Source organism: Pecten maximus, chromosome 18 (genome assembly GCF_902652985.1).
Source record: "Pecten maximus chromosome 18, xPecMax1.1, whole genome shotgun sequence".
NCBI lineage: Eukaryota > Metazoa > Mollusca > Bivalvia > Pectinida > Pectinidae > Pecten > Pecten maximus.
The window spans coordinates 30,884,161-31,021,116 of NC_047032.1; the positions used below are offsets into that span (position 1 = coordinate 30,884,161).

A 136,956-nucleotide genomic window follows, 5' to 3' on the forward strand; every position below is an offset into this window, starting at 1 on the left:
CTATTCATAGATATCTGTGAATAAACTCATTGAAAGTTAACGAAGTATGATTAGGTGGGGGCATGATTGTTTAAATCATTCAGTTTTGTTTCCTTCCCTTCCAGAATAAATCGGAGCTCATCCCCACTTTCGACTTTTCCAAGTGTTACACCGTGTTGATATAACAGGAGTACGGACTATTGGGGTTTCCTGTAAATACTAAAACAGGCGAGATTTGCTTCAGTATAAAACAGGCGGGGCTCTATTTACTGGTAAAGTCCACCCTGTCATCATCTTACTGGTAAAGTCCACCCAACCATCATCTTACTGGTAAAGTCCACCCTACCATCATCTTACTGGTAAAGTCCACCCTATCATCATCTTACTGGTAAAGTCCACCCTACCATCATCTTACTGGTAAAGTCCACCCTATCATCATCTTACTGGTAAAGTCCACCCTACCATCATCTTACTGGTAAAGTCCACCCTACCATCATCTTACTGGTAAAGTCCACCCTACCATCATCTTACTGGTAAAGTCCACCCTACCATCATCTTACTGGTAAAGTCCACCCTACCAACATCTTACTGGTAAAGTCCACCCTACCATCATCTTACTGGTAAAGTCCACCCTACCATCATCTTACTGGTAAAGTCCACCCTATCATCATCTTACTAAATACCAGATGTTATCTATACCTGTGTTGGGGTCCAGGTAACTCGGACAACGTCGGGCCGACCTTACTGCCCTGACGTCAGGTCAGGTATTCCCCACTGGACGCATAGTTTGTCAGGGCGGAGACAGTATACCTACCTATATATACCTCAGGTAGGGTTAGGGTCAGGACAGTTTACACTGTTACACTGACTAGGGCCAGGAACCTTTGGACCTTTGGTTAATCAGACAAATGTTGGGGTCTCCCTTGAGCCTTTGGTCATTCACAGACAAATATTGGGGGGGGTTTCCCTTGAACCTTTGGTCCCTTGAACCTTTGGTCGTTCACAGACAAACTGTTGGGATTCCCTTGAAAATTTGGTAATTCAGAGACAAATGTTGGGGGTTCCCTTGAACATTTGGTAATTCACAGACAAATGTTTGGGTTTCCCTTTAACCTTTGGTCCCTTAAACCTTTGGTCGTTCACAGACAAATGTTGGGGGGTTTCCCTTGAACCTTTTGTCATTCACAGACAAATGTTGGGGTTCTTTGAACATTTGGTCATTCACAGACAAACGTTGGGGATTCCTTTGAACATTTGGACATTCACAGATAAATGTTGGGGGTTCCCTTGAGCCTTTGGTCATTCACAGACAAATGTTGGGGTTCCTTTGGACCTTTGGTCATTCACAGACAAACGTTGGAGGTTCCCTTTAAACATTTGGTCATTCACAGACAAATGTTGGGGAGGGGGGGTTCCCTTGAACCTTTGGTCATTCACAGACAAACATCGGGGGTTCCCTTGAACCTTTGGTCCCTTGAACCTTTGGTCATTCACAGACAAATCTTGGGGTTCCCTTAACCTTTGGTCAATCACAGACAAACGTCGGGGGTTCCCTTAACCTTTGGTCAATCACAGACAAACGTTGGAAGTTCCCTTGACCCTTTGATCATCCAGAGACAAACTCTGGGTATTCTAACAGTCAGTAGGTCCTACAAAACCATAGACATTAGGTAGTGATCATTCCAACTGATCAAATCACCAATACACACAAGACGAACCTTACTCAAGAACAATGCATAATGACATGTCTAGTTACCATGTCCTAATTTGGTTACCTTTGTAATAGTAATATTATGATATATATCTGCTATCACGTACGTCAAAAGATAAATTCATAATAAGCTTGAATCACATTATCTATGGAAACCAGCTCTGAATTCCCCTTGTATTATTAACGTATTCATTTTATTATCAGAGTATATGGAAGTTCTCACTTGCTGAACAAAGCGGAATTATGTCATTACTGTGGTATGCTATACCGAGATACATATAATACATTATATATACATAATATCCTTCACTGTGATAAAACTCAATGTGTCCGAGACGAATTGTGGTGGTATTTAATCAGAAACGTGGTATAAAATTCTTTACATATCTACACGATTCGTCAGACTTTGATTTAACTAGGAAGTCAAACTGGGAAGTACATTTAATAATGATTTGTCAAATAAAAATATGGAATATTTCAGACTCACAAATTTAAGATTTGTGTATCAAATGTTTAAATAAATGAACCTCTTAATTACCAATGACTCCCCAGGGCCCTTTTCACTTGTAAAATAACTACATGTATATACATTTATATAATCTTCGTCTGAATGTTGTTTGTACTTTAAATATTCTGTTTATGAAACCTTTCATTTTTGGAGAAAATTATAATAATAAGCTATTGGTAGTGACCTACGGTGAATTTTCCCCACACTAATAGTAGTAACCAATATTACAATAGTACGTGTAAATATTGAGACACGAGTGACCACGGCAGTAAGTACGTGATAATCCTATGTACACAGACCGGTGTAAATATATACTCGTCAACCCACAAAGGCGTGGTGCTGATATCAACACCAAGTTGGCAATCTCTTATTCCAAATAAACATGACTTTGATACAGATCACTCCATTAACACACCCGAACCTCACCTATAGTAAAACACGAGCACATAGTGTCGTCTGCCATCCCGTTAACTTTTACAATGTAGTCTCAATTCACCTACAAGTATCCTTTTTTCTCTCACTCTCTTCTCCTATCCTTCCTTTTCCCTTTTCCCCTTTTACCTGTTTTTGCTCTGTATAAGATACTATACTAGAACCATTTATGCTGAGTATCATAAGGCCGTTACTAAGTTTTGCATATCTAATCATGTATAATTGTATTACGGACAGGACATTGATAAGTTGTGATAACTTGCGTCCAATACTTTTGTGTATTGTTTATGCAATAGATTTGATTTAAATTCAAATTCAACTAACGTACACTTTACCAATCCAAAACACGAACGACACTCATCTCTCCCAGAATGCATCAGACCATTAAAACAGAGGTCATCAATCACGCCCATAATGCAACACGTCATTAAAACACTAGATTGGTACCCTTCTTAGTTAAATCATGGCGGAAAGTAGAGAACTAGTAAGGAACCAGTCTGTTACATGAAACACGGACGTTAATTATCCATCCCAGAATGCACCAGATCATTAAAACATAGACGTCACCAATCCCTTCCAGAATGCTTCGCGTCATTAAGACACGGACGTCCCTAATCCCTCACAGAATTATATCATACACACCATTAAATCGTACATCACAATATTACGCGACCAAATACAAATAGACATGGATTAATACCCTGTCCACGCTGGGAGTTCGAATTAGCGACATTTTATTGTCAGGTGATCACCCTACCACCAGTCCTACGACGGCTTTTAATGTTAAGGCGACTCTCTCTTACTTATCTCTTCATCTTCACAAAGATACATAGACACGAAAGGCTAATGGTGGTTTCTCCCATCTATCATTACCTCTAAAATCTGTAAATATTATGGATGCTTTATAACACAGGTCCCGCTGGAAATGAAATGGTCATAAGTGAATCCAACGAAGTCTAGTAAGTATAAACACCTTGCTATCCACAACGTAAACGAGACTGAACCCCTGACTAAGTTCTACGTTTGATTAGATCTACAAACATCGCAATAATATCCGTAACATTTACCTATAGATGTGTGTTTATCTACTCCCTCCTTTTCCTTACAAGACTACGATGTCACTTAAACAAGTCCTTTATTTACAATCTCGTCCCTATACAAGCCTACGATGTCACTTTACCAAGTCCTTTATTTACAATCTCGTCCCTAAACCAGCCTACGATGTCACTTTACCAAGTCCTTTATTTACAATCTCGTCCCTAAACCAGCCTATGATGTCACTTTACCAAGTCCTTTATTTACCATCTCGTCCCTATACCAGCCTACAATATCACTTTACCAAGTCCTTTATTTACAATCTCGTCCCTAGACCAGCCTACGATGTCACTTTACCAAGTCCTTTATTTACAATCTCGTCCCTATACCAGCCTACGATGTCACTTTACAAAGTCCTTTATCTACAATCTCGTCCCTATACAAGCCTACAATATCACTTTACCAAGTCCTTTATTTACAATCTCGTCCCTATACCAGCCTACGATGTCACTTTACCAAGTCCTTTATTTACAATCTCGTCCCTATACCAGACTACGATGTCACTTTACCAAGTCCTTTATTTACAATCTCGTCCCTATACCAGCCTACGATGTCACTTTACCAAGTGCTTTATTTACAATCTCGTCCCTATACCAGACTACGATGTCACTTTACCAAGTCCTTTATTTACCATTTCGTCCCTATACAAGACTATGGTGTCACTTTACCAAGTCCTTTATTTACCATCTCGTCCCTATACAAGCCTATGATGTCACTTTACCAAGTCCTTTATTTACATCTCGTCCCTATACAAGCCTATGATGTCACTTTACCAAGTCCTTTATTTACATCTCGTCCCTATACAAGCCTACGATGTCACTTTACAAAGTCCTTTATTTACATCTCGTCCCTATACAAGCCTACGATGTCACTTTACAAAGTCCTTTATTTACCATCTCGTCCCTATACAGGTGTCACTTTACCATTTTCCTCCATCTCCTCCCCGTGTCGCCTCTTTATTTCCCCATTGTTTTATTTATACCCTTTCTGTCAATTTTAGCTTGTCTTGACCATCATTTCAATATCAACTTCATATCGTCACGAATGGCCTCCTATCTTCTCCATCACCCTCATTACTTCCTCATCACTTCCTCATCAACTTTAATTCCCTATCCTTGTTGTTTCCGTACATCACTATCAACTGTATCTCCTTTATTATTCTATATCATATAATAATATCTGTAGTGATTCCTTGATATCAATATAATTCTCCTTTTTTATCCTATATCATATAATAATATCTGTAGTGATTCCTTGATATCAATATAATTCTCCTTTTTTATCCTATATCATATAATAATATCTGTAGTGATTCCTTGATATCAATATAATTCTCCTTTTTTATCCTATATCATATAATAATATCTGTAGTGATTCCTTGATATCAATATAATTCTCCTTTTTTATTCTATATATCATATAATAATATCCGTAGCGATTCCTTAATATCGCCCCTCCCGTGATCACCTCCGCGACCATGTTCTCAGATCAGTTTCAAGATCCAAAACTTCTCCTTCTCATCATTACGACACAGCTACGCTAATATAATATACAACACATATATCATATCAATTAATTATTAAGTCCCTCATTCACCCATCCTCATATACCCGCCATTCTTCCTTTTTAAGACACGTAAAGCTCCACACTCTCACCTGTTATCACGAACACATATAATACAAACTCAGCCAAATATTCCTCTCTATAATCCAAACATTCTCATGCAAATTTCGTAACGTGATTACGTGATGGTGAAAAGTTTATGACTGAATGACTCCTCGCCATCCTTTCCCAAAAATGCATGTCCTCCCGTATAAATCGTGTAGTGGTGAGGTGGAATACTAACACCTTTACTTGTTCGGTCAATAATATACGTAATGAAGGATTGATGACGGATGATGAAGAGATTTGTAGCACCCCCCCCCCGCCTCCCCCCATCACACACACACCCTCATCACCCCCCCACCCCATCACACACACACCCTCATCACACACCCCCTCCCCCCATCACACACACACCCTCATCACCCCCCCCCCCCCCCCCCATCACACACACACCCTCATCACCCCCCCCCCCCATCACACACACACCCTCATCACCCCCCCTCCCCCCATCACACACACACCCTCATCACCCCCCCCCCCCATCACACACACACCCTCATCACACACCCGCCCCCCATCACACACACCCTCATCACACCCCCCCCATCACACACACACCCTCATCACACACCCGCCCCCCCTAGCACAACCCCCCCCCCCAATATCACAACCCCCCCACCAACCAACCCCCCATATCACAAACCCCCCCCCCAACATCACACACACACACCCATATCACCCCCCCTCTCTCTCTCTCTCTCTCTTCATCTCCAATCATCTCAACGTTAGCTACAACACAGGTGCTACAGAACGAAGACATGTACCCACAGAGGTGCATTGGAATACATCGTCACCCCGATACCCGATATACACCCTACAGGTCGGCATATGTTAAATACAGGTATACCCTTATACGTACACTACGTAGGTAAACAGTCAAAATTTAAATACTATCTACACTGTACAGGTGTGACTTACTCGACTTGACGTCCCTTCCATCGTAAATCCTTCCTGTGTACGGAAATCCTTATAAATATCCTCTTCCCCGGGTGTTGTCTCTTCCTAAATGTCCTCACCCCCGGGACGTATATCACAATTTTCTTTGATAACACTACAACACTTCCACGTGAACGACTGAGGACTACTGACACGAACGGTCGTGGTATCCGGGCTTTAATACTCACGGAATGAAACCAGAATCAGTCAAGTGTGTCGTGGAGATTTAAAGCGATTCCAGTCCATCGCCCCTGGAATTGTCTGCCTCGCCTACTATGGAATGTTCACATATCAACAATGCTATAACGACACGCGCATTGTTTTCACTACAACATATTAGCTTTAATTTAAGTAAAGACACAGGTGAGACACTACAGGTAAAAAGTTAATGAGATGTTCAGGCCAAGTTCTTGTCGCCCTCGGACAGTTTTTCCAGCTGACCTATTACGTATAAACAGTGCGCAGGCGCTGACGTATAACTTCATATCATCACAAAAATATGTAAAAAAAACTTATACATATTGACGTATCATATCAACACAATATGTAAATACGAATATCTGGTGACGTGTTATATCATCACAATATGCAAATACGGATATCTGGTGACGTATCACATCATCACAATATGTAAATATTGATATCTGGTGGCGTATCATATCATCACAATATGTAAATATTGATATCTGGTGACGTATCACATCATCACAATATGTAAATACTGATATCTGGTGACGTATTATATCTGGTGACGTATCATATCAACACAATATGTAAATACTGATATCTAGTGACATATTATATCATCACAATATGTAAATATTGATATCTGGTGACGTATCATATCATCACAATATGTAAATACTGATATCTGGTGACGTATCACATCATCACAATATGTAAATACTGATATCTGGTGACGTATCACATCATCACAATATGTAAATACTGATATCTGGTGACGTATCATATCATCACAATATGTACATACGGATATCTGGTGACGTATCATACATCACAATATGTAAATACTGATATCTGGTGACGTATTATATCTGGTGACGTATCATATCATCACAATGTGTAAATACTAATGTCTGGTGACGAGTCATATCATCATCTCTACAGATATCTGGTGACGTATCATATCATCATCTCAATATGTAAATACTGATATCTGGTGACGTATCATATCATCACAATATGTAAATACAGATATCTGGTGACGTGTTATATCATCTTAAATATGTAAATATTGATATCTGGTGACTATCATATCATCACAATATGTAAATACTGATATCTGGTGACGTATCATATCATCACACTGTGTAAATATTGATATCTGGTGACGTATCATAGCATCACACTGTGTAAATACTGATATCTGGTGACGTATCATACGATCTCAATATGTAAATACGGATATCTGGTGACGTATCATATCATCAGAATATGTAAATACAGATATCTGGTGACGTATCATGTCATCACAATATGTACATACGGATATCTGGTGACGTATAATGGCATCACAATATGTAAATATTGATATCTGGTGACGTATCATGTCATCACAATATGTAAATATTGATATCTGGTGACGTATCATATCATCACAATATGTAAATATTGATATCTGGTGACGTATCATATCATCACAATATGTAAATACTGATATCTGGTGACGTATTATATCATCACAATATGTAAATACTGATATCTGGTGACGTATTATATCATCACAATATGTAAATACTGATATCTGGTGACGTATTATATCATCACAATATGTAAATACAGATATCTGGTGACGTATTATATCATCACAATATGTAAATACTGATATCTGGTGACGTATTATATCATCACAATATGTAAATACTGATATCTGGTGACGTATCATATCATCACAATATGTAAATATTGATATCTGGTGACGTATCATATCATCACAATATGTAAATATTGATATCTGGTGACGTATCATATCATCACAATATGTAAATACTGATATCTGGTGACGTATCATATCATCACAATATGTAAATACTGATATCTGGTGACGTATCATATCATCACAATATGTAAATATTGATACCTGGTGACGTATCACATCATCACAATATGTACATACGGATATCTGGTGACGTATCATATCATCACAATATGTACATACGGATATCTTGTAACGTACCATGTCATTTCAGAGAGGGGAGTCACCTGCCCGACCACTAGGGTACTCCGTTTCCTTCTACAGTAAGGATATAAAAGCAATCTATGTGACAAATGGTTAACTTTCGGTATACGTAGTTATGATATTACTGAAGGTTTGACACAAAGTGTTCCCTGCGTTAATCATTTCGTCTACTTTGAATAGGATTTCTTGAGCGGAACCTTTCCCGTGAGAAGTCGTTACGCATGACCTCTCTCAAGTCGTATTTTGTAATATGGGATTTGATATTTATTTTAGCCAATAGAAATTCTATCAACTAAAATGTTGGTATCTTTTACGTGGTGATTTCCATGGAAAATTTAAATAATTGAATGGCTGATGAAGGATTTCGGTTTGATAAGCGTCATCAAAACAATGATGTAACTTCGAGTAAAAAAACAGAAAGAAGGACAAGACATGTTATCTGTGAGATGACAAACAGAAATACATTATCTTTTATAGTGATATATTATCTATGAGAGGACAAACAAAAATATATTATCTTTTATAGTGACATGTCATCTTTGAGAGGACAAACAAAAATACATTATCTTTTATAGTGACATGTCATCTATGAGATGACAAACAAATATACATTATCTTTAAGTGACATGTTATCTATCAGAGGACAAACAAAAATATATTATCTTTTATAGTGACATGTTATCTATGAGATGACAAACAAATATACATTATCTTTTATAGTGACATGTTATCTATCAGAGGACAAACAAAAATACGTTATCTTTTATAGTGACATGTTATCTATGAGATGACAAACAAAAATACATTATCTTTTATAGTGACATGTTATCTATGAGATGACAAACAAAAATACGTTATCTTTTATAGTGACATGTCATCTGTGAGATGACAAACAAAAATACGTTATCTTTTATAGTGACATGTCATCTATGAGATGACAAACAAAAATACATTATATTTAAGTGACATGTCATCTATCAGATGACAAACAAAAATACATTATCTTTTATAGTGACATGTCATCTATCAGATGACAAACAAAAATACATTATCTTTTATAGTGACATGTCATCTATCAGATGACAAACAAAAATACATTATATTTAAGTGACATGTCATCTATGAGAGGACAAACAAAAATACATTATCTTTTATAGTGACATGTCATCTTTGAGAGGACAAACAAAAATACATTATCTTTAAGTGACATGTCATCTTTGAGAGGACAAACAAAAATACATTATCTTTAAGTGACATGTCATCTATGAGAGGACAAACAAAAATACATTATCTTTTATAGTGACATGTTATCTATCAGAGGACAAACAAAATTACATTATCTTTTATAGTGACATGTTATCTATGAGAGGACAAACAAAAATACATTATCTTTAAGTGACATGTCATCTTTGAGAGGACAAACAAAAATACATTATCTTTAAGTGACATGTCATCTATGAGAGGACAAACAAAAATACATTATCTTTTATAGTGACATGTCATCTATGAGATGACAAACAAATATACATAATCTTTAAGTGACATGTTATCTGTGAGAGAACAAACAAAAATACATTATCTTTTATAGTGACATGTTATCTATCAGAGGACAAACAAAAATACATTATCTTTTATAGTGACATGTCATCTATGAGATGACAAACAAAAATACATTATCTTTTATAGTGACATGTTATCTATCAGAGGACAAACAAAAATACATTATCTTTTATAGTGATGTGTCATCTATGAGATGACAAACAAAAATACATTATCTTTTATAGTGACATGTCATCTGTGAGATGACAAACAAATATACATTATCTTTTATAGTGACATGTTATCTATGAGATGACAAACAAAAATACATTATCTTTTATAGTGACATGTTATCTATGAGATGACAAACAAAAATACATTATCTTTTATAGTGACATGTTATCTGTGAGATGACAAACAAAAATACATTATCTTTTATAGTGACATGTTATCTATGAGATGACAAACAAAAATACATTATCTTTTATAGTGACATGTTATCTATGAGATGACAAACAAAAATACATTATCTTTTATAGTGACATGTTATCTATGAGATGACAAACAAAAATACATTATCTTTTATAGTGACATGTTATCTATCAGAGGAGAAACAAAAATACATTATCTTTTATAGTGACATGTTATATATCAGAGGACAAACAAAAATACATTATCTTTTATAGTGACATGTTATCTATCAGAGGACAAACAAAAATACATTATCTTTTATAGTGACATGTTATATATCAGAGGACAAACAAAAATACATTATCTTTTATAGTGACATGTTATATATCAGAGGACAAACAAAAATACATTATCTTTTATAGTGACATGTTATCTTTGAGATGACAAACAAAAATACATAATCTTTAAGTGACATGTTATCTGTGAGATGACGAACAAAAATACATTATCTTTTATAGTGACATGTCATCTATCAGAGGACAAACAAAAATACATTATCTTTTATAGTGACATGTTATCTATCAGAGGACAAACAAAAATACATTATCTTTTATAGTGACATGTTATCTATCAGAGGACAAACAAAAATACATTATCTTTTATAGTGACATGTTATCTATCAGAGGACAAACAAAAATACATTATCTTTTATAGTGACATGTTATCTATGAGAGGACAAACAAAAATACATTATCTTTTATAGTGACATGTTATCTGTGAGATGACCAACAAAAAATAAATTATCTTTTATAGTGACATGTCATCTATGAGATGACAAACAAAAATACATTATCTTTTATAGTGACATGTTATCTATCAGAGGACAAACAAAAATACATTATCTTTTATAGTGACATGTTATCTTTAAGATGACAAACAAAATACATTATCTTTCAGTGACATGTTATCTGTGAGATGACAAACAAAAATACAGTATCTTTTATAGTGACATGTTATCTATCAGATGACAAACAAAAATATATTATCTTTTATAGTGACATGTTATCTGTGAGATGACAAACAAATATACATTATCATTTATAGTGACATGTTACATGGGACATGTTATTGTCACGGCTATTTCTCTAAAATCGCACTGTCGACAAGTATCTGGTCAGTCCTCACATCAACAGGACGAAAGTTCAAGGACACGGGTTCAAGGTCATCCGTTCAACTTCAAGAGTTCATGTTCACAAGTTCAAGATCTCAAGTATTTGGTCAACCCTCACATCACAGTGATCAAATTCAAAGACACCGGTTCAGTAACAAGTTCAAACTATCTTATTCAAGCTAACACGATTCATTAAGTGCATAACATAACTTGACCCTGGGTAGCCCAATGGTTAAGGTGTCCCGACACTTTATCACTAGCCCTCCACCTTTGGGTTGCGAGTTCGAAACCTACGTGGGGCAGTTGCCATGTACTGACTGTCAAGGCCGGTGGTTTTTCTCCAGGTACTCAGACTTCCCTCCACCTCCAAAACCTGGCACGTCCTTAAATGACCCTGGCTGTTAATAGGACGTTAAACAAAAACAAACCAAACCAATCCCTGGGTACTCTTACCAATAATTGTCTCTTACTCTCGGACAGGAAGTTGCGCAACTAATAGGCATGCGCATTTCAACAAGTTCCCCAATCCGAAGGGAGATAACTCTTATAGTCTCGTATCACCTTATCGCCCTTAATTATGACGTCACATTATGAATGTCACTTACAAATCCTTTACATCACATATTTATCTATTTGTTCACACAGTTATATAATTGATAGTTTTACCTGTCAAAACAATTTAGCTATGTTCCTTCCGTAGTCCACGATTTTTTTACATAAACTATTTACAAGGTGGGTGGATGGACGAACGGACGGACGGACGAAGGAAGGAAGGAAGGAAGGAAGGAAGGATTTCCTGTTCATTTGGATGAACGATATGTAGGTGGTGAGGATTACGATATCAAATCTTTGATTGACCCCTTTATGAGTAAAAATTTATCTTTAAAAAGAAAACTCAAATCCTACGTTATGAATGTTATAAGAAATCCCACATTATAACTTCACATTATACAGTCGTCTGGACTCAAAGTTATAAACATACAGCGATAAAATATCTTACAGTAGATTTGGCATATCGGGGGAAATCAACGTGACATGGCTTCTTTCAAAATCCTTGGAGCACATCATCCTGTATATAAGTGACAGCTTCAGTATAACCAGTAGGTCATGACTTAACGTCATAAATCACAGGCTTCAGACATCCCTGTGTAAACTATACATATACAGGTACGGCGTGGCCAGGTAAATATTAATATAACACAACAGTTAATGTGTCAACAAATAGCCCGTGTAATCATACAACAGGTAACGTGTTACCAGGTAAACCTTGTTATTTAAAACAGGTAACGTGTTACCAAGTAAACCTTGTTATTATACAACAGGTAAAGTGTTACCAGGTAAACCTTGTTATTATACAACAGGTAACGTGTTACCAGGTAAACCTTGGTATCATACAACAGGTAACGTGTCACCAGGTAAACCTTGCTATTATACAACAGGTAACGTGTTACCAGGTAAACCTTGCTATTATACAACAGGTAACGTGTCACCAGGTAAACCTTGTTATTATACAACAGGTAACGTGTTACCAGGTAAACCTTGTTATTATACAACAGTTAACGTGTTACCAGGTAAACCTTGTTACAGTGTATTATACAACAGGTAACGTGTTACCAGGTAAACCTTGTTATTATACAACAGGTAACGTGTTACCAGGTAAACCTTGTTATTTAAAACAGGTAACGTGTTACCAGGTAAACCTTGTTATCATACAACAGGTAACGTGTTACCAGGTAAACCTTGTTATCATACAACAGGTAACGTGTTACCAGGTAAACCTTGTTATTTAAAACAGGTAACGTGTTACCAGGTAAACCTTGTTATTATACAACAGGTAAAGTGTTACCAGGTAAACCTTGTTATTATACAACAGGTAACGTGTTACCAGGTAAACCTTGGTATCATACAACAGGTAACGTGTCACCAGGTAAACCTTGCTATTATACAACAGGTAACGTGTTACCAGGTAAACCTTGCTATTATACAACAGGTAACGTGTCACCAGGTAAACCTTGTTATTATACAACAGTTAACGTGTTACCAGGTAAACCTTGTTATTATACAACAGTTAACGTGTTACCAGGTAAACCTTGTTACAGTGTATTATACAACAGGTAACGTGTTACCAGGTAAACCTTGTTATTATACAACAGGTAACGTGTTACCAGGTAAACCTTGTTATTATACAACAGGTAACGTGTTACCAGGTAAACCTTGTTATCATACAACAGGTAACGTGTTACCAGGTAAACCTTGTTATCATACAACAGGTAACGTGTAACCAGGTAAACCTTGTTATTATACAACAGGTAACGTGCTACATCAAGGTCATTTAAACACATTTGGTTGTCCATCATCCTAGGATGCTACTAGCCCAATAAAATGAGCCTGGGCCTCTTGGTTATTGAGAAAAAAATGTTTTAAGATTTTGACATATCTGACCCCCGTGACCTTGAAAGTGGGACAAGCTAATTCGTTTCAACAAACTTCATAGGCTTGCATCCAAGCATGCTACTGGCCCAATAGCATGAGCTTAGGTTTCTTGTTATCGAGATGTCATTCTAAGATTTGAACACTTTTGACTAGTTACCTTGAAAGTAGGTCAAGGTCATTGATTTGAACAAACTGTGTAGACCTTCAACCCAGCATACACTAGCCAAATACCATGACCGTGGGTCTCTTGATTATCGAGATGTCGAAAATGTAGATTGTTTAGAATGAATGACACTGGACTAAAGGCGATAGCAATAGATCACTTCTCAGGTGACCTACAAAGTCATAATTCTCTGTAAATGATTCATGCTTCAATGGAGGATCCTATAAATATTTGTTGAGAAACTTTACCTACAATTTGCAAGAATTATTCAGGTGTCATAGCCTATTCTGCAGCCGACAAAATCCAATAACATATGCATTAGCATTCAAAGGGGGATAACTCCTATCAAGTAATACTGCAGCTATGGCAATCCAAGAACCAAAAGCCATCATATTCGTGTAATTAACCATTTCCGATAATTGCACAATAGAAGTCTTTGTTTCAGTTGTATTGGTACTAGACTCCAAATAAATTCATTTCTCAACATTTTTACAATTTACTTGAGTCTTTTTTTCAACTTGTATTGCCAGTATAATTTGGTGAAGATAAAGAGGCACCCCTTTATACATCCTGGATGATGCTGCCTTTCTACTTCTCTGTATTAGAACATTTCTCTGACAAAACCCCATGGACCTTAACGGTCACCTGACCTTTGAAATATTTCAGTCAGGGCCAACATGTCCATATCAATAAGCTGTCAACTCATGCCGATAATGTTAACCAGGTCACCATGAATTCCAATAAAAGTCCCAACAAACAAGTCAAAAATGTGATTTCCCTATATAAACTAAGTAAATTTTACCCCCTTCCCAGGGGCAAATGCAAGACACCAGGGTCACGAAACCACAATTTTTGTAAAGCAACACAAGACACTTCCATCCATGAAGAGCATTTGATTCCACCATATCCGAGAGTAGAGAAGATTTTTGAAGTTTTAGTCAATTTGACATGAGGGAGGGGGAGGAACCATATAATTCAAAATTTTGGTCGACCTTTAACTGAAGCTTTCTGCCAAATTTCATTAAATTTGGTTAAGCGGTTTTAGCGAAGTCGAAAATGTAAATTGTTTATGGATGCAAGACAATAGGCGATAAGAATAGGTCACTTTTATGTCTTATTTAATAAATCGTCAAATCTTAGATAATAAAGCTGGCAATCAACATGAACATTTCACTTCACTGTATGGTTGAAAAAATTTCTCATGGTGTGAATAATCATATTTTCCCCATGCAATCACTCGAAATGTTTCTAAAGTAATTTAATTATGTTTTCACATCAGGAAATACATGATAAAAATTTCAACTACACAGGAAATGGGTCAACTAATGACAAGAAAGAACAATTGTTTTAACCCCCAGTTTAATCATCACATAACGTAACAATAAAATCGAGCGTCCATCTTCACTGCTGTTGTTCTGATGGCATGTTGCGGATAATGTCGGAGTCACCTGTAAACACGAAAATAAAGACAATTAAAACACAGATAGCATGTTTACCAACATCAAGGGAGGCAACACTTTTCCCCTGTAGCTGTTCAATAGAGAAACAACCACATTCCTGAAGCCAAAACCTTGACAATACTATAAGATACAAAACAGAAAATAAGATAAAATAATGACAATGAAACATTTCAAACAATTTTATAACAGATTTTGTTTCAGATTGTCTTAAATGTTTGCCGGTGAATTCATTGCTTTTAGACAATTAAGTGTCATACCTGGCCACACGGCTGATAATTTTTTTTTTTAGAATATACATCATTTCATAACAAGGCATGTTAGAATGTATCTCTTATGATCAGTCGTACTGCTGAAACAGTTTGGGTAGATCAAGGGAGACAATTCTCTCCCACAGGATGAACGTGTTCCCTTGGCTACAAAGCCAGGACACTGCCTGAATCTTGTGGTTATTATAAGTCTGTACAAACATCAGTTTTCACATCAGGATACAAGAACTAGTTTTCTTATTGATTTTATTCTAAGCTAAATTATTTAAATCATAAGAACAATAAAGTCATAGTAAATTGAGCTTTAGGACTATTCCAGTAAAACATCAGGGGTGTAAAAATCCACTTGCCCGATGTCCAAGGCAACCAAAATTGAGTTCGAGCAAGCCAAAAATGTTTGTACACTTGCCCAGGACAAGTAAGATTTTTCTATCTCTAAAATTATTTTTATGTTCGATTTCCTGAATTCTTTGTGATTAGGAATTTATCTGAATGACAGTAGTGTAGAAGTATGCTAAAAGATTTTAAAATAAACAATTAGCAGTTAAATTATCTTTAATTTTTGTTGATAGATCAAATTTTTATATAATTTTTATATGGACTTTTTTTATGTTAGAATGAAACGTACACTGGGGCAAGTAGAAAGTGCATTCAGCCAAGTGGCTTGAATTTTTTTTTACACCCCTGAATATACACCAAAGGACTTTATAAATAAATGAATTCATTGCTTTTAGACAGTTAAGCTGTCATACCTGGCCGATAAAAATTATAGAATATACATTTCATAACAAGGCATGTTGGAATGTATCTTTTATGATCAGTCGCACTGATGAAACAGTTTGGGTAGATCAAGGGAGACAATTCTCTCCCACAGGATGAACGTGTTCCCTTGGCTACAAAGCCAGGACACTGCCTGAATCTTGTGGTTATAATTAGTCTGTACAAACATCAGTTTTCACATCAGGATACAAGAAATAGTTTTCTTATTGATTTTATTCTAAGCTAAATTATTTAAATCATAAGAACAATAAAGTCATAGTAAATTGAGCTTTAGGACTATTCCAGTAAAACATCAGGGGTGTAAAAATCCACTTGCCCGATGTCCCAGGCAACCAAAATTGAGTTCGAGCAAGCCAAACATGTTTATACACTTGCCCAGGACAAGTAAGATTTTTCTATCTCTAAAATTATTTTTATGTTCGATTTCCTGAATTCTTTGTGATTAGGAATTTATCAGAATGACAGAAGTAATGCTAAAAGATATTAAAATAAACAATTAGCAGTTTAATTATCTTTTATTTTCCATGTTGATAGATCAAATTGTTATATAATTTTTTTGATATGGACTTTTTATGTTTTAATGCAACATACACTGGGGCAAGTAGAAATTGCATTCAGCCAAGTGGCTTGAAATTTTTTTAAACCCCTGAATATACACCAAAGGACTTCATAAATAAATTAATTAATTGCTTTTAGACAGTTAGGCTATCATACCTGGTCAATAAAAAATTTATAGAATACGGTATACATCATTCCATAAGGCATGTTGGAATGTATCTCTTATGATCAGTCGCACTGATGAAACAGTTTGTGTAGATCAAGGGAGACAATTCTCTCCCACAGGATGAACGTGTTCCCTTGGCTACAAAGCCAGGACACTGCCTGAATCTTGTGGTTATAATAAGTCTGTACAAACATCAGTTTTCACATCATGATATAAGAACTAGTTTTCTCATTGATTTTATTCTAAATAAAATTTCCTTACATCACAAGAACAATAGGGCTTTAGCGCTATTCCAGTAAAATATGCACCAAAGGACTTTATAATTTAATTCAGAATCTGGTGAGGGACAACATGTGTCCTACTATATGGTACTAGTTAAATTCCCTTCTACTGTTGTTCCAGATCGACAAGCCTCGATTCCTCCTGTCCGGTACATATTTTAAAGGATAAGCCTTAAAGAAGCCAGAACTGATGGTTGGGATTTACAGAATTCATCATACCTGGGTCAGTGATGCTGAGTGTGCAGACTCGGAAGTATTTACCACAGGCAGTTCCCAACTCGATGTTGTTGCCGGAGTAGTGGTGCACGCCAGTCTTTGCCAACATAGCATAGTATTCAATCTCGCTCTTCCTGCCAACAAAAAATATTTACTTCAAAAATCTATAGGGCACAACACTTTTAGATCTTTTGCTTTCAAATTCAAGATCATGTAAAAGTTTTAATTTTTAGTTTTATAATTCACCAATGCTGATGATTTTACAAGAAATATAAATATTTGCACTCTTCTAAACATTCTGGTCTCACCAATCCCCAGTTTCAGGATCAAAGGACGATATCCCATGATCTAGCCATTTTTTTTCAGATAAATCTTTCCTGAGTACACACCGCAATTTAGTTGGTTTCCAAAATGGCCATGTGTGTCAAAACTTGAGACATGTTTAGTACAAACTATGAACCTCAACACCAAGTACAAATTAACATGACCACGTTACCTTGCCTACCATCAATTCATGTGCTCTATGTCACCTGTCCAGAATGATCTTAGATGATCATGAGGTCATAGTTCAAACCTCAGCATTCCGTAGTCCACTTTGTAAGCAGAAAGCAAACCAAGTGTAACAGGTGGATGACTTCATCTTTGCCCGATTTATTCAGACTCCGAAATCACAGATCAAGCAAACCATACGATCACAACATTAAGACATTAATTTAATATACATGTATAAGAGTATAAAACTTTGTCACAAGTTAAACGCTTTAAAACAAACTCTTCAGATGTTTTTAAAAAATACATTATATTTATCTTTATCATGCACTTTTACCAAGTGCTATTTATTTTCTTACCTCCGACAAATTAAGCCTTTTTTTATTGCAATTAGAAATTCAATTTACCTCAGGGGTGGGGTGTTGTTGGCGATGATGACCAGCTTTGCCTTGCCCTGTCGGAGTGTCTTCAGCGTTTGTTTGTAGCCAAGGACATATTTTCCACTCTTCATAACAAGAGCCAATCGAGAGTTGATGTTCTCGATACTCTTCTTCTGCAAGCACACAATTCAACACACTTTTAGGAAAAAGTAATTAAACCATTTCATAAAAGAAAATCTCATTTTAAGAGCACTAATGCAAGTTTTTGTATTTTTCTTTCATATTGCAGTTTTATCAAAAGTATTCAGAATACAGGGTTTCTCCTATGCACGAGTTTTGAACTAGGCTAACAAGTGCAATGGGATTATCTATTCTAAAATTCGAGCCAAAATAATTTCAGCTCGAATCTACCTCTTTTCAACCCAATAGCTATGGCATGAGCACATGCTGGCGCAAGCCCAAAGACGTCTAGTAAATGTACTTAAATTATATTTTTTTCATAAAAAGTACTCAATTTGTTATTTCGCACGTTAACAAAAGTTAATGCCGTTTTTCTGTTTCAAGATCTGCCCTTCATTTGCTTGTATCCCTCCCAGCCATGAGCACACCACGTGGCTCCCGTATGACACTTACGCTTTTTTTCGTTGGAGGCATTTTGAAGTTTTGGGCGAGAAATATCCTGAAATTAAGACATAATATTGATTACATAATCTTTTTAATTCAAAACAAATACAATATCGATTGGTATTTTATCGTAATATATGTTTTAGTGCCAATAAACCATGAGCAATATTTCCCCCACCTTCTCCGCTCGGACGACTGGTGAGAAAAGAACGATCACGTGGTACCGTAGACCGAGTTAACGCTTGTTCTCGCGAGATTCGACATTCCAGCGATGGCGGCGATGTGAAGTTTGCCGACACTGTTCTGAGACTTTTTATAAACACATGTTAAAACAGCAGAAGGAAAAGTTTTAACAATGTTTGTGTACCTAAGTAAAAAGGTATGAGTTGTGTATATTGACAAATGAATCCCGCAAATACCACAGTCAATCAAAGCAATGGCTTGTTACGCCTGGTTGCCAATGAAGCACTTGTTACACTGAAGACACTTTCCTAAACTTATTTGATGGCATTGTTTATTAAGTAGGCCTACATAATAATGTTACTTAATGTACTATTCTTTTTCAGATTTGAAGTTGTTGTCTTTTAAAGACGATTAATGATGGGTTAAAAATCTATATATCAACTGTAGGCCTCCCTGTATTTAATGTTTACTGGTGTTATTTTTATCATTATTATATATCCTAGTTTTATGTTCACAGGGGCCTGATTTTGTTACCGTTTTCGTATATTGTGTTTGAAACGTTTGGAACAGAGGTGTTCGCTTAAGAACTACGAAATGGATCTTGTGATCTTATTTTCGATCACAACAAAAAACCCACAACTGTATAAGTTATTGACAATTATGCGGTGTATACCCATGAAATGCTACAGTACATCTTTAAAGCGACAAAGTAGTTGGTCCTCATTAACCAACTGGTCCTAGGTATAATTCTACCTATTGAGTGCTTAGAGTATTTTAACTATATTGGGGGACTTGGTTAACATTTGGTAAAATGACACCATGCAACCTTCAATATCCAAACGCGCAGAGGCTATTTAACTCGCTGATAGAAAAGAGTTAAACAAGCCTTGCAATTGTAGTAGGAGTGGAAAAATGCACGGCCAGACCAGGGTTTGAACCTCGGACCTCCGAACACTAGCCGAATGCTCAACCGATTGAGCTACCTGGTCGCCGATGATCGACCCGGTCCAGCTCCGCTACACTCTTCCCTCCCTTTTTTGAAGTCTTCGACCCGAAGACCTCACAACCCAGGTTAGGGTATCCCCTTGTCAAGTATTCACCTCACTTGAAACAAGGTTTGGTCACAGGCAGCAAATGTAGTAGGAGTGGAAAAATGCACGGCCAGACCGGGGTTCGAACTCGGGACCTCTGAACACTAGCCAGATGCTCTACCGATTGAGCTACCTGGTCGCCAATGATCGACCCGGTCCAGTTCCGCTACGCAATGATGTTTCATATAAACATGTGCTTTCAATGCTTCACAGGATCAGACAGTGAGATAGATATGTTGTCATCACTCAATTTAATACTGTGGAAGATATCCATAGTTTTAATATTGTCATGGTATATTCAATAAAGATATTCTTTTTTTCTAATCTTGTTGTTATTGCGTTTACAGATTGCCATCCCCAATAACACCAAACTTCGGTGTGTATCATGGAACAGGGACCAGGGATACATTGCATGTGGAGGAGAGGAGGGGCTCCTCAAAGTTCTCAAATTGGAAATACAAACAGGTACAGGATAGTGCAATAATAGTTTATGAGATACCTTCCTGGCATTAGGATTGAATTTATTACCATTTGATCTGTATAAGTGGAGAGTATGAAGAGTATTATATGATATCGGTATATACTTTTTTGTGAATGAGGCTTGTAATAAATATAATCTTCACTTTTTTCATATCAGATTTATAGCTCTTGTTTAAAAATACACCAATGATATAAAACTCAGTTAAATTTCTCAGTTTGATATGATAAACTGGCTTAAATATGCATGTCTCTTTTTCATTAATTCTGATTCAAGAACAAAATCAAAAGGATTTCATCAATAATTGTGTAAATTTTGGTTGCAGGAAAAGATGTGAAGGTGAAGGGTCTTGCAGCCCCAAGTAACCTGTCCATGAACCAGACACTGGAGGGGCATAGTGGTAAGTACATCTGTATATAGTCCCTGTCTTTTTAGTTATACGTCTTCATTTAATATAGATTGGTTCTGAAGATCTAAACAAATGATGTGTTTTTTTAATCTTCAGGCAGCTAAGATTGTTATACTCTTTGTATAAATCATACAGCAAGTAATCAGTTTCAACTTTATGTCAAGCACTTTTTTACATTTTTGGTAATTTTAAGCATAGATCTACTTTAACAGTCAAGATACCCATTTTTCTGAAAGTGTTTGCCATCCCCCATATTTAACTTGAATATGAAAATCTTTCCATATCTATAATAATTATTTATCTTCCAACATTTCAAATGTCTCGGAGTTGAATACATACATGTACAAATTGCCAAAAACAATAAAGATTTCCTGTGACATTGCTCTTTTTCATTTCTTTTAACAGGTGCAGTACAGGTGGTCACTTGGAATGAACACTACCAGAAACTGACCACGAGTGACCAGTACGGCCTCATCATTGTCTGGATGTTGTATAAAGGTAGGTGATCATTAAAAATGATGATCACTCTAGGGCGATTTTTAATTTGGTATTTTGCTGAAATTCCATGCCTTAAGTTATAAGATATGTTACAAAGAAATATTGACATTTGGTTTAGCTCTTCAAAGGTATCAGGTTGCAGAGATAGAAAAACAAAAAGTTGACACTATTTATTTGTCATTTAACACTAACACAGGAACTATTACATCTATTCAGCTACGTACTTTAAACACAGGCTCTTTGCACCTTTTATATCTGTATCCTGTTAATTTCAACACAGGCTCTTGGTACGAGGAGATGATCAACAACAGAAACAAGTCTGTAGTGAGAAGTATGGGTTGGAATGCTGATGGACAGAAAATCTGTATTGTCTACCAAGACGGTAAGTCGGTGTCAATACTACTTCACCGGACCTAGACAGTTAACACTGTCAATGAGAGACAAAACAGGCATTAGACAGGGTCATATAGGTGGTAAACCTGTATCAAATGATAAACTTTTTTGTATTAGACAGTCATGTAGGTGGTAAACCTATATCAAATGATAAACTTTGGTGTATCAAACAGAGTCATGTAGGTGGTAAACCTGTATCAAATGATAAACTTTGTTGTATTATACAGAGTCATGTAGGTGGTAAACCTGTAACTAACTAATGAAAACACAGAAGTTTGTAATAGACAGCAGTCTGTTTAATTTGATGAATAATCAAGACAATCTAAACATCTGATCAAGGTATCCTTGAATATTTTAATAAAATTCATTCCACTCGCTGTTTAGGATTATGTTCCAGTGTAGTCATTAAAAATGCTCCTTTTGATCACATCAAAATGTAGGTAGAAGGTCCAGTTAGCTGAGTAAAAATAATATTGATAATGTAGAATATTCATAAAATAATAACAAATATTGGTTGATTGTTAGATAAAGAAAAAGATGTATTCCAGATACACATTACACACGTCATAAGAAAACCTTATTTTGATAAACTGTAATTGACCTTTAATAGATAATCAGGTTTTTAGCAAAATGAAAGCAAAAGAAGTTTTTAAGGAAATATTTGTGTAAATTTTATTTTAGGGGCTGTGATTGTTGGATCTGTTGATGGTAACATGATTTATGTAAATTTTATTTTAGGTGCTGTGATTGTTGGATCTGTTGATGGTAACAGGATTTGTGTAAATTTGATTTTAGGTGCTGTGATTGTTGGATCTGTTGATGGTAACAGGATTTGTGTAAATTTGATTTTAGGGGCTGTGATTGTTGGATCTGTTGATGGTAACAGGATTTGTGTAAATTTGATTTTAGGGGCTGTGATTGTTGGATCTGTTGATGGTAACAGGATTTGTGTAAATTTGATTTTAGGGGCTGTGATTGTTGGATCTGTTGATGGTAACAGGATTTGTGTAAATTTTATTTTAGGGGCTGTGATTGTTGGATCTGTTGATGGTAACAGGATTTGGGGCAAGGAACTGAGGGGCCAGGAGCTTAACCATGTTGAGGTAGATATAATGAGAATTTATTACAAGTTGTTAGAATGATTGACAATCTGTGGCTTTGAATGTAAACATTATCTAGTTTTAATATTCATCAATTTCATAATGAATTTAAATATATATTATTCTTTTTTTTTTCAAAGTTATTGAATTGTGATATTTTATGTATAAATTTATTAGCGTGAGTGACTTAAGCATGTGATTTATAAGTTACAATTAATAGTCATATTAGCCTTTCTGGTCTCTATAATCTATAATCCATGAAATATTCTAAGTTTTCAAATATTATACAATACTAACCCTGTCAATTATTTATATTAATGTTGATTTGTAGTGGTCGCCAGATGGAAAGTTTATCCTGTTCGGAATGGCCAATGGGGAAGTTCATGTTTACGACAACACCGGTAACTTCATCGTAAGTCTGCCGTCATTTCATTCTATAAAATGTAATATGAATTAATCTAACCCATAACTTGTTTCTTTGTTTAATAAACAAAACACATGGTGAAGTAACCTCATCTTATTACTTGTAGTCAAAGGTCTAAATCTACTGTGTCCAGATTTTAGCAGAGTTTTTGTTTAGCCTAATGTTGTATGCCATTGTTTACAGTCTAAGGTCCAAATCTACTGTCTGTCGGGAGTAAACGGAGCAATCCACATCGCTGGTCTCCAGTGGTACAATGGTAACCATGGATACATTGAGCCTAACTGTCCATCGCTGGCTATCTGCTTTGACACTGGACGTTGTCAGATCATGCGATCGGAGACTGATGAAAGTAAGTAAAATGTGAATGTGTGTGGTAACTATAGCACAACCAACAACAACTGATATAATACTGGTTAATGAATACAGTCTTATGTACATCTTGGGGGGGGGGGGGGGGGGTTGTTCCTTCAAAACAGGTACAAAATGTTGTTAAAAGGTGTACAGTTGTCCTGGTATTAATCCCATGATGGTAAAATAGTTGTCAGGTTTGGTGATCAAGTCCGGCCCTCTGAGCCCTGGACCAGTACTTGACAGTCAGATATTGATGTTGTAGGCCCCGTCCTGATAGACACAGGGATGACAGTCGCCAAGATTGCCTGGAACCATACCGGTGCTGTCATGGCAGTGGCTGGATCACAGAGGACAGTCGGCCAAGACAAAGACATTAATGTCGTACAGTTTTACTCACCGTTTGGTGAGGTAAGTTTGATATCATATCATTTTAAGGACCCTATAATTACGCAGTACTTTGTGGTGTAATTTTGTACCTTTTTTGGAGAAAGGTTTTAATTAAAGAAGTTGCATAGCTCTAATTTTCAAATCTGAAAAAAAAACACTGAAAGGAGATAGTTACCGAATCCTATGAGATCTTGGAGTTTTCTGTTAGTTTTATTTAAATTCATTCTTTTACAGCATCTACGTACCCTGAAGGTTCCAGGGAAAACCATGTATTCATGTTCCTGGGAGGGAGGCAGTTTGAGGATCGCTCTGGCAGTTGACAGCTTTATTTACTTTGCCAACATCCGACCTGACTACAAGGTAAACATTCCTCTGTTGTTTACATCCGACCTGACTACAAGGTTAACATCCCTCTGTTTGTTGTTTTTTAGCTTCTCGGCAATCCCAAATCTAACAACTAAAACTTACCTACTCAGTAATATCAACTGCAACGACTTACCTGGTATATAACTAGATGTACTCGGTAATCTCAAATGACAGACAACTCAGTTCTCTACTTTAATTTTCTACTCACAATGGCTAAATATAAACTAAAAACAGATTTTACTCAATATGATGAATACTGATAAACACTGAAGATAATTACTGTGATGAAGAGGACAGCTAGATTTCCCGGAAAACTCCGTAAAAAACATCCATTTAGTTCTACTCTGTATTAGTAGTTACGATGAGTATTTATAGATGTCACCTACTGAGATGAAATTTCAAAATTGGTTTAATTTTTAGGTCAAATCCATTTGATTTTATGATTGTGCATGGATACTTAAAAAAAGGTTAAACATACATAAGTCATTGATTGAACTAATATAACATGTTTCCCTGATTGAACTATATAACATGTTTCACTGATTGAACTATATAACATGTTTCACTGATTGAACTATATAACATGTTTCACTGATTGAACTATATAACATGTTTCACTGATTGAACTTTATAACATGTTTCCTTTTTTCAGTGGGGCTACTGTTCCAACACGGTGGTTTACTCGTTCAGTAAACCTGAGCGGATTGAACATTGCGTCATCTTCTGGGACACAAAGAATGGAGAGGTACGCTGCAACAGAAATGGTCCATGTCATAATGTTACATTAGTTATAGTTTGTCTGAAGTCTTGTGTATAAACTGTAGAAGAAATGAATTTAATGGAAAGTCATTTTTTTTAACCAGTGCAGATATTGTCATAGTTTATAATCATATTGAAAACAAATACACAGTCACATTACACACTGGGAAAGTTAGGTGGATAATGGTTTTCTACTCTGTCCATCCTTACAGTGAATTCCCTCTGGCCAATAAAGGATTCTACGAATTGTTACGAGGATGATGCACTGTAAACAGTAATAACTATAAAGCCATTTTACATTTAACAGAAATATGTGAAGTATGTGAGGAATCTCATTGCTATCACTGCATGTGGAGACTACTGTTGCCTAGCAACGAAGGCTGACGAGGTTGTTGGACAGGTAAGTTATCATAACAGAGAGGTAAATAAACTGTAATCTCGTTCTTTTTACTGGTTTCATTCTTGAACATAATTCTTACCAATTTGTATAATATGTTTATTTGACAAAAGGCAAATTTACAGAATTTTTTTCTACAGTTTCTGAATACCCAAAATGATTTAAGAAAAAAAAAAGTGTTATAATTCTGTTTTTGGAATTACTTTTCCAAAACAAATTACATAAATGTGCATACCGGGGTGGACTATCTTTTTTCTGTAGTACATGTATTGTGTAACTCTATCAGAACCCCTCTGGACAGTACATTTAATGTCTTATTTACAGTATGTCGTGATGCTGTGTAACTCTATCGGAACCCCTCTGGACAGTACATTTAATGTTTTATTTACAGTATGTCTTGGTGCTGTGTAACTCTATCGGAACTCCTCTTGACTCTAAGTATGTTGAGATCGACCCTGTCTACCTTAACATGACAAAGACACACATAGTCGCAGCATCCAAGGAAGCCATCTACACTTGGCAGTTTAAAAATCCAAAAAAGCTTTCTACACTAGAGGTCGCCGGTAGAAGACGAACAGGAACAGAAAGGTCAGCAAACGTTTTAACGTTAGAGGAAGTTAAAAATAAAAAAAATAATATCTTACACCATGTTTCATTTATACAGTACATTACAATAGTTGTGTTTACTGTGAAGTATTTTCCAGTGATTCATATTTTGATGTTTAATTAAATGAATCATAAGTTTGAGGTAGCATTTTTTCCCAGAAATTATTGTATGAAGAATAAGACTAATTACTGAATCTATTTTTATGGTGTCTTGTACTGATTTTTTCTGTCCTTGAAATATATATAAGGAACAACACGAAAATGGGCACTTTTTCATGACTAGTGTCATTAATTTTTCACACCATTAAAGAATTCTCACATCTTTTTAAAGTATCAGACTGTATTTCTGTAGTATTTAATGTTACAATATTACATTTTTTTTTCTGGGGACTTTTAGACCTGGGGAAGGACCCAATTCCCAATCAAGACTTCTTATATTGTAATTCAAAATAATTCAGTTAACTTCTAAAAATTGCACCTAAATGATCAACGTTATTCCCAATTATGAATACATATACCGAAAAATCATCATCCCAAAATGACATGTTAAAACTGCCCTGTGTACAGCAATTTTATTATTACCATCACAGTATGCCAGCATATTTACAATAGTTACTAGCACAAGAACTGAGGAAGCCCGACTCCATATAGAAGGAAACTCAGGCTAGTTTACAGTACTCATTGATAATGTATTGATAACAGGTTTGATATGTTTGTAGACTCTACCATATTGATGACCAACCGACGGGATCAGCTGCACAAGAGGAAGTGGACTTCAGCAAGGCCTACAATGTAAGACAGTAATACTGCTGGGGTCATAACAATGTATTTATGGGGAGTATTGGTCATAATAGTGTATTTATGGGGAGTAACGGTCATAATAGTGTATTTATGGGGAGAAGCGGTCATAATAGTGTATTTATGGGGAGTAGCGGTCATAATAGTGTATTTATGGGGAGTAGTGGTCATAATAGTGTATTTATGGGGAGTAGTGGTCATAATAGTGTATTTATGGGGAGTAACGGTCATAATAGTGTATTTATGGGGAGTAGTGGTCATAATAGTGTATTTATGGGAGTAGCGGTCATAATAGTGTATTTATGGGGAGTAGTGGTCATAATAGTGTATTTATGGGGAGTAACGGTCATAATAGTGTATTTATGGGGAGTAACGGTCATAATAGTGTATTTATGGGGAGTAGTGGTCATAATAGTGTATTTTTGGAGAGTAACGGTCATAATAGTGTATTTATGGGGAGTAGTGGTTATAATAGTGTATTTATGGGGAGTAGTGGTCATAATAGTGTATTTATGGGGAGTAGTGGTCATAATAGTGTATTTATGGGGAGTAGTGGTCATAATAGTGTATTTATGGGAGTAGTGGTCATAATAGTGTATTTATGGGGAGTAGTGGTCATAATAGTGTATTTATGGGGAGTAGTGGTCATAATAGTGTATTTATGGGGAGTAGTGGTCATAATAGTGTATTTATGGGGAGTAGTGGTCATAATAGTGTATTTATGGGGAGTAGTGGTCATAATAGTGTATTTATGGGGAGTAGTGGTCATAATAGTGTATTTATGGGGAGTAGTGGTCATAATAGTGTATTTATGGGGAGTAACGGTCATAATAGTGTATTTATGGGGAGTAGCGGTCATAATAGTGTATTTATGGGGAGTAACGGTCATAATAGTGTATTTATGGGGAGTAGTGGTCATAATAGTGTATTTATGGGGAGTAGCGGTCATAATAGTGTATTTATGGGGAGTAACGGTCATAATAGTGTATTTATGGGGAGTAGTGGTCATAATAGTGTATTTATGGGGAGTAGTGGTCATAATAGTGTATTTATGGGGAGTAGTGGTCATAATAGTGTATTTATGGGGAGTAGTGGTCATAATAGTGTATTTATGGGGAGTAGTGGTCATAATAGTGTATTTATGGGGAGTAGTGGTCATAATAGTGTATTTATGGGAGTAGTGGTCATAATAGTGTATTTATGGGGAGTAGTGGTCATAATAGTGTATTTATGGGGAGTAGTGGTCATAATAGTGTATTTATGGGGAGTAGTGGTCATAATAGTGTATTTATGGGGAGTAGTGTCATAATAGTGTATTTATGGGGAGTAGTGGTCATAATAGTGTATTTATGGGGAGTAGTGGTCATAATAGTGTATTTATGGGGAGTAGTGGTCATAATAGTGTATTTATGGGGAGTAGTGGTCATAATAGTGTATTTATGGGGAGTAGTGGTCATAATAGTGTATTATGGGGAGTAACGGTCATAATAGTGTATTTATGGGGAGTAGTGGTCATAATAGTGTATTTATGGGGAGTAGTGGTCATAATAGTGTATTTATGGGGAGTAGTGGTCATTATAGTGTATTTATGGGGAGTAACTGTCATAATAGTGTATTTATGGGGAGTAGTGGTCATAATAGTGTATCTATGGGGAGTAGTGGTCATAATAGTGTATCTATGGGGAGTAACTGTCATAATAGTGTATTTATGGGGAGTAGTGGTCATAATAGTGTATCTATGGGGAGTAGTGGTCATTATAGTGTATCTATGGGGAGTAACGGTCATAATAGTGTATTTATGGGGAGTAGTGGTCATAATAGTGTATTTATGGGGAGTAGTGGTCATAATAGTGTATTTTTGGGGAGTAGCGGTCATAATAGTGTATTTATGGGGAGTAACGGTCATAATAGTGTATTTATTGGGAGTTCAGTTGTAAGTTATTAGTCTTCATAATAATGTTGGAAAATTATAAAAACTTATTATTAACTTCCATATACATCTGTATTCATGTGAATGTTTCTCATAATAAGTATAGTTTTTAATGAAAAGGTTTTATGAGTTAAAAAGAAAACGTGAAGAATTGATCATATCAGTTGTAATTTTGCTGTTCCCTTCAGTGAGTGACCTATGTAGACGAGGCAGTATTGTTTAACACAACAGGGTCGAGTCCTACAGACATGTGTACCATTATGATCCATGTAGAATTAATTATCAAATGTAGATTAATGTTTTCATAACATGTCTTTGTTTTACTGCTAACAGCGTAGTGGAAAACAGGTACTTTGTAGTATAGACCCCATTAATTTCTAGGCTCTATATTCCTAAGTGTCACTCACTTTCCTGCATGTTACTTTGTTTACGGATATTTAGTTGCTTTTCCCTCAGAATCAACATTTTGTTTAATTAGTTCACAGATATACTCACCAAACTATACACATAACAAGAAATCTCTTTTTCATCTTGTATGTATATATACTTATGAAGTCTAATCTAATTGGTAACAGTTTGTCGGTTATGTTGTCATTAGAAGGCAACAGGTCACAAACTGAAAAGTGAATTTTAGGTAAATCTAGAGGAATGGTTTATCAAAAAGCCTCCCCTCTCTCCCCCCCCCCCCCCCCCCCCCCCCCTTTCACTGTAGATTTTCATATAGTGTTTATTTTCAGTTCTATCTCCACCTTGTCTCACTCATGTTCACATGATCAGTAGTATTGTGCCCATTACTCTCCAATACTTGTTTCACATGGTTATATTTTGTTTTACTGATATTCTTCAAATTCCTTTTTATAAGGATTATAAATCTGACATAACAGCATGACATTCTTTGACTCTGTACTTGTATTCTCCTCCAAAACAACACGGCTGCTATCAATTATAATCAGTATTACAGATCACCACTAATACACTATTCACCAGATATCACTGTAGTATTTACATTGTCTACCTTTACTCCAGCTCAACGTATCACGTTGTTTATTCACAATCTGTCAATTTTCAGAAATATTTTGTTCACACTATTCCTCCGAGACAAACACACGACAATAAGAGGCCGCCTGTGAGTGACTGGTTGATTGGCATCTCTATAGAGTTACCAATCTATTTCCTATTAATGGAATGCTGACTTTGTTGATATTTTTTTACATTTTATTTCTGTTTTTTTTTTAATTTTGAATTAAGGAATGTTTTGTTATTGTTTTTTAGACTTGATGATTCCAGTTGAATGTCGTGTTACTACATTCTGTTTTACATGTATTATTAATTATTTTTTATGCCCATCGAAATCCAACGGTCGTATTATGGTATAGCGTCTCAATCAATCCGTCCAGTCTAAGTTTGGGTTCAAGTTTCTACAGTGGTCTACTGTTTAATCAGATCATGTGTTAATGTGAGGGGTCAAATAACAATAATTTGAATTTTATTTGGGAAAAGGATTAATATTTTCTGAAATTTCTTTAAGTGTTTGAGGCAATATGGATTTAATTTATGGCAATGGTTTATATTCTTCTTTTCTTTTTTTTTTTTTTTTAGTTTTTCTTGCTCATTTTGGACTTCACTTTTTTTGGACAATTATTACTAAGCCCGAAAGTACTTCAAATTTCGATCAAACAAAATCATTGGATAGCATCAGACGGGCATATTATGCATCCGTTTGCAGTTCTCTTGATACTCATGTTTCATACCGTTTGTTTACCACTAATATTGTTCCAATGTAAATGTATTTGATTCTATTCTAAAATATAACACATACAGTATTTTCTCTCCCTGTCAGCCAGATTATGATTTTCATACCGAGTGTGAATGGCTGTCCCTAAACTCATGGTAAAACTTATTGTTTCTGAGTCAATAACAGTTTAAGAATGCAATACTCATTTTTGTTTTGATCTTTTTTTAGTCTAACCTAACATTGATGTAAAACAAAATTGTAATTATTTGAAATTTCTGACATGTTAGACAGGAGTCTATAGGGTAGTAGGTTTTTTTGAAGGTTTTTTTTTTTAACTTTAGACAATTTCTGTCAAAATAGACACAGGCACGTTATGTTCGTTCTCTGGTTCAATTTACATTTGTTGTCATAATTTATAAACAAACTGAAATTTTAAATCAAGCGGTTGTAGATAAAAGATTTTATATGAATGTCACATAGCAGGGTTGATCTTTACACTTATCTCTTGTATCGTTTGTGTTGTGAAATAAATGTCAGTTGGTACTTTTGACCTGCTGTGGTCAGTTGCTATTTTTGACCTGCTGTGGTCAGTTGCTACTTTTGACCTGCTGTGTAGTGGAGACAACTTTGGTAGTTATCTCTAACTTCATGTTTCTAACAACTTGACAATAATCGTGACCTGGTTACTGTATTTATGTACCATATTTGGTTAATAGACTTTATAGCCATTAATTATTTATTTTGTTTTTCCAGTCAACAGACGACCCTATATGTGCAGTCTGTGCTTCAGACAAAACTCTGATAGTGGTAAGTTGTCTAACCAACATACATTGATAATACAATGTACATACTACTAAGATAATATGTTGATATCTTCCATCTAGGATTCAGGAATTACTTCTTATTTTAGAATTTTTAAATACAGGAATTTCTAAACAGAAGGCTTGGCTCAGAGGTCATAAGATAATGAGTTTAGCAGGCAAATAAAAACATGTATTTTATGTAATCTTACTTTAATATAGATAATTGTCACAAAAACAAGATCTATCAGACAATAAGTGTTGTGAGTTCTATATTCTACTCTACATGGATAGTAAAACAGATCTAGATTGATCCGAAGATATCTGATTTGATAGTGGCCATATATGTGTTGTATGTTTGGATTAGTTTATAGATAAACCCCTAATGAAGTGATGTAGTAAAATGTAGGTTAAATATTGTCAGGGCTGTAATAATTCTCTTCAGGTTTGTCATTACCAGCAATGTAAAACTGTAATTATAATGGTGTATTGTCCCCAGTATATCCCCAGTAAGACTTGGTGTGTTCTTTATTTTTCCTTTATTTTTATCTCTGAAATACAATTACCATTCATACTTTTATATTAATAATGAGTTTGATATATGCATGGGTGATTAGAATTTAATGAACTAGACATGTCTAAGAGTGAATTGACTGAGAAAAGCTGTACATTACAAGTTCAAGCGTCACAATTAAGAAAACCTCTGTTTGGTTAGCACAAACCTAAGATCCAAACTTGATTCGCATACTCAATATGTGGTCTAATCAAAGCTGTGTACAACAACATAAAACTATCCAGACTCATGTGTTCTCTTGTTCTCTGTTATATGATGTAATGGTGTATATCTTACCAGGGTTCACCCTGGACCCAAAAATCATGGGCCATTTTGACAAGATTTCAGAAATTGTTTGGGCCAAAACATAGAAAATTGAAGAAATCTGTGAATTTTTGGAGGGCCATTTTGGAAAATATAGGGCAAATGGCCCCCTCCAAGTTATCCCTGCATTACAGTAGGTTTATATTGTCATTCTCAATTAATATTTGTTCTGCAGGGTCGAGAATCAGGAACTGTGAATAGGTACTCCATGCCTATGTTATCACTGACTCACAAATATGCCCTCAATTACCGTCCGCATCAATTCGCCCTCAACTGTACATCTAGGTGAGTACCTACACTAGATCGTGTTTGAGTAACATCTAGGTGGAAGTTTTCTTGACCTGTACAATTAATGATAATCAGATATTTATCTCAGAATATATATTACAATGTATCCCTCAATGTGCATTTTCAAGGTCAGATGATACACAACAAAAACTAGTTTTACAAGTCACATGGGATTATTTGCTCTTCCTCAAACTTGTATTTTGACAGGTATTTGTATGGTTTAATTAGGTCGGATTGAATATACATATAATATATGTACACCAGTAGAAATACTTTAATCTTTTAATGGCCTCCTACTCCTCCCTATTTTATTTCAGAATAGACTTATAGATTAAAAATGTGAAACTTATATTCATTCTCGAACTACAAATATGACAACCCCCTTCACTGTTGTTACACTGATAAATGGTTGTAAGAAATCTTTATGACTTTGATTTATATTTTTTTCCATTGATTGACAGTCGCCTGGCCATCATTGACATCAGCGGAGTGTTGACCTTCTTTGACCTTGACACAAGAATAACTGATACGGATGGAAAGGAAAGCATCGGGGAGCAACTCAAGTTTGAACGCAAAGATGTATGGGACATGAAGTGGGCCGAGGTAAACTGCTATTAGTATGTAGAGAGTATTTTGGCCGGGTGAGGTACCAGAGAGTATACTTGGCCAGGTGTGGCCAGGTGAGGTACAAGAGAGTTTACATGGCCAGGTGTGGTACAGGAGAGTATACTTGGCCAGGTGAGGTACAAGAGAGTATACTTGGTCAGGTGAGGTACCAGAGAGTATACTTAGCCAGGTGAGGTACAAGAGAGTATACTTGGTCAGGTGTGGTACAGGAGAGTATACTTGGTCAGGTGTGGTACAAGAGAGTATACTTAGCCAGGTGAGGTACCAGAGAGTATACTTGGCCAGGTGAGGTACCAGAGAGTATACTTGGCCAGGTGTGGTACAGGAGAGTATACTTGGCCAGGTGAGGTACAAGAGAGTATACTTGGCCAGGTGAGGTACCAGAGAGTATACTTGGCCAGGTGAGGTACCAGAGAGTATACTTGGCCAGGTGAGGTACTAGAGAGTATACTTAGCCAGGTGAGGTACAAGAGAGTATACTTGGTCAGGTGTGGTACAGGAGAGTATACTTGGTCAGGTGTGGTACAAGAGAGTATACTTGGCCAGGTGAGGTACCAGAGAGTATACTTGGCCAGGTGAGGTACTAGAGAGTATACTTAGCTAGGTGAAGTACAGGAGAGTATACTTGGTCAGGTGAGGTACAGGAGAGTATACTTGGTCAGGTGAGGTACAAGAGAGTATACTTGGTCAGGTGAGGTACAAGAGAGTATACTTGGCCAGGTGAGGTACAGGAGAGTATACTTGGCCAGGTGAGGTACAAGAGAGTATACTTGGTCAGGTGAGGTACAGGAGAGTATACTTGGTCAGGTGAGGTACAAGAGAGTATACTAAGCTAGGTGAGGTACCAGAGAGTATACTTGGCCAGGTGAGGTACAGGAGAGTATACTTGGCCAGGTGAGGTACAAGAGAGTATACTTGGCCAGGTGAGGTACAAGAGAGTATACTTGGTCAGGTGAGGTACAGGAGAGTATACTTGGTCAGGTGAGGTACAAGAGAGTATACTAAGCTAGGTGAGGTACCAGAGAGTATACTTGGCCAGGTGAGGTACAAGAGAGTATACTTGGCCAGGTGAGGTACAAGAGAGTATACTTAGCCAGGTGAAGTACAGGAGAGTATACTTGGTCAGGTGAGGTACAAGAGAGTATACTTGGCCAGGTAAGGTACAAGAGAGTATACTTGGCCAGGTGAGGTACAGGAGAGTATACTTGGCCAGGTGAGGTTCAAGAGAGTATACTTAGCCAGGTGAGGTTCAAGAGAGTATACTTGGCCAGGTGTGGTACAAGAGAGTTTACTTGGCCAGGTGAGGTACCAGAGAGTAAACTTGGCCAGGCGCGGTACCAGAGAGTATACTTGGCCAGGTGAGGTACAAGAGGGTATACTTGGCCAGGTGAGGTACGAGAGGGTATACTTGGTCAGGTGAGGTATGAGAGAGTATACTTGGCCAGGTGAGGTACAAGAGAGTATACTTGGTCAGGTGTGGTACCAGAGAGTATACTTGGCCAGGTGTGGGCCAGGTGAGGTAAGAGATAGTATACTTGGCCAGGTGAGGTACAAGAGAGCATACTTGGCCAGGTGAGGTACAAGAGAGTATACTTGGCCAGGTGAGGTACAAGAGAGTATACTTGGCAAGGTGTGTTACGAGAGAGTATACTTGGCCAGGTGAGGTACAAGAGAGCATACTTGGCCAGGTGAGGTACAAGAGAGTATACATGGCCAGGTGTGGGCCGGATGAGGTACCACTGCATTAAGTTTCTACATAGCTGAATTGTGACTTGACATTATTTCAGAAACACATTCAAAGTACAAATTGCCATTTTTTCAGAAACACATTCAAAGTACATTTGATTTTTTACCTTTATGATATAGAAATGACAATTAAGATAAAGTCCCCTTTCTCTTGTTATAGTTTTAATTTAGAAGTCAAGTTTGAAAACTTTCAAAATATTTATAAATTCAAGCTATTCTCTTATCTCAAGTCTATTATTGCTACTTTATAACAACAGAAAAGTTTACGAGCCATAAAATGCTTTCATTGTTCTCCAGGACAATCCAGAGTTGTTTGCTATGATGGAGAAGACAAGAATGTACATCTTCAGAAATCTCGACCCTGAGGTAAGACATGTTCTCCAAAAGTCTAAACTTACAAGTCTTGACTCACAGGTCTAAACTCTGGTCTAAATTCAGAAATTTAATATCTCACAAATCTCAACTCACAAGTCTAAACTCATAGTCTAAATTCGTAAGACTAGTCTTAACTCAAAAGTCTTGAATCATGTTCAAACTTACAAGTCTAAAGTCACTGACAATGAGCCTGTATAGTCACAGTCATTTGGATAAATAATAAATAGTCTTTTAAAACAGTCAAAATAAGTTATATAAGATGAAATGATAAAAAGTTATAAAATCAGAGTCTTTTAACAATTAAAGAAAACTTTGAAAAAAAAAAATTGTGAAAATGGGACCTAGATTAGAATATCCATATAAGGGTAGAGAAATGTAAAGTTAAAATTAACCTTGTTGATGGTATCTAGTGACTATTGAACATTTAACTACCTATTAATGAGCATTCAACTATTGTTTAATGAGCTTTTTACTATCTACTGTGTCATATGACCTAATACTTTTAACAGTCTATATAATTACCGTTATACTGGTGTTTTCAGGAACCAATCCTGAGCAGTGGTTACATCTGTCAGTTTAATGACCTAACTATCAAGTCTGTACTACTGGACGAGATCATGAAGGACCCTGAGAATCCCACCAAGGACAGTATGGCCGAGATGGAGATCAAGGTGAGGGTCACACGAAGGTCATGGGAAGGTCAAACTAAGGTCAATCTGGAGATCTTTATTTCTTGCTGACTGTTTCACTTTTTCAGACATGAGAATTTACAGATAACAGTCTAAATTCAGACTTTTTTTTCATGTTGGCTGTAATGTTAATTTTAATATTTCATCACAAAAAACACACTACAAATTGGGATTCCAGACATTTAGCTACTCACATTCCTACTTTTTACAGACTACAGTCTACCTTTAGATGAAGGCTCTCCATGTTTTCACTTATTAACATGTATTTGTGCTTATTTTTTCTGTTAAACTCCTATATAAGGTAAATGTCAGCTAGGTCATTGTTTCTTAAAGTCAAGCTGAAAGTTGTTGTCAAGGAGAGAGGCTACATAGTCAGGTAAATAGTGAGCCCTTACTGACCTGTTAATGTCCTTAAAAAATAACTTCCTCTGATATAAATGACAAGCTGGTGTTCATTTTCATCCACAGTCTCTGAGAGACACTAGGGACCTGTTGGAGAAAGTTGGGATCGCTGACGCTCAGCAGTTCATCGAGGACAACCCACACCCTAGATTATGGTAAGGTTCTTAATTGTGAGATACTAGAACTTTGTGGAAAGTTCTGAAAACAAATCTGGTGTAAGTAAAATAGCAGATACAGCCTTTTGTTTATAAAAAATATTGTAGGGGAGGTAACTAAAATTTTGTCATCTTAAGTTTGTGTTGCAGTGACATTTGTATACTGTCTTGTTGAGCATTACTATTAATATTACAATATCTATGTATACAGTCCATTATTCTACCTTGGGTGGGGGGGGGCTTATATAGGTGTAAATAATATTATACTATCTATGTATACAGTCCATTATTCTACCCTGGGGGGGGGGGGGGGGGGGGGGGGGGGCTGCTTATATAGGTGTTAATAATATTATACTATCTATGTATACAGTCCATTATTCTACCTTGGGTGGGGGGTCGTATAGAGGTATTAATAATATTATACTATCTATGTATACAGTCCATTATTCTACCTTGGGTGGGGGGTCTTATAGAGGTATTAATAATATTATACTATCTATGCTTTCAATAAATGAAAAAGGTAGTCAAACTTCGTTATCTGGAGCCATGATAACTTGATGACTCTGCTTAACTTGAAGTAAAATAAAGGTAGAAATGCTATATAAAATATACTCGTCACTCAATACTTGGGATATTGCAAAGATATTGTCATGACCCTGATTACTTTGAGGTACTGAGGTTCGACTTTATCTATATATTTATGCATTATATCAATTTTATATTTTCTGTCAATATCTAACTTGCTTAAACCTATTTTGATCTCTCTAATATCATGTATTCATTAAACTTTTGTTACGAGCCTTACAAGTTGGAACTAGCTTGGTTTGATTTTCGTTTTAAGTTAATGTAAATTTAGCCAATGTAAAGATGACTAAGTTCCAATGTAAGTATATTTATCAGAGGACCTTGTGTTGTATATAATGTTGATGTATTTGTAGGAGATTACTGGCAGAGTCAGCACTGGAACAGTTAAACCTCAAAGTGGCAGAGACGGCGTTTGTCCGTTGTCGTGATTATCAAGGAATAGAGTTTGTGAAGCGATTAGGAAATCTCCAGGTAAGGATGTTGTTTTCTCCCTCACTCCAGGTAAACATAATTGTCTACTATGGAAAAAAACACTCCCTCACTCCAGGTAAACATAATTGTCTACTATGGAAAAAAACACTCCCTCACTCCAGGTAAACATAATTGTCTACTATGGAAAAAAACACTCCCTCACTCCAGGTAAACATAATTGTCTACTATGGAAAAAACACTCCCTCACTCCAGGTAAACATAATTGTCTACTATGAAAAAAAAACACTCCCTCACTCCAGGTAAACATAATTGTCTACTATGGAAAAAAAACACTCCCTCACTCCAGGTAAACATAATTGTCTACTATGGAAAAAAACACTCCCTCACTCCAGGTAAACATAATTGTCTACTATGGAAAAAAACACTCCCTCACTCCAGGTAAACATAATTGTCTACTATGGAAAAAAACACTCCCTCACTCCAGGTAAACATAATTGTCTACTATGGAAAAAAACACTCCCTCACTCCAGGTAAACATAATTGTCTACTATGGAAAAAAACACTCCCTCACTCCAGGTAAACATAATTGTCTACTATGGAAAAAAACACTCCCTCACTCCAGGTAAACATAATTGTCTACTATGGAAAAAACACTCCCTCACTCCAGGTAAACATAATTGTCTACTATGAAAAAAAAACACTCCCTCACTCCAGGTAAACATAATTGTCTACTATGGAAAAAAAACACTCCCTCACTCCAGGTAAACATAATTGTCTACTATGGAAAAAAACACTCCCTCACTCCAGGTAAACATAATTGTCTACTATGGAAAAAAACACTCCCTCACTCCAGGTAAACATAATTGTCTACTATGGAAAAAAACACTCCCTCACTCCAGGTAAACATAATTGTCTACTATGGAAAAAAACACTCCCTCACTCCAGGTAAACATAATTGTCTACTATGGAAAAAAACACTCCCTCACTCCAGGTAAACATAATTGTCTACTATGAAAAAAACACTCCCTCACTCCAGGTAAACATAATTGTCTACTATGGAAAAAAACACTCCCTCACTCCAGGTAAACATAATTGTCTACTATGAAAAAAAACACTCCCTCACTCCAGGTAAACATAATTGTCTACTATGAAAAAAACACTCCCTCATTTATAAAACGGTCACAACATCACAGTAAGATTCCTTGACAGCAGTCTTACCCTTGTATAATAGAATCAAATTATCTGTTTTTTCATAAGTTTCGTAACTTATAAAGGAGTAGAAACATTTAATGAATAAGTGAAGTTTTCAATCCTATTGGAGCAAGGCTTTTTTTCAATACTTTGCTACTGTTGTATTGTCTGTGAAATCTTCGGCTAAGATTTTGGAGGTTCAGCACTACTGCCACACTCGGGCCTCAGTCATTGTTGTCTCTCACTCCATTAATGTTAAACTTTCCTATGATATCTTTATCAAAACTTAATGTTGACACTTTTTGATAGAATGAGAATATGAAGCAAGCCGAAGTAGCAGCATATTTCCGACGGTTTGAGGAGGCAGAAAGGAAGTATCTGGACATGGACAGGAGGTAAGAAGGAAGTCATGATTTCTAGGTCATCAGTCTCACGTTACATATTCTATATTGATTTTTGTCTTACATCATCTATAATGGGATATGCTCAATAAACAATTGACATTTTTTATTTAATTTTATAAACCAAAATTGTGAAATATATGGTCATGGTTCATGAATCTCGTTGTTTTCTTTAATATATTAAGTCTCACACTTAACATCTCCCTAATCTTTAACATCTTGCCTCCTGTATTTCCTCTGTAACCTGGTGCCTGTCTATTTTATCTAGAGATCTCGCTGTGAGTCTGAGGAAGAAGCTTGGGGACTGGTTCCGTGTGGTCCAGCTGCTGAAGACAGGATCCGGCGGAGATGACGTACAGCTAGAGGAGGCATGGAACGCTATCGGAGACTACTATGCCGACCGTCAGAAATGGTAAGAACATTTTAATGACATAGGTTAAAGATGGAATCATATATGTATCAAACATTTACCAACTGTAAATTACCAATACAAGTGTATAATTGAGGTAAACTGTTGTTATAAAGAGGGAATTGATTGACAGGGAGGAGAGGACACCAGCTGATACCAATTTAACATCTAATAAGGGCTGGAATGATAAAAATATCACCCACCAATTTAACATCTAATAAGGGCTGGAATGATAAAAATATCACCCACCAATTTAACATCTAATAAGGGCTGAAATAGTAAAAACATCACCTGGTCCTCAGACTGCCTGCAGTAAAGTTTTATTGGGACAAAAATACACTTTCAGCCCATCACTAAATAGTCATCACTGAATAGTGAACAGTTTATAGTGAGCGAAACGGTTTATAGTGAACAGTCTTATTAGCACTCTGTCTGTCGTCCAGCGTCCGACAACAGTTAAACTTGTTTATAACTGACATCACTGGAGATGTAAGGTTGAGCCAAATTGGAAATTTTAATTTACTTCGTAATAAGCAGAAATTTGTATCTACTGTATATTTACACCAATCTGATAATTTCCTTCCAAACATGATGTCTCACTCCTCCCGTACACAGGCAGCAGGCCGTGACGTACTATGTACAGGGGCTGTATAATCTGATAATCTGTATAACGTCTCACTTCTCCCGTATACAGGTAGCAGGCGGTGACGTACTATGTACAGGGGCTGTATAATCTGATAATCTGTATAACGTCTCACTCCTCCCGTATACAGGTAGCAGGCGGTGACGTTCTATGTACAGGGGCTATATAATCTGATCTGATAATCTGTATAACGTCTCACTCCTCTCGTACACAGGCAGCAGGCGGTGACGTACTATATACAGGGGCTGTATAATCTGATAATCTGTATAACGTCTCACTCCTCTCGTACACAGGTAGCAGGCGGTGACGTACTATGTACAGGGGCTGTATAATCTGATAATCTGTATAACGCCTCACTCCTCTCGTATACAGGCAGCAGGCGGTGACGTACTATGTACAGGGGCTGTATAATCTGATAATCTGTATAACGTCTCACTCCTCTCGTACACAGGCAGCAGGCGGTGACGTACTATATACAGGGGCTGTATAATCTGATAATCTGTATAACGTCTCACTCCTCTCGTATACAGGCAGCAGGCGGTGACGTACTATGTACAGGGGCTGCATAATCTGATAATCTGTATAACGTCTCACTCCTCGTATACAGGCAGCAGGCGGTGACGTACTATGTACAGGGGCTGCATAATCTGATAATCTGTATAACGTCTCACTCCTCTCGTATACAGGCAGCAGACGGTGACGTACTATATACAGGGGCTGTATAATCTGATCTGATAATCTGTATAACGTCTCACTCCTCTCGTACACAGGCAGCAGGCGGTGACGTACTACGTACAGGGGCGTAACCAGGAACGTCTAGCCGAGTGCTACTACATGTTGGAGGATTACGCAGGGCTGGAAAAGATGGTCCAGGCTTTACCGGAGAATCACAAGTTACTTCCGGTACAAATAATTCAACCTGTTGTCAAGAAGCCATTTTCAACCAAAATTATATCATAGAGTTTTGTTTTATTGAAGTAATTCATATAGCCTTTTGAAATGTTCCTGTCATGAGTAATTGAAAAGGACCCTACTGATTTGGTTTACATTCCTATTATACAAAAGTACCTCATCTCCCCATTTAATCTCAACAGGACCCTATTACGTTAAATTGGATATTAAGTTTTTTTATGAAAATAGTTTCTATTACTGTGATTAAATTCAAGAATATGAGAAGAAATTTGAAAATTTCTCAGTTTACTGTGCATTTAAATGGTGAATCATGTTTGATTGGAGTTTGAGTTCTGGTCATTTATATTATCAACAGCATATACAACATGTACATTGTATAAATAGAGATATTAGAGCGGCTATGTCATACGGAATTTATTGTTCAGTAATTTGGTATGCCTTGAGCCCTTAGGAAATTGGCATATAAAAGTATTATTAAGTAACAAGTTTATTGAATTCTGTATGACATAGACACAAATGTAAGATTCTATTTATCACACAATTGATATTTGTGAGATTTAAAGTTATGTGATAAAAGTAACTTTGCCCGATACAAATCTGTCCCAAATATTTATTTGCCCATGTTATTTATAGTCTTTCTATTTGTGTTAGGACATTGCGGCCATGTTTGTTACCGTGGGAATGTGTGAACAGGCAGTCAGTGCCTATTCTAAGGTAAGTACCCAAGTATTGTAAAGTAACTACATAAAAATGGCCGTCCACTTACCCTTCATCTGCATCAACACCAGTCCTGAACAGGCAGTCAGTGCCTATTCTAAGGTAAGTACCTAAGTATTCTAAAGTAACTACATAAAAATGGCTGTCCACTTACCCTTCATCTGCATCAACACCAGTCCTGAACAGGCAGTCAGTGCCTATTCTAAGGTAAGTACCTAAGTATTCTAAAGTAACTACATAAAAATGGCTGTCCACTTACCCTTCATCTGCATTAGCACCAGTCCTGTATAGTCAAATTGGAAAATTCCTGAGCTTAATTTATGGCAACGCAGGATTTGAGGCAGATATATTTGTTTCACAAGTGTGCTCTAGTTTATACTGTAACTGTATTAACAAGTTGTGGACCTCCTGACGGGTGAGTCACTGTAATAACTATCGTGGTGGTCAGGTGGAACAGTGATAATATATTTGCCTTTCACTTGGTGGAGGTTTGAATCCTCATTTGGACATAAAATATATGGGATCACCTGCTGGACCACATGGGTTTCCCCGGGTGGTCCAATTTCCTCCCGCAGTAAGACTCCATCTGGGATAATGAATGATTCATATATGTTGGTCACAATGGTTATAAAATAAATGAATTTTGATTTAATTTGATGTCTATTTGATTTACAGTGTAACCACATAAAGAAAGCCATCGACTGCTGTGTTCATTTGAACCAATGGAACATGGCCATAGAACTGGCAAAATCTAACAATGTCCGTGAAATCGACTCTCTACTAGCCAAGTATGCCCAACATCTGCTGGAGAAAAACAAAACTGTCAACGCGATTGAACTGTACAGAAAGGCTGGGCATTACCTAGAGGCTGCTAAACTGCTATTTAAGGTAAGCCCTCATACATCTGTCTGTCCAGCTGTCCAGCCCTCGTTCGTCAGTCCAATCCCTGTACAACCCCTGTACATATACCCATATATCTGTCAAGCCCCTTCACATCTTTCTGGTCAGCTCCTGGATATCCATCTGACCAGCCCCCGGACATCCATTTGTCCAACCCCTGTACCTCTGTTCGTCCGTCTGTCCAGATTATTTTCCATGCCTAAACTTCCTCATTGTTGTAGGTACATTCTTGAAACTTGTATGTCCTTTAGTTGTCACGGTAATTAAACATCTAAGGTTTACATTAGGTCTTATATCAATCAATCCATATATTGCCCACAATTCTAAATCAGACTGTTACATTTACCTCCCTCTACCTCAGTTATGTCTACACTTCTCTATACAGCTGTTCTGTTTGCCTCCCCTACCTCAGTTATACCTACACTTCTATATACAGCTGTTCTGTTTACCTCCCCTACCTCAGTTATACCTACACTTCTATATACAGCTGTTCTGTTTACCTCCCCCTACCTCAGTTATACCTACACTTCTATATACAGCTGTTCTGTTTACCTCCCCCTACCTCAGTTATGTCTACACTTCTATAATACAGCTGTTCTGTTTACCTCCCTAACAGATGGCACAGGAGCAAGCAAAGAAGCGAGAAAAACCACTCCATATCAAGAAAATGTTTGTATTGGGTGGCCTCCTTATAGAACAGTATCACGAACAGATGAAGATGACCTCAAGGGCAAAGGTCAAGGACAAGAAAGGAGCCATGGTAATGTATTATCTCAGACTATAAAAAAAAACAAAATAAGATTTTAGGGCAGCCAGATTATTTGAGTCAGGGATGACATAATAGACTCTCTACAGAGTGTTTTTATTATATTACTGTAGAGACATTGTAACGTGGTCCAAACATTGTGACATGGTCCAAACATTGTGACATGGCCCATCAGTTAATGTCTGGGGCTATCGTGGCAGTGAAGATGATAATGGAGGATGCTACTGTAGAAAATGTTTTTAATTCCACTTTTTGATCTATCCATGTAGAGACTTGAATGTGTAACATTTCTGTAGCTCTTCAAGAACATATCAAATACACTATTACTTCTTATACTTGACATGTAAAAACAACCCCCAGACTGATTGTAATCTTATTTTCTTTTATAGGCTGCATCTGCGTTGGCTGGCTTTCTAGAGGAGGACACGACTGCCGTCACAGACAGTAAACTGATAGACAATGCCTGGAGAGGGGCGGAGGCCTATCACTTCTATATCCTGGCCCAGAGACAGCTGTTGGAAGGTGAGTGTTTATGTATATCCTGGCCCAGAGACAGCTGTTGGAGGGTGAGTGTTTATGTATATCCTGGCCCAGAGACAGCTGTTGGAGGGTGAGTGTTTATGTATATCCTGGCCCAGAGACAGCTGTTGGAGGGTGAGTGTTTATGTATATCCTGGCCCAGAGACAGCTGTTGGAGGGTGAGTATTCGTCTGGCCTAGTCGTGGAATACTGACACTGAGTCAGAGACAGTTACTGAAGTTACTGTCAGAGAGATATAATGATCTATACATGAAATACTCCTTGGCCAATATGAAATTGATGACCTAAGTACACCAGCATTCACAAGGTCAGGAGCAATGCCTAAAAATGGCACAGGCCATAAAACTCAGGAATAGAGTCATAACAAAAAATTCTGTAAAAACTAGAAAAAAACTTTTTTTTTAAATATCAAAACAACAATTTTATGTATATCTACCTCCCATGGTTTTCCTTTCTTTCATTGAAATCCATCATTAACTGTTGGAGTAGTTCCCTTCACACTCTATAAAGTGATGCATAGTCAAAACAGAAATACCTCCCCTCACGCTTACCTACCCACTTTGGTCTTCCTTTCTACTTACGTTTATTAAAACACATCAAGAAATGTAGGAGTTCCGCTTGAAAAATTATTGACAGACAGACTAACATAAAGACGATAACTACATGTCACCAGCCGTTTAGCAGTGGGGTAATTATTACAATGTCAGAACTACACCTCACCAGCCTTTTAGCAGTAGGTAATTATTACAATGTCAGAACATATTGGTAAGATTGTGTGATTGTTTTTCAGGGTATGTGGATGCTGCAATGAGAACAACGCTGTTCCTTCGAGAGTATGATGACATCATTGACGCGGTTGACATCTATGCTTTACTGGGTGAGATTTCTGTTCCCTATATAGGACATACATTATAATATACAAGTGTAGAAACTGTTTATAAATATTTATATAACAGAAAATATCTAGGAACAGGCTGTATGATCTTGTGATATTAAGCAAGAAACATTTAAATAATTGTAAACACACGAATATTGGTTTTGTAAAAAAAAATTGCATGCATTTTATTTCTCCAGCTCTGACATCGAGTGCTAACAAGGCGTTTGGAACATGTTCAAAAGCATTTATCAAGCTAGAAACACTGGACACATTATCTCCAGACCAGCGTCAGGCGTACGAGGAACTGGCCCTGGAAATATTTACAAAGTAAGATAATATGTAACATTGAATGATATCAAGATACTTAAAATTATACGTGTACTCAATATTATGTGCATTTTTACAAAATAATTTTATTGAGACAAACACATGCAGTAAATCACACTACAGGTTAAAATGCAGAAGTGGAAATAGGACTTACTAATTAGAGCCTTGACCTCTGGTTTGAGGTAGTAATTAAAACCTTGACCTCTGGTTTCAGATATTAATTAGAACCTTGACCTCTTGTTTCAGATACTAGTTACGAGTTTTGACCTCTGGTTTCAGATACGGTCATGTCTCAAGTTTTTGTCTGATTATTAATGATATATAAATTAACTTATTTAATTTTAATTTACAACATTTATTAAATTTTATGATTACAGGAAAAGCCCAAAAGACAGTCGGACTAATAAAGTGGAGTGTACTAGCTGTGCTACAAGCATTCCTGACTGGTAAGTCTAGGTCTCTCCTGTGTTTTAATCTCCATCAAATAGAACCTTAACCATGTTAACAATCACTAGAAAGTAACTTCCATTCCCAGCATTTACCTCATAGACAGTTTGCTTGTATTTAATTGTGGTTTTTGACTTAATTTGGTTAACAGATTATTCTGTTTTTTTCTCACAGTTAATCAGTGTTAATGAACCATTGTTTTATTGTAGGTCGACCGTTTGTCCTAACTGTGACACCAAGTTCCCCACCTGTATAGTGACGGGGCGGCCATTGATGGAGTATCAGTTCTGGATGTGTAGCGCGTGTAAACATCGTGCCTATGAGTCGGAGATCACAAGCAGACAGACGTGTCCGCTGTGTCATACGTCTGTTTAACAACGCTCAAACATAGTCCTTAATACATGATTATCAAATTAAATTGACTCTCTTATTTTAATGAATTGATAAAGGTTTCCATAGTAGAATCCTAATGTCCATCATTAACAGACAACTGTGACTGGCACTAGTAAGTGTAGTAAGATGTGATGATTTTATTTTCTCTGCTTATTGGTAAATTGACAAAGGTTTCCGTGGTGATGTTACTACAGTACTAGACAACATCCATTAAACTGTGTTGTTCAGGTGCACGATCGGAAGGGTGGGAGTTTAGCTGGAGTATTCGTTCATGATCTTGAGTATTTATTGGCCAATAGTAAAATTATCATGACAGCACAGACTTGTTTGATAAACTGTTAGTGGTAATATGAATCATTTCCTTCAGATCTTAGATATGTGTTTAAAAACCTTGGTATATCACAACCAGTATTGGATTGTTGGGTGTGACATTTCTGTGACTACACTCCGTCACCCTCGTCAGATAAATGATCAGTGAAGTGTATTCAAACAGATTGTTATCAAATTGCCAGCCTCAGTTTCATCAATAATCCTTAACTTTAGGAAAATCCTTTATTAAAATTTTCCATAGGAAGGTATTACAGAATTAAGAATTAAGATTTTTACCTCAAAACCAATAATGCTTTCATAAAGAAATGATGTTATAGAAACACTGATCAAACCTGGGCGAGGTCCTTCCGTCTACATTTATACTCTTCTGTACACCGAGCTGGTTAATCACGTTCAATCTGTGTAGAAGGTTTTTGACTTCATTACTGGTATTAATGTTATGTATTCAGTATGGGAATGATGTTACAATTTACTCCTCTCAATCCATCTCTGTTCACTTTGTTATACATATCATTGATAATTGCTATACATGTATATGGTATGTGATTACTTGTCTGAATGGTTGTGTGGTGTACTGCAAGGGACTTGTTTCTGTCGAGTTATGGCCCTTGACTTATCTGTTTTCAGAGTTATGGCCCTTGACATATCTGATGTTTTCAGAGTTATGGCCCTTGACATATCTGATGTTTTCAGAGTTATGGTCCTTGACATTTCTGATGTTTTCAGAGTTATGGCCCTTGACATATCTGATGTTTTCAGAGTTATGGCCCTTGACATATCTGATGTTTTCAGAGTTATAGCCTTTGACTTATCTGTTGTTATCAAGAGTTTAAGAACTAATACACTGCCTTATTACAAATGAATAAGTTGCTATACAATTGAGGTATATGATTTTTCTAATTTCAGATTTGAGTTTGATTTGTTACTGGAATTCATTCAGTGTAAGAGTACTATTGAAATACATTATTGTAATAGAAAGGACATACTCATTTTATTTATTTTTCATTTTTTTTTTTCATTTTTTATTTATAACTATTTTGAAATTGCCTCTGATCACTTAAATATTTTTGAAATATTATAGAATTTAATTTATTTAAGCATATCTTAAATCTTTTATTATAACTATGAAACCAAACTAGTTATATTTCTTATAAGTTCTATAAGTTTCTTCACTTTTAAGATATATTTTACATATGAAGTAACAGTTGTATCCAGGTTGTAGATACAGGAGGGTGTGCCACTTTATGTATGTATGTAATTTACAATTCCTGAACTCAAATTACATCATATTCCTACCTACTAGATCCGTCCAATTTATATGTAAATCTCTAAACATTCCTATTGTGATAGTTATATTAAACATGATTTTCTTTTTTTTTGGGGGGATGGAGGGGGGATTTAAATGGAAGACAGTTGTGTATGTGGTGTTTTCAAGTGCTTTCTCTGGTATTTACTGTATTTACAAGTATTTATTATCACAAATATATCATGATGATTGAACACTCTCATCACAAAGATTTGATTCTATGATGGGAGCATGAACACATACATTTGCGAAATCTATGAATTGTCTATTTAATGTGAAATTGTGAAAATCAATCTGACACCGAAATGTTTTCCGATCCACTCTGTTTTAAGTAGGAAAAAGAAATCTTTGAGAAGTTCTGTGATAGAACTTCATCTCAAATAAAACTTTTTATGAATGACTGTTTTGTTTGTTCATCTGTTCAGCCTCAGTAACAAAATAAGGTCAATGCAGGCGAGCATGGTGCTGAATTAAACCAACTGATTTTTGCTCTGAAATCCTTCTTCTTCTTGAAGAATGACAGGATTTGGTCCACATTTGGTTAAAACCATAGTTGGAAAATGCGGCAAAACCAGGTAGAAAAAAAACACCTGTAAGGTAACTTGAGGTATTTTGGCATGATTACCGATACAGTCAAACATTGATGATTCAAACTTTGTTGATTCAAATTTCTCACTGTATCAAACTTTTGGCTTGGTCCCAAATTTCCTCACTATATAACGCTACGAACGAACCTATGTATGATTCAAATTTTTTACAAATCAAAGTTTTCGATGTATCAAACTTTTTCCATGGACCGTTCGCTATCAATGATAATATAGGTAATTGACATCTCATGATTCGAGCAAAACATTAACCGGTACTGACCACTGGACAGGTGTTTGTCTCTCACAAAAGCTCTGACTGACAATAGGGATTACGATAGCATGTGTTGTCTACTCCCGATCATGGGGTTGATTAATAATCAGGCCCAATTTAAAGATTAATTGTCATTGTACCACGTTTGCTATGCAACGCCAGTTTTGATTGGTTTAAAACCGTGAATTATTTGCCAGTAATACACTCTCGTGTCAATAATACATGCTCGTGAGTCACAGCTGTTACAATCTTTGCCCTCCAAATCGAGCATTTGTAAACAAACATGGCACCGCCAAAATTTTTGAACGTCGGAGACCGTGTATTTTACAACGGAGAAATTTGCCAGATTGTTAATTTCTATCAACGCAGAGCAGACTTTGCTAAACAATATGTTGTAAGGTCAATTTCCACAGGCAACCTTTGGAGAGCATTTCTACATGAATTTCTGGCCGACATCCCTGAAAGTTCTCAACTGGCTTGGGATTGACGTCGGCTGTTGAATATTCATTAGCACGTGCGCCTTATCGTTTCTTGTGAATTGTAACAGCCATGTAGCGACACATTTCCCGGGGGTTTCTTTGCCGTTTTTCTATTAGGAAGAGATAGATCTCAGAACTAAACAGGACATGGTAGAATAGAAATAATCCACTTTGACTCGTGTATTGTTGAAGGATATACAACTCGGACTCGGATATTTTGCAATTAAATTAATAACGAAGGCCGCAGAGTTATTAATTTAATGGCAAAATATCCTCGTCCGAGTTGTATATCCTGCAACAATATACGAATCAAAGTTAATTGTTTCTTAATTATCAAGAAAACATTGATCTATTGTCAACCATGAATAATTCGAAAGTCCTGCTGTTTCGAAGTTTTTCTTAAGTCCCTTGAACTTCGAAACATCGAAGTTTGACTGTATATCTAGATGAGTATGCAGGCCCACAAATCTAGAGTTAAAAGTTTCTGTATTTGTCTGTAAATATGGTAATTGATGAAAAGGAATACCAGAGTATGTTCAAGGAAAATATTTATTCATGATGAAAATAAATTACTGACACCATAACAGATTCTGAACAGATTGGAACACAACATAACCAGCATCTTCCTCTAAGAGTGTAGCACCATAATACAAAAGAAATTCAAAACTATTACTGTTAAAAAGCAATTTCCATTTCTGTCAAAATCAAACATTGATGAATAAGGCAGTATCATTTCATCCTGAAAATTTAGTTATTATACTTATTTCAATTATTTAGAATTTTAATTAGTGACTCGCACATAACAAAATATCACCAGATCACTTTGTATACTTTAAAATAGTGACATTGAATACTTCAACATATCAAATAAAAACTGATATGATTGTTAACATTTTTTTTCATTTGATATAATTTAGTTATATTTACATGGATCAAACTCCTCTTAATAAATAGTACACGACCTTAAATGTCAGCATATCAATAATCTATAATGAATTATCACATTAAGTAGACGAAGAGTATATTGGCAACAAGAATGAAAGCTTAAAAAATTGTATGGATCCAAAGATGATTAAAAAAAAAAAGACAAAAATGTTAAGGTTTCAAATAAAAAAAAGGACAAACTTAGGATGAAAAAGCAGCAACTATTAAGAAAACAAACACCAGTTTCAAAAATAATCTTTTTGACAAAAAATATATTGTGAGAAAGAAAAGATGGCAAATTAACACAAAATGAGTAGACATCCATATAAGGGCATACTATTCATCCTTATCTTTGGGAACTTGTATAAGGTCATATCCTTACACAGAGAGCCATATAAGGTATGCTATCCTTATAAGGTCATATCCTTACACAGACCCATATAAGGTATGCTATGTCAATGTAGAATCCTTATAAGGTCATATCCTTACACAGAGAGCCATATAAGGTATGCTAATGTCAATGTAGAATCCTTATAAGGTCATATCCCTACACAGAAAGCCATATAAGGTATGCTATGTCAATGTAGAATCCTTATAAGGTCATATCCTTACACAGAGACCCATATAAGGTACGCTATGTCAATGTAGAATCCTTATAAGGTCATATCCTTACACAGAGAGCCATATAAGGTATGCTATGTCAATGTAGAATCCTTAGAAGGTCAAACCTTATACAGAGAGCAATATAAGGTATGCTATGTCAATGTAGAATCCTTATAAGGTCATATCCTTACACAGAGAGCCATATAAGGTATGCTATGTCAATGTAGAATCCTTATAAGGTCATATCCTTACACAGAGAGCCATATAAGGTGTGCTATGTCAATGTAGAATCCTTATAAGGTCATATCCTTACACAGAGAGCCATATAAGGTATGCTATGTCAATGTAGAATCCTTATAAGGTCATATCCTTACACAGAGAGCCATATAAGGTATGCTATGTCAATGTAGAATCCTTATAAGGTCATATCCTTACACAGAGAGCCATATAAGGTACGCTATGTCAATGTAGAATCCTTATAAGGTCATATCCTTACACAGAGAGCCATATAAGGTATGCTATGTCAATGTAGAATCCTTAGAAGGTCATATCCTTACACAGAGAGCCATATAAGGTGTGCTATGTCAATGTAGAATCCTTAGAAGGTCATATCCTTACACAGAGACCCATATAAGGTACGCTATGTCAATGTAGAATCCTTAGAAGGTCATATCCTTACACAGAGAGCCATATAAGGTGTGCTATGTCAATGTAGAATCCTTATAAGGTCATATCCTTACACAGAGAGCCATATAAGGTGTGCTATGTCAATGTAGAATCCTTATAAGGTCAAACCTTACACAGAGAGCCATATAAGGTATGCTATGTCAATGTAGAATCCTTAGAAGGTCATATCCTTACACAGAGACAGTATAAGGTATGCCGATGTTGAAATAGAAGCCCTTTAAGGCATGACCTACACAGAAATAGCCATAGTATTATCTACTATAAAAGAAAATTACAAAATAAGAAGACTTATGATTTAGATACATACATGTACCTTATGGCTGCCTTTGAGTCCCCTGTTCTCACCCAGAATAGGGTTCTCACACATTATAATGACAAAAGAGCGCCCCTGGATGTTCATGTTTTAGTGCCAAAATTACTGGCAAATGTAAATAGAATTAATCTCCTTGTACCAGGTGTGTACAGGAACATGTTCCCAAGGCCTTATATATAAATATCTTGGGTCGCCACTGACAGAATGTTCAATACAAAATGGTTGTCTTGTTCATTCACTCTTTAACAATGCTTTAAGAACATAATTATATACAAAGGTTTGACATCAACATGCATCAATTTGAACATTATGACTTTAAACATTCATTACCACAGGTTCAAGTTTTTTGTTACATTGTCAGCAATAAGTTTAGGGTACATCATTATTTATATTTACATTTATTGGAGAGTAATTATGCTTAATTAGTCCACTTTTCTGTCATATTAATTAGTTTGTGAAATTCTTGGAACTGCCAAGTCAGTTTTGTAACGATGAGATCTGTGATGTCAGTACAGTGGTCACATGACCAACTGATGCTATAGTTCCACAACACAAATATTGTATTGAGTTATTTACAATATGTGATGTCACCACACTGGTCATGTGACCAATTGATGTTATAGTTCCATAACACATATACAATTGTATTGAGTTATTTACAATCTGTGACGTCACCACAATGGTCACATGACCAATTGTTGTTATATTTCCATAACACATGTTGGATTATTTACATATAAGAAAGGGAGTATATACAGTGTAAATATATAAACACTTATTTTGATTCGGAGTTTAACTTTGACATATTTCTCCTTTAATTAATTCTCCCTTTATTGGACAACCTTGGGACCAAACAATTTGGCCATTTTGAAGTAAAGTCTGATTTCACAGAGTTTGCTAAAAGTAAAAGGATTTCACCTGACTTGTAGAATCACTAGATTCAGAATACATCAAACAACTCACACCAATGATGCACTCATACAGAATCGACCTGAGCTTTTCATACAGAATCGACATGAGAATTAATTTATTTTGATAATTTGTGACATGATCTCCCAAAGATATAAAATAACTGTGTTACTATTAAATGGCACAATCACAATATGATGTTGTTATCTTACCAACTCTCTCTCTCCCCCTCTGATGGTCATACAAAACCTTATACCACACATAACCCAAAAAGTAGGAACCTTGATCCCCATAAATTGCTTATTATATCCCCACACAAAACATCTCAAGTCCTCGCACATAACTAGTTATCATAAACCTTCGCAAAACTATATATTAAGTCCTCGTACATAACCAGTTGTCATAAACCTTCGCAAAACTATATATTAAGTCCTCGTACATAACCAGTTGTCATAAACCTTCGCAAAACTATATATTAAGTCCTCGTACATAACCAGTTGTCATAAACCTTCGCAAAACTATATATTAAGTCCTCGCACATAACTAGTTATCATAAACCTTCACAAAACTATATGCCAACACATTACTAACTAAAATAAATCTAGAGGAATACATGCCTAACCACATTCTAAGTGTATCTATAACCAGCTTTTCTTTAAATGACTCCACACAAGATACATATACTGGTATATGTCCCCACTTTATAACCAGTTATTACTACCAAACTACACAAACCACCTAGCATACCCCTAAACTAAGTCCCTATACATAGACGTACTGTATCATAAACCCAGCTGTTCCATCATATGTAAAACACCAATATCGCCAATTTATGTACTGTATTATAAACCCAGCTGTTCGATCATATGTAATACACCAATATCGGCCATTTATGTACTGTATTATAAACCCAGCTGTTCCATCATATGTAATACACCAATGTCGGCCATTTACGTACTGTATTATAAACCAAGCTGTTCCATCATATGTAATACACCAATGTCGGCCATTTACGTACTGTATTATAAACCAAGCTGTTCCATCATATGTAATACACCAATGTCGGCCATTTACGTACTGTATTATAAACCCAGCTGTTCCATCATATGTAATGCATACCCCTAAACTAAGTCCCTATACATAGACATAATATATCATAATTCCAGCGGTTATATCCTATGTAATGCACCAATGTCGGCCATTTATGTACTGTATTATGAACCCAGCGGTTATGTCCAATGTAACACACCAACGTGAGCACTATCCACATTTCCACACACAGCAGTTTATGATCTACTACACACATCACCACATATTATGCACCAACACATGTTCTTTTCATATACACCCAAGCATTCCTGTACTTCTGATGTTTCCAAAAAGGCTTCATAGTTCATCATGAGGTTCAATATTTTTGAGGACGAAAGCCTCCAAAGATCCAACGTCACGTGCTCCACTGTACTCGCTGATCATTTCACCGTCACGGAAGAGGAGTAATGTCGGGTAGCCACGGACCTGGGGACAGAAATAAGTATATCAGTGAGTGTCACAAGGATATAGGAGATAAAACTAGTATATATAGAGGAGTAATGTCGGATAGCCACGGACCTGGGGACAGAAATAAGTATATCAGGGAGTGTCACCAGGATATAGGAGATAAAACTAGTATATATAGAGGAGTAATGTCGGATAGCCACAGACCTGGGGACAGAAATAAGTATATCAGTGAGTGTCACCAGGATATAGGAGATAAAACTAGTATCTATAGAGGAGTAATGTCGGGTAGCCACGGACCTGGGGACAGGAACAAATATATCAGTGAGTGTCACCAGGATATAGGAGATAAAACTAGTATCTATAGAGGAGTAATGTCGGGTAGCCACGGACCTGGGGACAGAAATATGTATATCAGTGAGTGTCACCAGGATATAGGAGATAAAACTAGTATATATAGAGGAGTAATGTCGGGTAGCCACGGACCTGGGGACAGAAATAAGTATATCAGTAAGTGACATCAGAATATAGCAGATAAAACAAGTATATATAAAGGGGATGAACGGTTTTAAATGGGTAACCAGAGTCACCAGGACAGAGGAAGTCTATGGGAGATAAAACTAGTATATATAGAGGGGATGAACGGTTTTAAATGGGTAACCAGAGTCACCAGGACAGAGGAAGTCTATGGGAGATAAAACTAGTATATATAGAGGGGATGAACGGTTTTAAATGGGTAACCAGAGTCACCAGGACAGAGGAAGTCTATGGGAGATAAAACTAGTATATATAGAGGGGATGAACGGTTTTAAATGGGTAACCAGAGTCACCAGGACAGAGGACGTCTATGGGAGATAAAACTAGTATATATAGAGGGGATGGACGGTTTTAAATGGGTAACCAGAGTCACCACTCACCAGGACAGAGGAAGTCTATGGGAGATAAAAGTAATATATATAGGGGGGATGAACAGTTTTAAATGGGTAACCAGAGTCACCAGGACAGAGGACGTCTATGGGAGATAAAACTAGTATATATAGAGGGGATGGACGGTTTTAAATGGGAAACCAGAGTCACCAGGACAGAGGACGTCTATGGGAGATAAAACTAGTATATATAGAGGGGATGAACGGTTTTAAATGGGTAACCAGAGTCACCAGGACAGAGGAAGTCTATGGGAGATAAAACTAGTATATATAGAGGGGATGAACGGTTTTAAATGGGTAACCAGAGTCACCAGGACAGAGGAAGTCTATGGGAGATAAAACTAGTATATATAGAGGGGATGAACGGTTTTAAATGGGTAACCAGAGTCACCAGGACAGAGGACGTCTATGGGAGATAAAACTAGTATATATAGAGGAGTAATGTCGGGTAGCCACGGACCTGGGGACAGAAATAAGTATATCAGTAAGTGACATCAGAATATAGCAGATAAAACAAGTATATATAAAGGGGATGAACGGTTTTAAATGGGTAACCAGAGTCACCAGGACAGAGGAAGTCTATGGGAGATAAAACTAGTATATATAGAGGGGATGAACGGTTTTAAATGGGTAACCAGAGTCACCAGGACAGAGGAAGTCTATGGGAGATAAAACTAGTATATATAGAGGGGATGAACGGTTTTAAATGGGTAACCAGAGTCACCAGGACAGAGGACGTCTATGGGAGATAAAACTAGTATATATAGAGGGGATGGACGGTTTAAAATGGGTAACCAGAGTCACCACTCACCAGGACAGAGGAAGTCTATGGGAGATAAAAGTAATATATATAGGGGGGATGAACAGTTTTAAATGGGTAACCAGAGTCACCAGGACAGAGGACGTCTATGGGAGATAAAACTAGTATATATAGAGGGGATGGACGGTTTTAAATGGGTAACCAGAGTCACCAGGACAGAGGACGTCTATGGGAGATAAAACTAGTATATATAGAGGGGATGGACGGTTTTAAATGGGTAACCAGAGTCACCAGTCACCAGGACAGAGGACGTCTATGGGAGATAAAACTAGTATATATAGAGGGGATGGACGGTTTTAAATGGGTAACCAGAGTCACCAGGACAGAGGACGTCTATGGGAGATAAAACTAGTATATATAGAGGGGATGAACGGTTTTAAATGGGTAACCAGAGTCACCAGGACAGAGGACGTCTATGGGAGATAAAACTAGTATATATAGAGGGGATGGACAGTTTTAAATGGGTAACCAGAGTCACCAGGACAGAGGACGTCTATTGGAGATAAAACTAGTATATATAGAGGGGATGGACGGTTTTAAATGGGTAACCAGAGTCACCAGGACAGAGGACGTCTATGGGAGATAAAACTAGTATATATAGAGGGGATGGACAGTTTTAAATGGGTAACCAGAGTCACCAGGACAGAGGACGTCTATGGGAGATAAAACTAGTATATATAGAGGGGATGGACGGTTTTAAATGGGTAACCAGAGTCACCAGGACAGAGGACGTCTATGGGAGATAAAACTAGTATATATAGAGGGGATGGACGGTTTCAAATGGGTAACCAGAGTCACCTGGACAGAGGACGTCTATGGGAGATAAAACTAGTATATATAGAGGGGATGGACGGTTTTAAATGGGACACCAGAGTCACCAGGACAGAGGACGTCTATGGGAGATAAAACTAGTATATATAGAGGGGATGGACGGTTTTAAATGGGTAACCAGAGTCACCTGGACAGAGGACGTCTACCTAGTTTCAAGAAGTTTGTAGGAAATCTCCAGACATGGCGTACGAATAAAATATTATGCCAGACAGACAGAAAACTTTATGGCATAATACTCCCCATGAATTTTTTACATGCATATCAAAACATCATCTTTTAAAACTTTACCTTGTGGAGTTTACAGAGAAGTTTTTCTACAGTACAATCCACCTTGCCAAGTCTGATAAATGTACTGCCGATGAATTTGGTGGAGAGATCATCCCAGACCGGAGCCAGTCTTTTACAATGTCCACACCTGTAAATATGTTTATACAATGTCCACACCTGTAAATATGTTTATACAATGTCCACACCTGTAAATATGTTTATACAATGTCCACACCTGTTAATAAGTTTATACAATGTTCACACCTGTTAATAAGTTTATACAATGTTCACACCTGTAAATATGTTTATACAATGTCCACACCTGTTAATAAGTTTATACAATGTTCACACCTGTTAATAAGTTTATACAATGTTCACACCTGTAAATATGTTTATGCAATGTCCACACCTGTTAATAAGTTTATACAAAACATGACAATTATAGATTAAATCAATCTGAGGAAACAAATAACCCATACCATTCCCTGTCTTATCAGGGTATCAAATCCCAATATGCCAATCAACCCTGATCATAAGCTTGGTTCATTTTCAAGTATGATGCTTTAACAAGTGTATCTATTGATATAGTTTTCACTATTTCTACTACACATATCAAACTGATTTCATTTTCAGGGACATGCCTGGTATCCTTTAGATTTGATAGTTCAACCTTCAGGGTACTGGTAATTTAATTCCCTGTAACACATAAAACATTGTGGTATATGTATGTATGGGGTACGGAATGAGGAGAGGCAGTCTCACTGAACTTACCAAGGAGTGTAGAACTTAACAAAGACAAACTTACCAAGGAGTGTAGAACTTAATAAAGGTAAACTTACCAAGGAGTGTAGAACTTAACAAAGGTAAACTTACCAAGGAGTGTAGAACTTAAAGGTAAACTTACCAAGGAGTGTAGAACTGGACAAAGGTAAACTTACCAAGGAGTGTAGAACTTAACAAAGGTAAACTTACCAAGGAGTGTAGAACTTAACAAAGGTAAACTTACCAAGGAATGTAGAACTTAACAAAGGTAAACTTACCAAGGAGCGTACAACTTAACAAAGGTAAACTTACCAAGGAGCGTACAACTTAACAAAGGTAAACTTACCAAGGAGCGTACAACTTAACAAAGGTAAACTTACCAAGGAGTGTAGAACTTAACAAAGGTAAACTTACCAAGGAATGTAGAACTTAGCAAAAGTAAACTTACCAAGGAGTGTAGAACTTAACAAAGGTAAACTTACCAAGGAGCGTACAACTTAACAAAGGTAAACTTACCAAGGAATGTAGAACTTAGCAAAAGTAAACTTACCAAGGAGTGTAGAACTTAATAACAAAGGTAAACTTACCAAGGAACGTAGAACTTAACAAAGGTAAACTTACCAAGGAATGTAGAACTTAACAAAGGTAAACTTACCAAGGAGTGTAGAACTTAACAAAGGTAAACTTACCAAGGAGTGTAGAACTTAACAAAGGTAAACTTACCAAGGAGTGTAGAACTTAACAAAGGTAAACTTACCAAGGAGTGTAGAACTTAATAAAGGTAAACTTACCAAGGAGTGTAGAACTTAACAAAGGTAAACTTACCAAGGAGTGTAGAACTTAAAGGTAAACTTACCAAGGAGTGTAGAACTTAACAAAGGTAAACTTACCAAGGAGTGTAGAACTTAACAAAGGTAAACTTACCAAGGAGTGTAGAACTTAACAAAGGTAAACTTACCAAGGAGTGTAGAACTTAACAAAGGTAAACTTACCAAGGAGCGTACAACTTAACAAAGGTAAACTTACCAAGGAGCGTAGAACTTAACAAAGGTAAACTTACCAAGGAGCGTACAACTTAACAAAGGTAAACTTACCAAGGAGTGTAGAACTTAACAAAGGTAAACTTACCAAGGAGTGTAGAACTTAACAAAGGTAAACTTACCAAGGAGTGTAGAACTTAACAAAGGTAAACTTACCAAGGAGTGTAGAACTTAACAAAGGTAAACTTACCAAGGAGTGTAGAACTTAACAAAGGTAAACTTACCAAGGAGTGTAGAACTTAACAAAGGTAAACTTACCAAGGAGGTAGAACTTAACAAAGGTAAACTTACCAAGGAGTGTAGAACTTAACAAAGGTAAACTTACCAAGGAGCGTAGAACTTAACAAAGGTAAACTTACCAAGGAGTGTAGAACTTAACAAAGGTAAACTTACCAAGGAGTGTAGAACTTAACAAAGGTAAACTTACCATGGAGTGTAGAACTTAACAAAGGTAAACTTACCAAGGAGTGTAGAACTTAACAAAGGTAAACTTACCAAGGAGTGTAGAACTTAACAAAGGTAAACTTACCAAGGAGTGTAGAACTTAACAAAGGGTAAACTTACCAAGGAGTGTAGAACTTAACAAAGGTAAACTTACCAAGGAGTGTAGAACTTAACAAGGTAAACTTACCAAGGAGTGTAGAACTTAACAAAGGTAAACTTACCAAGGAGTGTAGAACTTAACAAAGGTAAACTTACCAAGGAGTGTAGAACTTAACAAAGGTAAACTTACCAAGGAGTGTAGAACTTAACAAGGGTAAACTTACCAAGGAGTGTAGAACTTAACAAAGGTAAACTTACCAAGGAGTGTAGAACTTAACAAAGGTAAACTTACCAAGGAGTGTAGAACTTAACAAAGGTAAACTTACCAAGGAGTGTAGAACTTAACAAAGGTAAACTTACCAAGGAGTGTAGAACTTAACAAAGGTAAACTTACCAAGGAGCTGTAGAACTTAACAAAGGTAAACTTACCAAGGAGTGTAGAACTTAACAAAGGTAAACTTACCAAGGAGTGTAGAACTTGACAAAGGTAAACTTACCAAGGAGTGTAGAACTTAACAAAGGTAAACTTACCAAGGAGTGTAGAACTTAACAAAGGTAAACTTACCAAGGAGTGTAGAACTTAACAAAGGTAAACTTACCAAGGAGTGTAGAACTTAACAAAGGTAAACTTACCAAGGAGCGTAGAACTTAACAAAGGTAAACTTACCAAGGAGCTGTAGAACTTAACAAAGGTAAACTTACCAAGGAGTGTAGAACTTAACAAAGGTAAACTTACCAAGGAGTGTAGAACTTAACAAAGGTAAACTTACCAAGGAGCGTAGAACTTAACAAAGGTAAACTTACCAAGGAGCGTAGAACTTAACAAAGGTAAACTTACCAAGGAGTGTAGAACTTAACAAAGGTAAACTTACCAAGGAGCGTAGAACTTAACAAAGGTAAACTTACCAAGGAGTGTAGAACTTAACAAAGGTAAACTTACCAAGGAGTGTAGAACTTAACAAGGTAAACTTACCAAGGAGTGTAGAACTTAACAAAGGTAAACTTACCAAGGAGTGTAGAACTTAACAAAGGTAAACTTACCAAGGAGTGTAGAACTTAACAAAGGTAAACTTACCAAGGAGTGTAGAACTTAACAAAGGTAAACTTACCAAGGAGTGTAGAACTTAACAAAGGTAAACTTACCAAGGAGTGTAGAACTTAACAAAGGTAAACTTACCAAGGAGCGTAGAACTTAACAAAGGTAAACTTACCAAGGAGCGTAGAACTTAACAAGGTAAACTTACCAAGGAGTGTAGAACTTAACAAAGGTAAACTTACCAAGGAGTGTAGAACTTAACAAGGTAAACTTACCAAGGAGCGTAGAACTTAACAAAGGTAAACTTACCAAGGAGTGTAGAACTTAACAAAGGTAAACTTACCAAGGAGTGTAGAACTTGACAAAGGTAAACTTACCAAGGAGTGTAGAACTTAACAAAGGTAAACTTACCAAGGAGCGTAGAACTTAACAAAGGTAAACTTACCAAGGAGTGTAGAACTTAACAAAGGTAAACTTACCAAGGAGTGTAGAACTTAACAAAGGTAAACTTACCAAGGAGTGTAGAACTTAACAAAGGTAAACTTACCAAGGAGCGTAGAACTTAACAAAGGTAAACTTACCAAGGAGTGTAGAACTTAACAAAGGTAAACTTACCAAGGAGTGTAGAACTTAACAAAGGTAAACTTACCAAGGAGCGTAGAACTTAACAAAGGTAAACTTACCAAGGAGTGTAGAACTTAACAAAGGTAAACTTACCAAGGAGTGTAGAACTTAACAAAGGTAAACTTACCAAGGAGTGTAGAACTTAACAAAGGTAAACTTACCAAGGAGTGTAGAACTTAACAAAGGTAAACTTACCAAGGAGTGTAGAACTTAACAAAGGTAAACTTACCAAGGAGTGTAGAACTTAACAAAGGTAAACTTACCAAGGAGTGTAGAACTTAACAAAGGTAAACTTACCAAGGAGTGTAGAACTTAACAAAGGTAAACTTACCAAGGAGTGTAGAACTTAACAAAGGTAAACTTACCAAGGAGTGTAGAACTTAACAAAGGTAAACTTACCAAGGAGTGTAGAACTTAACAAAGGTAAACTTACCAAGGAGTGTAGAACTTAACAAAGGTAAACTTACCAAGGAGCGTAGAACTTAACAAAGGTAAACTTACCAAGGAGTGTAGAACTTAACAAAGGTAAACTTACCAAGGAGTGTAGAACTTAACAAAGGTAAACTTACCAAGGAGTGTAGAACTTAAAGGTAAACTTACCAAGGAGTGTAGAACTGGACAAAGGTAAACTTACCAAGGAGGCGTAGAACTTAACAACAAAGGTAAACTTAACAAGGAGTGTAGAACTTAACAAAGGTAAACTTACCAAGGAGTGTAGAACTTAACAAAGGTAAACTTACCAAGGAGTGTAGAACTTAACAAAGGTAAACTTACCAAGGAGTGTAGAACTTAACAAAGGTAAACTTACCAAGGAGTGTAGAACTTAAAGGTAAACTTACCAAGGAGTGTAGAACTTGACAAAGGTAAACTTACCAAGGAGTGTAGAACTTAACAAAGGTAAACTTACCAAGGAGTGTAGAACTTAACAAAGGTAAACTTACCAAGGAGTGTAGAACTTAACAAAGGTAAACTTACCAAGGAGTGTAGAACTTAACAAAGGTAAACTTACCAAGGAGTGTAGAACTTAACAAAGGTAAACTTACCAAGGAGTGTAGAACTTAACAAAGGTAAACTTACCAAGGAGTGTAGAACTTAACAAAGGTAACTTACCAAGGAGTGTAGAACTTAACAAAGGTAAACTTACCAAGGAGTGTAGAACTTAACAAAGGTAAACTTACCAAGGAGTGTAGAACTTAACAAAGGTAAACTTACCAAGGAGCGTAGAACTTAACAAAGGTAAACTTACCAAGGAGTGTAGAACTTAACAAAGGTAAACTTACCAAGGAGTGTAGAACTTAACAAAGGTAAACTTACCAAGGAGTGTAGAACTTAACAAAGGTAAACTTACCAAGGAGTGTAGAACTTAACAAAGGTAAACTTACCAAGGAGTGTAGAACTTAACAAAGGTAAACTTACCAAGGAATGTAGAACTTAACAAAGGTAAACTTACCAAGGAGTGTAGAACTTAACAAAGGTAAACTTACCAAGGGGCGTAGAACTTAACAAAGGTAAACTTACCAAGGAGTGTAGAACTTAACAAAGGTAAACTTACCAAGGAGCGTAGAACTTAACAAAGGTAAACTTACCAAGGAGTGTAGAACTTAAAGGTAAACTTACCAAGGAGCGTAGAACTTAACAAAGGTAAACTTACCAAGGAGTGTAGAACTTAACAAAGGTAAACTTACCAAGGAGTGTAGAACTTAACAAAGGTAAACTTACCAAGGAGTGTAGAACTTAACAAAGGTAAACTTACCAAGGAGTGTAGAACTTAACAAAGGTAAACTTACCAAGGAGTGTAGAACTTAACAAAGGTAAACTTACCAAGGAGTAGAACTTAACAAAGGTAAACTTACCAAGGAAGGTAGAACTTAACAAAGGTAAACTTACCAAGGAGTGTAGAACTTAACAAAGGTAAACTTACCAAGGAGTGTAGAACTTAACAAAGGTAAACTTACCAAGGAGTGTAGAACTTAACAAAGGTAAACTTACCAAGGAGTGTAGAACTTAACAAAGGTAAACTTACCAAGGAGTGTAGAACTTAACAAAGGTAAACTTACCAAGGAGTGTAGAACTTAACAAAGGTAAACTTACCAAGGAGTGTAGAACTTAACAAAGGTAAACTTACCAAGGAGTGTAGAACTTAACAAAGGTAAACTTACCAAGGAGTGTAGAACTTAACAAAGGTAAACTTACCAAGGAGTGTAGAACTTAACAAAGGTAAACTTACCAAGGAGTGTAGAACTTAACAAAGGTAAACTTACCAAGGAGTGTAGAACTTAACAAAGGTAAACTTACCAAGGAGCGTAGAACTTAACAAAGGTAAACTTACCAAGGAGTGTAGAACTTAACAAAGGTAAACTTACCAAGGAGTGTAGAACTTAACAAAGGTAAACTTACCAAGGAGTGTAGAACTTAACAAAGGTAAACTTACCAAGGAGTGTAGAACTTAACAAAGGTAAACTTACCAAGGAGCGTAGAACTTAACAAAGGTAAACTTACCAAGGAGTGTAGAACTTAACAAAGGTAAACTTACCAAGGAGTGTAGAACTTAACAAAGGTAAACTTACCAAGGAGTGTAGAACTTAACAAAGGTAAACTTACCAAGGAGTGTAGAACTTAACAAAGGTAAACTTACCAAGGAGTGTAGAACTTAACAAAGGTAAACTTACCAAGGAGTGTAGAACTTAACAAAGGTAAACTTACCAAGGAGTGTAGAACTTAACAAAGGTAAACTTACCAAGGAGTGTAGAACTTAACAAAGGTAAACTTACCAAGGAGTGTAGAACTTAACAAAGGTAAACTTACCAAGGAGCGTAGAACTTAACAAAGGTAAACTTACCAAGGAGTGTAGAACTTAACAAAGGTAAACTTACCAAGGAGCGTAGAACTTAACAAAGGTAAACTTACCAAGGAGCGTAGAACTTAACAAAGGTAAACTTACCAAGGAGTGTAGAACTTAACAAAGGTAAACTTACCAAGGAGTGTAGAACTTAACAAAGGTAAACTTACCAAGGAGTGTAGAACTTAACAAAGGTAAACTTACCAAGGAGTGTAGAACTTAACAAAGGTAAACTTACCAAGGAGTGTAGAACTTAACAAAGGTAAACTTACCAAGGAGTGTAGAACTTAACAAAGGTAAACTTACCAAGGAGTGTAGAACTTAACAAAGGTAAACTTACCAAGGAGTGTAGAACTTGACAAAGGTAAACTTACCAAGGAGTGTAGAACTTAACAAAGGTAAACTTACCAAGGAGTGTAGAACTTAACAAAGGTAAACTTACCAAGGAGTGTAGAACTTAACAAAGGTAAACTTACCAAGGAGTGTAGAACTTAACAAAGGTAAACTTACCAAGGAGTGTAGAACTTAACAAAGGTAAACTTACCAAGGAGTGTAGAACTTAACAAAGGTAAACTTACCAAGGAGTGTAGAACTTAACAAAGGTAAACTTACCAAGGAACGTAGAACTTAACAAAGGTAAACTTACCAAGGAGTGTAGAACTTAACAAAGGTAAACTTACCAAGGAGTGTAGAACTTAACAAAGGTAAACTTACCAAGGAGCGTAGAACTTAACAAAGGTAAACTTACCAAGGAGTGTAGAACTTAACAAAGGTAAACTTACCAAGGAGCGTAGAACTTAACAAAGGTAAACTTACCAAGGAGCGTAGAACTTAACAAAGGTACAACTTACCAAGGAGTGTAGAACTTAACAAAGGTAAACTTACCAAGGAAGTGTAGAACTTAACTAAAGGTAAACTTACCAAGGGAGTGTAGAACTTAACAAAGGTAAACTTACCAAGGAGGGTAGAACTTAACAAAGGTAAACTTACCAAGGAACGTAGAACTTAACACAGGTAAACTTACCAAGGAGTGTAGAACTTAACAAAGGTAAACTTACCAAGGAGCGTAGAACTTAACAAAGGTAAACTTACCAAGGAGTGTAGAACTTAACAAAGGTAAAACTTACCAAGGAGTGTAGAACTTAACAAAGGTAAACTTACCAAGGAGTGTAGAACTTAACAAAGGTAAACTTACCAAGGAGTGTAGAACTTAACAAAGGTAAACTTACCAAGGAGTGTAGAACTTAACAAAGGTAAACTTACCAAGGAGTGTAGAACTTAACAAAGGTAAACTTACCAAGGAGTGTAGAACTTAACAAAGGTAAACTTACCAAGGAGTGTAGAACTTAACAAAGGTAAACTTACCAAGGAGTGTAGAACTTAACAAAGGTAAACTTACCAAGGAGTGTAGAACTTAACAAAGGTAAACTTACCAAGGAGTGTAGAACTTAACAAAGGTAAACTTACCAAGGAGCGTAGAACTTAACAAAGGTAAACTTACCAAGGAGTGTAGAACTTAACAAAGGTAAACTTACCAAGGAGTGTAGAACTTAACAAAGGTAAACTTACCAAGGAGTGTAGAACTTAACAAAGGTAAACTTACCAAGGAGTGTAGAACTTAACAAAGGTAAACTTACCAAGGAGTGTAGAACTTAACAAAGGTAAACTTACCAAGGAGTGTAGAACTTAACAAAGGTAAACTTACCAAGGAGTGTAGAACTTAACAAAGGTAAACTTACCAAGGAGTGTAGAACTTAACAAAGGTAAACTTACCAAGGAGTGTAGAACTTAACAAAGGTAAACTTACCAAGGAGTGTAGAACTTAACAAAGGTAAACTTACCAAGGAGTGTAGAACTTAACAAAGGTAAACTTACCAAGGAGTGTAGAACTTAACAAAGGTAAACTTACCAAGGAGTGTAGAACTTAACAAAGGTAAACTTACCAAGGAGTGTAGAACTTAACAAAGGTAAACTTACCAAGGAGTGTAGAACTTAACAAAGGTAAACTTACCAAGGAGTGTAGAACTTAACAAAGGTAAACTTACCAAGGAGTGTAGAACTTAACAAAGGTAAACTTACCAAGGAGTGTAGAACTTAACAAAGGTAAACTTACCAAGGAGTGTAGAACTTAACAAAGGTAAACTTACCAAGGAGTGTAGAACTTAACAAAGGTAAACTTACCAAGGAGTGTAGAACTTAACAAAGGTAAACTTACCAAGGAGTGTAGAACTTAACAAAGGTAAACTTACCAAGGAGTGTAGAACTTAACAAGGTAAACTTACCAAGGAGTGTAGAACTTAACAAAGGTAAACTTACCAAGGAGTGTAGAACTTAACAAAGGTAAACTTACCAAGGAGCGTAGAACTTAACAAAGGTAAACTTACCAAGGAGTGTAGAACTTAACAAAGGTAAACTTACCAAGGAGTGTAGAACTTAATAACAAAGGTAAACTTACCAAGGAGCGTAGAACTTAACAAAGGTAAACTTACCAAGGAGTGTAGAACTTAATAACAAAGGTAATCTTACCAAGGAGCGTAGAACTTGACAAAGGTAAACTTACCAAGGAGTGTAGAATTTAACAAAGGTAAACTTACCAAGGAGTGTAGAACTTAACAAAGGTAAACTTACCAAGGAGCGTAGAACTTAACAAAGGTAAACTTACCAAGGAGTGTAGAACTTAATAACAAAGGTAAACTTACCATGGAGTGTAGAACTTAATAACAAAGGTAAATTTACCAAGGAGGGTAGAACTTAACAAAGGTAAACTTACCAAGGAGTGTACAACTTAACAAAGGTAAACTTACCAAGGAGCGTAGAATTTAACAAAGGTAAACTTACCAAGGAGCGTAGAACTTAACAAAGGTAAACTTACCAAGGAGTGTAGAACTTAACAAAGGTAAACTTACCAAGGAGCGTAGAACTTAACAAAGGTAAACTTACCAAGGAGTGTAGAACTTAACAAAGGTAAACTTACCAAGGAGTGTAGAACTTAACAAAGGTAAACTTACCAAGGAGTGTAGAACTTGACAAAGGTAAACTTACCAAGGAGTGTAGAACTTAATAACAAAGGTAAACTTACCAAGGAGTGTAGAACTTAACAAAGGTAAACTTACCAAGGAGTGTAGAACTTAACAAAGGTAAACTTACCAAGGAGTGTAGAACTTAACAAAGGTAAACTTACCAAGGAGTGTAGAACTTAACAAGGGTAAACTTATCAAGGAGTGTAGAACTTAACAAAGGTAAACTTACCAAGGAGTGTAGAACTTAACAAAGGTAAACTTACCAAGGAGCGTAGAACTTAATAAAGGTAAACTTACCAAGGAGTGTAGAACTTAACAAAGGTAAACTTACCAAGGAATGTAGAACTTAACAAAGGTAAACTTACCAAGGAGCGTAGAACTTAATAACAAAGGTAAACTTACCAAGGAGCGTAGAACTTAACAAAGGTAAACTTACCAAGGAGCGTAGAATTTAACAAAGGTAAACTTACCAAGGAGCGTAGAACTTAACAAAGGTAAACTTACCAAGGAGCGTAGAACTTGACAAAGGTAAACTTACCAAGGAGTGTAGAATTTAACAAAGGTAAACTTACCAAGGAGCGTAGAACTTAACAAAGGTAAACTTACCAAGGAGTGTAGAACTAATAACAAAGGTAAACTTACCAAGGAGTGTAGAACTTAACAAAGGTAAACTTACCAAGGAGTGTAGAACTTAACAAAGGTAAACTTACCAAGGAGTGTAGAACTTAACAAAGGTAAACTTACCAAGGAGAGTAGAACTTAACAAAGGTAAACTTACCAAGGAGTGTAGAACTTAACAAAGGTAAACTTACCAAGGAGTGTAGAACTTAACAAAGGTAAACTTACCAAGGAGTGTAGAACTTAACAAAGGTAAACTTACCAAGGAGTGTAGAACTTAACAAAGGTAAACTTACCAAGGAGCGTAGAACTTAACAAAGGTAAACTTACCAAGGAGTGTAGAACTTAACAAAGGTAAACTTACCAAGGAGCGTAGAACTTAACAAAGGTAAACTTACCAAGGAGTGTAGAACTTAACAAAGGTAAACTTACTAAGGAGTGTAGAACTTAACAAAGGTAAACTTACCAAGGAGTGTAGAACTTAACAAAGGTAAACTTACCAAGGAGCCTAGAACTTAACAAAGGTAAACTTACCAAGGAGTGTAGAACTTAACAAAGGTAAACTTACCAAGGAGTGTAGAACTTAACAAAGGTAAACTTACCAAGGAGTGTAGAACTTAACAAAGGTAAACTTACCAAGGAACGTAGAACTTAACAAAGGTAAACTTACCAAGGAGTGTAGAACTTAACAAAGGTAAACTTACCAAGGAGTGTAGAACTTAACAAAGGTAAACTTACCAAGGAGTGTATAACTTAACAAAGGTAAACTTACCAAGGAACGTAGAACTTAACAAAGGTAAACTTACCAAGGAGTGTATAACTTAACAAAGGTAAACTTACCAAGGAGTGTATAACTTAACAAAGGTAAACTTACCAAGGAGTGTATAACTTAACAAAGGTAAACTTACCAAGGAACATAGAACTTAACAAAGGTAAACTTACCAAGGAGCGTAGAACTTAACAAAGGTAAACTTATCAAGGAGCATAGAACTTAACAAAGGTAAACTTACCAAGGAGCGTAGAACTTAACAAAGGTAAACTTACCAAGGAGTGTAGAACTTGACAAAGGTAAACTTACCAAGGAGCGTAGAACTTAACAAAGGTAAACTTACCAAGGAGCGTAGAACTTAACAAAGGTAAACTTACCAAGGGGTGTAGAACTTAACAAAGGTAAACTTACCAAGGAGCGTAGAACTTAACAAAGGTAAACTTACCAAGGAGTGTAGAACTTAACAAAGGTAAACTTACCAAGGAATGTAGAACTTAACAAAGGTAAACTCACCATGGGGCGTAGAATTTAACAAAGGTGACACCATCGGCTACTACCTCTGGGAACGATTCCTGATCAAGAGGGAAAACTGTGGGCTGTGAAAAATAGAACAGTGTAATTATAGTTTACATATATTTCTGGGTGTTTGTATAATAGTGGCAATATATATTATTCCACACGTTCTGTCCCTCAGTTTTACAAACATGTTATTCTTTCTGTCCTATAACGGGGCCGGGATAACTTATTCAGAAAATAGGAATACCCTCTAGATATTCACTAGCTAGTACCTACCACAATTTCATCGTCTTGGTCTTTAGGAATACCCTCTAGAGATTTCCCAGCTAGTACCTACCACAATTTCATCTTTCTGATCTTTAGGAATACAATCTAGAGATTTCCCAGCTAGTACCTACCACAATTTCATCCTCTTGGTCTTTAGGAATATCCTCTAGAGATTTCATAGCTAGTACCTACCACAATTTCATCCTCCTGGTCTTTAGGAATACCCTCTAGTGATTTCATAGCTAGTACCTACCACAATTTCATCCTCCTGGTCTTTAGGAATATCCTCTGGTACTTTGCCTTCTGTTTCATCTCCATTTTTGTTTTCTTTCCCAATCATACTGATTACAAAATTTTTCAAACTGTTTAAATCCCTGTTTGAATACTCCTGTTCCTTCTGTAGGTAAAACAAACATTTTATTAGTATGTACCATCGTTTAGTTAAAACAAATATTTTATAAGAATGTATCATCGTTTAGTTAAAACAAACTTTTAATTGGTACGTATCAGCATTTAGTAGTGGTTTCCTCTTTTGATGTCCAAATAATACGGATCTCTTTATTGTTCTCTATGACCTTTGAAGGACATATCATAATACAGATATGACTTGTCACCTGTCAACCTCCGTAATTTACTGACAACGATGAACTTTCAATATGTAACAATATCATTATACTGTTAACATGACAAAATCACAATCAAATGTAGTGCATGATTTTTTCTTTAAACTCCGCAGACTTGGTTCTTATATAGATTTTCGACACCAAAGAAAAATATGAAGTACTTCGCAAAGACTTTTCCTGGCAAAGACAAACGTAGAGAATGTTCTGTACAGACTAAATTACGGTCATTACCTGTCAGTTCTTGAAGAAGACTAAGGTCGGATACCCTGTACCTTAATTACCTGTCCATTCTTGAAGAAGACTAAGGTCGGATATCCTCGGATACCCTGTACGTTAATTACCTGTCAGTTCTTGAAGAAGACTAAGGTCAGATACCCTTAGATGTCCTGTACATTAATTACCTGTCAGTTCTTGAAGAAGACTAAGGTCGGATACCCTGTACATTAATTACCTGTCAGTTCTTGAAGAAGACTAAGGTCAGATACCCTTAGATGTCCTGTACATTAATTACCTGTCAGTTCTTGAAGAAGACTAAGGTCGGATACCCTGTACATTAATTACCTGTCAGTTCTTGAAGAAGACTAAGGTCAGATACCCTTAGATGTCCTGTACATTAATTACCTGTCAGTTCTTGAAGAAGACTAAGGTCGGATACCCTTAGATGTCCTGTACATTAATTACCTGTCAGTTCTTGAAAAAGACTAAGGTTGGATACCCTTAGATGTCCTGTACATTAATTACCTGTCAGTTCTTGAAGAAGACTAAGGTCGGATACCCTTAGATGTCCTGTACATTAATTACCTGTCAGTTCTTGAAGAAGACTAAGGTCAGATACCCTTAGATGTCCTGTACATTAATTACCTGTCAGTTCTTGAAGAAGACTAAGGTCGGATACCCTGTACCTTAATTACCTGTCCATTCTTGAAGACTAAGGTCAGATACCCTTAGATGTCCTGTACCTTAATTACCTGTCAGTTCTTGAAGAAGACTAAGGTCAGATACCCTTAGATGTCCTGTACATTAATTACCTGTCAGTTCTTGAAGAAGACTAAGGTCGGATATCCTCGGATACCCTGTATGTTAATTACCTGTCCATTCTTGAAGAAGACTAAGGTCGGATATCCACGGATACTCTGTTTGCCACATGTTGTCTTGTGAATTGTGCAATCAACCTAAAAGGTCAAAGGTTATATTTTAAGAAAATGTTTGAATATATGTATACATTCACTGTCAAAATGTGAACAGAGTGAAAAAAGTAAGTTCATACTTCATACAGATACAATGTACTGGAATCGTAAGGGACAAAATTCCTTCAATTCACACAACTAGATTGGTCCCTGGGTTAATATTAATAGTCATCAAACTTCAAATCTTTCCTATATACAGTGCAACTTCCGAAAACTGAACCTTCTAAAAACTGAACACCTCTGAATACTGAACGAATTGGTCCTTCTTTATTATAGTATTAAAAACCACTGATCCCTCTGAATTTCCGAACACCGGACCGATTTTGTGTCCGGTTCCTGCTAAAATATACCAAAAAACTACTTCTAAAAACCAGCCTTACCTGAACGATTATAACACAATGTCAGGCCAGTCAACCGTGAAACAACATTTAAGACGGGTATTTTGTGAAGCCCAACTGTCTCGGGACCTACGTACATATACATGTAGGTGATTTGTTCAGGTATATATATACCCCAAGGGGGGCATTATGACGGTAGGCTTAGTGTATAATCAACACGACAATTATGAAACAATGCCACACTTCATTGAAGCGCAGCGGTTTGTTTATCTTTGCAATGCAAGTAAAGCTAGAGGCCTGATCGCAAGTTTCGCATCTAATTTAAATGAGGCCCAAAGGGAGTTGTTTTTGCATGGTCGTAAATGAAGCCCATAAAGTTTTTTAGACAATACCGATGTTGAAAATACGACTAGTATCGACTCATCAATTGTAATTTATATTGAAACAAAAATCTTCACACCTTTCATATTATTTGATGTGTAAAATATTCCGTATTGGCCTCATCCACATGACGAAGCTTCACCGGATGTAACAAAATGTAGGTCAATCGAAAGTGCAGTTGTACATGGAAAAATGTTGTTTAAAACTACTATCTTATTTGTCTTTCTTATATATACATTGATTAACTTTCAAATTATTCATATTATTCAGACAAACCAAATTGTCTAGGTACGTACGTGCCGGTTTGTAATCGGGAACATTCTAACATAACATCGTCACGACCAATTATATACGGAATTCGACCGGTTATTTTTCTATCAACTTCTCCAAACCGAACCCTCTGTAAACCGAACAAATATCCATGTCCCATGCATGTTCAGTTTATAGAGGTTCCCCTGTTACATGTAGTAACATATTTTCAAGAATTTAATTTAGCAGCAATCCAATGTTTGAATTTGAGATTATTATGGCGATATATCTTTACCTTTGCTATGGTAACAGAGGGTTCCTTTTCAAATTCCTGAGCGAGAGAATCCCAAGTTGGAGCTAGTGACTTGCAATGACCACACCAAGGAGCATAAAATTTCACAAAAGTGTTGCCGGTCGCTATTTCCTTCTCAAATGTTTCGTCAGTAAGTTCAGCTAGAGGACCAAGAGCCTTTTCAGGTTCAAGTGGCTTCTCCATCTCTGTATTGTCATCGTCCTGTTGATAGAAACAAAAACAGATGATGGATACTATTTCATGGGTCCAGAACACTTTTCCAATAATGAGTGACAATACTAAAAGGAAGAGATACAGCGGGTCCTCAAACCTCACACGAAAATCATCAGTAGACGGCTAAAATATCTATAAAAAAAATCACTGAAGGTAAAAAGGTTAACAGCCGTTAGATCTAATTGACTGTTAGTTAATGTTATCCAGGTAGTAACATAACACTGATACTGCCCTCTTCTCCTACATCAACATTTAGGGCTCCAAAGTAGTTTTATTAAGTATACTATGTACATATAGACCAATGTACTAATGTACTTATAGACCAATGTATTAATGTACCTATAGGCCAGTGTACTAATGTACCTATAGGCCAGAGTACCAATGTACCTATAGACCAATGTACTCATGTACCTATAGGCCAATGTACTAATGTACCTATAGGCTAATGTACTAATGTACCTATATGTCAATGTATAAATGTACCTATAGACCAATATACTAATGTACCTATAGGCCAATGTATTAATGTACCTATAGACCAATATACTAATGTACCTATAGGCCAATGTATTAATGTACCTATAGACCAATATACTAATGTACCTATAGGCCAATGTATTAATGTACATATAGGCTAATGTACTAATGTACCTATAGGCCAATGTACTAATGTACCTATAGACCAATATACTAATGTACCTATAGGCCAATGTACTAATGTACCTATATGCTTATGTACTAATGTACTAATGTACCAATAGGCTAATGTATTAATGTACCTATAGGCCAGTGTACTAATGTACATATAGGCCAGTGTACTAATATACTAATGTACCTATAGGCTAATGTACTAATGTACCTATAGGCCAATGTACTAATGTACCTATAGACCAGTGTACTAATGTACCTATAGGCCAATGTACTAATGTACCTATAGGCCAATGTACTAATGTACCTATAGACCAATGTACTCATAGGCTAATGTACTAATGTACCTATAGACCAATGTACTAATGTACCAATAGGCTAATGTATTACAGTGCTAACATGCAAACCGTTGACGGTTCAGGCCGTGTATAATCTGGCACCATCCGACAACTTGGTGACCCATTTGTCGAACATCGTTGTGCAATACAAAAGACAGTGGGCGGGACCACGATACCAATTACCGCAGCTCATTATAACCCACGAGCGAATCAGCGCTCTCGGATTGACCAATTGTCTGTCTTGTGGAGCGCATACAAGTATATATGTGCTACTGCATTTGAATAAAGGGTGGATTGTCAAAATGAAATATTTATGGGAATTGTGTACTTTTCCCAAGTGGCAAAAGAAATATCTTTGAATTAAAAGGACTGTTTTACTCTCAACGTAACCCAATTTAAGTATTGTAGAAAAAATCTCAAATCCCCAAGTATCACTAATTGGTTAATTAACCGTAGATAGACAGATGACATTTGTGTACGGTAAATTGTTCTGTACATTTTCGGTGTTTATTTTAATACTGGAAGGCAGAGACTCGTCTTATTCTCATTTGGGCACACATGTAGTTCTCATCGTTATATAAATTTTGCACATTTCTGTTGTCGGGACGATAGCGATAACGTGGAAGAAATTGAGGTGTTGGGCAATACTGTATGTCCCCTTGTGATAAATGAACATGGCGATTGTTTAAACATTTTCTCATAGATTTTGATTAAAGGAATGTTTTTGAAAACCCTAGCTTATTATTATCGGAGGGACTTAACATGTAACCTTGACAGAAGATCATTAAATGTTAACAAAATTATTCCATTTACATGTAATCCACTTCATATCCCTATGTATTGAACACGTTTCCGTGATGATAATAATATATAAATCCTACCCTAGATCCCTATTTTTGGGTCAATTTGAGAAAGGAAACCAAAAATCGTATGTGAAGTTTCTCAAAGAATGTTTGATTAACCGATCACAGGTGTCGTATCACTGTCGGCTGATTGTAAGGTCCTGTCAAACGCATCTGGTGTTTTGTCATAATTTGGCATGCTATAACCAGTGCCTTTTCACTTGAAGTCAGATTTGTCTCCGGTTGTGTGCAATAATGTAGGCTGTAGGAAAATTGCAAAAAATTCTACTTCCGTGAAAACACCAAGAAATCATGATGTACAGAAAAAACTTATCGACAACGTTCTTCATTTTATTGAATATCAAACATATATACAGCCAAGTATATATACTAGAGAGATCAGGACTAAACTACTCAATGAACATGTGTGTACTGACGATACTGTTCCGTCAGTTAATTTAATAAATAAGGCTATCCAGGACGATTTAGGAATGTCACGTAAACGAATTCAGTGTACTCCAGCAGAATCGTTTACAGATAATGTTATTCCGACCGGAGCAGCTTCATTTTATTGATGAATCTTCCGTTATTAAAACGGCAGGAAACAGGAATTACGGACATAGTTTTGTAGGTACATGTACACAGTTAAGTTGTGTTGTGGGTTTTTTTTTTGGGGGGGGGGGGGGTGGGATGGACTTCTTTGATATTATTCAGGGGCCGTCAAATGCCCTAGAAATGATCAACTTTTTTGGCCAACTTTTACAACAACGGAATGAATTTAGAAATCCGATTATTCATAGGGGTGACTGTATTATTCTTGATAACTGCGGATTTCATCATCACAGGGTCAGAGAACAATTACTACGTAATCTTCCTGGTCAACATGGCGTGGAATTGTTATTTCAGCCCCCGTACAGTCCGGAACTGAACGCTGCCGAGTACGTTTTTCACCTCACGAGAAACGGTCTATGGGAAAATGCTACGTTAACATATAACTTTACTGAACTCGCAACGACATTGGCAAGATTTACTGTCATTCCCAATCATGCCTGCGAAAAACTGTTTGAAAAATGTGGATATATATAGTGACTACTGCTTACATTTCTAACATATGTTTAGTACTATATATATATCAACACGGTGAAATTTAATAGAGAAGTCTAATAAAATCCTGTATATAATTGAACATTGTATCAATCTCATGTTGTCTGTTATTTTTGTCGCACGTGGCCTGTCAATCCGAGAGCGCTGATTCGCTCCCGTGTTATAATGAGCTGCGGTAATTGGTATCGTGGTCCCGCCCACTGTCTTCTGTATTTCACAACGATGTTCGACAAATGGGTCACCAAGTTGTCGGGTGGTGCCAGGTGATACACGACCTGAACCGTCAACGGTTTGCATGTTAGCACTGTAATGTACCTATAGGCCAGTGTACCAATGTACTAATGTACCTATAGACCAATGTACTAATGTACCAATAGGCTAATGTATTAATGTATCTATAGGCCAGTGTACTAATATACTAATGTACCTATAGGCCAATGTACTAATGTACCTATAGGCCAATGTACCAATGTACCTATAGGCCAATGTACTAATGTACCTATAGGCCAATGTACTAATGTACCTATAGGCTAATGTACTGTGGTACCTATATATAGCTATAGGCCAATGTACTAATGTACCTATAGACAATATAATAATGTACCTATATGTCAATGTAGTACTTTAGCCAGTTACATAATATACCCAGTTATTTACATAATTGCTTATCTGCTGTACATACCAATATGAACTGCTCTTCTATAAATTCCTGGAATTCTCTCAGACCTCTGCTGCCACGGAATCTCACTGACTCCGATCCTTCTTTCTTGAAGTATTTTAGTGTTGGGTATCCAGTCACATCATGATCTGCACATAGAGCTGTCTCTAGGGTACAGTCTACCTACAAACAACGTTAACAGTTATCTCCCTTCTAGTAATACCACAGAGCTGTCTCTAGGGTACAGTCTACCTACAAATCAACAGTTATCTCCCTTCTAGTAATAACATAGAGCTGTCTCCAAGGTACAGTCTACCTACAAATCAACAGTTATCTCCCTTCTAGTAAGAACCATGAAGCCTGTCTCCAAGGTATAGTCCTACCTACAAATCAATTAACAGTTATCTCCCTTCTAGTACACAGCACAGAGCTGGTCTCTAGGGTACAGTCCTACCGACACAATTAAAGTTATCTCCCTTCTAGTAATAACATAGAGCTGTCTCTAAGGGTAACAGTCTACCTACAATCAACAGTTATCTCCCTTCTAGTAAACACCAGAGCGGTCTCTAGGGTACAGTCTACGAATCAAACAATGTAACAGTTATCTCCCTTCTAGTAATAACACAGAGCTGTCTCTAGTGGTAGCAGTCTACCTACAAATCAACAGTTAATCTTCCCTTCGAGTAATAACATAGAGCTGTCTGCTAAGGGTACAGTCTATCTACAAATCAACAGTTAGTCTCCTTCTAGTAATAACACAAGAGCTGTCCTCTAAGGGTACAGTCTACCTAAAATCAACAGTTATCTCCTGTCTAGTAATAACAGAGGCTTGTCTCCCAAGGTAGCAGTCTACCGTACAAATCAACAGTTATCCTCCCTTCTAGTAATACCAATAGAGCTGTCTCCAAGGGATACAGTCCTAGCCTAAACAACGTTAACAGTTATCTCCCTTCTAGTAATAACATAGAGCTGTCTCCAAAGTGCAGTCTACCTACAAATCAACAGTTATCTCCCTTCTAGTAATTACACAGAGCTGTCTCCATGGTACAGTCTACTTACAAATCAACAGTTATCTCCCTTCTAGTAATAACACAGAGCTGTCTCCATGGTACAGTCTACTTACAAATTAACAGTTATCTCCCTTCTAGTAATAACATAGAGCTGTCTCTAGGGTACAGTCTACCTACAAATCAACAGTTATCTCCCTTCTAGTAATAACACAGAGCTGTCTCTAGGGTACAGTCTATCTACAAATCAACAGTTATCTCCCTTCTAGTAATAACACAGAGCTGTCTCCATGGTACAGTCTACCTACAAATCAACAGTTATCTCCCTTCTAGTAATAACACAGAGCTGTCTCTAGGGTACAGTCTACCTACAAATCAACAGTTATCTCCCTTCTAGTAATAACATAGAGCTGTCTCCAAGGTACAGCCTACCTACAAATCAACAGTTATCTCCCTTCTAGTAATACCACAGAGCTGTCTCCAAGGTACAGTCTACCTACAAATCAACAGTTATCTCCCTTCTAGTAATAACACAGAGCTGTCTCCAAGGTACAGTCTACTTCCAAATCAACAGTTATCTCCCTTATAGAAACATTTCAATGTTTGACAGACATTACTTGTTTCAATTTTGAGTCTGAAGTCTAATTTAGTTTCAAAACATTTCAAGAGTTACCTTTCCAATGATAAGTTTGGACATCCCAAAGTCTTTGTTAAAAAACTGAGCCAGTTCATCCCACACAGGAGAAAGTCTCTTACAATGGCCACACCTAAAAATAAACAGATTACACAGGTATGCTCACTTAACACAGGCAGATACTCATGAATTATAGATGTCTGATATACATGTACAGGGTATACGGTAAATGCTCAAGCTTTTTATGTAATCTTTGCTAACTTTGAGCTGCACACATGTTGTCCTTGCATTTCACATTGTTTGATGTTATGAAGTTCTTAACGATATCTTATTAGCTATTAGATTCCATCTTAGAGAAAGTACATTTTTTATGTATTATGTTCCAATAACCTTATTGCATATACACATGCTCGCATGGAACATCCCCTAAATGCAACAAAAAAAATCGTGATTTTCTTTCACACACTTTCTCCCTTCAAGGGCCTTGTTATGGATGTGAAATGAGAGAGAGAGATCATCATTGGTAGCTTCAGAGGTAGACATGTATGCTTGTGATAGTGGTGGATTAGTTAGTGATGTTGTAGTGAACATACATTTATATGTAGTAAATGAGCAACAAGTATTACCCTCAGGGAAGATTCTTTAGCTGCCAAACTTTCGACAAACCTCCTGTTTGGTAACTTAATAACCTTCCCCTTGGGTTGACATCCACCTGACTAACTCCTAAGGGAGTGAGAGATTCCATTAGAGTCAGAGACAATGTAAACTGTTAACAAGAGGCCCTTGGGCCTTATACAACAGTCATCTGATTGTAAAGACCCTTGTACTATTGTAATATACTGTCTAAGGATGTAGAAATTGACTAAAACAAAATTCCACATATCGGATGATTTAACTGAGTGTAATTTATCATTTTAAAATACTTCTCTCTCTAAATTTTTTTACTGTCATTTTTTTTTAGTAAACTTCCACTATTATACAAGATTGCTCTGACCTCTATTACATGCCCAGACATTCAGTTCTTGACATTCATTATAATTACTTATTAGTATACTTCATGGAGTATATGATCAGTGGTTATACCCTGTAGCAGCTTTAAGTAGCTAGGTTTAATACATGTTTGTGAACACTGAACTGTGAGACATGCCTCACAGACTAACACATCAATAATGATGGCCTAACATCACATTGTGGTTTATAGATGATCTGCCTCTGGCATCAATATCAAACCTGTGTTATATACATGAGTCATCTTTCATGGGACTAATGGCCTACTTGCTGGAGAAAATAACCATTTACTTTTATTTTTTGTTTGTTTTTTTCTTTCTGTGAAATATGTACCAAACCATTCAGTGATAAAATTTAATTTTTCTTTACTTATTTAAAAATTGCAAATATTATGTATTATTGTATTTTTTAATATTTATATTCACAAAGTTTTCGAACTACCTACAGTGGATAAAAATCTGAGCATGTGTTTGGACATCTAATAATGTAGTATGGATGTGCAATCTCAGTCAGCACCTCCCAATTTGTGTCAATCCATCATATCAGAAGGATTGGCATATCTTATTACATTAACCATGATGGTAAAGTAGACACTGTCAGCTTATGTTTGTGTAACTCTATAAATGCCCAACATATTAAATTACATTTGCTCTGATTTGGAAATTTGCTAGATCTTTCTTTTTTATGTTGCATAATTCAAAATTCAACCATACCTTACATAGAGTATATCTACAAACATTACTTGAAGAATATGTCCCAAGTCTAACCTAGTATCACCAATTAAAGTTACCAACACAGATACCATTCGATTCCATACTCAGCTTGCATTGGTAGTATATACGCTCTTGTAGTTGGAAAAAGGGGAGGCAATTACTGTTTGGCTCAAAGTCATCCCAAAAGGACATTTAAACAACATTAGTTCGGTGAAGTATCTAAAACAGGTACATTGGATATGGATTGACTTTTCCCAGGTATGGACTTAATTTCAGATTAGCACAGTAACTTTAATTGGAGATCATACAAGGTCAGCAGTGTTTTCATTTAGAACCCGTCGCCGGCCAAATTGACCAGTTAGAATGGTGTTTTGGCGGTTCAAATGACTTAATTCACTTTTTAAAAAATGTCTAAAAACATATTATCGTAATCCTCAGATACATGTATACCTGTTACTATTCATTTGTAGCCTTTTACAAATATTTTTATTGAAAACCCTGGGTCAGACTTCGGACATATTCTTCACTTTTCTTTATTTATTTATTTAATTCCAGTTCTTAAGACCCGGGGATCCACTTACAGAATGGATAACAAATACAGCTTAAGTATAAGATATCATAGTCGGTTATGCATGTAACCAGTGTATGAAATTATATATGAGAATTCCTTAGACAGTATGTCTACAGAAAATTCAAATCCCATAGCCCAAGTCATTTTTCGATAGACCAATTTTTTAAAACATTGTTGAAAGTAGGCTCATAACTGTCACTCAAATGCTTGCATCATCCAGTAATAACACACTGTTATGGGTAAAATAAACTCTATTGTAAGCTCTGATTTCATATGATCATTTGTCAGAAAATAATGGAATGTTGTTTTCATGAATTGTAATGCATGTCAGGGCTCAAACTTTTCATAGCCAATGGGGTCAACACTTTGAAATTTTACATAGACCGACCAGGTTTTCTATAGCCTCGGACCATCGGACCACCTTTACTTTCGAACACTGTGTAACACAGACTTATGTATATAAGATATTAAGCAAGTGGAAAACAGTATTCCTAGTTGTTCTTTGAACATAGCAAGAGATAAATAAAATATATCACAGTCTGGATAAGTTCTAAAGAGTTAAAATTACATTGAATCCTCTTTGAATCACTATACTTTCTAACATTAATGTGACTGCTCTGCCAGTTAAACTGAACGGAACGGACTAGGTACTAAAAGACACATTTGCTCAACTAAATATGGACAGTCAAATACACTGTTTACACATTTGAAAAGAAAAAAAACATAGTCTAAAAATGCTCGCCTATGTTCCAGGCTTGGCAGATTAAATACATATGTTAATGGAATCAGGTGAACTAAAAGCCTCTTATACTACTTTGCTCGATGTTTCCCTATACGTACCATCTGTTTCTGTTGTAAAAGTTCAAGGAGTAGTAGTGTGCAGTCAGCCGGGATTGAACCCGCGACCCTCGGCTTACTGGTCCGCCGCTCTACCGACGGAGCTAAAGGGAAATTCCCCCTAGCCGGAAGCTAGAAGGCGACCATACAACTATATGTACAGTATTTACAATTAAAACCCAGCCTGCTACACTACTCCCTCCTTCAAACGTGTTCGCCCCCGAACACACCAACCCAGGTTCTATCTCCAAGGAAGCCTCTTGCTTTCACTTGGGGTGGTCTGCGGCACCAATGTAAAAGTTCAAGGAGTAGTAGTGTGCAGCCAGCCGGGATCGAACCCGCGACCCTCGGCTTACTGGTCCGCCGCTCTACCGACTGAGCTAAAGGGAAATTCCCCCTAGCCGGAAGCTAGAAGGCGACCATACAACTATATGTACAGTATTTACAATTAAAACCCAGCCTGCTACACTGTAATCTACTACCACATATACATCGCACTCAACCCTGACCTAACATCATTCAAGACATGGCTACATATAGCTACTATGATTATTGAAATATCCAGGTGAGCGACGCAGTTTTTTTTTATATATAAAAACACAAAAAAAAACGTTTTACTTCGAACTTCTCTGTGACTAGACTTGCATTGATGCATTGACAAAATTTTTAACCAAACTTACCATGGTGCATAGAACATAACGAAATGTGGAATTCTGGCTATTTCGGTTGAAAACGTCTTTGATGTGTAGCTGACAGCATTCGGGGCATGATCGTCACAAACGACAATGCCCAACATCACCAAGAGCGTTACAATTACCAAGGACCTCATTCTGCTTGTCGGTGCAGATGTTACCTGTGCTGACGATTACTTTTCACCGGAACCGGAAATAAACTTATACGTAACTAACGCTCTATTCTGACACAAATCAAAATTATGACATAAGAAAAATGTCCATTTATTACAAGAATGTTGAAATTTGAATTTGTTGTGTATAAGTGTCCAAGTTTACTTACAATATCAGTTTACATCAGCCACAAAATATTTAATACGAAACTAAGTATAGCCTCTCCAACTTCCTCTTCCGCCATCATCGTCTGTAGGGTACACAGTTCTCGACTGAGCTAAGGCCAATCCGGCGACGTGTACTGTAAATTACAGACATCAAACGAAAATAACCAAACCAGAACCTTAAGATGGCTTCCGATGACGAACTCGCATGCATATATGCCGCCCTTATCCTCGCTGACGACCATGTAACCATCACTGTAAGTTCTCCATCCCATCTTCTTAAACGTGGTTATTGTTAACACACACATGCGCCAAAGTTTTATCATAACAAGGTGACAGTTGTCTATATATGTGCGTTATGGGTTGCTATTGTCGGATTTTTCGTTGCGATTGAATATCTATGCATCGGAATTGTGCTTTGGCCATAAGACGAGATTAGGATACTGTTCAATCGTATTGAATCACAAGTAGTAGACTAAATTACTCACTAAAGGCAGTATTTTACGAGATCTTCTCTTGTCACGAGACAGAACATCACAGCCACTATTTCCGATTACAAATATTTTTAACATTCAGTCTCTTTTATGGTGGAAGAAATGAAAATGATTGACGAAAACTAAATGGCGATAGGTATTGCGCATGTTATTGCAACACTGGTTTAAGTAAGCAGGAGTTATTTCCCCTCGTGCCTGTCTACACTAAACATAATACCATACTTAATATGTATTGATCAGGTTGGGGAGAACCACCAACTTTTGTATAATACGCGAACTTTAAAAAATCATCATGGAACTGCAAATATTTTAATATAACAGTTCTGATAATGTAGACAAAGTTTTTAGTAAACATCTTGCAGTAAAATGATATTAAATTGCCTTGTCGTAATTTATTGCTTAATATATAACAAAATTCACTGTTTAAAATGAGCAAGTTCGATTATTTTTTAGAAACAAATCCATTCCCTATCTGACATAATGAAAATAACTTTTATTTATCGTTGTTAAGATGAAAATATTTTGCACTAGTTTTAAATTCTTGTATGATTCGTTACAGGATGACAAACTGGTGACAATTCTGAAGGCTGCCAAGGTTTCTGTGGAACCATACTGGCCAGGTGAGTACATGATATAGGAACTCAGTTTCTCCTCAAATACGACCTGTGTCTAGGCACCTATACAATTACAGGCAAAATAAAAAAAATGTTGGATTTATTTGTAAAAGGAAATGTTGTCAATACTGCTTAACGATCCAAATGAGTACTACCGGATTTAGTTGTAAAGCATTCTATGTAAAGAACTTCCTAGATGCAAACAAGCATGATGTGCCAGCTGCTATCCATATAGTAAACCTCTTGTCACATGTTTGATTATTTATGGTATTTACTAAATACCTTGTAGGTCTCTTCGCTAAGGCCCTGGACGGTGTGAATGTACGTGATCTCATCACCAACATCGCAAACTCCGCAGGATCAGCAGGACCTGCTGGCGGAGCAGGTGCTGCCCCCGCAGCTGAGGAAAAGAAAGGTAAGGACTATAAACAGTTGGGGGGGAAACCGCCAACTTGCGTATAATACGCAATCTTGAGTATTATACGCCAACTGGGATATAGGTTTTGTCTAACCTGATGAAGGGGAGCTGTGACACAATGCCATTTCTCCTTAAACTGTTGATGTTTCAGTTCAAAATGTTTTATTGGTCAGATCTTTGGTACAAAGCAATTCCTTTGTCAGCCCTTTCTTGTGCAAATTTTGAGATATTTCATCTTGGAATATATTTAAAAAAAATAATAAGCTTTGATCATTTTTGACAAAAGAATATTACTTACTCTGATATTATTTTTACAGAGGAAAAGAAAGAGGAGAAGAAAGAAGAATCCGAGGAATCTGATGACGATATGGGCTTTGGTAAGTCATTAACTGCTGAGGGAGATGTTAAATATTCAATTCCGATCCCAGAGCCTGATTCTATATCTGGGGAGAAATGAGGAGTTACCTTTCTGTTCTACAAAAAAAATGTTTGTCAAAAGAATTATTATCTGAAGCCGATAAATTCAGAAGAATTATTATCTGAAGGCATTATTTCAATGATAAAACAACAAAACATGGCCAAATTTGTAATTTGATGACCGGACATCCTGACTACTTTGTGCTGCCAGACTTGCTATTCTTTATTGATGCATTATGCAACATTCATTTCAAAATCATTTAGTTAACTTGGCTAAAACATTAGGGCGAGTGATTTTCCTAAATGTTGATTTCTAAAATTCCTTCTTTCTTTTTTCAGGTCTGTTCGATTAAGAAGATGGGCACTTGCTTTTATTTTGTACGTCATCTGTTACATTAAAATGAAGGTCATCTACTGACATTGTCAAGTCTTTTTTAGTTCACACAAGACAAAGTCTCGAGTGACCTATTCCAATCACCTTTTGTCTGGCATTCTCCATCCATAAACAATTTACATTTTCAACTTCTCAGAAACCCCTGAATTAATTACAAAAAATTGTCGGTGGAAACCTTTTATGGCCAAGAGTTGACAAAGGTTGTAAATGATATGGTCCCAAATCCCCAAGGGATGAGGCCAAAAAGGGTCAAATTGACATAAATTTCCAAAATGTCCTCAATAGCTAAATAAGATGGAATCAAATATTCTACATAGATGGGTATTTGAAGTTCTTGACAAAAAATTGTGAATTTGCTGACCCTTGGGTTACACATTGTTAATATAAGGAACTCACATTTTTGACTATCATTGAACTCCTATTCAAATTCATTCTAACTTGGTTTGAATTAACATGCTAGGATGACAGTTTGAAAATATGCACATGTTGGCTCTGGCCCATCTTCGCTAGCCAAGGCTTCTGATTACGTTGCACTACACGAACCCTTGGCAGATATAGGCATCAGTTCTGGCCCTCTAGCGGTGATTCGAAATTACCACCCTTTACACATGAAATTTTCGACCAATCAAAACGAACGTTGCCGATTTACTTCATCGATGATGTTTACAAACGCACATGGAGGCTTGTCATTTTGATGAGATATGTGATCAATGACTTCTATTAATTGGTCAGTCACTGCGAATGTTTACCCAATGATTGTACGTCTCTGTTTTTAGGTCAAATATCATGACATAGTCGACGATGTAGCTCTGCAATTTTTGTTTACTGTGAAACCAAGCCTGGATGTAAAACGCGATTTGATTGGGTGCCCTGGGATTCCAGGGCACCACGGTTTGAAAACAACTATATCGTGTAGTGTTACGTAATCAGAAGCCTTGGCTAGCGAAGATGGCTCTGGCGTGACCAAAAGGGTCAACATTGACAGAAATTTCAGAAATTTCAGAAATCTTCGATATCCAAATTAGGTAGAATCAAATATGTTCATACCAAAATTGTGCATTTCACAGCCCTTGTGTCTTGCATTTGCCCGTGGGGAGGGCTAAACTTTACTATAGTGTATAACATTTTTGACTATCATTTATAGGATTTCTTTTGGAATTCACTCTGAATATAATTAGCAGTTTTCTGGTATGCAAATTTTGGCCGGACTGATGGGCAGTTTGAAATTGAGAAAAAAATATTTGAAAATTGAGTTTACCTTAAGGCCTCTTGTTTGTCATCTGTGTTGTTCATTTTAGGCCATTGGTCAATTTTATTATAGTATAGACTTGTCTGGGATACCGCATCTTGTGGGGTAAGAAACTGGGTTTTTTTGCCACTTTTTGGTCCCAATAACCTTTACAATGATGGTTAAGAACTAATAAGCTAACCTATTGGCAAAACCCTGGATAATAAAACAACCTTTTTGAATCGCTGATCTATGTAATGCGAGGAATATAAACCAATTAAGAGGCTGAAGTATAAGGAACAGTGATTTGTGCAGTCGAAATCTACAGAAATTGTGAAAAGGGGCATAACTCTTGCTGACGGTTTCTCCAACAAGGCTGACGAATAAAAGACGACATAACACAAAGTGATAGGTGTATAATTATCTCTTTAAAGGCACACTGATATTTTATCAAAATAAACATTGCCTGTTAAGATATATCTCGATGAAATTTGATTAAACTCTACTTTGAATATTGATTTCCGCAAGAAATTAAAGAGGCTTACCCGCAGATAGACCGGTAAACGGCACATCTCCGATCACTAAATAAACTTCAGTACATGTTTCTATGTGACAAAGTTAGAGGCTTTCCGACTTTATTTCTTGAAAACAATTACAGAATATGTATTTAAAAGACGTTTTAAAACTCAACCTGAGAGGGAAATGTATGGAATATAACGGCAAATCTTCTTTGTAAATCGCCGCTGCCTTTGAAGTTATCACTGTGCGGCACTGTGCACGTGCTTGTTTCTTTGATGTGTCAATCAAATTAGACTCCACTTTATAGCTTGTGACGTTCCGGGTGTCCTCCGATGTTGGAAGTCTAAATATGAGTCGCTCTACAATGCGACGCCTGTTGATTCTGGTTTTGATGATGTACATTTGGATAACGTAAATCGTCAGTTACAGGAGCATAATTTTCAAAGTAATATTGATATATCTATGTTAAACATTCCAATTAATTATGAGGAAGTTCGAAGTGCGGTTTTTCGAGCAAACCTCAGGAAATCCATCGGTGCAGATTGTATCCCAGCGGAGGTCCTTCGTAACAAAGCCTGTGTTGATATGTTGTTCAAAATATTTTCATATTGTTTTGAGCGCAGTGTTATTCCTTCGGAATGGTCAAAGTCTATTATTAATCCAATCCCGAAACCGGATACGCAGGATGCCAGGGATCCATTGAGCTACAGAGGATTATCGATATTGTCTATTCCCAGTAAAATTTACACCGATATTCTTGGAGTACGGCTCAACAATTGGTTAGAGCGAAATAACGTCATTTCCGATTAACAAAATGGTTTTAGAAGAAAGCGGAGCTGTTTGGATCATTTACACTCCTTGTATAGTATCGTCAATAACCGTAAATTATCTAAACTTTCGACATTCGTGTGTTTTGTCGACGCGAGGAAAGCTTTTGACACTGTAAACCAAAAATGTCTTTGGTTCAAGCTGCTATCCATTGGTGTTTCCGGGAAAATGTTGGGAGCAGTACAAGCCTTGTATCGTGATGTTAAATGTGCAGTGAGACTTAATAACCACCTATCGGAATGGTTCACTGTGTCACAAGGGGTAAAACAGGGCTGTAATATCTCCCCGACACTTTTTTCTATATACATCAATGACCTTGTGCATGACATAAATGGTCTGAACTGTGGCATACCGGTAGATAACATTTACATTTCACTCCTCCTATACGCCGATGATATCGCGCTGATGGCCCCGGATGAACACTCTCTCCAACGTATGTTAGACAGTCTCGGCGAGTGGTGTAGAAAGTGGCGCTTACAGGTTAATCAGTCAAAAACCAAAGTGATTCACTTCAGAAACCCGTCGGTGCCTCAATCTCTCGTGAGCTTTACCTGTGGCGACCTTGACATTTCGACCGTGGACCGTTATAGGTACCTAGGACTATGGTTCACTGAACACCTTGATATGACTATTACTGCACGTGAACTCTCAAAATCAGCGGGTAGAGCTTTATGTGCCCTATATACTAAATTTATACTAGCTGGTGGAATGACATATTCAGTTTTTAAATCATTGTATGAATCGCTGGTTGAGCCTGTTTTATTTTACGGCGCGGGTATATGGGGCCTAAATACGTACAAGTTTATACAAACTGTTCAAAACAGAGCATGTAGATACTTTCTTGGCTGTGGAAAAAACGCATCAAATATCGCAACGCGTAGCGACATGGGCTGGGATTCCTGTATGGTGAAACAAAAACTTGAAGTGTGTAGATTGTGGCTAAGACTTCGTAGTACAGATATGGACAGAATAACGTATAAGATACATGCATGGTCTCTGTCTACTCCAAAGAGTTGGGAAACCAAAACTAAGAAATTTCTCCAGGATCGTGATCTTACAGACTTTTTAATACATGATGTTGATAAAATTCATTGTTTAAATATTGCTAAAATAGTATTAAGTAATGAGGATAGAGGAAACTGGTATAGAGATTTATGGAATGATATTGGTAATGAGAACGGAAACAAACTTAGAACTTACAGAAAGTATAAATATTGTGTTACACCTGAATATTATGTCACCACGATTATCAGTAGGCACCACCGTAAATGTTTAGCGAAATTTCGCTGTGGTAACTTAAAATTGAATATAGAGACCGGTCGGTACACTGTTCCAAAAACTCCATTACAAGAACGAGTTTGTCGATTATGTAGTTCAAACCATATTGAAGATGAAACTCACTTCCTGATTGATTGTGATTTTTACGATGATTTAAGAAATACTTTGTTGGAGCAAGCAGGAGTGTTTAATCCTACTTTTTTTTTGAGCTTGACTCCCAACATAAACTTATATATTTAATGAATAATAATGCACTACAGTGCTCATTATCATCTGTTTTATATAAAATGTACAGAAGACGGCAATGCTTTTAAGGGTGAGATATTTTAGAAATTGTGTCAGATTTATCTGATTTTATCATAGTTGAATATTTTATGAATTGGATCAGGTTTATTGTACATTTTAAAATTGTAATATATTGTAAGCAAATGTGACAATACTTTAGAATATTTTAGCATGTATTTCTTAAATTTAGTTAATGCATAGCTCTTATTAGATGATGATATGACAGTGTCTCATAGGTCGAAATCGGCCGGGTGTTTTAATAACTGTATTTTATGTATTGTATTGAAACATGTGACACTTGAATAAACTATTTACTTACTTACTTAGGTAGCACACCACAGTAAGACAGCCTGGCCATGGGCAATTTTTTTGTTAAGCAAATAACTCCTGTATTATGATATGTATAAAAAATGAAAAAATAAATGTACACTATAATTGGTATATCCAGTATGAAGTAGTACATACAGGCTTCACATTTATTAAAACAAAAATCAATAAATTGGTTCCGGATTTTAAATATCCGGATTTTCCGAACGTGTGTTTACACAGGAAATTTAGTTTCGCCTACAGCGCAAAATGGAAGCCCACAGAAAAGGTAAGATAGCGGAAAAACTTAATTTACAACATATGTCCAAACAAGATTAATTCTGTCTTTGGGATAGAGATATTTAACTTTAAATAGGTTTCAGAAAAAAAATTGTGTAGAGAATTGTGCCATTTTGGGTCAAATATCATAATATTTTGCAATTTTTGAGAATTTTTTAAGCTGTTACCATGGTATTCACAGCTCTAAAAATCACAGAAAATATCAGTTTACTTATCCTTCAGAGCTCTATTAAAATTGCAAATGTTGTACAGATTTCAAATATATATACTTTATTAGAGGTTATATGTAAGGTTAACTGGCAATGTTTACATATCTAAAGCATGTGCCATATTTTTCAGAATTTGGCATTTTTACTGTACACTGCTACCTTACTTACTTACTTACTTATTGCGGGTTGCGATTAAATAAATAATATTTAAAAAATGAGGTTTTAATATCACTTTTCAGCGTTTTATAAGGAAAATAAAATGAAAAACTCAACAATTCCAACAATCTGTCATGTGTAAAAAATCTTGTTCTATTAGCCAATTTTTCTGATCTCTCTGCGGGCAAGCCTCTTTAACTATTGTATGTTTAATATTTGTAAATTATTCGTTATGATCACATCGGGAAAACAACAGTACCGCCATTGGTAGTTCTATGGTTTTGTCTAGCCCTTATCAACAACAGTACCGCCATTGGTAGTTCTATGGTTTTGTCTAGCCCTTATCAACAACAGTACCGCCATTGGTAGTTCTATGGTTTTGTCTAGCCCTTATCAACAACAGTACCGCCATTGGTAGTTCTGTGGTTTTGTCTAGCCCTTATCAACAACAGTACCGCCATTGGTAGTTCTATGGTTTTGTCTAGCCCTTATCAACAACAGTACCGCCATTGGTAGTTCTGTGGTTTTGTCTAGCCTGTTTCAACAACAGTACTGCCATTGGTAGTTCCGTGGTTTTGTCTAGCCTGTTTCAACAACAGTACGGCCATTGGTAGTTCTATGGTTTTGTCCTGTTTCAAAAACAGTACGGCCATTGGTAGTTCTAAGGCTTTGTCTAGCCTGTTTCAACAACAGTACGGCCATTGGTAGTTCTATGGTTTTGTCTAGCCTGTTTCAACAACAGTACCGCCATTGGTAGTTCTGTGGTTTTGTCTAGCCTGTTTCAACAACAGTACTGCCATTGGTAGTTCCGTGGTTTTGTCTAGCCTGTTTCAACAACAGTACGGCCATTGGTAGTTCTATGGTTTTGTCCTGTTTCAAAAACAGTACGGCCATTGGTAGTTCTAAGGCTTTGTCTAGCCTGTTTCAACAACAGTACGACCATTGGTAGTTCTATAGTTTTGTCTAGCCTGTTTCAACAAAAGTACGGCCATTGGTAGTTCTGTGGTTTTGTCTAGCCCGTTTCAACAACAGTACCGCCGTTGGTAGTTCTAAGGTTTTGTTTAGCCTGTTTCAACAACAGTATGGCCATTGGTAGTTCTAAGGTTTTGTCTAGCCTGTTTCAACAACAGTACGGCCATTGGTAGTTCTAAGGCTTTTGTCCTGTTTCAACAACAGTACGGCCATTGGTAGTTCTATGGTTTTGTCCTGTTTCAACAACAGTACGGCCATTGTTAGTTCTAAGGTTTTGTCTGGCCCGTTTCAACAACAGAACCGCCATTGTTAGTTCTAAGGTTTTGTCTGGCCCGTTTCAACAACAGAACCGCCATTGGTAGTTCTAAGGTTTTGTCTGGCCCGTTTCAACAACAGAACCGCCATTGGTAGTTCTGTGGTTTTGTCTGGCCCGTTTCAACAACAGAACCGCCATTGGTAGTTCTAAGGTTTTGTCTGGCCCGTTTCAACAACAGTACCGCCATTGGTAGTTCTGTGGTTTTGTCTGGCCCGTATCAACAACAGTACCGCCATTGGTAGTTCCGTGGTTTTGTCTAGCCTGTTTCAACAACAGTACGGCCATTGGTAGTTCTGTGGTTTTGTCCAGTTTCAACAACAGTACTGCCATTGGTAGTTCTGCGGTTTTGTCTGGCCCGTTTCAACAACAGTACGGCCATTGGTAGTTATGAGGTTTTGTCTAGCCCGTATCAACAACAGTACCGCCATTGGTAGTTCTGCGGTTTTGTCTGTCCTGTTTCAACAACAGTACCGCCATTGGTAGTTCTGCGGTTTTGTCTAGCCCGTATCAACAACAGTACGGTCATTGGTAGTTCTATGGTTTTGTCTAGCCCGTATCAACAACAGTACCGCCATTGGTAGTTCTATGGTTTTGTCTAGCCTGTTTCAACAACAGTATGGCCATTGGTAGTTCTAAGGTTTTGTTTAGCCTGTTTCAACAACAGTACGGCCATTGGTAGTTCTAAGGCTTTGTACTGTTTCAACAACAGTACCGCCATTGGTAGTTCTAAGGCTTTGTCCTGTTTCAACAACAGTACTGCCATTGGTAGTTCTAAGGCTTTGTCCTGTTTCAACAACAGTACTGCCATTGGTAGTTCTAAGGCTTTGTCCTGTTTCAACAACAGTACCGCCATTGGTAGTTCTAAGGCTTTGTCCTGTTTCAACAACAGTACTGCCATTGGTAGTTCTAAGGCTTTGTCCTGTTTCAACAACAGTACCCGCCATTGGTAGTTCTAAGGCTTTGTCCTGTTTCAACAACAGTACCGCCATTGGTAGTTCTAAGGCTTTGTCCTGTTTCAACAACAGTACTGCCATTGGTAGTTCTATGGTTTTGTCTAGCCCGTATCAACAACAATACCACCATTGGTAGTTCTATGGTTTTGTCTAGCCTGTTTCAACAACAGTACGGCCACTGGTAGTTCTGAGGTTTTGTCCCGTTTCAAAAACAGTACGTCCATTGGTAGTTCTGTGGTTTTGTCTAGCCTGTTTCAACAACAGTACTGCCATTGGTAGTTCTGTGGTTTTGTCTAGCCTGTTTCAACAACAGTACTGCCATTGGTAGTTCTGTGGTTTTGTCTAGCCTGTTTCAACAACAGTACTGCCATTGGTAGTTCTGCGGTTTTGTCTAGCCTGTTTCAACAACAGTACTGCCATTGGTAGTTCTGCGGTTTTGTCTAGCCTGTTTCAACAACAGTACTGCCATTGGTAGTTCTGTGGTTTTGTCTAGCCTGTTTCAACAACAGTATGGCCATTGGTAGTTCTGTGGTTTTGTCTAGCCTGTTTCAACAACAGTATGGCCATTGGTAGTTCTAAGGTTTTGTTTAGCCTGTTTCAACAACAGTACGGCCATTGGTAGTTCTAAGGCTTTGTACTGTTTCAACAACAGTACCGCCATTGGTAGTTCTAAGGCTTTGTCCTGTTTCAACAACAGTACTGCCATTGGTAGTTCTAAGGCTTTGTCCTGTTTCAACAACAGTACTGCCATTGGTAGTTCTAAGGCTTTGTCCTGTTTCAACAACAGTACCGCCATTGGTAGTTCTAAGGCTTTGTCCTGTTTCAACAACAGTACTGCCATTGGTAGTTCTAAGGCTTTGTCCTGTTTCAACAACAGTACCGCCATTGGTAGTTCTAAGGCTTTGTCCTGTTTCAACAACAGTACTGCCATTGGTAGTTCTAAGGCTTTGTCCTGTTTCAACAACAGTACTGCCATTGGTAGTTCTATGGTTTTGTCTAGCCCGTATCAACAACAATACCACCATTGGTAGTTCTATGGTTTTGTCTAGCCTGTTTCAACAACAGTACGGCCACTGGTAGTTCTGAGGTTTTGTCCCGTTTCAAAAACAGTACGTCCATTGGTAGTTCTGTGGTTTTGTCTAGCCTGTTTCAACAACAGTACTGCCATTGGTAGTTCTGTGGTTTTGTCTAGCCTGTTTCAACAACAGTACTGCCATTGGTAGTTCTGCGGTTTTGTCTAGCCTGTTTCAACAACAGTACTGCCATTGGTAGTTCTGCGGTTTTGTCTAGCCTGTTTCAACAACAGTACTGCCATTGGTAGTTCTGCGGTTTTGTCTAGCCTGTTTCAACAACAGTATGGCCATTGGTAGTTCTGTGGTTTTGTCTAGCCTGTTTCAACAACAGTACGGCCATTGGTAGTTCTGAGGTTTTGTTTAAGCCCGTATCAACAACAGTACCGCCATTGGTAGTTCTAAGGCTTTGTCCCGTATCAACAACAGTACGGCCATTGGTAGTTCTGCGGTTTTGTCTGGCCCATTTCAACAACAGAACCGCCATTGGTAGTTCTGTGGTTTTGTCTAGCCTGTTTCAACAACAGTACTGCCATTGGTAGTTCCGCGGTTTTGTCTGGCCTGTTTTCCGAGGTCTTGTCTCCTGTTTCAACAAAAGTATGGCCATTGGTAGTTCAGAAGGCTGGGCTGGCCTGTTTCGACATCCTACGATGAAATACTAGTACAACCATTGGTAGTCCTGAGGTCTAGACCGGCCTGATTTTGTGATGTTAAACTTGTCAATAAAATGGAGACATAATTGATCTGACTTGGGTATAAGAATATGACTTGACAATTTTAGAACTTGTTGCATGTCTGGCACATTAATTAACAGGTCTAGTAAATAATTGAGAGAGTCCAATTTGACATTTGTGGCAAATTCAATGACATCACTGTTGCATGGTCCGTTTGAAGAAAACGAGCAAACAACAGAACTCGAAGGTCATTTTATCTTACCTATGATTCAACAGAACACAAAGGTTATTTGATGTTACCCATGATTAACAGAACTTAAGGTCATCTGATGTTACCTGTCATTAAACAGAACTCCAAGGTCATTTGATGTTACCTATGATTTAACATAGAGCCCCAAGGTCATCTGATGTTGCCCATCATTAAACAGAACTCAAAGGTCATTTGATGCTACCCGTCATTAAACAGAATCCAAGGTCATTTGTTGTCACCCGTCATTAAACAGAACTCCAAGGTAATTTGATGTCACCCGTCATTAAACAGAACTCCAAGGTCATTTGATGTTACCCGTCATTAAACAGTATCCAAGGTCATTTGTTGTCACCCGTCATTAAACAGAGCTCCAATGTCATCTGATGTCACCCTTCATTAAACAGAACCCAAGATCATTTGATGTTACCCGTCATTAAACAGATCCCAAGGTCATTTGTTGTCATCCGTCATTAAACAGAACACAAAGGTCATTTGATGTTACCCATCATTAAACAGTATCCAAGGTCATTTGTTGTCACCCGTCATTAAAGAGTATCCAAGGTCATTTGTTGTCACCCGTCATTAAACCGAACACCAAGGTCATTTGTTGTCACCCGTCATTAAACAGAACCCAAGGTTATCTCACTAGCGGATCCAGGGGGGGGGGGGGGGGGGGGGGGGGGGGGGGGGCCTTTTTCGGATGAGAAAAAAATGTATAGCCTAAAAAAACGCCCGTGAACTACGAAACACTATTGCGAGGTAACGAAACACTATTGCGAGGTAACGAAATACTATTGCGAGGTAACGAAATACTATTGCGAGGGAACCAAATATTATTGCGAGGGAACCAAATATTATTGCGAGGGAACCAAATACTATTGCGAGGCCTTGGTACGAGTCGCCGTATACAACATCGTGCTTATCATGACGTCTTATCAACAGGAGTATACTGTTGGTGTACACAGTTTTATCAGTCAGCGCATATTATTATTTCCGTCAATGTATGTTTGGCAGAAAATGTTATGTTCACAGAACTTATCATATGTACTGATTGTGAAATGAGTCTTCCAAACTGTAGAGTCCATAAACTCCTTCTAAATGTAGTTAAATATATATACATGTATATATCTTTCTAACAGAATGCACAATTTCAAATTTTAAACTGTCGAACTGATCAACGGACGTTGTATATATCGCGTATCGGACATATCCTTCAAATTAAACGCTGTGTTTTATGGTAAAATTATTACACGGCTGTACTAAATCCTGACTGAACAGACAACCATTCGACTACCTCAGGAACAAGTCAATGTTAGATGTAGGAAATATCGTCAAAATAAAGTGACTATTTGTTCATGTTTCATGATAATAATACTAAAGAACTTAAAATCTAACACACAAGTTTTAGGTATGAGCGCGGTGTTACTGTACGAATATTTAGTTATCAATCACGTTTCAGCAACATCAAAATAATGAGTATCAATTCCATCGTATACAGAAGTGAAGACAGATTAATTTAGGGATATTTAATTAAGGATTAAATGTAACTGTTGCTTGTGTACTGGGTCCATAATTGTAAGCATTTATCACAACCTTATTTATGATGATTAAAGCCGTTATTTCGTGGTTTCTCATACATCCAGTCATACCCGTGTAGTTTACCTCAGGCTTGTAATTGAATACGAATTAAGTTTGTCACTAAAACACTATCCGAATAGATTTTCCTTCCTTTTGATATTATAATTCCCACGCCTTTCAATAACGACACCATTACTCTTTGTTTCAAGTCCATTGACCGGGTGGGGTGTCCTGCTTCGTGTCTTCGGCAGTATACTTCAGTGGGGTAACACTATAAATCGGCAAAAGTTCCAGACTATCACAAGGAGACGTGACACGAATATACTACAGCCTCCCAAAACACATATACGCACTCGCTGCCCACACGCGTGCATATCGCACCCACGGGAGGCCGTCCTCAAATGACCTTAGCCGGCTGTTGATAGGACGTTAAAAAAAATAAAACCAATCAAACCATTTCAAATAAGTAGCTAATAACGCTATGTATAGTCATTCTGTCAACGTTCTCGAATGATATGATCTTCAAAAACTATGAATTCCTCACGCAATAAGAAAGCGTTGGAAACTAAAATCATTTCGTTCCCACACAATAATATGTCGTTCCCACATAATAATATTTCGTTCCCATGCAATAATATTTTTTATATGATGTCCATTCCCAGCCACCGTAAAAGGGCGTGATACCTGAACCGTGGGTGGGGATTCGTGCCAAGTCCCTGTGATTGAAACACGGATACTGGTCGTATCATCATACCTAGAAGGACACTTGTGACACTACCCTGGATACTGGCCGTATCATCATACCTGGACTTGTAACACCACCCTGGATACTGACCGTATCATCATACCTGGAAGGACACTTGTGACACTACCATGGATACTGACCGTATCGTCATACCTGGAAGGACACTTGTGACACTACCCTGGATACTGGCCGTATCATCATACCTTGAAGGACACTTGTGACACTACCATGGATACTGACCGTATCATCATACCTGGAAGGACATTTGTGACACTACCATGGATACTGACCGTATCATCATACCTGGAAGGACACTTGTGACACTACCCTGGATACTGACCGTATCATCATACCTGGAAGGACACTTGTGACACTACCCTGGATACTGGCCGTATCATCATACCTGGAAGGACACTTGTGTCACTATCCTGGATACTGACCGTATCATCATACCTGAAGGACACTTGTGAGGACACTTGTGACACTACCCTGGATACTGGCCGTATCATCATACCTGGAAGGACATTTGTGACACTACCCTGGATACTGACCGTATCGTCATGCCTGGACGGACACTTGTGACACCACCATGGATACTGGCCGTATCGTCATACCTGGAAGGACACTTGTGTCACTACCCTGGATACTGGCCGTATCGTCATACCTGGAAGGACACTTGTGACACTACCCTGGATACTGACCGTATCATCATACCTGGAAGGACACTTGTGACACTACCCTGGATACTGGCCGTATCGTCATACCTGGAAGGACACTTGTGATACTACCATGGATACTGACCGTATCATCATACCTGAAAGGACACTTGTGACACTAACATGGATACTGACCGTATCATCATACCTGGAAGGACACTTGTGTCACTACCCTGGATACTGACCGTATCATCATACCTGGAAGGACACTTGTGACACTACCATGGATACTGACCGTATCATCATACCTGGAAGGACACTTGTGACACTACCATGGATACTGGCCGAATCATCATCCCTGGAAGGACACTTGTGTCACTATACCATGGATACTGACCGTATCATCATACCTGGACTTGTGACACTACCCTGGATACTGACCGTATCATCATACCTGGAAGGACACTTGTAACACTACCATGGATACTGACCGTATCATCATCCTTGGAAGGACACGTGTAACACTACCATGGATACTGACCTATCATCATCCCTGGAAGGACACGTGTAACACTACCATGGATACTGACCGTATCATCATACCTGGAAGGACATGTGTAACACTACCCTGGATACTGGCCGTATCATCATACCTGGAAGGACACTTGTGTCACTACCCTGGATACTGACCGTATCATCATACCTGGAAGGACACTTGTGACACTACCATGGATACTGACCGTATCATCATACCTGGAAGGACACTTGTGACACTACCATGGATACTGACCGTAACATCATACCTGGAAGGACACTTGTGACACTACCATGGATACTGGCCGTATCATCATACCTGGAAGGACACTTGTGACACTACCCTGGATACTGACCGTATCATCATACCTGGAAGGACACTTGTGACACTACCATGGATACTGACCGTATCATCATACCTGGACTTGTGACACTACCCTGTATACTGGCCGTATCATCATACCTGGAAGGACACTTGTAACACTACCCTGGATACTGACCGTATCATTTCAAAAATATTTTATTCAATAAATCATTTGAATTAATTTAAATACAATATTTCATAATAGAGATATATATACAAATTGGATTGGACAACAGGCTTAGCCTATACAGGTCCTTTCCATACTTCCGTTAACATAAATATTATTAATAATTTTAGTGGTATAGTTGTAAATATAATTATGTAGAGAAAAAGTAAAATGGAACGCTTATTATCAATTTATGGAAAAGAAAGATCATAACTGAGAGGAGAATTTTGCTTTATAATAGAGAATAATTTATTGAAGAGAATGTCTAACAAAGAAGAGAAAAGATTAACAAAAAAATTGAATATATAGATAAGTAGAAAAATGAAAAATAGATATAACAGTAGTTAATGGAGATGATGAGTAAACAAAAAGAAAAAGAAAAAGAGAAAACCATCACCTATCTTCATACATACATACATACATACATACATACATACATACATACATACATACATACATACATACTTTACATACATACATACATACATACATACATAGATTCATACTTACATACATACATACATACATACATACATTCATACTTACATACATACATACATGCGTATATACCAGTGTCCTCGATATCCCTATACTCGTTCACACACACATACATTTAAATTTATACATATAATTATACATTCTCATACATACTGCCACATATAAATATATTGTGTTATATAACATGGTGTGTTTATATACTATAAATTACTTATAAGTTGTAAATCTTTTGTTGTTTTTTTTAAATATGAACTTGTATGAAATAAAATAATTTCATTAATTTCATTTGACTTCTCGAGAGAGCCACTTAATAAAATATTCACATTTACCAAACCAATAATATTAAATACTGTGTATATATGTAATCTAAATTCATTATATAAAGGACATTCTAGAAAAAAATGTTCAACATTTTCTAATGGTGCACCACATTCACAGGAACAATCATCAGTCAGGTGATCATCTTACCCGAAAGGACACTTGTGACACTACCAAGAAACACTCGTTCTTATCACGTGATATATAGATTCTAGGAAGTCTGTGTGACCACAGGGGGTAGGCCCGGACCTAGCCCGAGTTTCCTCTGGCCCTGACACAATGTCTGCTACATGGTGTTGGGGCCAGAGGTAACTCGGGCTAGACCGGACCTATATAAAAAAAATATATAATTGTCATATTTAAAAAAAAAAAGGTATCTCCCTAGTTTGACCTCTCCCACGACTGGATATGTAGTCGTGGGACGGGTCATACTCGGGAGAGGCTTTTTTTTTTTTATCTGACAAGGAGAAACCGTTGATTCGATGTAAAAACCTTTGCTGACAGTAAACTGATATTCTTTCCGCTCCCGGACGATACTCTGAAAAAAGATAACCTCTAATACACAGGTTCTCTCTCTCATTCTTTGCATATATATATGCATGAATTGTTACAAGTGCGTACTTCAATTATCTTCTTGTGGGAGGAGAAATATCAGTATACAGTGTGTCGACCTCTAATAAATATACAAGGTAGGTTTCTTGTTAAAGTTGTTTACCGCGGTAAATATGAAATGCGCTGATTATTTTTTTTTTAGTCTACAAAACTGTATAAATTCTTTTGTTTGTTAGATCTAAAACGGGTCACCATCTTTTATATTTTTTTTTATTTTTACCAATTCGTATTGTTCTTTTTAATTCCATCGGGATCCCTGTATTATATCCGTGTACCTAGTCGCGTACGTCCCTACCTCCAAAAAGTTCTGAAACTAAAGATATTTTCTTTTCTTTTCTTTATTTTTTAATTTTGAAAACACGTCCACGTAGCAGAAATCATGGCAAATATTGCTTAGACATTTTACTGGTAAATAGACATTAAAATGTACACAGGATATTTTCTTTAACACAATTTGACGTTGCCTTTTACTGGATGGATTTACTCCTTGGACATCAGGTCCATTTTTAACAAGCTTTTAACGATACCCTCATTGTACATTTAGAATATGACGTGTACTACATAACACTTAAATAAAATATTATTGTATTATATTGCCTATTTAGGTTAGGCACCTCCGAGATCAAGGCAATGTGTAAGGCCTCTTCCCGCTGTTATGGTCTATGTGAGGTCGGTCACATAAGCGCGGTGTCAATATTACCTGTCGGTGCCCCATTGATCATCTCTGTGCCACACGTCATCAAAAACGGCGACAGTAAACAGGTAGCCCGGATGTAGTAAGGTGCGTGATAACCTGAACCGGTTCAAAAAAGCTAGGAACGCCGAAAACAACTATTCACAGGACTGCCTAGACAACCCGACATATTAATAGGTACGTGCAATCTGTAGTTTGTTTTAAAAAATATTATATGTGTAGTATAGTTGTGACATCAAGAGAGCAAATCCGAGTTGTCGTCTTGCACCGGCGATCTCGCTTAGCGTTCCGCGTGGGTGGGATATTCTCGCTTGGGAAAGGTATGAGGATATTTACTCAGAAATGACTCATAGAGATTCAAAGTTCAGTGCGATCATTGTAAGGGAATTTTTGTAAGGAACATCATATCATACTATTATTCAGTTGATCGTTTTGAAGTTGGAAGGTTATACTTACCTGGTGTTAGTTGGGAGTTTACACCTGTGATTGTGAATTCATCTGAACCGTGAAGGCGGAAGTAAAACAAACTATACGTGAAGGTGAGTACTATCGGTTTGGAATTTGTTTCTCTTCTTTCAAATTGAGAATTGAAATCGCGTTCAAAGTTTGCCAGTAAACGAAAAACTATATAATTTCCCGCAAAACAGTGGCGTAAAATATAATATGTCTCTTGAACGTCCCTGCCGAAGAAAGGATGGGATAATTTTCTTGTTATGGTTTAGAAGATCAAATGGTCAGGGCATCTGTTCTAAGGTCCCTGAATTGAGTACCGATCTGATCATGACAAACTGAAACACGATGATAAGAGTTGCAGTGGAATATTACTTTGGGTTTCAATATATATAGAATAGTTTCATTGTGTCTCCTATCATGATAAATGAAGCCAGGGAAATGTTCATTAACAAGTTGAAATACCATAAAGTGCACTTGAATATTTGTAAATGAAAAAACACACTATTGATGATTCACCAACTTAACATGTTCCTGAAACAATATCCGCATTGGGATGGAACTCTCTCAGAAAACCATTTTGTTTTAAAATTGATCATAAAAAAATATGAATTGAACACTTTTCAAATTTTTATTTCTTGGTGTTTACACCTTCCAGCATTCATTGTTTGATTTTGTTGTTTAAGTAAATAATTTCCCCCTGTAAATAAGAATGTGGTATTCTCACATTCTTATTTACAGGTTAAGTTCATATAGCCACTAATTAATCAGTATCATGGTTGTAATTGTATTGATACAATTTTCAAATTGTCCTCCATTTCAATGCTGAATTTCTCTTTCGATTTATAAGTGTATGAGGTTAATAATTAGAAATACTTGGTTTAATGGTTTTCAAAACATTGTTGTTTTGTTTAATGCCTATTGACAGCCAGGGTAATTTAAGGATGTGCAAGCAAGGTTTTGGAGGTGGAGAAAAACCACCAGCCTACGGTCAGTACTAGGCAACTGCCCTGTATGGGTTTTCAAACCCTAACCCAACTCACAACCCAGAGATGAAGGGCTAGTAGTAATTAAGTGTTGGTTACACCTTAACCACTCTCACTGTAGCCCAATTTTAGAAATATTTCCACTTGAAGAAATAGTAGTGTGATACTCGAATGGCTATCAAACATGATGTTAGAACATTTGAATATAATAAACATTTATCTACAGGGCTTTTTGTAGGGCATTTTTGTCTCATTTTTGGGAAGAAAATTGATGAATTGGGAAATATTTTTTCAGGAGTAAACTACAAATTTTAGGAATTTGGCTTAAATATGAAATAATTCAATTGGGAATGGGGCCCATTAACAGCCCCAAAAAGCTCCCAGAAAAAGCCCTGATCTATATACAACAAGCTGAGTCACCACCCTTACAAACAACACCTGTATCTGTTGCCTGCATAAAACAGACCCCGACATATTCTGTTGTATTTTGTGATCAATTTTGTTATAGGAATGTCCTGTGACAGCTGGCCATACATTGGGCCAATTGTTCAAAGGCTAATTAGCTTAACACCTATGAAATTATTTACATTTTTCTCTGTAAGGTATGAAATGTTTTTGTGTTTTCTGATATTCAGATCATTATTTTTAATTCCTCTCAGCACACTTAGATTTAAATTTCATATTTCGTTTAATTTGCAAGATTCTGTTTCTTTGTATTAATAGTCATGAAGCTAACCATGCAGGCATGGAATAGTGTGACTGATGATCAAATCTCCTGTGACAGGTGTCATTAGTTGATTAGGGAGAGAGGAACCCCGGACTTGTCCATTACTATAATAAGCTAATTCAGTTTGAGAAAACAGGATAAATTTGATGATAAATTAATTTTGTAGGAAATGAAGATGAATGTTCAGGAAATTATCTTTTTGTTATCATAATTATAAAAAAAAGGACTTGATATAAATTACATAGACCTAAATATGTTTTAAAGCTGAAAAATCCTACTAGAATTGTGCACATTTAATAGATTACTTGTCAGCTAATATCGTCATCATTCAGCTAGATTGACATACTCAATTATCAGCTTAAAATTTGTCTTTTCTATGTATATATAGACACGTAAATATAAGCCTTGTAATATATTTGTCCCTGGTAATTTGATGAAATGTGGTGTGTCAAAAGTGACAACATATGACCTGAAAGTCAGATGTTTTCACAGTTCAGTTATAACATGCCACTATGGTGTTTTTTGGAAGCACAAATTCACAAGAGCTGTTTTTGTGTGTGTGTTTCGATGGAATTGGACACAGGTTGGTGTATGTTGTACAGTTTTTTTCTCCGAAAGCTTTCTTTCGTCATTATGTCTTTTCGGCAAGACGCTTTACCCTAATTGCTGTTACAGGCCTCCAATATCTTGTTCATTGAGGTAGTCACCAACTACTACAAGGAGGCCACACCTCAAAATGACCCTAGCTGTTCACAGGGGATAAACCCAGCCAAATGCTTTGTAATGGTTTCTTTCCTGTGATATGGTTTGTACTATAGTGACATGAAGCCACTCTATATAACTACCGTATTTACTCAGCAGCACGTCCCCCACTTAGATCCTCAGTTTGAATTAAAAGGTTACATTGTAGTATAATGGTCCCTGAGTTCATTACAAGATAAATACAGTATAGAAATAGACAGCAGTAGATGTTTTATTTGTTCAGTCGGTCATTGTTCCCCAGAATTTACGGATAAGAGGATTTGGACATATATTAGGCCCCCTGAAGTAGTTCCCTATTATAACAGTGTTACAAAACAAGCCACAGAAAAGGTCAGTGTCTGGTTTCCTGCCAAGAAGTCATGGGCACGTTCAACGGCCAGGAAGATCAAGCTGTGAGGAACAAAAGTAAACCTTTAAAAAGTATTTTTCGTCATTGCAGGAACTGAATTCGTCACTTCTCCTTCTGAATTTATAATAGTTACCGCTCAGAAAAGTCATGGCAGATGAAACTAGCAGGATGACCAATCCCAGCTTGTAACTGATACCACCTTCTGTGTATAAGTTTGACACTTTAAATAAGGATTGTACAAAAGACTGATAAAGTATACAAAATGTGATCATTACTGATCCAGGGCTGTAATAACACCTCAAGTGACTAATGTGATAAAGTAACAAAATGGGATCAGTTCTATTATTACAGGTTTGTTAAACGCTTCAATACTTGTTAGGGAAAGTCCAATTAGTCAGATTGGGGAAATTTTACATGTAAACTATGTTAAAACTTTACTTGCCTAATAAATGTTTATTGGTAGGAAGCTGTACCAATTTAATAATACATTGTCAGTTATAATGCTAGCTTAACACGATGGCACATGCCAATTTTGACATTTCATCCACTTTTTTTTTTCTTCTCTCTTTTTTGCTTTTATATTTTTTCTTTGTTTTCTGATATTTGTATTATATATGGACAAAATTGGGAATTTTTGATTCCTTGGGGGTGGGGGGTGTAATAAAGCTGAAATGCATTGGGAATGGGTTTCGACTTGCAGGCCTATAGTTAGTATTTAGACATGAAAAAATACAGCACTTGTTTGTAGAAAACAAAATGTTACTGGTTAATAGCCCATCATTGCCTTGCAGTTCAATGATGTTCCTCAAATTTATTCAATTATCTTGCGATAAACCCATCCTCTCCTTTGACCTAGGATAAAAATTCATCTTGACATCCTGTAAGTTCTGTATTACATGCAGTGTCCTGTACCAGTGTAGTAGCAGATGAAAATTTCCCAGATTCCCCACTGGCTATTCAGTGCGGTATAGATCTAGTATATTGGATGTGTATCATTCATGGGATAATCTTGTTATATCGACCCAAGTCTCAAAGACAGCTGGTCGTGTGTTGTAGCCCCTGGTCATCATTACAATCTTAAATATGATTACCAGTCAAATTAGAACAAGGAAGTCTGTCAGTGATCATTCTCTCTTATAGATTGTCACCCACAGCTGGCAGGGAGTGTTCATTGTGTAGCACCATATCCAAGGGAGGGATAATTATACCAGATGTAGTGCCAGTTCTATAAATAAAGGAGGTGACACATTTTGCAGTCAATGGAATGTCTGTGTATTGATTTTTCTGGACCAATGACAAAATTTCTCCCCTCTCTAAGTTGGGTGGTATGGTGATGTAGAAGTATGCATGTCCAAGGGTAGCCATTTTGTTAGTGGTGCTACGTAAACGACACTGGTACGGCACCGTTTTGTGGTATTATTGAATCAATAGACCTGATCACTCCAGTAGAGGGACTAGATTTGTTGTTGTGAGACGACAGGGGCATTGTTCTAATACCCAGGGCTGAAACAAAGCCTGATTGACGATAAACACAAGATTCTGGATTCCAGGTGAGCTCTGCAGACTCATGATGTATACAGTGAATTGAATTACGTAAGACAATGTATATCAAAGGAATACACAATTGTTATGAATATACATGTAAGGGTGAAAATATTGTTGAAAGTGAGAACCTAAAGGAAATACGTAAATTATGTTTGAGCTCAAAGGATACAAACATTGGTCATTTAATTGAGCAATTAAAATGGTGATTTATATCGTGGCATGCTAAAATAAGTACGGATCAATATTGGGGTAAATTGCGTAATACACAGCATGGTGTTTGTTACTAGACAAAATATTGATCTTGGAACTAAAAATTGTGTTTACCAGCAGGCTAAAGCATTCAATGAGTTGGAGTTTTTGTGTAATATATGAGCTGTGGATATGTGTTACTATATTTAAACACTTTTCATGTGGTCTTTACCAATTCATTGTTACGGTCCTGCAATATATATTCATACATGTATATAGAATTGGGTTTTAAAATGTTAACATGGAAGTTATTGAGGTTTTGCTGAAATTTAAGGAAAATGAGATATTGTACTTGAAAGGGATTGAGAGGAGAATGACTGATTGTTGAATTGATATTTGAATGAGTTGTTGCCCTTTACCATATTTGACCTAATAAGAGCGGCTGCCCTAATAAGGGCGCCCCTACTGTTTTCAAGGAAATAAATCTTTGACCGAGTGTCAAAATGGTAATAATTCATGTGAAAAGTTTTGCTTCTTTATATGTTCAATTTTCTTCAGTAAATTAAATAACTGGCACACAAGTTTTCGCCACATTTTGTCTAATCCTACAGATGACATGTCAGTGCAAAGAGCACCCGAAACTAAAGTACCCCCACTGTAAATTACCTAGCTGCGCACTTATTAGGTCAAATACGGTATTTGACCTTTTCCTGTAACCTTGCTCTGATTTTAACCTGGATCTTTTGCTGAATAATGGCGTCCTGGCTGTATTTTCTTGAGAAATGTTTTTCCTAATTAGTTGTAACTTCCAGATAACATTTTCATTAATTATACCATATTTATATAGATATTACCATATATGTACACATATAAATTTGACAGATAATTTGATGCATAAAATTGTTCACTGATTGAACATTAGAACATTTATGTCCGAATATGCTACTGACAATTAATTATACCTAGCTTATACACCATAATTAAAACTCACAACAGGTTACGCAAAAAAAAAATATATTGTGACTTTACATGTTTAAACTGAAGGAAACTTGTTCAATAACTTTTTATTTTTTTACATTGACAACATGTATTTGAGTCTTAACTATCAGCTGGAAACCCCAGCTTTTCTATTTATTTCAGGCTCTACTGGGAAAGATTTATGTTGGTATCCCATTTTAAACTTAATCGAAATGTTCTAGAAAGGTCAGAGGTCATATAAATTTTGTAGTCATGTTGTGTCAGTAGGCAGCTGGTTCTGTAAATTGATTTAAGTCCTTCAAATACATTTAGTTATTATATTTGACCTTTGAAACTAGACATGGGCATTTAAAAAAATAAATGGATCAGTGACTTTATTTCATCTAAATAAAATCAAGGGCCGTACATTCTTGTCCATTGTGGCTCTCAGATCCCCATGTTATGTGTCCGGGAATTGATTTCCATAATGTTCAATCATGGATAATCCTGCTTGTGGAAGGAGCTGACACACTCTTAAGTCCGATCAGTCATGTGTATAATTATCTGCTGAACACCCAGCTGGGTACAAATTTTGTCAATCATTGTATCGAGAGAGTCATCACTCTCAAGCTTTTGGGTGACACAGATTCAGAGTGATACAGAGTCTTGTTCTGAAGGTGCGAGTATATATTGTAGTCGCAGGTATTGCTGGGGAACTTTTACTTGAGAATCTGAACTTGGTTTGATCAGAAAACAGGTAAGCTTATAACTATGATTATGCAATTAACAAATATAAAGGAATGCTTTGATAAAACAGAATATTTCCGACTATTTTACGGTGAAAGTAGTCGACATTAGCTTAACATATAATGAAATTATACTCACAGTACAATATTACTTACAAACCATGTGATGCTATCGGGCATTTAATATTTCATTAAAGGCTTATGATTTATGGCTGTAGGTAGAAGGAGATATTTGTCTATGTAACTGTAAGAATGGCTTAGTACTAATAAAAATATGGAGTAGACACTGTCTGGATTTAAGATGTCAAGGTCACCTGTAGGAATAGTCGTGTAGGTGTCTGTCCGGTGTCATGCTGTGTAAGGTATATATAATATGTAGCAGGTTTATAGCTTGCATACCAGGAAATCGTTCAGGCATTGCCAGTTCTTCACAATCACTGAAGTGTGAATATATACAATTTACCTAGGAATTGCATGCATTTTTGCTATTCTTATAAACTTTTTGAACATGTTATTGATGAATCAACTACATGGGAAGATATGTGAGGTATCTATACACAGACCACATAGTACAACCAAACAATAGTGTAAGATGTCCCTAGTTCAGAATGTTTGTAATGCCACCATACCTGGTGAATCTACTGGAATTCTATAAATGTGGTCCACTTAACAATATATTTGACTGAATTGTCATAGCTGTTAGAAATTTGGGCAGAAAAATAATCTACAAGGGCAACTGGAGATTTTGATTATACCCCCTCAATGAAGTGTGGGGGGGGGGGGGGGGGTATACTGGAATCAGGTTGTCTAGGTCCGTCCGTCTGTAGACACCTTTTGTCCGGACAACTCCTTAACCGAAGGGCCGATTTCAATGAAACTTCACACAGATATAGAGGACCATGTGTAGATGTGCAGACAGATGTAGACTGAATTCTCTTTATTGTGAACAACACATATTTCAGACATTCTGAAATTCAGAAATATCGGTATGCACGGGTTATCTTAAGTAGTTATTGTCTAATTAACAGTTCCAATTCACCATTGACTCGTGCAGATTACGGAGGTATTATAGTCAGCCATCCTGGCGAGAGTTCTAGTTTCCAATTAATTTTACAGAGTTTTGAAGGCATTTTAGTCTATATGGTGATATAGGATGCTGGGCTACACCCCGGAATGGTCGCTGGTGTTGTATCTTTTTACAGTTTTGTAACCAGACAACTTACCTGTAAATGAGCAGTGGGATTGAGAAAGACATTGACAATAGAAAATTGAAAATAAAATTTCAAAGTGGAGTATTTCTTTGATCTTGATGGTAACTTATGATTAGATCATATTTAATACAACCTGGTAACCGGGTTTATGTAGTAGAATACTTTTTGATTGAATCTGTGTCTGAACATGTACCAAAGTGTTTGAACGATAACTGAATTTGACAGGCATTGTGACCGTGCATAGATAAACCGAAAATGTTTTTCAATTACAAAAGATTGCGCAAAATATCTCAGGACATGGAAGTGAGGTAATACTTATTATTTTAACTGGTTATGTATGCGTAATCACATCCTTTCAGTTTCGTGGAATTTTAAGTCAACAAAATAGTTCTTGGGTCATTAATCTACAGGTGACTCATGAGACAGACTGCTGTAGATAAGAGAACAAAGCGATACACATTCAGATCTGATCAGGACCCGATCACATACAGGTATGTACAATCTGTACACAGGTGTGCTGTGGTACCTAGCTATATATAGCTGTGTTGGGTGTGGGTTATATTGCTGAGGGGATATTTCAGGTTGATTCCAACTATTAGACTTAAATTTGAAAACAAAACTTTTGTCAGATATCTGACGCACTTGGTACTTGAATAATTTTAGTTGCAGCAAAAATCTGCAAGTGGAAGTTTGAGTTTCTCTCAATTACAATGTAAGTTGACGTTTAGCTGCATTCATATTTACGTTTCTGTCAAAAATAGGATCAAGGGCATTATATTCATGAATGCTTCTTATTGTGGGAAACAGAAAATCCTGTATTAAGTGATATATGAAGACGATCATACAGTAATACCTGTTGAGTTGGATAATCACCTCAAGCCGTTTCTTCACCTCGAGCCATTTTCTCTCAGGTCAATGATTACAGTAGATTATGACTCCTGTTGACTGACGAGGAATTATGTAACACTGACCTGGAGGCTATAAACCTATACTAGTATCAATACCAGTATCTTGTAGGTGATAATTATATATTCGTTTGAAGTGCTTTGGTCAATGCCCTCTTTTCTGGTTCCTTATCATAATTGTAGCCGAGACAATGATCAGTTAAATCCATTTTGATGCCTCCACTAGGGATCGAACCAGGGACCTCTGGATAATTACAAGTCATCATAAGGACATGTGCTCATCAACCATTCTAAAGTTAAACAAAATACTTGAGAGCAAACATTCCCCCATGTTTAAACAGTTGGTGAATGATGTGATGGAAATATGTGCTGATGATGATAATTAATACACTGCTGGCCTAGCTAGGACTAAGAAGGATAGATTGTTTAAGCTGCCTATATATGTTTTGATTAATTTAAAGAATATGCATCCCAAGCTGATAAATCCATGTGGAGATAACTGACAAAATAAACCTAAAGGATATTACAGCTAGCTAGCCGATCATTGATTCCTATATACATGTCTGCCAAAACAGTCAATACAGACACATGCCTTATATATGTATACCAGGTAATGTATGCAATGGTGTATAAAAACACTGATAATTGATTGAGTTTAATTACTAAAATAACTCAGGAAAGTAATACTGCCGTGGTCACCACAGCAGACAGTGACGGTACATCTCGGAAAGTAATACTGCCATGTGTCACCACAGCAGACAGTGGTGGTAAATCTCGGAAAGTAATACTGTCATGCGTCACCACAACAGACAGTGGTGGTACATCTCGGAAAGTAATACTGTCATGCGTCACCACAACAGACAGTGGTGGTACATCTCGGAAAATAATACTGTCATGGTCACCACAGCAGACAGTGACGTTATATATACATACATCTCGGAAAATAATACTGTCATGGTCACCACAACAGACAGTGGTGGTTCATCTCTGAAAGTTGTACTGCCATGTGTCACCACAGCAGACAGTGACGGTACATCTCGGAAAGTAATACTGTCATGCGTCACCACAACAGACAGTGACGGTACATCTGGGAAAGTAATACTGCCATGTGTCACCACAGCAGACAGTGGTGGTACATCTCGGAAAGTAATACTGCCATGCGTCACCACAACAGACAGTGGTGGTACATCTCCGAAAGTAATACTGCCATGTGTCACCACAGCAGACAGTGGTGGTACATCTCCGAAAGTAATACTGCCATGTGTCACCACAACAGACAGTGATGTTACATCTCGGAAAGTAATACTGCCATGTGTCACCACAGCAGACAGTGACGGTACATCTCGGAAAGTAATACTGCCATGTGTAACCACAGCAGACAGTGACGGTACATCTCGGAAAGTTGTACTGTCATGCGTAACCACAGCAGACAGTGGTGGTACATCTGGGAAAGTAATACTGCCATGCGTCACCACAACAGACAGTGACGGTACATCTCGGAAAATAATACTGTCATGCGTAACCACAGCAGATAGTGACGGTACATCTCGGAAAGTAATACTGCCATGCATCACCACAGTAACAATAGACAGTGGTGGTACATGTCTGAAAGCAACACTTCCATGGGTCAATCACCACAGTAGCAGCAGACAGTGACGGTATAAAGTGTTACCGATGCATGGTTTACGACCTAAGTTACGCATGGTTAATGTATCGAAACAAGACTTCAGACAAACCTGGAGGTTATACATTATCAGATCTCACATAGTGTACTTACCACATTTAACATTAATCCTCAGATGCACAGCAATTTTAGGAGTGAAAAGAGGGATACAATTATTTATCTGCAGATAAAAAGCTGTCCATGTGTAAGCCAAAATTCTTATATTTTACAGAATTTTGTTATTTCAACCGTAACAAAAATGTAGTTCACAAATAATTCCTTCATATCTAAAACGTTGAAATAGGTTATGATTAGAGGGATGGGACTTATTTGAGAATAAATATGGAATGTCTCTTCCACAATGTGAATAAAGAGGGTACATGATCTGTCGTTTTCTCTGTTAAGATGTCGATCATGGTGTGTTTATTAGATCTCATACGTTACCCATATGTTACGGTGTACACAAATAGTCATATGTTTATATGGACTCTATAATTACCATGAGTCATATATGCTGAGTGAATAAATTTAAGCAAGATAAAATTTCTGAATTTGAATAATGTTTAAAAATGTGCTGTATATGCGAATTCTAAATGTTTTATTATATAAAAGGCTGTAAATGTTTTGTATAGCATGGTGATATGAAAAAAGTTTATATCTTATAGATGATAAATAGTTGTTTCAACAATGTAACCTGTAGGAAAAATGGTTTTCATTTGCTTTTAAGTGTTTGTAAAATCTAACAGTATTTTAAACATTAACTGGTAATGAAAGATACCAGGGCATTAAGTAGACCTTTGAGAGTACGTGTTTGACTCCCCTAAATCAGATCTGACTCTTGAGTGTATGTGTTTGACTCCCCTAAATCAGATTTGACTCTTGAGAGTATGTGTTTGACTCCCCTAAATCAGATTTGACTCTTGAGAGTATGTGTTTGACTCCCCTAAATCAGATTTGACTCTTGAGAGTACGTGTTTGACTCCCCTAAATCAGATTTGACTCTTGAGAGTATGTGTTTGACTCCCCTAAATCAGATTTGACTCTTTGGTTTGAAGGGACATTGCACATACAAATGTCCTGATCATTTGTATTTCTGAGAGTGTCAATTTGACTTTGGAAATTGCTAAAAAATCAAGCGTCGACTGGTTGTCATGGATACTTCAAGTATCAGACATCCTTCCACCATTTATACCTCCCAGTCTTATAAAAGGTTGTGACTCGCTGTAATAGTGTAACAATATTGGCATCCGTTGTGACCGGCTGTAATACTGTAACAATATTGTCTGGGAACTATTGTGACTGGCTGTAATAGTGTATTTAGTTACAATATTGGTTTGGAGCCATTTTGACTCGCTGTAATACTGTAACAATATTGGCGTCTGTTGTGATTGGCCGTAATACTATACAATTTCAGCTCATTGCCAAGTTTCAGAGATATAGCTACGTGATGAATTGGCCCACGTTATCATGATATAACTTCACCATGCAGTTTCAATTTAGCACAAGACGATACTGCCACATTGTTTATGTTCAATTCTTTTGAGATTATCTGACTATGTTGACCATCAATTGATGTGAATTTTAACCTTTACTTCATTTGTATTTTTCAGATTGAACACTACTTCCGACAATGTTTTCTATATACCTTCTCCTCCTGGGGAGCAGCGTGTTATTATCCAATGCCCAGTGTAAGTATAAGCAGAAGGGAGCAGTCATTATTTTTGTTGTCTGACTTTTAAATTTCAACTTACATTAATACAAGCTATAAGTAAATTAACTTGATTATAGAGCTTCTTGTCCTACTTCAAACATATAATCCTAAAATAGTCTAGACTAATTGGTCTTAAAATATGGTGCTGATGTGCCACAATATTTTTTCCCATTCCTGTCTTACACTATACAAACATTTCTCAATTTCACCCATATGATAATTTCCCAATTTACAAGTAAAAACGTTGATTCCAACTTAGCTTTTTTTGAGATTTCAGGGAAATTACGCCTGGTGTGCCAGACTTAGCTGTGTAGTGACGCAGTATCTTTATAAAAATAAGATTTGAAAAATTAATGATAGTCAGCAAAATATTATTTATAAGCACAATCTACTATCTAGTTGTATGATGTTATATTTACAGGGGATATGGAGGACCGTAAGTGAAGCACAAGCTCAATGTTGTGACACGGTGAAATGTCACCAAATTATCTTATATGTCGGCTATGTTTGTTTCTTTACTCAGATGAAATAATGGAGCATGTCGTCAATTTATTGTAGAAGTGAAAAGTAAAAAATATGGTCACCATATAACCGGTAGCTCACTCTGGTGGGAATTTCTGTTAAATCTACAGATAGGATGTTTGCTTAATTAGTGAGTAAAGGGGGCTAGCTTGAGCCCAAGTGAAGGCAGACTGTTTTGAACTACTTGATCTTGGTGTATATTTGGTTACATTAACTCGCATGGATTTTGCCAGGCCACTAGGGTCTGGATACTCCCTGGTTATAAGCATGATTCCGCCATTGAAAATCAGCCCTGAATTTTCCCAAATTCTGCCTTGATTTTCCTAAAAATTGGACATATCCAGCATCAAAAGAGACCACAAAAGCTTGAAAATAAATATTACTGTATTCTAGAAATTAAAGAAATAGAAGTCATCTTTAGTAAAAGAAACAAATCACTGATGCCAATTTTCAAAAAAATAAATAAATAAAATGCCTGCAAATTTTCCCAATTTTAGGATAAGCTATCATTCCCAAAATACCTGGCAAAATCCCTACTGTAGGAGATGGAGACGCTTCCATGGAGCTAAAAAAAAACGTTGGTTGTGGTTGCATGTCTTTGGGGCAAAAACCTTGTAAAGGAGGGAATAGTGTAAAAGTGGAGAGTATATAGGTCATCATACTGGCTCAGACTTGTGGGAATTTCCCTTAGACAAGCTCAGACTTGTGGGAATTTCCCTTAGACAAGCTAAGACTAGTGGGAATTTCCCTTAGACAAGCTCAGACTAGTGGAAATTTCCCTTAGACAAGCTCAGACTAGTGGGAATTTCCCTTAGACAAGCTCAGACTAGTGGGAATTTCCCTTTAAAGACTAATCATAGAATGGCGGCTTGGAGAGTGAAAGTAGGTTTTAAATTTGGGGCCCAGTGCGGCAGGATGAGGCTATTTAAAGATAGAGTGATTATATTAGTCTGGTGTTTATCGTCAGTTCTGTCGTGTACAATGTCCATGTCATATGTCATATGAAACAGGTAATGTTGTCATGATGTCAAACCTATATGTTTACATGTCTTTTAATGGCTGTTTAAAAATGTTGTTGAGGTACATCCTGGTCACAATAACACAATGAGATTTTTTCAGCACGTTGACCTATGTTATTTCAATGCTTTGCACTTTGTCTCGAGATAATACACATCATTTGCTAAAATGTCCTAGTAAACTGGATTTGGCTCCCATAGACATAAATAAGATTTGACAAATGGACTCTGAAGCCTTTGTCAATCTTTCGGTTTGCTTCCTCAGTTGATTTATGCTTGTTTTTCTATTCACAGTCTTTTATCATATATATATATATATTGGTCTGTACAATAAACGTGCTGACTTTACAAAGTACATTAATATTATGCACATTCTTTTGCCATATCTATATCTATATGTGTTTTAACTTTCCTTATGTAATTATAAGGTCACCTGATCGGAATGTTTAAAAGACAACTATGCCCCACACTTGTGGGAACACATGCTCTGTTAGTATGTCTTTGAATACGTCACACTTGGTGGGTCCATTTCTCAATAAAAAGATCAGGTTTAAATAGATAACACTATAGGGTTTCTAGCTGTGACCTAGTACATATAGCTATTAATCAGAGGTCAAATGACAAACATGAAAAGTCAAAAGATATTTGAAATAAACATGTCTGTTGTTACCAGCTTTCGACAACCTCCATTGTGGATGTTTAAACTCTAGCCCCGGAACAGTATTTCTAGATTTGATCAAGTAATTCCTTAAAACTAAAAATAAGTATGGTATCAATACAGGATGGAATTGAATCTCATGTAGGTTCGCATGATGGTGGCCTTCTCTTCCAAATATGTACACTTCAAACATAATGTTGATTATTTTTCTTTTTAACAATGTAACGGATGTAAAAATAATGAAATATATGATTTATATAATTTCATCACAAAATAAAGATTTCACATCTGATTTTTAGCAAAAAATACAATTACATGACAAACAAAGCATTTGGCTCCGTCATCTTTAATCGAGCTGGTACGTTTCAGAAAACTGGTACAAACCAAGTAAAGCAATGTGCAGTCGCCAAGTACATGTCAAAGAAGGGAGATAATTCCAGTCGACACTAATATTTGAACCTTTTTGTGTAACACTAAGGTTTACTGACCAGGAGTTTATTATTTACTGATAAGATGATCTGTCCTCTCTCTACTGTTACAGCTACTGTTAATGTAATATTTGAACCTTTTTGTGTAACACTAAGGTTTACTGACCAGGAGTTTATTATTATTAACTAATGAGATGATTTGTCCTCTAGTGGTACAGCCTCCGTCAATGAAGAGCACATTCCAACAGACTTACTACCTGGCTGATCATGGGAAGGTGGAGTTCAGTGTGGCGTGTAAAGCTAGTGGTAACCCAACGTAAGTAACCTGTAGTCCCCAAAGTTGACTACTCAACTTTTTACACAGAGATCTCCCACTTCCCGTATGTTCTACTTTAGTCCCCAAAGTTGACTACTCGGGTCTAAGTTTAATCTCTTGAGCATATTTACCTGATATCAGAATCCATGTAAATATAACCCAAAACATTAATTATATACGTCACAATGTAGTATTGTTGTTCTGATGACAGATACCCGAAACATGTCACATTCTTTCTAAAAAATCAGACCATTGAATGAATCCTTGTGTTAGACTCATCGTTTTTACACAAACATGGATTTTTGGTGAGACCTCGTGTATACTTAAGTACCCACTGCAAATTCATCTAGATTGCAACAACTCGACTTTGTGGGACATTTTGTCTCAACCCCCCCCTCCCCCTGTTACAGTGCAATAATTGTACAAAAAACAGTCCCTCACCTTAATTGTAGAGGGAAGAATTTGATCATTACAGATTTGTGATATATACGTATCTTGTGTGTTATAGGTACCGATGGGAAGTGGACGGTATTACGATTCATAACCACATGTTTAGGAACTTGTATTCAAATGGTTCCCTGTTCATCAGCGTGTCCAATGACACCTTCAGTCCATACGGTGTCTACCAGTGCTTTGCCAACAACTCTGCAGGCTCCGCCATGTCCATCAAATTCACCCTCACCAAACCTAGTAAGTATAGAGCAGAGAACAGGGGCCACATTGACAATAGGTTATAGAATATTTAACAGCAACAATGTTAGGAGGGGTATGCTGGAGTTGGCCTGTATGTCTGCCTCGAGAAATATTATAAGGGGCAACTCCTCCTAAACTTGAATCCAACTTCAATGGAACTAGGAGTAAGGGGCCCCTGGGAGGGGAATACTGGAGACAGTTTGTCTCTGTTTGGTTTTCATTGAAACTTTCCGAAATTTTGTAAATGTAGTCATCCCAAAATGTGCACTGGGCTTTATTTTTGTCTTGTCTGTCACAGGAATTTAAATTCAAAGCATACTTTGTGATGTCCACCAGTATTGAACTGACACTTTTTGGGTCATGCTTGAATACACAGGATAATTATCCTACTGTGAACCCCCTTGTGATTTTCAGGACTCACTGGTTTCCCGACCAGTCCAACTGTAGATCTCCCCAGAGCTAATGAATATGACTACCAAAGAATCAAGTGTAACTCCCGCCCAACATGTAAACCCGACTGGGCCTGCAGTACGGAGTGGAAGATTGGCACCGGGACTGAAAACAGCATAGATAGTACTGGACCACGTGTCGCTCTTGATGGAGAGGGTAAGCAATTTCATTTTTAGCCCACCATCATCAGATGGTGGGCTATTCAAATCGCCCTGCGTCCGTGGTCCGTCGTCCGTCCGTCCGTCCGTCCCTCCGTCCGTCCGTCCGTAAACAATTCTTGTTATCGCTAATCCTCAGAAAGTACTGAAGGGATCTTTCTCAAATTTCATATGTAGGTTCCCCTTGGTGCCTAGTTATGCATATTGCATTTTGGGACCGATCGGAAAACAACATGGCCGACAGGCAGCCATCTTGGATTTTGACCATTGAAGTTTGTTGTCGCTATTTCTGAGAAAGTACTGAAGGAATCTTTCTCAAATTTCATATGTAGGTTCCCCTTGGTGCCTAATTATGCATATTGTATTTTGGGACAGATCGGAAAACAACATGGCCGACAGGCAGCCATCTTGGATTTTGACAATTGAAGTTTGTTATCGCTATTTCTGAGAAAGTACTGAAGGGATCTTTCTCAAATTTCATAAGTAGGTTCCCCTTGGTGCGTAGTTATGCATATTGCATTTTGGGACTGATCGGAAAACAACATGGCCGACAGGCAGCCATCTTGGATTTTGACCATTGAAGTTTGTTATCGCTATTTCTGAGAAAGTACTGAAGGAATCTTTCTCAAATTTCATATGTAGGTTCCTCTTGGTGCCTTGTTATGCATATAGCATTTTGGGACCGATCGGAAAACAAGATGGCCGTCAGGCAGCCATCTTGGATTTTGACAATTGAAGTTTGTTATCGATAATTCTCAGAAAGCACTGAAGGGATCTTCCTGAAATTTCATAAGTAGGTTCCCCTTGGTGCCTAGTAATGCATATAGCATTTTGGGACTGATCGGAAAACAACTTGGCCGACAGGCAGCCATCTTGGATTTCGAAAATTGAAAGTGGTTATTGCTATTTCTAAGAAACTAATGAAGGGATCTTTCTCCAATTTCATAGGTAGGTTCCCCTTGGTGCTTAGTTATGCATATTGCATTTTGAGACCAATCAGAAAACAACATGGCCGACAGGCAGCCATCTTGGATTTTGACAATTGAAGTTTGTTATCGATAATTCTCAGAAAGTACTGAAGGAATCTTTCTCAAATTCCATATATAGGTTCCCTTTGGTGCCATAATCTTAACTTTTATATATAGGTTTCCCTTGTTTGAAAAGTACTAGAGGTTTCTTCTGAATTTACACAGATTAGTAAGACTTAGAAGAAGAGAAAAGTAGAGAAAAGATCAATCTGACATGGAACCTATGAAGAACATTCAATGGTGGGCGCCAAGATCCCTCTGGGATCTCTTGTTTCTGATACATATGTAACAGGAGAGGAGAAAATGTAGCGGCCAGACCGGGGTTCGAACCCGGGACCTCCGAACACTAGCCGGATGCTCTACCATTTGAGCTACCTGGTCACCGATGATCGACCCAGTACAGTCCTGCTACACATATACACCTTTTTGTAAAAAATGGTTACTAGCTTGTCCGGCTATACATTTTGTCTGTCTATGCACTTAGTTTTGGATGGATTTTCTTGAAACTTTAGATCACATGGAATTTTGCCGGCAGGAACAGCTTTTTCCTATAAAACCCAGAGTTATGACCCTTTATGTAAGAAATGGTTATAAGTTTGTCTCGCTATGGATTTATTTTGTTTTCAATGGATTGACTGCGAATAAATTAGTGTATACTCATGGAAAAGCAGGGGGATATACTTGTCATCCCCTCGGTGACAGCTCTAGTTTAGATGTTTAGAACTGTTCCCAAGCAGATATATCAGGGTATTAAATAGGCTTACTTAAGTACCAATACAATACCACATTTTCATGTACCTGTTAACTTCAGACGGTTAATAATATCATTCCACAATCTTCTACAATCTGTACAGAAATCCACTTTAGATTTCAATTTGCAGGTTTGTATTACAAAAACATTTACTACATCATAACCACATGCCTAAGTCTACCATTCAAAACAAGTTTAGTTTATGCACAAAATCCATCTCAGTTTTTGTTATCGACAGGTACCTTACATTTCCTGTATCTCCTAAGGACGGATCAACTACAGTCAGGTCTGTACTATGGCTGTGGAGTGTGGAACCAAGTAATGTCTCTCCTGACCAAGGGTAGTCACACCACACTCAGTATCACCAGTGTCGGTAAGTATACCGTGACTAACACCACACTCAGTATCACCAGTGTCTATAAGTATACCGTGACTAACACCACACTCAGTATCACCAGTGTCGGTAAGTATACCGTGACTACAGGGTCAAGGTTACACCAGTGTCAGTAAGTATACCGTGACTCACACCACACTCAGCATCACCAGTGTCGGTAAGTATACCATGACTACAGGGTCAAGGTTACACCAGTGTTATATGATAGATTCAATTCTAACTAAACAAACTGGCAGCCATTGTATTAACGTCCTAACATATCACCATGGTAATAGGGGTCAAGGTCACACGGGTGTTATATAATACAGTAAATTATAACTATGTAACACACTACGACAGCCATTATATTAACATCCTAGTATATCCACATGGTAATAGGGGTCAACACACAGTAAAACCACATTTGTTTAGTCCTGTCAGTCTCTTGTTTAGAATAACGTCATTAACAAATTCCATTGTAAACTTATTGAATAAATAACATGTGAATTTCATTTCCAGATAATCCAGGCCTTAAGGATATGGAGCTAAAATATAACAGAGGAGCAACGGGCACCAAAGGAAAATCAGCCGAATTACAGTGTATTTTCTCTGGCTAGTAAGTAAACAAAACAACAACATATATTGGTATCGGACAATTACAGTGTATTTTCTCTGGCTAGTAAGTAAACAAAACAACAACATACATTGGTATCAGACAATTACAGTGTATTTTCTCTGGCTAGTAAGTATATCAAATACAGAGATGTATTGTATGAATTTAACTGAAGAATAGATGATGGAAGAAAGTAGAGCAAGTGAGATGAAAAAATGAAGTAGTGAAAGAAACATGAAAGTTTTCATGCTGTGTAATGAATAAAGGGTTCTATCTTAAATGTTGAGGGAGAAAGCTAATTTTTTAATCCTTAACACACAAAAAAAAGTCTCCAATAATTTTGTACTGTTATAAGATCATAATCATCATTGTGAGGTTTATATAGGTAACCATTTCTGAATTTGTTTTACTGGGGCATGAGAATGCCTGTTTAAATATTGTAGGGTAGCTTTGTTTATAACAGATCTCACCGTCTACCGTTCTAATTCCCGTACTGTAGCTTTGTTTATAACAGATCTCACCGTCTACCGTTCTAATTCCCGTACTGTAGCTATGTTTATAACAGATCTGACCGTGTGTGTTCTAATTCCCGTACTGTAGCTATGTTTATAACAGATCTGACCGTCTACCGTTCTAATTCCCGTACTGTAGCTTTGTTTATAACAGATCTGACCGTCTACTGTTCTAATTCCCGTACTGTAGCTATGTTTATAACAGATCTGACCGTCTACCGTTCTAATTCCTGTACTGTAGCTTTGTTAATAACAGATCTGACCGTCTACTGTTCTAATTCCCGTACTGTAGCTTTGTTTATAACAGATCTGACCGTCTACCGTTCTAATTCCCGTACTGTAGCTTTGTTTATAACAGATCTGGCCATCTACTGTTCTACTGCTCCAATTCTCAGTATTTCCAAATTAAAACTAACTATTCATATATTTGTAGTCCATTGCCAACAATCACATGGTTTGACGAGAACGATGATGAAATAGTTCCTGGAAGCGGAGATAAATACATGCTGTTGAATTACAACAGGATACTGAGAATAAAGAATCTGACACCTGGAGATGAAATGAATTACAAGTGTTGGGGCACACAGAACTATAATGGAGTTATCAAAAAGTCTGCAGTGGTTTTCCTTAACGTGACAGGTAAGAGGTTTTTAGCCCACCATCATCAGATGGTGGGCTATTCAAATCGCCCTGCGTCCGTGGTCCGTCGTCCGTCCGTCCGTCCGTCCGTCCGTCCGTCCCTCCGTCCGTAAACAATTCTTGTTATCGCTATTTCTCAGAAAGTACTGAAAGAATCTTTCTCAAATTTCATATGTAGGTTCCCCTTGGTGCCTAGTTATGCATATTGCATTTTGAGACCAATCGGAAAACAAAATGGCCGACAGGCAGCCATCTTGGATTTTGACAATTGAAGTTTGTTATCGCTATTTCTGAGAAAGTACTAAAAGGATCTTTCTCAAATTTCATATGTAGGTTCCCCTTGGTGCCTAGTTATGCATATTGCATTTTTAGACCAATCGGAAAACAAAATGGCCGACAGGCAGCCATCTTGGATTTTGACAATTGAAGTTTGTTATCTCTATTTTTGAGAAAGTACTGAAGGGATCTTTCTCAAATTTCATATGTAGGTTCCCCTTGGTGCCTAGTTATGCATATTGCATTTTGAGACCAATCGGCAAACAAAATGGCCGACAGGCAGCCATCTTGGATTTTGACAATTGAAGTTTGTTATCGCTATTTCTGAGAAAGTACTGAATGGATCTTTCTCAAATTTCATATGAAGGTTCCCCTTGGTGACTAGTTATGCATATTGCGTTTTGAGACCAATCGGATAACAACATGGCCGACAGGCAGCCATCTTGGATTTTGACAATTGAAGTTTGTTATCTCAGTTTTTGAGAAAGTACTGAAGGGATCTTTCTCAAATTTCATATGTAGGTTCCCCTTGGTGCCTAGTTATGCATATTGCGATTTGAGACCAATCGGAAAACAACACGGCCGACAGGCAGCCATCTTGGATTTTGACAATTGATGTTTGTTATCACTATTTCTGAGAAAGTACTGAAGGGATCTTTCTCAAATTTCATATGTATGTTCCCCTTGGTGCCTAGTTATGCATATTGCGATTTGAGACTAATCGGAAAACAACATGGCCGACAGGCAGCCATCTTGGATTTTGACAATTGATGTTTGTTATCACTATTTCTGAGAAAGTACTGAATGGATCTTTCTCAAATTTCATATGAAGGTTCCCCTTGGTGCCTAGTTATGCATATTGCGTTTTTAGACCAATCGGATAACAACATGGCCGACAGGCAGCCATCTTGGATTTTGACAATTGAAGTTTGTTATCGCTATTTCTGAGAATGTACTGAAGGGATCTTTCTGAAATTTCATATGTAGATTTCCCTTGGTGCCTAGTTATGCATATTGCGATTTGAGACCAATCTGAAAACAACATGGCCGACAGGCAGCCATCTTGGATTTTGACAATTGATGTTTGTTATCACTATTTCTGAGAAAGTACTGAATGGATCTTTCTGAAATTTCATATGTAGGTTTCCCTTGGTGCCTAGTTATGCATATTGCGTTTTGAGACCAATCCGAAAGCAACATGGCCGACAGGCAGCCATCTTGGATTTTGACAATTGAAGTTTGTTATCGCTATTTCTGAGAAAGTACTGAAGGGATCTTTCTGAAATTTCATATGTAGATTTCCCTTGGTGCCTAGTTATGCATATTGCGATTTGAGACCAATCTGAAAACAACATGGCCGACAGGCAGCCATCTTGGATTTTGACAATTGATGTTTGTTATCACTATTTCTGAGAAAGTACTGAATGGATCTTTCTCAAATTTCATATGTAAGTTTCCCTTGGTGCCTAGTTATGCATATTGCGATTTGAGACCAATCTGAAAACAACATGGCCGACAGGCAGCCATCTTGGATTTTGACAATTGAAGTTTGTTATCTCTATTTCTCAAAGTACTGAATGGATCTTTCTCAAATTTCATAAGTAGGTTCCCCTTGGTCACTTGCATTGCATTTTTGGACCAGTCTGTCCGGAAAACAACCTGGCAAACAAACAGCCATTATCGTTAAATCTCAAATTTCTTATATAGCTAGGATTCCCTTGTTTGAAAAGTACTGGAGGGATATCTAAATTTGCACAGATTAGTAAAATGAAGGGAAAAGTAGAGAAAAGATCAATCTGACATGGAACCTATGAAGATCATTCAATGGTGGGCGCCAAGATCCCTCTGGGATCTCTTGTCCTTAATGTTACAGGTAAGAGGTTTTCCTTAATGTGACAGGTAAGAGGTTTTCCTTAACTAAGAAGAGATTTTTGGAATGGAACTCGTTTTATTTGTTTCCTCAAATTTAGAGAACCAAGTTTATCTCTTAGTATTGGGTATTTTGAACTCATCTGAAAAAAATTCTAGATATTACAGAGTGCACTGGTCCTCTTTCCCAGAGGTTTGTTGTTTCTGACCAGATGTACTTACTTGGTTACTTACTAGAGAAAATGGTCAACAAAGAGATAAATCAACTTATTATCATTTCAGGTCCACCTCAGGCGAATAGTGATCAGATGCAAAATGTTGTCAAACCCATAGGAACTGCTGCCAAGTTTTATTGTAACACTACTTCTCTACCAGGCGAGCTGGAACCTGCCGTACCCACTTGGTACTTCAACGGGGCTCTAATTACTGAAGGTAGTGTATATATCATTGTACTACAACGGGGCTCTAATTACTGAAGGTAGTGTATATATCATTGTACTACAACGGGGGTCTAATTACTGATGGTAGTGTATATATCATTGTACTTCAACGGGGCTCTAATTACTGATGGTAGTGTATATATCATTGTACTTCAACGGGGGTCTAATTACTGATGGTAGTGTATATATCATTGTACTTCAACGGGGGTCTAATTACTGATGGTAGTGTATATATATTTGTACTTTGAAAACTTATTAAAACCCTATAGATGCTAGTGATGGAAGTTGTTTTTCTTTCAGAATTGATTAGGAGGAAAATCGAGATTGATCGATCATTGTTGATATCTGGTTTTCTAAATTTAACACAGAATTTATTATAATTAACCATTTGTAGAAAATTTATGTTCATCTGGAGTACATTATTACACATCTTGGCCTTTGTTATCAATACTTTTAATAATAAATTAAGCATATAACAGTTATATTTAAACCTTCTCAATCACTTGTATACAAGCAATGAATATATTGGTAAAATATGAGATCAAATTTCTCTTGTTTGGTAACCTTACAAAAATACGGGAAGCGAAAGATTGTTCATCCTTTTTGATTCGGGGAAGGGAGGATATTTCTCATCCTTGTTGACTCGGGGAAGGGATAATATTTTCCATCCTTGTTGACTCGGGGAAGGGAGGATATTTCTTATCCTTGTTGACTCGGGGAAGGGATAATATTTTCCATCCTTGTTGACTCGGGGAAGGGAGGATATTTCTCATCCTTGTTGCCTCGGGGAAGGGAGGATATTTTCTCATCCTTGTTGACTCTGGGAAGGGAGGATATTTCTCATCCTTGCTGACTCGGGGAAGGGAGGATATTTTCCATCCTTGTTGACTCGGGGAAGGGAGGATATTTTCCATCCTTGTTGACTCGGGGAAGGGAGGATATTTTCCATCCTTGTTGACTCGGGGAAGGGAGGATATTTTCCATCCTTGTTGACTCGGGGAAGGGAGGATATTTTCCATCCTTGTTGACTCGGGGAAGGGAGGATATTTTCCATCCTTGTTGACTCGGGGAAGGGAGGATATTTTCCATCCTTGTTGACTCAGGGAAGGGAGGATATTTTTCATCCTTGTTGACTCGGGGAAGGGAGGATATTTTTCATCCTTGTTGACCCGGGGAAGGGAGGATATTTCTCTGCCTTGACATAGGTGTAAGGTGGGGATTTCAGATTCTGGTAGACACTGGGATACTTAATATGTTATGATGGATGTATTGAAGCTCGAGCTTCTTTTACAGCTGAGGTTGGTTTTGAACAACGCTACAGAAAAGAGGCAAATGGAAAAGTCCTGATCGTCAATAAAGTACAGAAAACAAACACCGGCAGTTTCCAGTGTATGACTTCTAACAGCGAAGGTGTCTTCATGCGTGATGCGACGCTTGTCGTTATAGGTATGTCAAATTTATAGGTCGTGGAGAATTCACATTAGTCAGGTCTTTATTGTATATGCTAAGACATGTGGTTACTTCAGGGTCAGATATAATTTAGTCATATATTAATAGGATGTACAGTACTTTCCAGTTAATCGGGTATTTCGTTTAATTGGGTAAAATTTCAAAAACCAAAACCATTTTCTCATAAATCATGTCAAAAAAATTCGTGTAATTGGGTTGGAAAAGTCGCATTTTTCGGTTATTCGAATAGAACAATCGGGACAAAAAAATAGAAATAATCTGATTTTCACGGAAGTCATTACGTATTTCTTTAAGTTTTGGACATTTATCAACAAATAGGGTAATTTAGATGGTTAAAATGTCAAAAACCGGTAAAATATTACCTTAAACGATAATGTTATGTTGGGGTTTTGCCATGTTCAGAACTGTGTTGTTGATAATTATGCCTCGTGGGGTTTTTCCCCCAACAGGAAGTCGATTAAGAATTGTGGGTAAAATTAAATGTTATTTTTAGAGTCAGCAGCAGGCCAAACGTAATGGGGGTTTAAAAGCATAATTAAGCTACTAGACAATTAAACTTTTACTTCTGAGATGTAAAATCTTCGAAGCAGAAACCAAAACAATAGGGTTTGACCTGGGTCTGCCATTGCTACAGATCGATTGATATCACTGTATGTGGCGAATCCAAAGTGAGGGGTTCGCCGAAGGGAAATGTGACGACACCGGTACACAGGTGAGTTATTAAAAAAACAGTAGCGAGCAGTAAAAGGATAGACGCCCTACGTTAGCTCATAATTCCTATTCAGGTAAGGATACGAACTGGTTAATAAAAACATTACATTGTATTTCGTGTTGTTTTATCAGTGACTGCCAGTACTGTCAAGGTCGTATTTATACCACAGGAAACGACCCAATTAAACTTGGTTTCTCCGATCTCTGTGCTTTGGCAATTGGAAATAATATAGAATATTAAAAACGTAATAGAGAACAAAAGAATGCCTCGAGCTCTAGGATAAATATAAATGACTTTAGCTGTAATTGTCGGCGAGTCCTTAGATCGTATGTCAAATTAGGAACACGTGGATGAAACAGGGATGTATGACCCCCGATTTGAGGTGCTACGATTGTACTGTGTCGCGAATAAGAAACAATTGTAAGGTTTCTTATTTTAATACATATATTTTTATACAATTAGTAATATGACTATTTGACTTCAGTAAAAGCACAAACAAAAACACCGTTTATCAACAATAATAACGCAAATATTTTCATCCAAACTGTTTATTAACATAATAACGCAAATATTTTCATCCAAAATCGAACCAAGTCTGACAACCATTATGGACCAAATCCAAGACGGCGACGTGCATTTCGGCTTATTGCATAAGTCGGTTAATCAGGTAAAAAGTCCCCGCAAATGGACAACCCAATTAAGCGGAATGCACTGTATTACGTAAAGTACAGCAACGTTAATTTTGAAATCTTTACAATTTGTTAGAATCCTTTTTAGGATGATTTTGTTAATGATTTCTGTTCATATTCATTTTTCAACAGTGCATATTTTTTGTTACAATGGAAATCCTCAAAATGCAACATTCTAGAAATTTCCCTCTTTGTTTAATATAAATTTCAAAAATGCATTTCCTACATTTTTTTTTACTGTTAATCAGTTAAACAATTACTTTTATTTGTGTCAGTAAAAAAAAATACATATTTTTATTCATTTTTTAACATTATGGAAAATAGGACCCTCTATTCCTTCTCCCTGCAACTTCAAAGAAGTGAGGTATTTTCCAAATAATTTGCAATCGTCACTAACAAAAGGACTATCTTACAGATATTACAACACTTTTTCTCAAATTTTGTTGGCTATTGTTGTGTAAGTGGGTGTACTTGGCATATGAGGAACTTGTGTGAAAATTAGCGAGTCACGCATGTGCTGTAATCGTCATGGTTATGTACAAATCTGTAGATGTTTATTGTAGACCCCGATCATGGTTATGTACAAATCTGTAGATGTGTATTGTAGACCCCTTCGTGGTTATGTACAAATCTATAGATGTTTATTGTAGACCCCGATCATGGTTATGTACAAATCTGTAGATTACATTTGTTTAATTGTAGACCCCGTCGTGGTTATGTACAAATCTGTAGATGTTTATTGTAGATTCCGTCATGGTTATGTACAAATCTATAGATGTTTATTGTAGATCCCGTCGTGGTTATGTATAAATCTGTAGATGTTTATTGTCGACCCCCGTCATGGTTATGTACAAATCTGTATTCTACATTTGTTTAATTGTAGACCCCATCGTGGTTACTTACACTCCTCCAGAGGAAATGGAACTGCTACCGGAGGAAGTGAAATACCTCGCAGTAGATGCCACAACCGACCCCCTGTTTACACTGAAGTACAGCTGGTCCTTTACAAACAAGGATGGTGACATCTTCTATAATAACGATGTTGGAGATAACTTTGGTTCCAACTTCCCAGAAGAGCTGGTACTGTCCAGTGATAGATCCAACCTAACACTTAACGGTGCTAACTTAGAAGGAGGAGAAATATTCAAACTTGTAGGTTCCTACAAACTCCGTGTTTTCCATGACCATGAAGAGAAAACATATTTTTCCGAGGTGACCACTGATGACAGCATCAATCGTAAGTATAGACTTCCCAGTTACACTTCATCAGCAGATGTAAAAATTTAAAAACAAAAATTAATAACAAAATGAGACTTTGACTTTTGAAAAACAGATGAATATCGACAAAACAAACATGCTTATTTACTAAATATTGATCAAACATACTTAAAATATGAACAAAATGTAGCTTTGCATGGCAACTTAAAAGTACAAGGAGGATAAGACCAGGTGGTCCTGTAGGGTAAGCGTTTTCTGTCTGTTACTGTCCTTCCTAGACTGGAAGACTGTTAGCCAGAGATCCTGGTTTGATCCCTAGCCGAAGCATTGAAACAAATAATGAACTCTAACTGTCCTTCCTAGAGTGGAAGACTGTTAGCCAGAGATCCTGGTTCGATTCCTAGCCGAAGCATTGAAATAAATAATGAACTGTTACTGTCCTTCCTAGAGCGCCAGTGATCCTGGTTCGATCCCTAGCCGAAGCATCGAAATAAATAATGAACTCTTACAAAAAAAAAAAATATTTGAAAATAGTAACAATAATTTATGGATATATATGTCACTGGGCAAATGGTGTTTTAAAGATCAACGTTGTTTTTGTAGCTGCTCCTGTTGTGGTGACTACTGCCGGAGGTTTCAACCCGATCATCATTGCAATCATCCTAGGCGTCATCGTCCTTTTCATTGTCATCTTCCTCATCGTCTGTCTCCTCTACAGAAATAGAGGTGGTACCTATCCATGTGAGTAGTACTAGAACTTTCTGTATAAAGAGATAACTACCCTTGTTAACTGTTTTTTTCGGAGACTGGGTTCATGGGGATATAAACATCAGTTTTTGTGATATAAATAATGATGAAAGTTCATGATATCATGTTGAATCTATTAACGCAAGGATAAAGTCAGAAGTGATAGGTGTTAGTAAAATGTTTCATCGGCCCAGAATTTAAAAGTGCTAGTTGGTTTCCTTGCTTCACTGATATGTAAATCTTGCAATTTATAAAAATATGGCTGTCAAAATGAGATGAAATTGGCAAGAATGAATATTGATGTATATTGTGCTTATAACTACTTTCTGAAGCATTATTACCCGCCTCAGTGCATCGTATACAACAAAATACTTATTGGTAAACACCTTTTATTAGATTGCATTGATCTACACCCTACTAGTGAAATTTTTACAACAGCATACCAAGTATAAAAATTCATTTCAAAACTGTTGTATAAAGATTTGAACTATTTAAAAACAGTTGATCAGTATCACAAGATATGAATAACCAGTCACTTTTGTAGGTTTAGATGCCTGATATTTGTCCTGTTGTATGCTGGGGTGAAGGGATATCAAGATTGTACAAATGAATGACATTGACCATGTAAATGACATTGACCTTCATTCAAGGTCACATGGGTTAAATATGCTAAAATCTTTAAACAACTTCTCACTGTGCAAGAGAAAACCCAGTTTCATATAAAATGACAAGGCTTTCCAATTGGTGATTGCTTTGTCTCCCCTGTGTAATTGAAGGATTATCTCCCCTGTACAGAAGATAGATTATCTCCCCTTATGAATAACTGATTGATTATCTCCCCTATCCCTCAAGCACCCAGTACATGACTGAAAACCTTTCTTTTTTTTTTTCAGTGGACAAAAAAGAATTGGCAGCTGGACATGACCCGGAGAAAGAACTGGCTAACAGTGGTTTCCATGATCTGTCAAGAGCGTAAGTAATCACAGTCCGTAACATTAAGCTAAATTAAATAACTCACGTTAAAACCAAATTATTTTATTATATCCTGAAGAAAGAGGTTACTTACTATAATACTTGACTGAAAATTTTTATTACACAAAGAAATTTGTATCTGTTAACCCTTTGCCACATGTAAGCGCCTCTGGACGCCTTTACCCCTTGCCACATGTAAGCGCTTCTCGACGCCTCTGCATTATCTCCATGTAAGCGCTTCTCGACGCCTCTACGTTATCTCAATGTAAGCGCCTCTCGACGCCATGCCGGTTCGGTAAACTTAGACATGGAAAATCCCGTGATTGAGAGCGACACCTATCTGGAAATCCCTGATACTATTTTAAGAAGATATCAATGCATCGACCAATCAGATTTGTAAACGTCATTCATACGAAAGTTTTTGAATAAATTAACCTAGAAAGTGTGAGTCATGAGTGTAGAAAAGTGTGACAACAACGAGGCGTGATGGCGGCTGTGGCTACGATTTTGCGCGACGTTTTTGACGACGATGATGATAATTTAGAGTTCGATGGCTTTGGACCTGAATACATTGAGTCAGATATTGATCTTAACGATGTTCTAAATGAACTGTCAACAGATAACGAGTCCGAAAATGAGGACGAACGGCGACTAGTTGTACCGCCGCCATTAGGTAATGTTGACCGAGATTTTTCGCCGATCACAGTAAATGATTTTGTTAGGGAAACGGGGCCAGTACTTCCAGAAACTTTTGATTTTGATACTGCAAGTCCCATTGATTATTTCTACCTTTTCTTCAATGAGAATCAGTTTTCCACCATAGCTCGACACATTAATAACTACGCTCGCTGGCATTTGAAAAACGAAGGTAGATTTGACCCGAAATGGTCGGATACACATTCCTTCGTCGCGACATCGGATATAAAATATTCTAGGCTTAAGCCTGAACTGTTGAAATATTCTTGTGAAAACTTTGAAAATGCAGTTTGTTTCATTTGGGAGTTAATGATGAATCATTTCATGTACAGGAATTCAATGAATTATAAATTACATTGTCAAAATATTTTGAAATTTTTCTGTTCTGTTTGTATACAGCTGATTTCGTGGTTATGTGTTGTTGGTTTTATAAAGAAAATAGCACAGAATTAAAATTTAAGAAATTCTGAACATAATTGTAACTTACTAAAAATGTCTAAAACAACTACTTCACTTTTAAAATTAGGTTTAGAAAAATTAATCAAAACAAAGCTTAATTTCTCAAAAACTGCCATTGAGATGGTGTATGTATATTTCAGTCAGCGCAATAATGTTGCATTGCAACAATGTATCTTTGCACTATTGGCACAGAGTGCTGAAGTGTTATAACCTGCATGTGGCAAAGGGTTAAACGATCTTTGTTTTTCAAAACAAGAAGTATGATTTGTGTGACTAATATTCAGAAAGGAATCTGGACTTGAAATTAAAAGCAAAAAATAAGAAAAAATAATAACACAAAACCTAGCTGCAATTTAAATTATGATATGTATTGTTTTCTTCCAATTTCAGATTTTAAATATTTTTAACTTAGTTATTATCAAATGATGAAATATTCAATAAATTATTTATATACGGACTTCCTATATTTCATGGAAATGCATTAAGTATGGTGCAAGTAGAAAATTGCATTCGGGTAAGTGAATTTCAGAATTTTACTTGCCCGCAACTTAAAAAACTTTTTACACCCCTGAGTAGGTTTACCTTGGAACGAGTCGTGTTTATACCAGAGTGGATTTGTTAGTACCTTTAATGAGTTTGTTTTGGCAGGAGAGTGGATTCGTTTTTACCTTTAACGAGTTTGTGTTGGCTTTAAAAATGAATTTGAATTGTATGTTATACCTTCTTATACTTTGAAATTACATGTTTTTTCACAGGGACGGTTTTGATGATGAGAAACCCACCAATGATAGAATGTCCCTAAACGACAGCGACAAGGACTACGACAGTGACGATGACCTAGACCAGGAATATGGCATTGACTTCGACACTTCAAAGTTCAATGAAGATGGCTCTTTCATTGGTCAATACACCGACAGCAAACGTCACCCTCCAAACCAGTCAGTCGTCTAAGACTGTAGACTACTGTCAATTACCCAAAATACAAATGTCCTTTACAGCTACTGGTCATATAAATTTTCTAAAAAACATTAAAATTTTAAATGATGGTCATGTCCAGTCTTAACACAGAAATCAAGATACTAACTGGTGCAAGACCAATTTATTTTTTTAAGAAAATGATCAGTTTACCAAAAATTGTAGTGCTTATCAAAACAAGACAGCCATTTTGTCACGGCTTCACTTGGACATTTTGTTTCTCATGATTTCGAGTAGCTTTAGGTGTATTTTTTGTTGTTTTATAAAAAATAATTTTACCTAAAGATACTGGAAATGTGGTTTAGTGTCAGCAGCCAGAAACAAGACAACAAGAAAAAAGAATGTAAAAAAATGAAAAGAAGAATTAGATTGTTCAAATTATAAAAATACCACTAGGGGTGTATTACAAAGTACAAATCAAACATTGTTTTCAAGTTTTAACATCAATTTCTGTACAGGATGTTTTTGAATGGATGCATTTTTTTTTTATCTTTTTAATTTTAAAGTTAAAAAAGGATGCATTTCTCAGAGAAATTATCTGACTTCAATATTTCATTTTACATTTTCTAAGTTAAAAATGTGAAAATAATATCCCTAGAAATTAAAAGTAACTTCTCTTTAAAACTAAAAGAACATTTGAAGGTGCAGTTAGTGATTGACTGATTTCAATTTTGCAAAAGTATGTAGTTAAAAAAGAAAATCAACTGATAATTTGCTTCAGAAAATTTTTAATAGTTGAACATCGGGAAAAAATCTGTGTATTCTCTATTATGTTTCTGCGACTTATCAGATGTACTATAAATGTCAATAGAAACCTTCCAGAAATTCCAGGTTTAGTAATTGTAAACATTCCAGAAATTCCAGGTTTAGTAATTGTTAACATTCCAAAAATTCCAGGGTTAAGGTATTGTTAACATTCCAAATATTCCAGGTTTAGTAATTGTTTACATTCCAAATATTCCAGGTTTAGTAATTGTTAACATTCCAAAAATTCCAGGGTTTAGTAATTGATAACATTCCAGAAATTCCAGGTTTAGTAATTGTTAACATTCCAGAAATTCCAGGTTTAATAATTGTTAACATTCCAGAAATTCCAAGTTTACTTATTGTTAACATTCCAGAAATGTTAACATTCCAGAAATTCCAGGTTTAGTAATTGTTAACATTCCAGAAATTCCAGGTTTAGTAATTGTTAACATTCCAAAAATTCCAGGGTTTAGTTATTGTTAACATTCCAGAAATTCCAGGTTTAGTAATTGTTAACATTCCAGAAAAATTCCAGATTTAATTATTGTTAACATTCCAGAAATTCCAGGTTTAGTAATTGTTAACATTCCAAAAATTCCAGGTTTAGTAATTGTTAACATTCCAAATATTCCAGGTTTAGTAATTGTTAACATTCCAAATATTCCAGGTTTAATTATTGTTAACATTCCAAATATTCCAGGTAACCTGTCTAAACATTAAAACTTCTTTCTTTTTTTCCCAGAGATTTGTGGATCTAAAACATTTCTTTATTGTAATTTAAACTATACATTCCAATATATTTCATTTTTCCCTGGACAAGTTTTCAGTTGTATGGAATTATCTAAATGAAGAAAAAAATCTGATGACTGGCAAGTTGTGTGGAAGCATGCTGTTCAAAACTACATTAATTTAGTTTTGTTTTGGAGAGGGAGAGGGGGAGGGGGAGGGAGGTGACAGGGATTTGATAGATTAGGCATTGAGATAAAATTGAAAAGATTTATTTTTGATTGAAGTTAGATTTCCATGCCAATGAATTTGTTGAATGATAGGGTGAAAGGTAACATCCATTCCTGTCGTAACTTCACCATCACTTTTCATTTCATATTTGAGGTACATTCCACACTAAATCAATCATTCCATGTTACGTGGAATTAATATTACGGTTGTGTTAACTACTACAGAGTGTTACTCTCAATAATGAAGAGGAAAATCAAAATTCTGTTAATTTTTTTAGGATTTTTTTTTGTTTTTTTTTGTTCTTTGTCTATTTCAGAAGAAAAGTCTGTATGAGATTTGAGTAACGCTTATGAAAGTTTTGTGTCCTAGCAAATGCATTGGTCCCGAGATGTTTATGATTTTTAACCAAAATGTGTTTCTGTAGTGTAGGTTTAATTTCTTTTTAGATTTCTATAGTGATATAGGTTGAATCTTTTGATGGTTGATTTCCATATAAGTGAAACATTTATCAGAAGTGGTCAAGTTTATTAGTGGCATTTCAAGCCGTTAACTTTGTGTGTGAATCTCCAGTACTTTGATATTGAGAGTATCATAGAGAAAAGTCTATCATTGGGGATTTAATATGGTACCTGTACCTGTCTGTCAACAAACAAATATTACATGTATCAGAAAAGAAGTTCTACATTTCAGAGTGATATCCAACTTTTTTGTTGGCTTGATAAGTAGATCGAATATCTAATCCAACAGGTGTCGAATCTCAATATTTCAAGATAAATTTTTCATGTTCGGTGAAAGAAACGCGTAAATTTTATGAAAATTAATTTTGTCAATTTGGACCTAATTGACTGGGGGGGAAATAGCTGTCACACAAATCAGATGTATATTGGTGAAGTATGATACTGTTTGGAGTCATATCATACGATAGTCTTCTACACATCTCTGTATTAGTAGTTTGGTAAAAATCTTATTATCACAGTCCCAGGTTTATGAAAATGGCATCAGTAGACATTTCATATGGCACAAGTTTTATGACTAATATTTTCTTAGAGTAAATTTATTTTGAGACTTAATAAACCCAAAAACACAATCATGTTAATTGGACTGTTTCAAAACCAAACAAAGATGAGAGTTCCTGCAGTTTTATCTGAATATTGAAAGGTGCCATATTAAACTAGTTTATATTGTGATGAGTGGCATGATTGTTTTAGCCACTCCCAAGGCCAGCCTGTGTCCTACACAACACTATGTATATATAATATTGACATTATAGTTGTATTATCACTTTGAATATCATTATTTTAAAAGTTTGATAAACTAACAATGATTTTTAAGAGAAAGATTATGTAACAGAAAGTGATTCTGCATGTGTTTTAAGTCTTGATGCTGAAAAAAAAGCATTTAAATGTTTTCGGTGACATCTATAAGTATAGGCAGTCTGCCAATGTATAGCCTTGGGTTGAAGTTTGGGCTTCAGTTTCTTTTAAAGATGAAAGTTGTACCCATTTATAGCTTTATTTTGAATTTTCATGCCAATCGTATGATCACAAGATTTATTGTCATATGATCTAAAATTTTGTTGTCACATGATCACAAGGATGGTTGTCACATGATCATAAGTTTTGTTGTCACATGATCACATGGATGGTTGTCACATGAGTTTTGTTGTCACATGATCACCTGATTTATGGAGTAGTATAAGCTTGTGTAAAATTTCTCTGTTTAGATGTTTTGTATGTTTCACTGTATGTGATTCAAACCTCGTTTTCGGTAAATATTCCCGACAGGTAAATATTCCCTGTGTGTTTGTCCGGTACATATATAGTTGTACACAAAAACAGTCATTCATGTGTACATTAATCTTGTGCTGGCAACATGTACCAGTGACTTGTAATTGTATGAAGGTAAATTTGTGTATGAAACGGAAATCAGCCGAAAACGATTTTTGAACAAATTTACCCTATAACTTTTTTTTTGCATTTGATTATATATATATATTTTTTAACAATGAAGATGTCGAAGTTACAACTTAGATTTACTATGTAAGGGAACAAGATCAGTCCAGTATTACACATAGGACACCATTCCTGTGCAATCGTTTGTTAAATTGTTATATTTTTATACAAACACGGGTTCCGCAGGTCTTGGTGTTTTTACAGCAGCCTCTGGTCGTCTGACATTAGTGCCCTAATCCGTGAGTTTTGCTGATTTGCCAGGTCGGTCACGTGACCAGAGGACTCAGGTTGCTATGTTAGTAGTACCCACTAGTCGTCAAGGTAGCAGTTACTTAACTACATGACAGGCCATGTTCTTTCAACATCTGAGACAAAATCCAGTTACATCAGAAGTGGGGTGGACTATCGACTTGAATGTGTCGTCTTATATGTTGACATGCATCTGAAAGTCAGTTTGAGGGGATTTGTCAACAGATGTCGGAGGAAGCATGGCTTGCTGTTGTTTAGCAACAAGAGTTACCTTAGCGACTGGTTGCCAGGTCAAACATAGCAGCCTGGGTTATGCAGGCCCTGGGCCAGGAACTTTTTTTGTTGAAATTTTGTAATATTTTGTATTTCTGTCAATGAGTAGACATAATATAGATGTTTATAATGTGATGAGTTGATGGAAATCGGAAGTGACCTGCCCTTGGTATGCTCAGATGAGTGCAGGAGACAATGTCATACCATACATCAAATGACAAAAATGCTAGAATAACTTTGATTTTAATTAAATTTTTTTTATAATTTCATTTTCTCCAGATTGTTTTAATTGTATTGGTTATTCTAAAGAGAAATACCATCAGCAAAAGCAGTATCAGTATTGATCTGTTATCAATAGTTTGCACTTTTCTATAGAGGTAAATGTTGGTGGGAGATCATTTCCATCTGTCAAACTGTGATACGTGTACAGCCCAGTTTTAAACATATCTACGCCCTGTATCCAGATGTAAACTCGAACACATCAGTAGTTTACCTAGTATATTCTTATGGATATCTCAATAACACATGTTGTTTTTAATTTGGATATGATTAATTATCTGTGCATTACATGTTTCCATGGTAACAGTAGTCCACCCCCTGGCTGTATGGGTGTGGTCCCCACAGGAGTATTGATTGTCCAGAAGGGCACGGTATTTTTCCTTCCTCATCTAATCAATAAAGATTTGATATCAATATTTCTTGTTTTAGCCTTGTTTCTCGTGTCAAAAGACAATGTCTTTACAATAGATATCACCAAATCTTCCAGATATACGAAATCTAGATTATATTTCAAATCAAGTAAATATTTATTTGAAAATCAATTTGATGTCGTAAGTTGATAGTTTCCTCCCTTGAACTACAACATTTTAAAAATCGAATCCGGAAGTGATTAAATGATTGATATGCAACGGGACAATTAGTGATAGCTTGTGATATTGTTTTCAATAGCTTGCCTGATCCGAAGACCTATCGGCTTATACCATATGGTGTCTCGTTCTGTTGTTGGTCAACTTTTCCTTTAAATCTCTACTTGGTATGATTGAAAGTGCTGAACGGATTTGATCAGATTTGATTTCGAAAAGGACAAAAGCTGGGTGTTTGGGAAAGGTAAGCCCTGTATATATATATAAGACCAGGTAGTCTGAATCATATTCCCCAAATAAAAAGTATGAACATGCCAGTGTTTATGTTGGGAAATTAGGGGTGTTACTATACAGAAACGGAAAATATACAATAAGAAAATCGATATCATCACGGTTATCTTACGACTAAAAGTGTCCATTAAGTTTTGGTAACGTTATAATAGATTCCTATATCATATAAAGGGGTAGCTATACGACTAAAATGTCCATTAAGTTTTGGTAACATTATAATAGATTCCTATATCATATATAGGGGTAGCTATACGACTAAAATGTCCATTAAGTTTTGGTAACGTTATAATAGATTCCTATATCATATATAGGGGTAGCTATACGTGGCATTGGAGTTCTAAGTAAACCCTGGTACTGCCGAGTTCTTCCGAAAACCGAAGTTGAGTGCAGACTAACCCATAGAGGATATCTAACAGTGTCTTCAGTAATACCAAATATATTTCACGAGTGGGGCTAATATTTTGATATTTTTCACGAGTGAAAATATCAAAATATTAGCCACACGAGTGAAATATATTTGGTTTTACTGAAGACACTGTTAGATATTCTGTTTATTACATTTTTTATCAACGAAAA

The 136,956-nt window shown here is 36.8% G+C and overlaps 5 protein-coding genes across 18 annotated transcripts; 3 read left to right on the forward strand and 2 right to left on the reverse strand.

Annotated features, from left to right (window-relative positions):
• Positions 1–15,585: 15,585 nt before the first annotated feature.
• Positions 15,586–19,716, reverse strand: LOC117316188 (60S ribosomal protein L30). The gene is made up of 5 exons (XM_033870704.1): positions 19,642–19,716; positions 19,473–19,518; positions 18,867–19,012; positions 17,974–18,104; positions 15,586–15,691 (listed from the first exon to the last, which is right to left on the reverse strand). The coding sequence occupies exons 2-5, from the start codon at positions 19,491–19,493 to the stop codon at positions 15,645–15,647; spliced, it is 345 nt and encodes a 114-aa protein (XP_033726595.1). The 5' UTR covers positions 19,494–19,518; positions 19,642–19,716; the 3' UTR covers positions 15,586–15,644.
• A 5-nt stretch (positions 19,717–19,721) lies between these two features.
• On the forward strand, positions 19,722–48,904 carry LOC117316187 (WD repeat-containing protein 35-like). Of its 3 annotated transcripts, none has more exons than XM_033870701.1 (33): positions 19,722–19,842; positions 21,085–21,202; positions 21,541–21,615; positions 22,030–22,122; positions 22,403–22,504; positions 23,539–23,618; positions 23,947–24,027; positions 24,223–24,388; positions 24,653–24,798; positions 25,012–25,137; positions 25,796–25,888; positions 26,210–26,302; positions 26,691–26,887; positions 27,625–27,697; positions 29,967–29,981; positions 32,122–32,175; positions 33,221–33,330; positions 33,795–33,936; positions 36,004–36,072; positions 36,624–36,752; positions 37,239–37,327; positions 38,266–38,383; positions 39,845–39,930; positions 40,205–40,348; positions 41,759–41,891; positions 42,552–42,614; positions 43,293–43,505; positions 44,134–44,277; positions 44,673–44,805; positions 45,614–45,700; positions 45,898–46,027; positions 46,405–46,473; positions 46,684–48,904. In XM_033870701.1, the coding sequence occupies exons 1-33, from the start codon at positions 19,819–19,821 to the stop codon at positions 46,847–46,849; spliced, it is 3,561 nt and encodes a 1,186-aa protein (XP_033726592.1). In that variant the 5' UTR covers positions 19,722–19,818; the 3' UTR covers positions 46,850–48,904. The 3 variants fall into 3 exon arrangements, with proteins under 3 accessions (XP_033726592.1, XP_033726591.1, XP_033726593.1); XM_033870700.1 differs by lacking the exon at positions 29,967–29,981 and adding an exon at positions 30,703–30,759; XM_033870702.1 differs by lacking the exon at positions 29,967–29,981.
• A 1,466-nt stretch (positions 48,905–50,370) lies between these two features.
• LOC117316148 (thioredoxin domain-containing protein 5-like) lies at positions 50,371–82,202 on the reverse strand. 5 transcript variants are annotated; one of them, XR_004529835.1, is made up of 10 exons: positions 81,993–82,202; positions 78,223–78,316; positions 76,567–76,725; positions 72,722–72,940; positions 71,360–71,443; positions 69,902–70,045; positions 69,379–69,461; positions 57,636–57,762; positions 53,835–54,791; positions 50,371–53,634 (listed from the first exon to the last, which is right to left on the reverse strand). XR_004529835.1 is itself a non-coding variant. In XM_033870656.1 (9 exons), the coding sequence occupies exons 1-9, from the start codon at positions 82,139–82,141 to the stop codon at positions 54,663–54,665; spliced, it is 1,188 nt and encodes a 395-aa protein (XP_033726547.1). In that variant the 5' UTR covers positions 82,142–82,202; the 3' UTR covers positions 50,371–54,662. The 5 variants fall into 5 exon arrangements, 1 of the variants encoding a protein (XP_033726547.1); XR_004529834.1 differs by having other exon boundaries at positions 53,735–54,791; XR_004529833.1 differs by having other exon boundaries at positions 53,685–54,791.
• Positions 82,203–82,352: 150 nt separating this feature from the next.
• LOC117316149 (60S acidic ribosomal protein P1-like) lies at positions 82,353–84,679 on the forward strand. The gene is made up of 5 exons (XM_033870658.1): positions 82,353–82,578; positions 83,375–83,435; positions 83,719–83,844; positions 84,165–84,224; positions 84,604–84,679. Exons 1-5 carry the CDS (start codon positions 82,507–82,509, stop codon positions 84,615–84,617), a joined length of 333 nt encoding a protein of 110 aa, XP_033726549.1. The 5' UTR covers positions 82,353–82,506; the 3' UTR covers positions 84,618–84,679.
• A 15,532-nt stretch (positions 84,680–100,211) lies between these two features.
• LOC117316869 (neurofascin-like) lies at positions 100,212–135,921 on the forward strand. 8 transcript variants are annotated; one of them, XR_004530019.1, is made up of 16 exons: positions 100,212–100,344; positions 112,268–112,345; positions 112,790–112,804; positions 115,203–115,308; positions 115,817–115,998; positions 116,416–116,607; positions 118,627–118,761; positions 119,281–119,377; positions 120,320–120,525; positions 122,953–123,102; positions 124,404–124,556; positions 126,865–127,218; positions 127,803–127,940; positions 128,840–128,918; positions 130,829–132,429; positions 132,463–135,921. XR_004530019.1 is itself a non-coding variant. In XM_033871654.1 (15 exons), the coding sequence occupies exons 2-15, from the start codon at positions 112,288–112,290 to the stop codon at positions 131,022–131,024; spliced, it is 2,061 nt and encodes a 686-aa protein (XP_033727545.1). In that variant the 5' UTR covers positions 100,212–100,344; positions 112,268–112,287; the 3' UTR covers positions 131,025–135,921. The 8 variants fall into 8 exon arrangements, 5 of the variants coding, with proteins under 5 accessions (XP_033727545.1, XP_033727547.1, XP_033727546.1 ...); XR_004530020.1 differs by having other exon boundaries at positions 130,829–132,112; positions 132,196–135,921; XR_004530021.1 differs by having other exon boundaries at positions 130,829–132,046; positions 132,196–135,921.
• Positions 135,922–136,956: the final 1,035 nt, after the last annotated feature.

Coding starts and splice junctions, on each gene's coding strand:
- LOC117316188 (XM_033870704.1), bottom strand. CDS start 19,493: ATGCCTCCAACGAAAAAAAGC. Junction 19,013..19,472: donor TGCCTCCAACGAAAAAAAGC/GTAAGTGTCATA, acceptor GTGTGCTTGCAG/AAGAAGAGTATCGAGAACAT. Junction 15,692..17,973: donor ACTCAGCATCACTGACCCAG/GTATGATGAATT, acceptor TCGTGTTTACAG/GTGACTCCGACATTATCCGC.
- LOC117316187 (XM_033870700.1), top strand. CDS start 19,819: ATGTTTGTGTACCTAAGTAAAAAG. Junction 27,698..30,702: donor ACTTCAGCAAGGCCTACAAT/GTAAGACAGTAA, acceptor GTCAATTTTCAG/AAATATTTTGTTCACACTAT. Junction 46,474..46,683: donor GCTACAAGCATTCCTGACTG/GTAAGTCTAGGT, acceptor GTTTTATTGTAG/GTCGACCGTTTGTCCTAACT.
- LOC117316148 (XM_033870656.1), bottom strand. CDS start 82,141: ATGAGGTCCTTGGTAATTGTAACGCTCTTGGTGATGTTGGGCATTGTC. Junction 71,444..72,721: donor CCTCTGTTACCATAGCAAAG/GTAAAGATATAT, acceptor TTGACCTTTTAG/GTTGATTGCACAATTCACAA. Junction 57,763..69,378: donor GTTAAATTCTACGCCCCATG/GTGAGTTTACCT, acceptor ACATATTTACAG/GTGTGGACATTGTAAAAGAC.
- LOC117316149 (XM_033870658.1), top strand. CDS start 82,507: ATGGCTTCCGATGACGAACTCGCATGCATATATGCCGCCCTTATCCTC. Junction 82,579..83,374: donor ACGACCATGTAACCATCACT/GTAAGTTCTCCA, acceptor GATTCGTTACAG/GATGACAAACTGGTGACAAT. Junction 83,436..83,718: donor TGTGGAACCATACTGGCCAG/GTGAGTACATGA, acceptor AATACCTTGTAG/GTCTCTTCGCTAAGGCCCTG.
- LOC117316869 (XM_033871654.1), top strand. CDS start 112,288: ATGTTTTCTATATACCTTCTCCTCCTGGGGAGCAGCGTGTTATTATCC. Junction 116,608..118,626: donor TGTCGCTCTTGATGGAGAGG/GTAAGCAATTTC, acceptor TGTTATCGACAG/GTACCTTACATTTCCTGTAT. Junction 120,526..122,952: donor GGTTTTCCTTAACGTGACAG/GTAAGAGGTTTT, acceptor TTATCATTTCAG/GTCCACCTCAGGCGAATAGT.